A 144,179-nucleotide genomic window follows, 5' to 3' on the forward strand; every position below is an offset into this window, starting at 1 on the left:
GGTGAGAGAGAGTCCTATCTAGAAGGTGGATAATGGCATCATCCACACCAATGCCCGGCCTGTAGGCAAACTGGAGAGGGTCCATATCCGAGCTCACTAGAGGACGGAGACATGTGAGAACCAATCTCTCTAATACCTTCAGGTGTGATGTCAATGCTACGGGTCTATAGTCATTAAGGTCTTTCGGATAAGGTTTCTGCGGAACTGGTACCACACACGATAATTTCCACAGTTGTGGTACTATACCCATTCTCGGGCTCATATTTAAAAGATATGTAATGATCTCACTCAGCTGGTGCCCGCAGGTTTTGATTAGCCTTGCACTGATGCCGTCAGGACCTGCAGCCTTCAAAACTTTGATCTTATTCAGTTCTTTTGCAACCTGGGTACTTGTGAAGAACAGACCCTGGCTCAGTTGACAAGTTGCAGCAGGGGGGGAGGTCATTGTAGCAGAGAGGTGTGAATGGTATGCAGGGGCAGGAGCAGCCAGTGTGTGATTAAATCTGTTTAAAGAATAGATTAAGTTCATTAAGCCCCTCTTTATCTACAACCATCATAGAGACAGTCTGTCTATGCCCAGATATAGACTTTAGACCCTCCCATACTTCATGGATCCTTTTCTGTGACAATTTCAGTTCAATCCTTCTCTTATAATTAGCCTTTCCCTGCCTGATTAGATACTTCAGATCCTTCTGAACCTCTCAGCCTGCCCTTGTCACCTGATCTGAAGGCCAACTTCTCTTTGAGAAGAGCCTTTATTCCGGGGCTGATCCATGGTTTGTTAGAGAAGCACCTCACTACTTTTGTGGGTACCTTGTTGTCTACACAGAAATTAATGTAGTCCGTACTAAAATACTTGTTTTCTCTAGTCACCTTCCACGACGGTATACGGAGGTTACCTCTTTGCCCTGATGGGGGACAGGAAACACAGAGAGGTTAAAAGGCCCTCCCATCTCCCACCTGTCAGTGTCTGTCCTGTTCCCCATGGAGCAGGGAGAGGTCCGTATACTGTGGTGGCCGGCAACTGCAGTAACGGGGCAGGGTTACCTGCGTCAAGATGCCGGGCAGCTGGTGGTCGCGTCTCGCCGCCTCCTCTTTGCTGCTCTCGCTGGCCTTCCTGCGCCCCCGTGAGGGCAAAGCAGGCCAGGGATCCCTGACCGGGGGCCTCCCGCAGCTCCCCGGGGTCTCCCCCTCCAGCGCGCGGCATCTGGGCGTCCCGGAAGTGACGGCGGTGGATCTCACACGTCACTTCCAGTATCTGCGCTCCAGGGAGGACGCCGACTTCCGGTAATGGCGGCCCCCATGCGACGCGCGGTGCCCGCTTCTGAACGCCAGCACGTGGACCCAGGAGGGGGAATGGGAAGCACCGATCGCTGGAGGGCAGGTGCTGGCTCTGAGGAGCATAAAAGCCCTGCTGAAGCCTGCGTAGAGGTAAGACAAATACCTCAACATGGATGGCTCTTCGTGCCCTGCGTCTGCAGAGCCCAGCTCTGCTCCTGCCACTGTGAGTGTTGCAGGGAAGGGGTCCGTGGGGTGGTGATCTCACTTTGGGGTCTCCCTTTATTCTGACCTCCCTCTCGTTTTAGGGAGAAACGTCTACCTACAAAGCCGCAACTAGAAAAAAGTGCCCAATATGTAACATTAAAATTCCCTCATTATGGGATAAAAAGCTTTGCTGGTCCTGCACCGACAAAGTAGTTGAAGCAGAGCAGCCGTCCCTCTTAGACGAGATTCGCTCCCTGTTCCAACAAGAGGTGTAGTCTTCCCTAGCAGCTTTTACACCACCACCTCCACCACCACCACAATCCCGTTCTCCAGCAAAGATAAGGAAAATACAAGTTGAAGACTCTGACTCTGAGTCCGACCTGTCTTATACATCGTCCTCTGGGAGATGGGAGGAACCGGTATCGCCCAGGGCTGCCGAAATTAGGAAATACCTCTTCTCCTCTGACTATATGGAGGAGCTGGTATCAGCAGTACTCAAGCACCATGGAGTTAGGAGCCAAAACTGCAGTCCATTGCCAACATATTGGACATGATTTCGCAGGAGTGGGAACTGCCGGAAAAAACGCCTTAGCACTCCCTCCGAGATGAAACCTAGATTTCCCCTGAAAGGCGATTCTGCGAAATGGGACATCCCCAAAGTTGACGTTCAGGTGGCGAGAGTTGCAAAAAGAACTGCGCTCCCATTTGAGGATTCTTCTCAACTGAAGGACCCGATGGACAGAAAAATAGAAAGTCTCCTAAAGAAATCTTGGGAGACATCTGCGTCCACGTTAAAGGCGAACATCGCCTCCACCTGCGTAGCTAGAGGTTTGTTTTGCTGGCTTGAGGAACTAGAATCCCACATATCACAGGGTACCTCCAGGAGTGAGTTATTACACTACCTACCCATCCTGCATAAAGCTACAGGGTTTTTAGCGGACGCCTCTATGGAATCCGTTAGGGTAGCCGCTAGGTCCCTAGTACAATCTAACGCAGCCAGGAGAGCTCTCTGGCTCAAGATGTGGAGCGGTGACATCTAGGGATGAGCTTTCCGATATTGAAATATCGGAAATCGGCCCGATATTTTTTTTCACATCGGAAATCCCATAATCCTTCAGCCTCTGAGCGCTCCGTGGAGCCATGTCAGTCAAAGGACATATTGACACCACCACCGGCAGTTTTAATTTAATAATGTAAAATCACTAACCCTAACTATCCCTAACCCTTACCACTAACCCTAAACGTAAATCCTAACCCTACTAACCATAACCCCAATCTTAACTAACCCTAACCCTACTAACCATAAGCATAACCCTAACCTCTAACCCTTACCCTACTAACCATAAACCCTAACCCTACCCCAACTAATCCTAACCCAAACCCTTCTCCTATGCTAACTCCTTCCCCATTATCCTGAGGTGTTTCCCCTCTATTTTATCCATTATATAGCACTGTAGTGGTCATTTTGTAATTCCTATTTTTTTTTTTTCTCCCATTGACTTGCATTGATATCGGAAATAGATATCCGATATTTTTCAAATATCGGAATTCCGATACGATATTGGGCAATATCGCTCATCTCTAGGGACATCACCTCCAAAGCCAAGTTGTGCGCCATACCCTTCAAAGGGGAATATGTCTTCGGGCCTGCCCTAGACGAGATTCTAGAGAGAGCCACTGACAGAAAGCGCTTCCAGAACAAAAAGCGGCCCTTTCGTGCCCCACAAGCTCAGACCTCCCAAGCAAGAGGCAAAGGCAAAACGGGGAGATGGAGCTACCCGAAGGGTAGGGGAAAAAATTATCTCGTCCCACAGCAGCAGCAGGGCCAACCAGACAAGCAATGACTTCGACCTGGTGGGGGGAGACTCTTAAAATACGTACATCAGTGGGAAAACATCACCAGTTATCACTGGGTCCTCAACGTCATCAGGGAGGGCCTATTGATATACTCTATCTCCTCCCCTCCACGGGGTCTAAAAGTCACTTGCCTCCCGACCCCCAAAAGACCAGACAACACTGCGGTTAGGACTCAGAAGCCTCATGGGGTCAAGCGCAATCTGCCCGGTCCCAGAATCAGAATGGGGTCAGGGCAATTACTCTCGGTTGTTTCTGGTAACCAAACCATCAGGCGAGGCCCGTATTATCATAAATTTAAAGGGACTGAACCGGCATGTAAAATACCGAAAGTTCAAGATGGAATCAGTAAAGTCAGCCATCCCCCTGATCGGGCCACATTTCCTTATGTCAACCATAGACTTAAAGGATGCCTATTTTCATATTCCAATCCACCTGAGACACAGGAAATATCTGAGGTTCGCGGTACAGGGGAATCGTCAGGTGGAGCACTATCAGTTCAATGTCCTTTCATTTGGCATCTCCTCAGCGCCAAGAGTTTTCTCCAAGGTACTGGGAGAAGCAGTGTCATTCATCAGGAGCCAGGGCGTCTGTATAGTGCCTTACCTGGACGACCTGCTGATAGTAGCTTCCACCGAGGTGACCCTGGAAACCCAAGTGTCAAAAACCCTGGATATGTTAAGGTCTCTGGGATGGATCCCCAATTTGAAAAAATCTCAGCTGCAGCCCTCCAAGACCAGGAAGTTTCTGGGCGTTCTTTTGGACTCTGCAAAGCAAATGTCATTCCTTCCGGACGACCACCGTCTAACCTTAATATCAAAGGTCAAGAAATTCAGGGACATAAGGTCCCCTATAATCTGGGAAGGCATGTTGGTCTTAGGCTCTATGACAGCGTCTATACAGTCAGTAGCCTGGGCTCAAGCTCACTCCAGAACCCTCCAGGCTCACATCTTGGAAAACTGGAACTGTCATTCTGGTATGCTGAACAAGAAAGTGCACCAGCCGGGTCGAGAGAGAGAGCCTCCCTAGCATGGTGGATCAACACCAGAAACCCCTGCAGAGGCGCGAGTTGGAACCAGATTCCGTTGACTACAGTCACGTCGGATGCCAGCAGAAGGGGATGGGGGTGATGGTAAATCAGACTCCATTTCAAGGACTCTGGGATCAGACCACGAGCGGGAAATCGTCCAATTTCAGGGAACTGAAAGCTGTGGATGAAGCCCTCCTGGCAGCTGGTCATCAGATTTCGGGGCATCACATCCGAATATATTCGGAAAACATGACCGCAGTGGCTCACATCAAGCACCAGGGCAGTACAAGATTCAGCAACCTGAAAGGAATCTCCACTCGAATATTCTGTTGGGCCGAAAAACACCTATTGTCCCTGACAGCGGTCCATCTAAAGGGCACCACCAATATACAAGCAGACTTCTTAAGTTGCCAGGACATCCATCCTGGAGAATGGAGCCTAAACAGCAGGAGCTTCAGATTGCTAGTAGACAGACAGGTGGGGCCTACCGGAAATCGACCTTTTCGTCTCTCACCAAAACGCACAGGTCGAGGCCTTTTTTTCACTAAACCAGAGAGACAATTCCAGGGGAGTGGATGCCCTGGCCCAGGATTGGGACTTTCACCTGGCCTATGCCTTCCCACCAATACCAATCCTGGCGAAATTCCTGAGAAAGGTACGAGAACACCCGACTCCGACTATCTTGGTAGCCTCGTTCTGGCCGAAGAGAAGCTGGTTCAACCTGATTACCGAGATGCAGGTAGATGGACCGTTTCTCTTGCCACTAGAAGACTATCTCCTCTCGCAGGGGCCGATTCGCCACGCAAATCCACAGAAGGGGAATCTGGCGGCATGGTTACTGAGGCCCAGGTACTAAGATCCATGGGGTTGTCAGATCCGATATTCACTACCCTACAGAATTCCAGAAAGCCGGTAACTAACGCTATCTACAACAAAATTTGGAAAAAATTTTCATCTTTCTGTTTACCTAACTTACCAGATCCGCTCAGGCCAAACATGTCAAAAATTTTGGATTTCTTACAGAGCGGTTTAGAGATCGGCCTTAGACCTAGCACCTTGAAGGTCCAGGTATCAGCTCCGTTTTCGACCAAGATCTAGCAGGTCATCGCTGGATCAAAAGATTCATGACTTCGGCCATCAGAATGAATCCTAAAAAACAGACAATAGTCCCTCCATGGGATCTGAACTTGGTGCTTCAAGGGCTCGCAGGTCCACCATTCGAACCTTTTGTTTTCTTGCTCTCCGCAAAACATGGCATACAAAACAGTTTTCTTAGTAGCCATAATCACAGCCAGGAGAGTAAGCGAATTACAAGCCCTATCGATAAGGGAGCCTTATTTGCTTGTTAGAGATGACTCTATAGTCCTTCGTCTCGACCCTTCCTTCCGAAGGTAGTCTCCGAGTTCCACCGATCCCAAGAAATCGTCCTACCCTCATTTTGCCAAAACCCAGCAAATGTTTAAGAGGAAAAGTTTCATACTCTGTACGTCAGACGCATTGTTCTATATTACCTGGACCAAACTCGTCCTTACAGAATCGACCAAAATCTGTTTGTCCACTCCTCAGGTCAAAACAAGGGGGAAAAAGGTGGCAAAGGGCACTATAGCCAATTGGATAAAAAAAAGCTATAGTGGAAGCATATATCACTCAAAATATGCCTCCCCCAGGGGGGATCAAGGCCCATTCAACCAGATCCACTTCGGTCTCCTGGGCAGAAAAAGCAGGTGCATCTCCAGAGCAGATCTGCAGGGCAGCAACGTGGTCTTCATTCCATACCGTCTCAAAGCATTATAGACTGGATGTAACATCCAGTAGGGATCTAGTCTTCGGCCGAAAGGTTCTCCAGGCCGTTGTCCCTCCCTAGTGCCAAATTAGTTGGTATTCCTCTGTATACCGTCGTGGAAGGTGACTAGAGAAAATAGAATTGGGCTTAGCGGTAATTCGGTTTCTAGGAACCTTCCACGACGGCACTAATTCCCACCCTATACTCCTGGATAAAGAATCTGGGAATTGGAAGGTAAACCAGGGCTACGGTCTCCGTTATAAGTCACTGGGAGGGCCTTTTAACCTCTGTTTCTCCTGTCCCCCATCAGGGCAAAGAGGCAACCTCCGTATACCGTCGTGGAAGGTTCCTAGAAACCGAATTACCGGTAAGTCTAATTCTATTTTCCACCATAATTTGAAAACTAAATCTTGCCAAATCAGAGAAGGTGATTTTCTGGATTTGTTTTCTCATTTCGACTCTCATAGTTGTGGTCTACCTATGATGTCAATTACAGGCCTCTCTCATCTTTGTAAGTGGGAGAACTTGCACAATTGCATAGCTACCAAGATTTTTGTGCCACATAGGGCTATTCTCGTGTGTGTGTCTGTATGTTACAAATTAGCACAGATAAAGGATGTAATTTTAGTCTGTCCTACACTAGCTGTAGTCTCAGCATTTCCTCCATGCTAAGGCTACTTTCACACTTGCTTTTTTTTTTTTTTTTTTGCAGCGCGTTTTTCCTGCAAAAAAGCGCATACAAATGCTGCGTTTTTATGCGTTTTTACCGCGTTTGGGTTTTTTCCAACATTAGTTAGCCCCTCACACTAACCCAAACCATGACTTTACTAACCCTAACCCTTAACCAAACCATACTAACCCTAACCCTAAACCCCCTTAACTAACCCTAACTCTAACCCAAACCCCTAAATTCCACTGTCTAACTAATGGTCAACAAAAAACGCATGCGCAAAAAAACGCATACATGAGCATGGCAATGTGCACCCATAGACTTATAATGGGTGTCTTGCTGTAAAAAAACGCATTGCGCGCGCATGCGTTTTTTTATTTAAGTGTTTTTATTAAGTTTTGTGAATTTTTTAACAGGAAAGGAAAGAAAGTGGGAAAGGGTTAGGTGAGGAAAGGATACCCCCTGTAAATACAGGGAGACCCCCAGATGGGGGATAGACAGGTATACAAACATAAAGTACCATAATTACATCATACGTACAAAAATAAAAGCTATAGTTGCATGTTACCTGTCCCGTCCGTAACCACTAGGTGGTCTAGGACCTGTTTGGAGGCTTTACCCCCCTGTCCTCAACCACGCAAGGTGGCTCTAGGACCGATTGGGGGTAAAAAAAAGGTTCAAACAAAGCTACAAAAGCAAATACCTGCTTATTCTACATGAATATAATATAAATATATATATATATATATATATAATTATACTTCTTTATCTTCCTAATTCTAATCTGTTAAACACAAATAATGTGCCCTGTTAAAACGTACTACTATTATTAGTGCCCGAATCTTTGTAAATTTAAAAAACATGAATAATTTTACTCCTAAAAATTAAAAGGAGGACAAGTCTGCCACCATCTTAGAGCTTTGTAATCTTTAGACATCTTCACGGAGGGTTGATGTCTGCTTTAGGAAGTCTCGAGATCCCAGGTGAGTCCGCTGAGGGCAATCTTCCAATATTTTTCAAAAATTCAACACCCTCTTCCAGGGAAGAAATGGCAAACATCTTTGCTGCAAACTTTATCTGGAGGGTGGAATTTTGGGTCCAAGTATAAGAAATATTAGCACAACGAAGTTCCTTCGTTATTGATTGGAGTGATCTTCTTTTCTTCCATGTATCCTTAGAAAAATCTTTATAGAAGGATAGGTGGCTGTAAGATGACGAGAGAAATAGCGGGTCTTTTGCGATGTTCAGCAGTGTATTTCTAATCCAATTAGGATAAAATGAGACAATGACATCTCTGGGAACATCAGACGGGAGGGAAGGAGGTCTGCGGACTCTAAAGGCTTTCTCAATCAGGTTTATCTTGCTTGTGTGAGGGATAATTTGATGAATCATTGAGGAGATATAATTGTTTAATTGAAAGGCAGGAACTTTCTCTGGGATTCCCCTGATCTTAACGTTGTTTTTCCTCTTAAAATCTTCATATATAGCCAGATTATTTCTGAAGGAGTCTGTCTGTCTTGAATTTTTTCTACAGATTTTGCAAGTGAAAATAAATTCTTGATTTCTTCAGCACGTAGAGTTTCGAGTTTCAACTGAGAAATATCGTTCGTTCTGAAGTCTTGAGTAGGAATAACTAAGGTTGTTGTAGGTTTAGGATTAAGTTCTTCCAGGAAGGAAAGCAGCACTTTTTGAAAGAGTTTTTTTAAGAAAAGCTCTGACGTACACGTTGCTTCTGAATTTTTCCTTATAATAGAATTCCCCCCTAGTGTTTCAACAGATATTAATAAAGCTTTTACTAATTTAATCAGGAAATCCTCTGTAGGATAACCATCAGATGCAGGTATTTTGTCAATTAATGATGTGATAGATGTACTATACTTTTCCTTCCTATGGTCATTCCCTTCATAATCAGAGTTACCCTCTTGCCCATCTTCTGAAGAAAAGTCTGAAGAATTAAGCTCAGAATCTGTACTAACAGATATATCACTACGTCTAGATTCAGGTGACCCCATCTCCGAAATGCCCTCTGAATATATACCTTGCAAATCTTCTAATGAATTATACAAATTATTTGCTTGATCAGATAAATCCCCTGAGTGGTCACTGGGCCCAGAAAATTCAAAACTTTGACTCTTTATTTCCTCCCCTTGCCATGACCCATAAAGTACCTTCTCATCCTTCTTTGGGATAAATGTTGGTGCTTCATGTCTGAGTCTACCATCAATAATTAAAATGGGTGAAAGGGGCCTATGCTGGTTATGTCTTATTGAGGTTGCAATGTAATCCTGCTGGTCTTCGTCCCCCATCACCACCTTGTCACATAACTTAAAGCTATCCCCTATGCCAAAGCTTATGTCATTAGAAAAATTTAGTTCCTCCCCCCTCCGCTTGGGATCATCTCTACTATTTTGTGTCTGTTCTACTGTAATAGAGCTTCTCGTTTCCATTGCCTCCGCTAGTTCCCATCTCTCCCCCTCAGCCATCTCGTCCATTATACACTATGCTGTTTCACCCCACCTCTCCTCCATTCCCTGCTCATCTAGCTCTCTCATTGACTTAAGTGTTATCCCAGTAGCTGCTTTGAATTTTGTTATAAAGTCTTTCTCAGCTTCTTTCATAATATGTGTAATTCTTTCTTCATTTATAAAGCTCCCCTCTGCTCCTTCATTAGCTTTTAAGTTTACTGCAAAGTCTCCAGATCTTGTATCTGTTACTACTTTCATGCTCTCCATTGCTCCCACAGCCACTTTTGGAACTGCCGCCATTACTACCGGCTTCACCGCTACTGATGACAACGCTGTCTTCCCCAGTCTCCCAACGGCTCCCTCCTCCATTTTTAAATTTCCCGCCATTTTCTCTGTTCTTCTGGCTGCTCCGGCAGCCTCTGTAGCCGACACCGCCGCCTCCCCTGGGTATCCCGCTGCTCCCGAAGCCCCCGACAGACTCACCTCCACCTCTCCAGCAGAGCCAACCTCTCCATCAGCCGCGGACACAATCACCGCCGCTTTTCCCCGTCTCTTGGTAGCTCCCGCCGCCGGCGAAGAGACCGCCGCCTCCTTCAAGTCTCTGGTTGCTCCCGCGGTCGCTGATATGCTCACCGCTGTCACTTCTGGATCCCGGACCTCCTGTGACGCTGTCTCCATGCCGCCGATCGCTCCTGTGGCCGCTGACGTTACCTCCGCCTTCCTCGGAACCCGTCCTGCACCTGCTGCCGGCTTGATAGAAGCAGATTCATGCCGGTTTCTTCCTCCTACCGGCGCCGCTGCTTTTACTGGTCACGCCGCTGTTCCTGCTGCTGTACTTGGCCTCCTAGGGTTGTCTTCCCTCCCTGCATTGGGCTTTCCTCCTCTCCGGCCCAGTGCCGACCCCGGGGAGGATTCTTCTGTACATCTCCCCGCGATCTCCCGACGCTTCAGCAGGCTTGACCCCTGAAATACTGGAGCCGCTGTCTGCGATGTTTTCTTAGCGCCTTCAGCCCAGGGAGTCTGTTGGTCAAGCTGAGTCATCTCCTTCCACTTCTCTTGGCCGGATGCTGTAAATCCAAGCCGCGGCTTTGTTTTGGAAGGCAGGCCTCCTTCAGATCTCTTCAGAGAACTTTTTAATCCAATAATAAAGTTGTTTTTCTTCGGATCCGGGTTCTTCTTTATTCCAGGCATTCTTTAGAAGGTTTGAGAGTCCAAAGTTCTGCTTTAAAGTAAGCTTTTGCAGGCTTAAGTAGGGGAAATAACAGGAGCTCAGCAAAACATGTCTGCTCCTGTCCCCTGCAAACCACGCCCCTGCACATGCGTTTTTTTGAGGCAACATGGACGCCCAAAAAATGCAACAGGATGCATTTTGTGCACCCGAGCGCACACCGCTGAAAAACGCATACAAAGGCATGTGTATGCGCACATAAGCGCATCCCATGCAAAATATAGGGGGGAAAAAAACGCATGCGTTTTTTAGCGCTAAAATACAGCGCAAAAAAAGCAAGTGTGAAACCAGCCTAAGAGACACCCCTTGAAAGCCAGACCCATTCTGACTTCTTTTAGATATAAGGGAAATCGTATGGGTAAATTTTATATTTTTACTCTCATGGATGCAGTACACACTTAAATGGTTAACCACTTCAGCGACATTATACTTTTACAGACCTGGTCGGGGACCATAGCCGTAGACTAGTTCGGCTCTGCTCCTGACCGGTTTCTCCCTGTGCTGGTGTACATATGGAAAGATCTGTCAATCACTTGTAGCTGCACTGGGAAGAGCCATCTGGGTCTGACATTGGATTAGTTTTCTCTTTCTATGGTCCCCAGACAGATTTCTAAAGTGTATTTTAATGAATTTCAGAAAAAAAAATCTACCTGGCTGCAATTGTTCATCCAGGCATTGATTCATGCTGCCTGCGGTTTGGGGAGTTTAACATTTCAGTTCTTTGTTTCTATAAGACAGCAGGTTTCTTTTATGTCATCTGCATATAAATAAGATTTTAGTCTTTAAACTGTATATCATGCCTGTGTCTTTTCGAGTAAAATTGATTTGCTACTTTTTTTCTTCCTGTTTTTGATAAGTTGAATAAACCGTTTTTGTATCATTTGATTACAGATGTTTATGAATCTCCAATTTTAGAAGATGATGATGACTTTGACCCAACCCCAAAGAGTGCAGCCACCACTATTGCTACTTCAGAGCAGAGCACAGAGTCCTGTGATACCAGTCCCTCTATCATTTCCCCGACCATGAGTCAGGACTTTGAGGACCTTTCCCAGGCTCCCTCTGAAACGCCATCTGCTAATGGCCAGCTTCTGACAGATGATGAGGTGGCTCATGAGGACTAGTCAACTGTTGTGGGTGAACTCGCTCGAGAAGGTTTTTGAAAAGCCTTTTGCTGTAAATGGGATTTCAGCAATCTCACAATGAGCACACTGGTCCCAGAGGATATGTTGGGAGGATGTCTGAACTGAACTCTTGTACCACTGCTTGTGGAGGCATCTGTCAAGGCTGAGTCCAAGTTCTTCCTTCTGCTGGTGAAGGTTGTGTTCAAAGCTGCACTTGTTAATATATTTCCTGTCTATATGTAAATGACTTCACAGTGCTGCAAAATGAAGATTAAACCAAGAAATGCCACTTTGCAAACAGTCCTGTATTATCTTGTTGTCAATTTAGCTTTTCTAAACTACAAATTCTGTTTTTTGGCCAGATCTGCAATATAACGCTTTTTCTTCTCCTCTGTAAATGAATGTTTGTATTATGTACTTTTTGGGGGGATGTGGGGGGCTCAGGAATGTAACCCACCACTATTATCATTGTATAGCACCTTACAACATCCTTTCCTTCTGTCTTTCTTTTAATATAGAGGTACCATTACTTGGTTCTAATATTCCTTCCAGTGAGTACTTTGCTTTCTCCTCATAATACTAGTTTTTTGTCTTTTTTAAAAAAGGACCTGTCCTCTCATTAATGTACATGACTTTTCTTTACAAGTATGTATGTGTGTATGGACTCTTACCCTTAGGCTGGGATCACACTACCATGTCTGATGCGAGAAACTTGCACAAGTTTCTCACATCAACACCCGGTGCTACCGCCGGCACTCAGGACCTGATCTGCAGCTGCATAGAAATACATGCAGCCGCAGCTGTGGTCCTGAGTGCCCACGGCAGTGCCGGGTGTTGATGTGAGAAACTTGTGCGAGTCTCTTGCATCACACAATGTATTGTGATCCCGACCTTAGACAGGGGATTCTTAGCTGTTAGAAAGGACAGACAATTGATCCTTGTATTATACATTAAGTTAATTGAACCTGCACTTTCACCTAGGTATCATTTGCTTCCTGGGTAAATGTTGAGCCTGTAAAATGGATGTCCAAACTGATATCTTTGAGGTGCTAGCATGACCAAAGATATAATCTGCTGAATGAATGGACTTTTTCTGATTCAAAAATGCTTAGTATAATGCTAAGATTTCGTGTTTCTAAAAGGACATCAGAATCTTAAGGGTCTTTGGTAGCTGTTTTAAAGAGAAATGACAGTGGCAAGCCATGGGTATAAAAGATGAAAATAATAAACCCACCCTTGGAATCTGCTCCTTGCATTACCATTCCACTGCTGTCCATCAAGCTGGAATAGATGATGCATCGACCACCAGTCTCGTGATCCTGCACCTAATCAGTGGCTGCATTCGTCAGTCACAATACCACTGTTAGCGGTCTGGCTGAAAGTGTTGTCAGCGAGCTACAGTGTTGGAACAAAGAGCAAATTCTTAGTATGAGAAATATATATATTACTAGATTATGGCCTGATGCTATAGCATCACACCTCTTGCCATGTTAACCCTCAACACACACTCACACTCACTCCTCTCACCTTTCACCATCTCCACTCACTCCACATACGACCCCTTCTCTCACTCCGTCTCTCATACTCACGCCGTCATCGCCGCTGCTCCACGATCCCCGACATCTTCCGCCGGCGCCATCCTGGATCCAGACGTTGTCCACGCCGGCGACATGTTCTTGCGGCGACGCCATCTTGAATATCGTGAAATCCCGCGATACTGAAGATGGCGTCGCCGGAAGAACATGTCGGCGTGGACGACGTCGGGATCCAAAATGGCGTCGGCGAAATCTCGCGAGTTTTCGCCGACGCCATTTTGGATCCCGACGTCGTCCTCACCGGCGACATGTTCTTGCGGCGACGCCATCTTGAGTATCGCGGGATTTCGCCCATCCAAAATAGCGTTGCCGCAGGAACGTGTTGCCGGCGTGGATGCCGTCGGGATCCAAAGTGGCGTCGGCGAAATCTCGCGAGATTTCGCCTACGCCATTTTGGATCCCGACGTCCTCCACGCCGGCGACATGTTCTTGCGGCGACGCCATCTTGACTATCGCGGGATTTCGCCGATCCAAAATGGCGTCGCCGCAAGAATATGTCGCCGGCGTGGAGGACGTCTGGATCCAGGATGGCGCCGGCGGAAGAAGATGTCGGGGATCGTGGATCAGCGGCGATGACGGCATGAGTATGAGAGACGGAGTGAGAGAAGGGGTCGTATGTGGAGTGAAAGAGTGAGTGGAGATGGTGAGAGGAGTGTGTGTGTTGAGGGTTAACATGGAAAGAGGTGTGCGGTGACGTCACCGGTTACAACTGGACGGAAGTTGTTACAACCGGAAGCTGCTTAGGGCATTTATTATTATAGATTGATCTCTTTTTAAAGTAAAGCCTCTGACCTGGGCAGGATATAAAAAGAAAACAAATCATTGTGCGATCAAATTCAGATGACTGTGTATGAGCCGTGATGCGCTGACTGGCTGTGGGACAGCCTCTTTGACGTACAGTGGGAGGAATAAGTATTTGATACCTTGCTGATTCTGTAAGTTTACCCACTGACAAAGACATGAACAGTCTATAATTTTAAGGGTATGTTAAAATTAACATTGAGTGATAGAATATCAAAAATAAAATCCAAAAAAAATCACATTGTATAAATTATATAAATGTATTTGCATTTTGCAGTGAGAAATATGTATTTGATCCCTCTGGCAATCAAGACTTAATACTTGGTGGCAAAACTCTTGTTGGCAAGCACAGCAGACAGATATTTTTGGAGCTGATGATGAGGTTTGCGCACGTGTCAGGAGGAATTTTGGTCCACGCCTCTTTGCAGATCATCTCTAAATCATTAAGATTTTGAGGCTGTCGCTTGGCAACCTGGAGCTTCAACTCACTATAAGTTTTCTATGGGATTAAGGTCTGGAGACTGGCTAGGCCATTCCATGACTTTAATGTGCTTCTTTTTGAGCCACTCCTTTGTTGCCTTGGCTGTATGTTTTGGGTCATTGTCTTGTTGGAAGACCCAGCCACGACCCATTTTTAATGTCCTGGTTGAGGGAAGGAGGTTGTCACTCAGGATTTTACAGTACATGACTCCATCCATTGATGCGGTGAAGTAGTCCTGTGCCCCTAGCAGAGAAACACCCCAAAACAATGTTTCTGCCTCCGTGCTTGACAGTGGGGATGGTGCTCTTTGGGTCATAGGTAGCATTTCTCTTCCTCCAAACACGATGAGTTGAGTTAATGCCAAAGACCCTAATTTTTGTCTCATCTGGCCACAACACCTTCTCCCAATCACTCACAGAATCATCCAGGTTTTCATTGGCAAACTTCAGATGGGTCTGCACATGTGCCTTCTCGAGCAGGGGGACCTTGCAGGCACTGCAGGATTTTAAACCTATATGGCGTAATGTGTTACCAATGGTTTTCTTGGTGACTGTGGTCCCAGCTGCCTTGAGATCATTAACAAGTTCCCCCTGTGTAGTTTTAGTCTGATCTCTCACCTTCCTCCTGATCAAAATCTCACCTCGTGGGCTAGCCTTGCATGATTGCCCAGATCAATGTCGATTGACAGTCATTTTGTATTTCTTCCATTTTCTTACTATTGCACCAACAGTTATCTCCTCCCCCAGCACCTTACGTATGGTTTTGTAGCCCATTCCAGCTTTGTGCAGGTCGGTGATCGTTAATAAGCGGTGCTGAGGACTAAGTACTAGTGATGAGCGAACGTGCTCGTTACTCGAGTTTTCAGAGCATACTCAGGTGTTCTCTGAGTATTTTGGATGTGCTCGGGAATTATATCTGAGTCCCCATAGCTGCATGATTTACGGCTGCTAGACAGCTTGAATACATGAAAACGCAAGTCATACAGCTACGGGGAATCGGCCATAATTTCCAAGCATGCCCAAAATACTCGAACACCCGAATATGCTGTGAAAACTCGAGTAAAGAGCAAGTTCGCTTATTAGTGATAAGTACCCTTAATTGCCGCCGTTAAAAGGTGTATCAGCAGTTAAGGGGATGAAGGTGACTCTAGGGCCGGTTTCACACGTCAGTGGCATCGGTACGTGTAGTGACAGTTTCCTCATGTATCGGAGACACTGACACACGTAGACAGTGAAATGAATGGGTCTATTCAGACGTCAGCATGTTTTCACGGACACATGGTCCGTGTGTAAAACATGCTGACATGTCAGTGTTTGTGGGAGCGCACAGTCCGCAAAACGTGCTTCACACGGAGAACAGGTCAAACAGTCTTCCGTGTTCACGGATGGCCACCTGGGAAGAGGCGCTAAGGTAAGCGCTGTTCCCTGCGGCTGGTGCTGAATGTGGCTGTCATTCTTCTCTCCTGCTCTGCTGGCAACAGCTTTATTATACTCCTAATTCCATATTGAAGCCATTGTTCTCCTGTAAAAAATCAAAAAATAATAAACCAACAATATCCATACCTGTCTGGCGATCAGTCACGTCCCACGGCGTAAATCCATCTGGGGGGGTTAATCAGTTTACATCCGGAGCGCTGCTAATGCGACTGCTCTGACTGTAAACTACTGGGGAATGAATGGAAAGAGCCTTGAGGAAGGACACGTTGCTGTGTTCGAAACGCGTAGCGCTGCTACCTTATCCATGTGAACTGTTTTTACATGATTCCTTTTAACAAATAAATTTTGGATCAAACAGAAGCTGGAGAATTTTTTTCCTTTTTTTTTTTTTTTTTTTTTTTTTATTGCTACATGTGCTGACTACACGGTCTCCTTGCTTCCACACGCCACGGACTGCCACAGGTGAGCTGGTTTTCTCTTTTAGGTCTGATCTCAATACCAGCCAGTTCGGCATTGAAAAAGTCAAACAGTGCTCCTTCCCTTCCGAGCTCTGCCATGCGCCCAAACAGTGACTTATCAACACACATGAGGTATCAGCATACTCACAACAAATTGCACAACTTTTGGGGTCCAATTTCTCCTGTTACCCTTGGGAAAATAAAAAAATTGGGTCTGAAGTAAATTTTTTGTGAAAAAAGGTTAAATGTTCATTTTTTTTTTTTTAAACATTCCAAAAATTCCTGTGAAGCACCTGAAGGGTTAATAAGCTTCTTGAGGGTCTATGCACACGTAGCGGATTTTGCTGCCGATCCGGCCCTGTGGATCCGCAGCAGATTCTCCTGCGGTGTACAGTACCATTCTAATCAATGTAAGGCTATGTGCACACAGTGCGGATTCTGCTGTGGATCCGCAGCACAACTGCAGGTGATGTACAGTACCATTCTAACCTATGGAAAATTGAAACCGCTGTGCAGACGGTGCAGATTTTTCCGCGCGCTTTTTTTTCTGCGGTTTCAAATCCGCAGAAAGAATTGACATGTCATCATTTCTGCGGATTCCGCTGTGGTTTGCCATCTCCATTGTAGAGGTGATAAACCGCAGGGCAAACCCGCAGGCTAATCCGCGCGGAAAAATCCATGGGTGAATCCGCACCGTGTGCACACAGCCTAAAACAAAAAACGCTAAGGGTATGTGCACACTTTGCGGTTTCTGCTGCGTTTCCGCAGCGTTTTTGGCTCTGCAGTTGCACAGTACCTTTATTTCCTATGGAAATAAAAAAAAGCTGTGCACATGCTGCGTTTTTTTCCGCGCGGTTTTCAAAACGCAGCATGTCAATTGTTTGGTGCAGAAACGCTGCAGTTTTACACCTCATCCATTATGAGGTGTAAAACCGCAGAAAAAACGCAGATAAACCGCAGCACTTTGTCCTGCGGATTTCCTGCAGTTTTCTCTACAAAATCCGCAGAGACAAAAAACTATGTGTGCACATAGCCTTAAATCTGCAGCATGCCAATTCTTTGTGCGGAATCCGCAGCGTTTTTACACCTCTTCCATTGTAGGAATCCGCAGGTGTAAAAATGTAGGTAAAATCTGCACTAAATCCGCAGGTAAAACGCAGGTCATTTTACCTGCGGATTTAGCAAAATCCGCAGCAGAATCCGCAACGTGTGCACATGCCCTGAATGTGGTTTCGAGCACCTTGGTGCAGGGGTGCAGTTTTTAGAACGGTGTCATTTTTGGGTATTTTCTATCATATAGACCTCTCAAAGTGGCTTCAAATGTGATCTGTACAAATAAAATGGTGTTGCTAAAATGAGAAATCGCTGGTCAACTTTTAACCCTTATAACTTCCTTATAAAAAAAAAAATTTGGTTCCAAAATTGCGCTGATGTAAACATGTGGGAAATGTTATTTGTTGTTATTTTATGCGCTATGACTCTCTGATTTAAGAGGATAAAAATCATAATTTGGAGAATTGCAAAATTTTCATTTTTTTCATAAATAAACGCAAGTCATATCGAAGAAATTTTACCACTGTACAATATGTCATGAGGAAACAGTCTCGGAATCAGTGGGATCTGTTGAAGCGTTCCTGAGTTATTACCTCATAAAGGAGCAGTGGTCAGAATTGTAAAAAAATGGCCAGGTCGGGAAGGTGAAAACAGGTGTCGGGGTGAAGGGCATAATGTAATGTATGATAACGTCTATATTTAAAATATATCCCACTAGTGACCTCCTCCAGGAAGTGGCGAGTTGCCAGTATTGGCACGATGCCCACAACAAACATGGCGGCACAGAGGACGTCAGCGAGCACCGCCCACAGGAGCGGCAGGGATAGCGTCACTTCCAGTTCCGGCCCGTCCTTTCCTCCTCTGTCGGGCCGCCGTGCGGGTGGGTATGTGTGGCGCGGTGCTGGCGCACATGGCCGGGCGGCCTTAGGCGCCTCTGTGTGACACAGACGTGAGGCCGGAGTGGCTCTCTCCTTCGTGTAGTGCAGCGGCGGCCATTGCTCCGCATACTGCCGGCCTGGCCTTGTGTGAGCGCTGGCCGGCCGCAGGGTGACACACTGCCATTAATGGCGCTGCTCCAGCTCCCCGTGCGTACAGAGTGGCTGGTGCAGGGTGATCGCGGTCAGTTCTCATTCCTGGTCGGCGGGCCGTGCGCCCTGGGATCTGCCCCGTTATACTCTGCGTTCCCTATGGAGCATGTGCCTGTAATGGGTGGCAGCCATCCTTCCCCGGTCCGTACAGGCCGCAGTGGTCTGATTGCACAGCCCCTTTAATGTCACCTAATAAAGCCCCTGATGCTGCCAATCTTAGCGAGAAGCAAGCGGTTATTGGTGCATGATCGGGCGACAAACGTGTGTGGCTGCTACCAGTGAGCTGTACCCGCCTAATGGCAGGAGTCGGGGGTAATGCAGCATCGGTCATGGGCCGGAGAGCGCCAAGCTGTGTACACAGCCATAGACTCTGCATAGAGCGCTGGTGACCACACATTGATCTCCTTCCCTGGGCATAGCCGACACGTTTTTCTTGGGATGACCCCGTTAATTCAGTGAATGAGCCCAATCATTTAGTATTGTTACTTGAGGCAGGGCCTATATTGTGTGACAGACTAGATAAATCATTAGAGGTTGATAAAATGACTCGATCGCATGTTCTCCATGTAATAATGCTTGCTCGTGTCTTCCAGGAAACAGGAAGGCTTCAAGATGCAAATCTTTGTGAAAACCCTTACTGGGAAGACGATCACACTTGAGGTCGAGCCCAGCGATACTATTGAAAATGTCAAGGCCAAGATTCAGGACAAGGAAGGTGAGTAGAATCCTGTGCATTATTTCCCCTTGCTGTCATTGGTTTTCCTGGTGTTATATTTGGGCACTTTCTGGTAGCACTTCTTCATGTGTTGACTAAGTTCTGCTTTCTCAGGTATCCCACCTGACCAGCAACGTCTGATCTTTGCTGGCAAGCAGCTTGAGGATGGCCGGACCTTGTCTGACTACAACATCCAGAAAGGTAAGACGAAAATCCATGGGAAGCCACGAGGACTTGCGCTTAAGAGTTATCTGGGGCGATTTAATTTTTCTTATTGGTCTTAGAACTTCAAAGCAGGTAGCTGCTGACTGCTGGCTCGTAGCCCTCATGGACACTTCTTGCTGATAATTTTTTGGCTTCCAGTGACGTCACATTGACAGAGCAGCTGCTTCTCTTTGGCAGTCACAAGCAGTCAACAGAGCGGATGTCCAGCTGATTGATGTCTGCAGTCACAGCCCAGAAGAGGAGGGGCTGCTCTCGCGTGAAGCAGCAGAATTGCTACTAGGAGTGTTTTGTGATCACTGAGCCAGGCAGGGCACATCAGACAGGTAGTTGGCAACTACCTGCATTTTGGTTTTTGGCCTAATAGCAAAAAAAATTAACTGGTCCCAGAAAACTCTATTAAGCCTGCCACTGGACCTACTTCCATCTCTCCCGATATATAGGAGTGTTTAGCATGGTTCATGTGTTTTTAATAAGGGGAGCAGAGAATATTGCTGCCATACACATCCATTGGCATTTTAGCCTGGGAGAAAAAGGATCGGGTGTTAAAATTCACACTGGGCAGTATGGTGGCTCAGTGGTTAACACTGTTGCTTTGCAGCGCTGGGGTCCTGGGTTCAAATTCCACCAAGGGCAACATGTACAAGGAGTTTGTATGTTCTCCCCGTGTTTGCGTGTGTTTCCTCCAGGTACTCCGGTTTCCTCCCACACTCCAGAGACATACTGATAAGGAATTTATATAGTAAGCTCCAATGGGGGAAAGAACCAATAATGTTCGTAAAGCGCTGTGCATTATTGGCGCTATATTGAGTAAAATAAATACTGTACTCTTGTCTCCACCAACACAATCTGCTGGTGGAGAAGAGGGGGTGCCCTGACAGCTGATACATGCTGCCCAATCCATGGGCAGAATGTATTTGATACTGGCTGTATTAAGTCAGCCAGGTATGTTTCAGTGAAAAACATGCAGCGACTGAGACTGTGCTGTAAGCTAGTTGGATAGGCGAGTTCCCGGTTGCTTTTCCCCACCTTGTGCCTGGTCTTGGCCCACATACAAGATAATGGCCAGCGGGCGGTGAGAAGCTGCCAGGAACCTGCCTGTCAGACTAGTCTACAGTCTTGGTCCCTGGCCTCTTTAAAGTATTCCGCAGCATTTCAGCCAAACATACCTGGTTGAGATCATACGGCCAGTGCTTGATACAGGATGCCCAATACAGGCAGCATATATCAGCTGTCAGGTTCAGATTGTGTCTGAATTTTTTGCATGAGGACTTTTTAGCTGCTGTTTATCTGTTTTTGTGACATGTTTCATGTCTTCATCAGAGTCAACCTTGCATCTGGTGCTGCGTCTTCGTGGTGGTATCATTGAGCCTTCCCTCCGCCAACTTGCCCAGAAGTATAATTGTGACAAGATGATTTGCCGCAAGTAAGACCACTGTCAAGATTCCCATTGTATCATTCATTATCGGGTTCCTTTTTTTTTTGTGCTATGTGTTAGGGCAGCAGTGTGGTGAGACAGGCTCACTATTGGGAGTTAATGTGGAATACTTAAGACTATGCATGTTAGGCTACTTTTACATATGCCGGGTTTTTTGTGGGCCAAATTGCCATGATTTTTGCGGTCTCCCGCAAAATAACTCGGATTGCTGTTTTTCCCAGTTACAAATTGAAGGAAAATAAATGGCGATCTGCAAATACGGTGTACTGCAAAAACAAGCTAACATTGTTTTGCGGTACCATTGCTTTAAATGGAGTCTGTGAGCCATGAAAAATATCGAGCAAGCTCAATATTTTTTCACAGCCGTAAATACTGCACTCCTATGAATTTTTGCGGCCCCATAGAAATCTGTTGGGGCTAGGCTACAAAAATACGGCAAGTGTAAAATCAGTCTTAAACTGCAGTGCAGGGATGGTTCTCCATCCTCTGAGATGTCTCATTATATTTTGGTGTCTTCTGAGAGCAGCACAAGGGACCTGACATGTTCCCTTTAAAAGTGGACTGATATGGCCATGTGGATAGACAAGATTTTAATGGCATTTTTTACAGCATTACAAACTGAGCAGAATGTCCTGTGTTGTCCTGGGTATATAGAGAAAACAAACTGCTGTAAAGTACAATGTATGCTGAAAAAGTAACTGGGTAATGGAAGTATTCCGCTTTTACTGGACAAATGGCGTCTGCGGTGGGTACATGTTTTTTTGTCAGTGCGTTTCCTTCATTGAATGTACAGTTGAGTGTATACATGCAATGTATGTTTGTCCTGAAGGAGTTGGTGAGACTCTGAAACGTGTTGACAATAAACCAAACAATAACCTACCGTGGATGTCATTTGTCCAGTAAGTGCGGAACACTTCCATCACCCAGATTACTTTCTGTGTTACGATCATATGGAAGCTGCAGCATCTGGACTATGGACTGATAAGGGTGTGGGATATGGGATGAGCACAATTACCACTTAATCCCCCTTGTGTTACTTGGATAAGACCCTATTGCCCTTTTTCTCCTCTTTTTTACACTGTATGCTGCAGAACATGGAATACATAGACTAGGGCCTTGTGAGTTTTTAGGCAATCTCATTTTATTATTCTTGGTTACATGGTTAGTAAAGAATCTTTGGAATGTTGGGGTTTTGATGCCAGTGAAATTTGCAAACAAATTGATATAAGTAGATATACTTAATTTGCAACATTCAATCTACTGCTTTTATTTTCCATAGCTTGCTCTACAAGTCTTCATGTAGCCCAAGCCTAATCAAAAGCATAATGCTGAATATCGTGAAGTGGTGTCAAGTCTGTCAAAGTGACACATTAATGGCACAGTAGTGCTGCATCTCATGCCGATCCAGTCATTTGACAGGAAAAGTGACCCTGCTTCCTGGTTTGCATTATGTTTCCAAGCAGAATGGGGGTTATCCCGAGACTTTTATTGATTGGCCTATTCAGTTGTTGATCACCTATTCTAAGAATAGGCCATCAATATTTAAAGGGAATCTGTCACCTACTTTTGGCGGGCTATTTAAATGAGGTCTGTCCGGGGTCCGATGGGCGGTGTTTCCAATCTTTGCCGCCTCCCCATCCTTGGCCGCGGTCTGCAGTTTTTTCATGAATAGGACTAGGTGTCCGCCATCTTTCGAGCATGCGCTAAGCATTCTTGGCTCGCACACGCGCAGTGTGCTTTGCCCAACTGCGGGCAAAGCCGAAAAGCCTGACTGCGCATGCGCCGGTTAACTCAGCCCCGGAAGTATTTTGCTGTGTTTCGAGGCGTAGTTAACCGGTGCATGCGCAGTAAGGCTTTTCGGCTTTGCCCGCAGTTGGGCAAAGCATACTGCGCGAGCCAAGAATGCTTAGTGCACGCGCGAAAGATGGCAGACACCTACTCCTATTCATGAAAAAACTGCGGACAGCGGCCAAGGACGGGGAGGCGGCAAAGATCGGAAACACCGCCCATCGGACCGGACAGATCTCATTTAAATAGCCCGCCAAAAGTAGGTGACAGATTCCCTTTATGTCCTAAAACACCGCTTTAAGATATGGAATGTAGTCACTGACAATGATTCGGTTTGAGAAAAGCCCAAACAATTTTTTTGCTTTCCAACACTAACAGAAAATTTAGGGTGCCTCCACATATAGTTACTGGCTGCTCGGTTTAAGATCCACCCACTGCCAATTGCCACAAGGATGTAAAACCAAACCGCTTGACAATTGGCAGAGATCTGACTGCATGTGGCCAGCTGCTGCTTTTGGTCGAATTTATCGTTATTGGAGTTTTGTTTTCGAATTTTTAACTATTTCTTACGTTTCAGGTGTTATGCCCGTCTTCATCCTCGTGCTGTAAACTGTCGTAAGAAGAAATGTGGCCACACCAATAACCTGCGCCCCAAGAAGAAGCTCAAATAAGCTCCATTTGTTCTATGCTTATTTTTGACTTTGAGAAATAAAGAAATCAAAATGTTTTAGTTTCTAATATTTTCTAATAGAATGAGTTGTTTCAAGGATTCTTGCTTTCCATGGGCAAGAGGGAATAACTATTTCTAGGCGCCGAGCACAGCTGTGCTACACTGCATAACTCCCATTCATTTCAGTATAAGTTGTGCTTGTTGGTTCTCCTAACCCACCCAGACGCATTTATTGCCATGAAGGGCATTGATTTTTCAGACTCAATGAAAGATCTTCCACATAAATTCTGGGATTTTACTTCTAAAAGCCTTCTAGGGCAAAACAGCAGTGCAAGTCCGACATGCTATCAGAACATCAATATATGATGTTTCATCTTATATGATTTTATTATTTATTTATATAGCACCATTGATTCCATGGTGCTGTACATGAGAAGGGGTTACATACAAATTACAGATATCACTTACAGTAAACAAACTAACAATGACAGACTGATTCAGTGGGGAGAGAGGACCCTGCCCTTTCGGTCTTACATGCTACAGGATGGTGGGGAAGGAGACAGTAGGTTGGTGCGCTGCAGCAGCTCCAGTGTTGGTTGAGATGATATCACCGGTAGTGGTGAGAGAGAAGGCGGTAGCGGGGTCATTGCAGGCTGTAGGCTTTCTTGAAGAGGTGGGTTTTCAGGTTCTGTCTGAAGGATCCAAATGTGGTTGATAGTCGGACTTGTTGGGGCAAAGAATTCCAGAGAATAGGGGCTATTCGGGAGAAGTCTTGGAGGCGGTTGGGTGAGAAGCGAATAAGTGTGGAGGAGAGTAGGTCTTGGGAGGATCGGAGAGTACGTGAGGGAAGGTATCGGGAGATTAGTTCAGAGACACATGGGGGAGACAGGTTATAGATGGCCTTGTAGTTCAGTAATAGTAATTTGAACTGGATATGCTGAGGGAATGGGAGCCAGTGAAGAGATTTGCAGAGGGGAGAAGCGGAGGAGTAGCGAGGAGAGAGATGAATTAGTCGGGCGGCAGAGTTAAGGATGGACTGGAGAGGTGCGAGGGTGTTGGCAGGGAGACCACAGAAAAGGATGTTGCAGTAGTCGAGGCGGGAGATGAGGGCATGCACAAGCATTTTAGTAGATTGAGGGTTGAGGAAAGGACGGATTCTGGAAATATTTTTGAGCTGGAGGCGACAGGAGGTAGAAAGAGCTTGGATGGGCAGTTTGAAGGACGGCAGAGTCAAAGGTTACTTCGAGGCAGCGGACTTCTGGTACTGGGGAAAGTGTGATGTCATTAATTGTTATAGCTAGGTCGGGTAAGGAAGATCTGTGAGGTGGAGGAAAGATGATGAGTTCAGATTTGTCTACATTGAGTTTGAGGAAGCGAGAGGAGAAGGAGGATATGGCTGATAGACACTCTGGGATTCTGGACAGCAGAGAGGTGACATCTGGGCCAGAGAGGTAGATCTGAGTATCATCAGCGTAAAGGTGGTAGTGGAATCCGTAGGACTTTGCGTTGCCCCAGACCAAGTGTATAGATCAGGGGTCCTCAAACTTTTTAAACGGGGCCAGATTACGGTCCCTCGGACCGTTGGAGGGCCGGAATATAGTTTAAAAAATTATGAATAAATTCCTGTGCACACAATAGGCAGCACAGGTCCCCATTAGGCAGCAGAAGTCCCCAATAGGTAGGTAGATGTCCCCAATAGGCAGCACAGGTCCCCATTAGGCAACATAACTCTCCAATATGCAAGTAAATGTCCCCAATAGACAGGTAAATGTCCCTAATAGGCAGCACAGGTCTCCATTAGGCAGGTAAATGTCCCCATTAGGCAGCACATGTCCCCAATAGGCAGGTAAATGTCCCCATTAGGCAGCACAGGTTCCAATAGGCAGGTAAATGTCCCCATTAGGCAGCACAGGTCCCCAATAGGCAGGTAAATGTCCCCATTAGGCAGCACAGGTCCCAAATAGGCAGGTAAATGTCCCCATTAGGCAGCACAGGTCCCCAATAGGCAGGTAAATGTCACCATTAGGCAGCACAGGTCCCCAATAGGCAGGTAAATGACCCCATTAGGCAGGTAAATGTCCCCATTAGGCAGCACAGGTCCCTATTAGGCAGGTAAATGTCCCCATTAGGCAGCACAGGTCCCCAATAGGCAGGTAAATGTCCCCATTAAGCAGCACAGGTCCCCAATAGGCAGGTAAATGTCCCCATTAGGCAGCACAGGTCCCCAATAGGCAGGTAAATGTCCCCATTAGGCAGCACAGGTCCCCATTAGGCAGGTAAATGTCCCCATTAGGCGGCACAGGTCCCCATTAGGCAGGTAAATGTCCCCATTAGGCGGCACAGGTCCCCAATAGGCAGGTAAATGTCCCCATTAGGCAGCTCAGGTCCCCAATAGGCAGGTAAATGTCCCCATTAGGCAGCACAAGTCCCCAATAGGCAGCACAGGTCCCCAATTGGCAGGTAAATGTCCCCATTAGGCAGGTAAATGTCCCAATCAGGCGGCACAGGTCCCCAATAGGCAGGTTAATGTCCCCATTAGGCAGCACAGGTCGCCAATAGGCAGGTAAATGCCCCTTTAGGCAGCACAGGTCCCCAATTGGCAGGTAAATGACCCCATTAGGCAGGTAAATGTCCCCCATTAGGCAGCACAGGTCCCCATTAGGCAGCACAGGTCCCCATTAGGCAGGTAAATGTCCCCATTAGGCGGCACAGGTCCCCAATAGGCAGGTAAATGTCCCCATTAGGCAGGTAAATGACCCCAATAGGACCCGGCGTTAAAAAAAAAAAAAAAAAAAGTACCTATGTCCCCCGCTGCTCTAAAGAGGCGCCCGCTCATCTCAGTCTTCTTCCTGCACAGGCACACAGGCGGCGTGACGTCATCAGGCCGCGCAGGCTCTGTGCACTGTGCTCTGCTGCATACGGAGGGCTGCGTAACGCCTTTCCTCGGCGCCTCGTCCTGCCCGCGATTACAGGGCCCGCCGGCATTGAACTGCAGTGCAGTTCATGAGTTCATTGTCGGCCTGGCGGGGGGCCGGATAAAAGTCCTTGGCGGGCCGCATTTTGAGGGCCCATGGTAGAGATTGAGAAGAGTAGGGGTCCTAAAACAGCCTTGGGGGACTCCAACAGAGAGAGGGTGGGATGAGGAGGTGATGTGGGAGTGGGAGGCGCTGAATGTGCGGTTGGAAAGGTATGAGGAACTTTGCATATAAAACAGTGTAGCCCACATGGGATACAGCCAAATATTCCCATTTCTGGCTTTAATGACTGAGACTGGAAAACCCCTTTAGTTTTACCTGTGATGGAGCTTGCGGAGAAGAGCACACTGAGTGCCCATTCATCATTTCATTTCTGCCAGTATTTTGGCATGAATACCTCTCTTTTTTTTTTTTTCTTTGTTTTAATTTGCACCAAATTCGCCAAGCGATCTGTGAATTTTTTATTAAGTGGTCTATTGTGCTTTAGTATGTTTCGGTTTTTTTCCCCCCTTTTATGTTAAGTGGCTTTTCCAAGTATCTTTGAGAAATCTGTGATATGCAGTTATAAAGAAAAATATCTTTTACTCCACTATCCTCCTGGAGCCATTTTGTTATCTATTTTGGAGCGATTTTCTTTGTCATTTTGCAAAACCTGTGACCTATCTGAAAAGTTGCAAAACCATTTTTAGACACAATGTGCAAATTCATGAATCGCGCGTGTTTTTTTGGGGGGGGACTTCAGTACGAAAAGCAGCAAAACCCATGTAAAATGGAAGGTACTTTTAAAAACCCATGTAAGGCTGGGTTCACATTTGCGGTTTAGTCCGCTGCGTTTGATGCGCATACATCCGCATACGTCCTGTATACCTATCTAAGGCTGGTTTCACATTTGCGTTTTTTTGCGCTTGAAAAAAACGCATACGTGCGCATGCGTTTTACCCCTATATTTAACATGGGTGCGCATACCTGCGCGCTGGCATGCGCACGTATGCGATTTTCATGCGCTGCGTTTTTTTGGGGTGTGCGTCTGTATTTCACAGACGCTACATGTTGCATTTTTTGGCCCTGGAAAAAAGCGCATGCGCACGTTTTGCGCTAAAAATGGCCATTATAGCCTATGGATGCGCATACGTGCGCACTGGCATGCGCATGTATGTGTTTTTTTAGCGCTGCGTTTTTTTGGTGGTGTCCACTTGTTGTACTAGTTATAAACTTCTAAAGTAAAAAAAAAAAGTCTATATAAAGGAGGTGCCTGCCAAAACTCTGCCACTACTACACTGACAGATTGGAGAGCAGACAGTCACCAAGGAACACATCTTCTATCAGCGCAAGAATGTGAGTATATTACATTATATGCCTGTCCTTTTAAATTATGTATGTACTAATGATTTTTATTATTTTTACATGCAGTATGTCTTCAGAATCCGAATATTCCCCATCGCGGCAGGAATTGGCGCAAGCAGACCGTGAGGCGATTATTTTCGTGCATCTGGTAAGTATATCTGCTGCTACTCCAAATCTCTTACGTTTTTTTCAACTTTTTTAAGACATCATCATCATCTTCTGCGGACGGGACTAGTGAGGGCGAAGAGCAGGAGCAGCGAAGCCAAGTCCCGGTGGTGATACGGAATGTATGTATCAAATGATTTGTAATGTTCTTTATTTTTTATCTTCTATTTTTACTCTTTTTTATGTTTCTTTTTTTTGTAACTTTTTATTCAATTTAAATTTGATTATTCTAATGAATGTGTTTTGTCTAGGTTCCACAACGGGATGAAGACGTCTACCTGGATAATGAGCAGCTCATCAGCCTGGTCCAGGAGCGTGCGCCGTTGTGGGACAGCCGTGACCGGCTGTACAAGGACAATGTGGTGACCCGGCGGCTATGGAATGAGGTGGCCGCAGCGTTGATGGATGGCTGGGACAGCGCCACAGCATCCTCCAAAAAGGCGTTTAGTGAGTATTTCCCTGCTCTGTATTGTGCCGCAGTGACTGTTGTCCTTGACGGCACTGTTGGGTTTCGTGCTAGGTATATTCTAGCAGGAAACCCAACAGTGTAATCGTGCTCTACAGTGACTGCTTTGAGTATTGTATTGCTGTATTGTGCCGCAGTGACTGTTGTCCTTGATGGCACTGTTGGGTTTCGTGCTAGGTATATTCTAGCAGGAAACCCAACAGTGTCATCGGGCTCTACAGTGACTGCTTTGAGTATTGTATTGCTATATTGTGCCGCAGTGACTGTTGTCCTTGATGGCACTGTTGGGTTTCATGCTAGGTATATTCTAGCAGGAAACCCAACAGTGTCATCGGGCTCTACAGTGACTGCTTTGAGTATTGTATTGCTATATTGTGCCGCAGTGACTGTTGTCCTTGACGGCACTGTTGGGTTTCATGCTAGGTATATTCTAGCAGGAAACCCAACAGTGTCATCGGGCTCTACAGTGACTGCTTTGAGTATTGTATTGCTATAATGTGCCGCAGTGACTGTTGTCCTTGACGGCACTGTTGGGTTTCGTGCTAGGTATATTCTAGCAGGAAACCCAACAGTGTCATCGGGCTCTACAGTGACTGCTTTGAGTATTGTATTGCTATATTGTGCCGCAGTGACTGTTGTCCTTGACGGCACTGTTTTTTTTTTCCCAGCAGTGGACAAAGTCCGAACACGTTGGCGTTCGATCAAGGACCGCTTCAACAGTGATGTTCGTGCTGAGGGCCAGGTTCGCAGTGGATCTGCGTCAAGGACCAGAACTAGATACCGTCACTATCACGCGTTGCAGTTCCTAAGACCGGTCCTTGCCACGAGATCGTAAGTATTATAAATTTTGGGTTTTTATTTTTGTTAATCTGTGTTTTTCTAATTCACAGCTGATGCTTCTTGTAAAGGCATGGTAGTAATGATTTTCCTTTATTCCACAGCACCTGGAGCAGCACCCTGCAACCTGGCCCTGGAGCGGTCCTTCCTCGGACGTCCTCTGACCCGTCCCAGCCATCCGACAGCCAGGAAGCACCTTGCAGGTCAGCCACACACACAGCTGGTGACCAGGAAGCTGGGCCATCAGGTGTTCCCCTGTCCCAGGTCTCTGCCACTGGTTATGCGGGCACTACCCGCCAGCGGCAGAGGGCCTTGGACAGGAATGTCTTGCCCGAGTTTATGCATTTGAGCGAGGCCTTTAATTCCAGCCTCAAGTCGCTGTCCGACAGAGTTGAAAGCGGTTTTGCACTCATGGAACGTGGTTTTAACCACTTTGAACACCGCTTCAATTCTGTAGAACAGCGCCTTGACCGTCTGGAGGCCGACCTCAACAGACCAGCACACCATTTTTTTAGTAAGATTGAAAAGGGCATGGCGGAACACCTTAGTCCTGAGCAACAGCTGAATGTGCTGCAGGCCTGCAACAATGCTTTCTTGCAGGCTATGCAGCATAATCGGTACGGTCAGCAGTCAGTGGTGTCATTTCCACCTGTGCCACCATTGACTCGCTTCACCTCACTACCGACTTGTGCTGCATACCACTGCACGGACACCTCTATTCAAAGCCAGGACACCCACCGTTACACCACCACAAGTCTGAGTGCAGCTGGTCACTTCACCGACACCACCATGGCAAGCGCTGCTCCTGTCTGGAGCACCACCGCCACTCCCATGCATGCGTGGAGCTCAGCCACCACTAGGCAAACATGGAACAGCCCTGCCGCTACAACAACATGTAGTAGCCCTGCCACCACCACTCCGCAAACCTGGACCATCACTGCCGCCACCAGTCCTCCTGCAAGGACGAGCACTGCCAACCAAGAGCAGCAGCCACCTCAGCAGCAGCCGCAGCCACCTCAGCAGCAGCCACCTCAGCAGCAGCCACCTCAGCAGCAGCAGCAGCCACCTCAGCAGCAGCAGCAGCCACCTCAGCAGCAGCAGCAGCCACCCCAGCAGACGGGGGACCTACACTCAATATTTGCCCCAAGTTCAAGGCGAAATCAGCCACCTCAGCAGCAGCAGCCACCTCAGCAGCAGCAGCAGCAGCCACCCCAGCAGACGGGGGACCTACACTCAATATTTGCCCCAAGTTCAAGGCAAAATCAATCAAGGCGGGCATTGGGCCAAAGTCGGTCCAGGCACACAAGCCTACGGCGACATGCCATTACAACAAATGTACCTGAACAGATTTCCTCTCCTCCAAGTGTTCCTAGTTTAATTCCCTTAACTGGACTACCTTCCCCCACAAGTTTTGTTGCCCCTTCCCCTCAAACACCGTCTTCAACTGCAAGTGTTGCATATTCCCTGCACACCCCCAAATTGAAACCATCTGCCCCCAAACGCCGGAAAAAATAATTTTTTGGTGTATTTTTGTGATTAAAAATAAATTTACATTTGTGGTTCACCATTACAAAGTTTCATTAATGTTGTTTGCGCCGCTCACACACACTGATGGGTAAATACATGTTAAAAACCAACCCAAGGCCTAGTATAGTCATATGTGAAATAACACGGACTAGTATAGTCATACCAAGGCCTAGTGTAATAACTCTAGTTTTACCAACTAGAATCTGGTTTCATGAAAAACAAACTGGTGAAACTTCACCAGTTTGTTTTTCGTGAAACAAGCTCCTAGTTGATAAAAATCGAGTTATTACAGTAGGCCTTGGCATGACTATACAAGGCCGTGGTATTTCACATATGACTATACTAGTAGGCCCAAGGCCTACTATACTCATATTTGAAATACCACGGCCTAGTATAGTCATTCCAAGGCCTAGTGTAATAACTCTAGAAACTTGTCTATTTCTACACTACAAGTTGGAATTGAGCTGATTACATTCATCCACTCAATGCTGACTTGTATTCCCCATTGACTTTCATTGGGGTTGGGTTTTGAGGGTTGGGTTTTGAAAAAAATCACATACTTTTTTTTCAACTAGTTGGACAATTTTCTCTTGAAAAAAATTGGTTTACTGATTCATGGCCTGCATCTTTGCTCGTTCCAATATATTTCACGCAGACTAGCAATGCTGCATTTTAACTCATGTGTATTTACCTGCCCAGGTGTGTGAACATCCAAAAATTCAGTTATACATGGGAAGTTTTTTATTTAATTGGAGTTTAAAAAATATAGTGCACTCAGTAATGGTATCAAATAAGGTTTTTTATTACCATAAACAAACAAAAACATTACACCATTTCATCTTGCCAGTGCACCCGTCCTACATCAGAAATAAAGTAGGCCGCAAATTGGTTCCTCATTTGGCCAACTTCAACGGATGACCTGAGAGGGTGCTGAGTGAATTCAGGCAATGGGTTAGGAGCATCATCGTCCAGTTCAAAGGTCGGGTGCTCTTTAGCCATCACAAAGTTATGTAGAACCACACAGGCCTTCACCACCTCATCGACTGTTTCAAGTTTAAGATTAATGGCCGTGCCCAGAATTCGCCATCTGGAGACAAGAATCCCAAAAGCACACTCGACAGTTCTTCTGGCCCTGGTTAGCCTGTAATTAAATATTTTTTTGGTGTGGTCCAAGTCCCGGCTGGAGTAGGGTTTCAGTAAGTTTCTGCACATTTGAAAAGCCTCATCGCCAACCATTACAAAGGGCAGTGGCGGAGCTTCGGTGTGAGGAAGAGGCCGTGGCATAGGGAAATTAAATTGGTTGCCATACAACCTCCGGCCCATGTCTGAGTTTTTAAAAGCCTGTGAGTCATTACCACGGCCAAATGCTCCAATGTCCACTGCTACAAACCTACATCCGGCATCCGCAATGGCCATGAGTACTATTGAAAAGTACTTTTTGTAATTATAGTACTCAGATCCCGTTCTTTTGGGTTTGATGATCCGTATGTGTTTACCATCAACAGCTCCCAAACAGTTGGGAAAATTGCATACTGTCCAGAATTTGTCAGCAATTTCCATCCACTTTTCAGCGGTGGGCAGGGGCATAAATTCTGGACAAAGAACATTCCATAGAGCCCGGCAGGTGTCAGCAACAATTCCAGACAAGGTAGAGATTCCAATACGGTACTGGAAGTGTAGTGAAGATAGGGTTTCTCCAGTCGCCAGGAATCTGTGAACAGACAAAGAAGTAAAATTAATATTTCTGTATATTATTTTAAAAAACTATAAAATAAAATATTAGTACATTCACGAAAACTAATTACCCAAGGTTTTGAATACTAAATTTTAAAAAAAACCCATCAGACCGCACCCCTTGGTTTTTAAATATTACATACCGTAATGTCACCAGTAGCCGTTCCTCAGGAGGAATCGCACGACGGAGCTGTGTGTCCTGTCTCCGGATGGATTGTTGGACACGAGCAAGCAAATCCCTGAAACTTTCTTGGGACATCCGGATATAATCTGTAAATTTCTCCGGGTTTGCCTGGAGCTCGCTGTAGAGGGTGTGGTATGCCCCACGGCTCTCCCGGAGTTCAACAATCGGATGTATCCACATACGCCGCCGTCTTCGCTGCCTCTCTCTCTTCCTTTGTTCATGGCAAGCAACTGCATACGCCTGAGCCATCGCGATGTCCAAATCCAAGTTGAAGTGAAAACTCTTCCAGCGCAGATCCATGGTCACGAGAAGAATCAAGCAAATGTGAAGAATACTGTAGACAGGGTCTATATATTAACATACCACACCCACAATGAAGTCCCATTGGTCTTGTGTGTTGTTGAATGGTTTTTTTTTCTTTTTTGGGGGGTTTTTCAAAAATCTGTAAAAAAACGCAAACGCACAAAAAACGCATACAAACGCACAAAAACGCTGCGTTTTTTTCCTGCATGCGCATAAAAATGCTTGAAAAAAACGCAGCACTTGTATGCTTTTGTATGCGTTTTTTCAATGCGTTTTTTTGCGGGAAAAACGCGCTGCAAAAAAAAGCAAGTGTGAAACTAGCCTAACATGGGGTACGCAGGGACGTGCGTTTCCGCAAAAATTCGCCGGAAAATAGCACTTGCCTATCGTCCGCAACAGTTTGCATGCGGTTACGCACGATACGCTGCGGACTCAACCGCAAATGTGAACCTAGCCTAAAAAGGAAGGTACTTTGAAAAAACCCATGTAAAATGGAAGGTACTTAAAAAAAAACAAAAAAAAAAAACCCTACACAAATTTTCAGTTGGGCCCTGAGTGTATTTGCTGGATTTTTGGAGAGCAAAGGCCCAAGTTTATGAAACTTGGAGGATGTTTTGTAGCATTTCTGTTCATTTTTTTTTTTACATATACACTAAGTTTCCCACCATAATTGAAGTAGCACATTTAGTGTACATCTAGGCATGAGGGAATATGGATATTCCAGCCTGTCATCACAGCAGAAGTGGTGCTTTAAATGTATGTCCCTTGCCCCCATCATATACGAGTACTCCCCCTCCAGCGTCTTCACCGTTTCTCGGTGCCATCTTGTGAATGCAGCTTCTAACTGGCCAGAACTCAAACGCTACGTTACATTGATTCGTGACCTCTGCTTGCACCAGCAAACACTGAAGCAGCTGGCAAGTCACAAACTGCAGGAGCCGGAAGCTGAATATCAGATGGGGCAGGAGACTTGATTTTAAAGCACCACTCCAGCGGTGTAAAAAACCAAATCCTTGGAGTGGTGCTTTAACTTTGTGGACTTGACTGGCTCCAAACACTTTTTCCCATTGTGGACGGGTGCAGGAGCTGCCCACCGTTTACAATCACTAGTCTGATGTGAACCAGACTAGTGCAGCTGCATTTTTTTTCCCTTTCATGCGGACAATTGCTCATATGCATGAACTAGTACTTTCACATATCTAATGTGTGTATAATTCAGTTGTTTGAGGTTATCCTGAAATTCATAAAATAAAAAATCTGTTTCAAAATGGTGCATGTGCAGTAGCAACCATCTGATCATTGATAGCTGCCAGCGGCGCCATCTTGCAGGTGAAAATTTTTTTTTCTCTCTACAAAGATGACGCCGCCTGCTCAGTAGCAACTATCGGATCCCCGATGACTGCTACTGCACAGGCACCACTTTGAAACAGATTTTTATTTATTTTGTGAATTTCAGGATAACCTCACACAAATGAATTATATACACATTAGATATGCGATTATGCCGCAGCGCAGGGCACCACAGCTGGCACCTGCCCGCAAAAGGGGATTTTTTTTTCCCATACAGATGAATACTTAGGCTACTTTCACACATCCGTTTTTTTAAATCCGGCATGATGTGGCGAAATTTGTGTAAACCGGATCCGGAATTGGATCCGGTTTTTTCACATAGAATGTAATGATCGCCGCATCATGCCGGATGGACATGCGGCGCCTCCGGGTTTTGCCGGATACGGCAAACATGCGCCGTCCGGCGTCTGCAAAAAACGTTGGCTGCAACGTTTTTTTGCAGCGCCGGACCGGCTTTTTCAACTGCGCATGCCCGGGCACTATGAGTTTTAACCCCACAAGTGCCCGGCGCGCATCTCTCTCTCTCCCCCTCCCCTTCTCTCTCTCTCTCCATACGCTCCATACCTTTCTTTGGCTGGCTCTCTCGTCCCCCTCTGTCTCTCTGGCTGCTCTCTCGTCCCCCGCTGTCTCTCTGGCTGCTCTCTCATCCCCCGCTCTCTCTTCGGCTGCTCTCTCGTCCCCCGCTCTCTCTTCGGCTGCTCTCTCGTCCCCCGCTCTCTCTTCGGCTGCTCTCTTGTCCCCCGCTGTCTCTTTGGCTGCTCTCTTGTCCCCCGCTGTCTCTCTGGCTGCTCTCTCGACCCCCGGTGCTGCGGCTCCTTTAAATGTCCTCCAAGCCGCATCAGGGGCCGCATGTACATCCGGTGTCACCGCTGCAGGCCGGATCCGGCGGCCCGGCTATTCGCCGCAGGCCGCCGGACCCCTGACACCGGATGTCTGAAAGAGGCCTTAATCAGAACACCACAAGAAGGTCGCCCCAGGGCATGAGCATATCATTAACTCAAAACTGAAAATAACCAAAAGACAGATTTCATCAACCAAGGAATCATTGTAATCAGTATAACGGCGCCGAACTGACACTAGGTTACTGTGCACAATTCTGCTGCAAGGTTCCCTTTAACCTTTGGGTATAAACCTATTTACAACATAGGTAACTGCTAATTGGTGTGTGTCTTCCAAGCCCCTCCCGATACCTCCGCCATCCCCGGACCTTTCTGCTCCGTGCCTGGCCATCTGCATCATCTTCCTGGAAGAAAATGGCGGGTGGTACCTGGCAACAATAGATTTTTCCTATTGGTTCATTTTGATCACTCTGATAGACCCTATCACACTGATCAAAATAAAAAAAATAGTAACTCAAACCGCCCTTTGTCACTCCCTCAGATAAAAATAAAAAAAATCATTTTTTTTTCCATTCTTTACTGTTAGGGTTGGGGTTAGAGCTAGGGTTAGAGTGGGGCTAGGGTTAAGGTTGGGGTTACGATTGTGGTGATGGGGTTAGGATTGGGATTAGGGTTAGGGCTGTATTAAGATTGGAGTTAGAATTGGGGAGGGGGGTTTCCACTGTTTGGGTACATTAGGGGGTCTCCGAACATGACATGGTGCCCGCCATCGCTTCCAGCCAATTTTGCGTTCAAAAAGTGAAACGTTGCTCCCTCCCTTCTGAGCTCTGCCATGCGCCCAAACAGTGGCTTTCCCCCACATCCGGGGTATTGGCGTATTCAGGAGAAATTGCACAACAAATTATGTAGTCCATTTTCTCCTGATACCCTCGTGAAAATAAGTTTGAACCTAAAGTAAATTTTTTGTGGAAAAAAAAAAAGTAAAATGTTCATTTTTTCCTTTCATATTGCTTTAGTTCTCGTGAAGCACATGAAGGGTTAATAAAATTCTTGACTGGTTTTGCGCACCTTGAGGGGTGCAGTTTTTAGAATGGTGTCCCTTTTGGGTATTTTCTGTCATATTTACCCCCCAAACTCACTTCAAATGTGAGGTGGTCCGTAAAATAAATGGTTTTGTAAATTTTGTTGGAAAAATGAGAAATCGCTGGTCAACTTTTAACGCTTATAAAAACAAAAAAAAAATGTTTCCAAAATTGTGCTGATGTAAACTTGACATGTGGGAAATGTTATTTATTAATTATTTTGTGGGACAGCACTCTGATTTAAGGGCATAAGAATGAAAAGTTAGAAAATTGCAAATTTTTCAAAATTTTTGGCAAATTTTTTTTCATGAATAAACGCAAGTCATATCGAAGAAATTTTACCACTAACATCAAGTACAATATGTCATGAAAAAACAGAATCATTGGAATCCGTTGAAGTGTTCCAGAGTTATTACCTCATAAAGTGACAGTGGTCAGAATTGTAAAAATTGGCCTGGTCATTAAGGTCAAAATTGGCTCGGTCACTAGTTTCACATTTGCAGTTGAATCCGCAGCGTATCGTCTGCGACAGTGTAGGGTCGTGGGCCGGGCTGGGGGGTGGTCCCTCTATATACCGCGCAGAGACGTCACAGACAAAAGATGGAGGCAGGTTTCGGGTACAACAGGTCCAAGTTTATTTCTTACCATCCGACTGACGGCCTCAGCAGTACACGTTATACCTTCTCGGGCCTCCGTTTCCAGGCCTCGCTACCCACACCGTACTTTTCCACCAGGGACGTAAACACACGTACCGTCCCTTTTTCACTGAGCGACGATCCTGTCAGCACAGTCACTGTGGCCGCCTTAGGCCCGTACACCATCAGCACTTTTACTGGTCAGTTTTCATCTTCAATACGGTATGCTTTTCTCCGGGTCCTCGTCTGTACTGCTGTAATTCATGTCAGGACCACCCCCCTGACTTTCTCTCTCCTCAGTCCCCTGGTTTGGCTCTCCTCACAGCACACCCACTGTCACAGACTCCTTGTCTCTTGAGCACCTCCCGGGGACTGGAACCCTCCTGTCAAATTTATAACTTTCCCGGTTCCCTGTAACTCCGCCCCCCATGACCAACGGTTTCTAAAGCCCTAAGCTGCTGTTAAGTCCTGAACTTACACTCCTCCCTGCCATCTGGTGGTCAACCCAAGGTACTGCACGTCACCTACACTTTCCTAGCTGTTTCCCCACTGTCATAACTGCTATCTAAAATGTGCAAAGCCTCCTTCCTACTTGCTGACAAGTCTGTCTGTCAGGTCACCTTCACTACACTCTCCCTTCCTTTGTCCATTGTCGTCCCCGACAATCACAACCCCTACCTTTGTTTTTCTGAAACTTCTACCATCTGTTGTCGGTCCAGTTGTTGGGCCAGATCCGCTATCTGCGGGGGCCAAACCAAACCGGGAGCACCATGCTCCGAGCAGCCTACTGCCACTCGCCAGCGTGCACACCACATGACAACGTCATTCAAATTGGGCTAGGTACACCTGGATTCCCTCTACGGCGTGTACCTTCCCCTACTCTCCCCTTCCATCACCTTTCACTATCTGGTACGCCATGATCGAGGCCTTACACCTACCAGATCATTGTCAGCGTCCGCTTTCTTCCATCTCTTTACCTTCCTCTTGGTAACAAGTCATGGTCGGCGTCTCGGTCACATAGACCCTCTCATCTCATAGACCCCTTTGGTCTCAAACTTCCTTCGGTCACACCGACCCCCGTACCCGGACCTGTTGAAATTTTCTTATGCATATTACACATTAAACCAAACTTTATAACATAGCACATGTATCCTTTTTTCATTTACTGTTTCTTTTAACCATCACAAAACATAACAGGCTTGCTCCCCCTTCCTTTAACATTGGCACTCCTTTTTTTTCTTTTTATGCATCCCCGCCATGTCAGGCATACTGACTTCAACAATTATAGCCAAAAAAAACACACATATATTTTTTTCCTTTTTTTTTTTTAACCCTTGACGCAAACTGTCCCAATGACCTGCATAACAGTGCAGTGGATTCCCGACAGTCCACGCAATCTTCTGGTGGACGGTAGCGAGGAGTCCCACAGCCGTGGAGCTCCCGGGATGCAAGGAGTGTCTTTAGAGTCCTGTCTACGGGGGCTCGTGATCTTCGGGTTCAGCGAGCACGGCTACCGCGTAGTAGCCACGGGGACAATATTCCTTATAATAAGACACCAAGTCCCCCTCTTGCAAGGCCCGGCCATGGCGGATCGATGCCACATTGATGAACACTTTCTGGCCGGTCGCAAGGTCTCGTATAAACCCGTACCCCTTTGATATGTTGGTGTCAACAAGCCGTCCCAAAGATCGTGTAGCCGCCATGCCAGCCTCTCCCTTTGCATGGAGCAGGTTCCATATTTCCTGCTCCCTGGCTTTTTTCTTCTTAATGACCTCCGCTACCCAAACAGAGGGTCCGGAGTAGACCCTGGAGTCCAGTGGGCGGGACTCAGCCGGGGTCGAGTGCGGGGCAGAGGCGGCCGCTAGGGCTGGGCGGCGGGGAGGGGCAGCCGTAATTCCTGCCGAATAGGCCGCAGAGCCTGACAAATATCCCGCTGTCAACTTTGGTGACGTCACAGATGCAGCTGCGGGGTAGGCCGCACCCGTAGTTACAAACCGGGTTACAGCAGCGGCCGGTTTCATGGATGAAGTCGCTGCTGGCAGGGGGAACGCATCAGCGCCTTCCGTGGACAGACTCCGCACCGGCGACACCGGTCGTGGCGCCACCGGGCGGGGTGGTTCGGGGACAGGAGCGGGGGCCTTGCTCAGCTCAGCATAAACCGTAGGGCCCTCCGCGGCCAGGCTTTCAGGAACGGAGGAGGCCACGTGCTGCGGCCGAGTGGTGGGGGCCGCCTGCGGAGCCGCCGGCTGAGCCGGGGGAAATCTCACCTTCCCCGGAGTGGCAGCCACCGACATAACATCCCGCGGCTCCTCCTGCAGTCTCCGTCCTTCACCCCGCCGTCCGGCGGGGCTAGCCTCCAGGCTCGGGGGTTCCGCGGGGAGGGACTCTGCTGTCAACGTTGGGGGTCGCTTCCGTGGGACCAGCAATGGCTCTGCTTCTCCACCCGCGATCCGGATGTCTGCCCATGACTCTGAGGAATAAGTCTTCCAGCGAGGCGCGATCTCCAGACGCCATCGCCACTCCAGGCGCCTGATGCCTCGACAACCACAGCGGCGCATCCCGTCCGGTGGACAGAAATCAAATGGCGCCAAGCAGCCGCAGCCATTCTTTCCCTCGGTGCCACTCCCTCTGCTGGGTGGGGCGATGGCAGGCTTGTCCACCCAGCGGCCTGGGTCCAGTATGTGGGAGCATCGGCCTCCGGGTTCATATCGCTTCCCCCAGGGGTATGTTGGAGGGGGTCCCAGACCATCCAGAACGGCTGCAAACACCCAGACCTCTCTCCTGCGTTGGAGCAACACCGCCATCTTGCACAGCGCTCCCAATTTGTAATCCACAGGTAAACAATTTGTAATCCACAGGTATTTTCAGTCCAAACAGAGCAGTCCAAGTCCTTCTCTGTTCTTTAGAGGCCGGTCTGCCGCAGAAGATATCGTATTAGCGGCGGCGATCCTGCTGACTACACCAAGTGTAGAGTCGTGGGCCGGGCTGGGGGGTGGTAACTCTATATACCGCGCAGAGACGTCACAGACAAAAGATGGAGGCAGGTTTCGGGTACAACAGGTCCAAGTTTATTTCTTACCGTCCGACTGACGGCCTCAGCAGTACACGTAATACCTTCTCGGGCCTCCGTTTCCAGGCCTCGCTACCCACACCGTACTTTTCCACCAGGGACGTAAACACACGTACCGTCCCTTTTTCACTGAGCGACGATCCTGTCAGCACAGTCACTGTGGCCGCCTTAGGCCCGTACACCATCAGCACTTTTACTGGTCAGTTTTCGTCTTCAATACGGTATGCTTTTCTCCGGGTCCTCGTCTGTACTGCGGTAATTCATGTCAGGACCACCCCCCTTTCTCTCTCCTCAGCCCCCTGGTTTGGCTCTCCTTACAGCACACCCACTGTCACAGACTCCTTGTCTCTTGAGCACCTCCCGGGGACTGGAACTTTCTGGGACCCTCCTGTCAAATTTATAACTTTCCCGGTTCCCTGTAACTCCGCCCCCCATGACCAACGGTTTCTAAAGCCCTAAGCTGCTGTTAAGTCCTGAACTTACACTCTTCCCTGCCATCTAGTGGTCAACCCAAGGTACTGCACGTCACCTACACTTTCCTAGCTGTTTCCCCACTGTCATAACTGCTATCTGTCTAAAATGTGCAAACCATCCTTCCTACTTGCTGACAAGTCCGTCCATCAGGTCACCTTCCCTACAACAGCAAACACATGAAAAAACGCATGCAAACGCAGCGTTTTTTATCTGCATCAGCTTACACACGCGGTCAAAAAACGTTTTGCATGCGTTTGCGTTTTTTATGCGCAAGCGTTCTAAAGGTGAAAAAATTTCCAGGAGAAAAATCCAAGATAACAGACACCACCAATGGGCGTGTGTCATGGGATTTCTTTATATAGACCCTTGTACAGATGAAATCTTTAGATTTTGCTCCTGTATTCTGCGTTACGATGGATCTTTGCATGAAGAGTTTTTATTTCAACCTGGATTTGGATATAAAGCTGTTTCTCGCCTTTGCGTTTGCTTGTGAGCAACAAAGAAACAGAGAAAGATGGAGAAGACGGCGTCGGCGACACCCCATTATCAACATCCGGGAGAGCCGTGGAACCTACCACACCCTATACAGCGAGCTCCATGCCAACCCGGAGAAATTTCTGGAATATACCAGGATGTTTCAAGAGACCTTCCGGGATTTGCTTGGTCATGTCCAAGGAGCCATCAGGAGACATGACACCCAGCTCCGTAGAGCGATTCCCGCTGATGAACGTCTACTGGTCACATTAAGGTACGTAATATTTCAAAACAAACACCTGCCATCATTATTATTGTTCTGCCATGTATTAATTGTTTTTTCTTAATGTGTTTTGCAAAACCCCGTCATAAATATTATTGTTCACAATTTTTTTCCTTCTCTGTTTGGCAGATTCTTGGCTACCGGAGAGAGCTTATCATCGCTCCATTTTCAGTACAGGCTAGGAATTTCCACCCTCTCTGGAATAGTTGCGGACACCTGCTAGGCTTTGTAGAACGTTCTCCGGGATGAATTTGTCCCCCTACCCACCGCGGAAATGTGGCTGCAAATTGCAGAAAATTTCTGGCGAGTGTGTAATTTCCCCAACTGTTTGGGAGCAGTGGATGGAAAGCACATTCGGATTACCAAAAACGCCAGAACTGGAACTGAGTACTTCAACTACAAAAAATATTTTTCTGTAGTGCTCATGGTGATTGCAGATGCTGACTGTCGCTTTGCCGCCGTGGACATTGGAGCTTTTGGCTGTGGTAATGACTCCCAGACTTTTAAAAACTCAGACATGGGCCAACGGTTGTATGGAAAAAATTTTAATTTCCCCCTGCCATGATCATTTGTGGCTTACCCTCCTTGTGGAGTGTGTCAATGACTGCCTTGTGGACATCTGTCAAGTCAACAGTCTTCGCCATGATTGTGAAGCCTACTGAGACAGACTAAGGAACCTTTTTAAACACTTAGGAAGCCTTTGCAGGTGTTTTTCGTTAATTATTCTAAATTACTGAGATAATGACTTTTGGGTTTTAATTGACTGAAAGCCATAATCATCAACATTAACAGAAATAAACATTTGAAATACATCACTCTGTTTGTAATGACTCTATATAATATATGAGTTTCACTTTTTGTATTGAAGAAATTAAATAAATTTACTTTTTGATGATATTCTAATTTTGTAAAAAGCACCTGTATACGCTGACATGTTTGTTTTTTATCAGCAGCACGGGCTGCAAACTGTCCCGCACACGGGTGACACATAGGAATGTCATTCGCCTGACACGTACCGGCGCCTGAGAAGCAGCGGTACAGTTAACGCTGTTCCCCGGAACCGGGTGCTGAAGATGGCTCTCATCATTCTCCCCTGCTCTGCTGGCGATCAATGACAGCAGGGAAAAATGATGAGTTATATTCAAATGATAACAGCGAGAGCAGGCGGCGGCTGATGAGAGTATTCAACACCCGCCACCTGCACTTTACATAATTTAAAAAAAATGGCGTGGGGTCCCCCCATTTTTGACAACCAGCCTTGCTAAAGCAGACAGCTGGGGTCTGGTATTCTCAAGCTGGTAAGGGGCCATGGATATTGGCCGCCCCCGCCAAAAATAGCAGCCGGCAGTCACCCAGAAAAGGCACATCTATTAGATGCACCAATTCTGGCAGTTTGCCAAGTTCTTCCCACTTGCCTTGTAGCGATGGTAAGTGGGGTTCATATTTGTGGGGTTGATGTCACCTTTGTATTGTCAGATGACATCAAGCCCACAGCTTAGCAATGGAGAAGTGTCTATAAGGCACCCACCCATTACTAATCCTATAGTTGCATGATAAATAAAGACACAGCCAGAATAAAGTATTTTATTTGAAATAAAAGAAAGCACAGTTTTCCACTTTTATTTAAAAATAACAAACATAGTTATACTCACCTAACGCCTAATTCCACTAAATCTCTTGTTTTCTCAAATAAAACAAAAATAAAAAACAACACTATCCCTCACCTCTAGGTCGTTCTGTCTGATGCCGTAATCCATGTCTGGGGATAAACAGTTTTCAACCTGGACTTTGCCATGATGTGACTGTCCATGCTGAGAAACACTGATGAATGAGCTGCGGTGAGTGCAGCCTGAGTGACTAGTGGTGACGTCATCAAGGTTACCTCCGGTCACTGAGGCTGCGTTCCCAGCCGGGCTGAACTGATGTGACCTCAGCACCGTGGGGAAAAAGTCAGTCATGAGGTCACCGCAGTTCAGCTCAGTGAGTTCACTATTTTTAGGCTGGGGTGGTCAATATCCATGGTCCCTTACAGAATTGTATCTAGGCTTTCTGGCACCCGGGGCAAGAATTCGGTTTGGTGCCCCCCCACCCCAAAGCACACATGCGATATGCACACTTAGTCATGTATCGACGAGCTGCTCTTCCTAATGATCTCAATGTTCAGTGAAAAACTGAGAGAAGCAGGAAAAGATGGTCGTTGTCACAGGACCATAAGTATGAAAATCGCATATGAGTGAAGTGCCATGTGATGACTACTGGAATCTGCAGCGCTGAATCCTGACATTGCAGACTTCTGAATTCTCACAACGAATGCACTGCACACTTTTAGGATTCTCCCGTACCGGTGGCAAGAGTACACGGTCATGTCAGCACAAGCATGTGATTTATATACTCCTGGCCACATTCCGACTAGACGTGCCCGGCCTCGCTCCATTCATTTTCATTGAGTGAGGCCACACATGTCTAGCCAGCATGTGACTGCATGTATGTAAATTACCGGCACAAGAGAATCCTAACAGTGTTCATGTTAAGGACGGCGGAACGCACTAAATATTAAATAATAGAAAGAGCGTTCGCCGCCCGGGGTCCACCGTGCATTAGGTGTTAAACTGCTGCTAGACAATGGCAGACGCACTATATGGCGGTATAGCACACGCGGGTTATACGTCACCTGATGTGCGCTGGGCGTACTCTCTTGATTCACAGAGTCGCCTAAGGCATGAACATAAATGCCGAGCCTGTTGACCTCACAGGACTCAGTGAAGTGCTACCGCGGACGCCAACTAGTGCTGCTACAGCAGCGCGGCGACTGACCCAGCCGCAATGCGACAGTGTCCAAGAGGGGCGCACTGTCGGACGCTAGCACTGTGCAGGATGTGCCGTGTGGCCAGTAATTTGCCACTGACTGGCGCTGACTCTATAACTAGATCCCTAAACGCAAAAAGACCTGCTTTAGGGAGGTTAGGAACTGAGCAGCGCTCAGAACCACAGGATCACCACGCTCCCACAGCGGCGTGGCCCATTCTAACGCCCTGCCCGACAAGAGGGAGACGATAAACCCCACCTTAGCCCGCTCTGTAGGGAATCGTGCAGCCAGTAACTCAAGCTGGATAGAGCACTAGCTCACGAAAGCGCTGCAGGTGTCGCTGTCACCAGAAAATTTATCGGGCAATGGGAGGAGGGACATTGTCGGCACAGGCGTGGGTGTGGGCACACGCTAGACAGCCTCTGCGATTGCCTGGGCAGCGGCCACTGTAGCATTCGCAGCTGAGGTGGATCTCTCAATAGCCGCCAACCTGCTCTCAAGCTGCCGAATGTACTGCTGAAGCTGCTGCAGGTCCGCCATTACTAGCTAGACCCTGGCGCTAGTATAATGTTAACGACGGCGGAACGCACTAAACATTAAATAATAGAAAGTGCGTTCGCCGCCCGGGGTCCACCGTGCAGTAGGTGTTAAAACCGCTGCTAGACAATGGCAGACGCGCTATATGGCGGTATAGCACACGCGGGTTATACGTCACCCAATGTGCGCTGGGTGTACTCTGTTGATTCACAGAGTCGCCTAAGGGATGAACATAAATGCTGAGCCAGGAATCAGTGAAGTGCACGCACGGTATGTGGTTACAGGACTAAGTCCAAGACTCAGGGCGATGTCCGTCTAGACCTACCGTGCGTGCGGCGTCGCTACCGCGGATGCCAACTAGTGCTGCTACAGCAGCGCGGCGACTGACCCAGCCGCAATGCGACAGTGCCCAAGAGGGGCGCACTGTCGAACGTTAGCACTGTGAAGAATGTGCCGTGTGGCCAGTAACTTGCCACTGACTGGTGCTGACTCTAAAACTAGATCCCTAAACGCACTCGTAATATCACATGGAGGGGAATCTTAATGAGTCATTCGCAGTCCATACATCCATCACCATTCACACAGTAGCAATTAGAGTCTATACTAGCGCATGGCCAAGCGGCCATGCAGACCTTTTATAGCCGTGCGCCTCCGGGACCTTCCAGATCTCTGAGATGGACCAATCAGATCAGGAGAAGGACCTGAGCATGTGACTCCCGATCTCCAATGGGAGATCGTCTCGTGAGCATGCCCAGTAGCGTGACGAGAGGACTTCGCCTCTGGAGTGGCTTGCTGCAGGACAGCCTGTGCTGCTATTGCTGACCCAGAGGTAGCAGCAACAACCAGTCCTAAAGAGCTGGTCTGAGCAGAGTGTCTGGGATGCTGAGATTGCTGTGCAGGCTCCTGAGCAGTCAGTGGAGAATGGGAGACCGCTGGATGCAAGGCTCTGGATTCCTGCTGTGCAGCTGCGGGAGCCCAATGCCTAACAATTCAGTGAGAATTCAGAAGGAATGACTGCTGACTCAGCACAAACCTGGACAACCCTTTTAATGTTCCTAACAAATAAAAACATGGGAGTAAGTCAGTTTCACAAATAATATTTACATTCAGGTACCTTATAGATGACGCTGTCTCTGGAGTCGTTCTGCTTCTTTTCTTCTTCTTCTTGTCCTGACCCCATGATGAGTTTTCTTATCCACACCTCGTCTCTTCAGACTGCCATCTTCTCCAGTCTTCTGCAGCAAATCTCCACACAATTCCCTAAGGCTAAGTTCACACGTACCGGAACTCTCGCGGAAATTACCGCGTGAATTCCGGAATTCCATTCCGCGGGAAAATCGCATTTTAAATTCCCGCGATTTTCCCGCGTAATTAGCTTGCAAAATGCTAGCGTTTTCCAAGCGATCTGTAGCATCGCTTGGAGAACTGATTGACAGGTTGGTCACACTCGTCAAACACAGTGTTTGACAAGTGTGACCAACTTTTTACTACTGAGGCCGCCTATGCAGCATCAGTAGTAAAAGATAAAATGTAAAAAAAAATAAAAAATGGTGTTATTCTTACCTTCTGACGTCCCGCGCAGCCGTTCCCAGTAATCCTTTGCGAAAATGCCCGCGATGACGTAAGTTCTGGCGGGATCGCGACGTCTCGCGGTTATTCGCGATGACGTCGCGCGAATGACCGCGAGACTTCGCGATCCCGTGAGAACGGACGCCATCGCGGGTATTTTCGCAAAGGATTACTGGGAACGAGAGCGTGGAGAGAGGCGGGAAGGCTGCGCGGGACGTCGGTAGTTGAGAATAACAATATTTTTTATTTTAAATTCTATTTTTTGCAGGGATATGGTACCCAAAGCCCGGAGGACAGTCTCCTCTCCTCTGGACCGTGGGTACCATCCGCAATTGTTCTGCTTACTTTTCGCATGGTGGGCACAGCCACATGCGGAAAGTAAGCGGAACAATGCATTCCTATGGGTGCGGGATCGCCGCGATTCCGCAAAATTAATGAGCATGCTGCGGTTTTTACCGCGAAGCGATTCCGCCGCGGTAAAAAACCGCAGCATGAGCACAGCATTGCAGAATCCCATAGGAATGCATGGGATGCTTATTTTTCGCATTTTCGCGGCAAAACCGCTGCGGAAACGCAAAAAAATGCAACGTGTGAACTCAGCCTTAAAGATAGAAGTGTCATTATAATGCTCCTAAATAAAAATATCTGCAATATACTGTCACCTCACACTATTCCCCTCCCTCCTCATACTCTCTCCTCTCACATCCCCCCTGTTCACCATACTGTCTCCTCATATATTTACCCCCTCACTCTCTATACTGTCTGCTCACACATACCCCTAACTCCCCATACTGTGTCTGCACACATCCCATCACCCTCACCCCCCATACTGATTCCTCATACATACATACTCTTCATTTTGTGTCCTCAAATCCTCCCACACACATTAAATCCCCCATCCCCATGACAAATCCCCACACACATTAAATAACCCCCATCCCCACTCCAAATCCCCCCACACATTAAGTATCCCCCATCCCCATGCCAATTCCCCACACACATTGAATAACCCCCCAAGCCCACTCTAAATCCCCCCACACAATAAATAACCCCCCATCCCCATGCCAATTCCCCCACACATTAAGTACCCCCATCCCCACTCCAAATCCCCCCCACACATTAAATAACCCCCATCCCCTCTCCAAATGCCCCCACACATTAATTAACCCCCATCCCCACTCCAAATCCCCCCACACATTAAATAACCCCCCATCCTAAATGTCACACACATTAAATAACCCCCATCCCCACTCCAAATCCCACACACTAAGTAACCCCCATCCCCACTCCAAATGACACACACATTAAATAACCCCCCATCCCCACTCCAAATGCCCCACACATTAAATAACCCCATCACCACTCCAAATGCCCCACACTTTAAATAACCCCCCACCCCACTCCAAATGCCTCCACACATTAAATAATCCCCCATCCCCACTCTAAATCCCCCCACACAAAAAGTGCCCCCCATCCCCACTTTAAATACCCCCACACATTAAATAACCCCCATCCCCACTTTAAATTCCCCCACACATAATGTGCCCCCCCCACTCCAAACTCTCCCACATTTTATGTATACCCCTTAATCTTTGGTGGTTTCTTCAGCTCCAGAGTGGAGCACACTTACCACCAGTGCTCTGGGTGCCGGCAAGTGACGTCAGCAGCGTGATCACATGACATGAACACACTGATGGCGTCGTTCTGACCCGGTGGTCAGAGCTTCAATTGTACTGGCGTCTGTGCAGACGCCAGTACAATTGCTCCCTGAGAGCTCGCTCTCGGCAGCTTCTCAGTGCCTGCTGTCAGCTTGACAGCCTACATAGAATAGCCGACTCCCAGGCCGGGGGGCGGCAGAATGCAGCCGCCAGGGGAGACATTGCGGACCGCTGCATTAGGCGGCCCAACTGCGCCTCCCTGCATGCCCCAACTGCCCCCTGGATACGCCTCTGGCCCCTTACCAGCCTGAGAATACCAGCCCCAGCTGTCTGTTTTAGTAAGGCTGGTTGTAAAAATGGGTCTGGACCCCATGCCAGCAGGTGTAGGCTGATGGGAGTAGTAGTCCCATCAGCTGTCGCCTGCTGTTTTTGTTGTTAGTTGAATACAACTCTCATCATTATCCCCTGCTCACGTATATCATCGGCAGAGCAGGGGAGAATGTTTAGAGCTGTCTTCAGCAGCCGGTGCCAGGGAACAGCTAACTGTACTGCTGCTTCCCTGGTGCTGGTCCGTGTGGTACTGATGCGGCACACGTTTGCCTCACGTGTGCTGCAAGAATTACACTCATGGAAAGAGTTAGGATTGGGATTGTGATTGCCACAGGTAACCTGCATATAGAGAATGTTCTGAGCTGCAGGAATATATAAATATACTTATAGGTTACATGTGACAGGTAAGACCCTAATTCAGACTCTCATAAAACTATATTTGGGTATCTGTCTCGAGTAGGAATATACGCCCGAAAATGCTGCACGTTGGAGAACAAGCTGACCCTGTTCGCACCATTCTACTCAATATACTCAGAGCATACTCCCGAATCCCATTTTGTGGGGGGTTCAAACACAAGACCCGAGCGGGCCACCTTAGGGTACGTGCCCACAATCCGGAGTTGCTGCATGATGGATGCTGCGTACTTATGCATCATCAAACCCGCAGCGTCCAGATGTTACAGCATAAAGGATTTAAGAAATCCAACGCCCACTATGCGTGCACCGACGCCTGCGGCTCACCCGTGGAGACGGACGTGTGGCGAGTCTTTCCAGACTGCAGCAAGTCAATTTCTCTTATGTCTCCACAAGCGAAATCTCACTCATAGAATGTATTGGATGTGGTGAATCCGCACGGTTCAGTGACCACATGGGGAATCACCTGCATTCAATGGACGGCAGCGCTTTGGGCGCAGTCAACATGCACTGCAACATCCGGATCGTGGGCACATAGCCTTAGGTTGCGTTCACACGTTGCGTTTTTTTCGCGTTTTTGCTGCGGTTTAACGTGCGATTTTGCCGCAAAAACGCCAAAAACAGCATCCCATGCATTCCTATGGGATTCCGCAATGCTGTGCTAATGCTGCGGATTTTCCCGCGGCGGAATCGCATCGTGGAAAAATAAGCAGCATGCTCATTAATTTTGCGGAATCGCGGCGATCCCGCACACAGGAATGCATTGTTCTGCTTATTTTCCGCATGTGGCTGTGCCCACCATGCGAAAAGTAACCAGAACATTTGTGGATGGTACCCACGGTGCGGATGAGACTGTCCTCCAGGCTGTGGGTACCATATCCCTGTAAAAAATAGAATTAAAATAAAAAATCGGGTTATATTCACCTTCCGGCGTCCCGCGCAGCCTTACCGATGCTCCCACCAACTCCCGTTCCCAGTAATGCCTTGCGGCAAGGACCTGTGATGACGTAGCGGTCTCGCGAGACCGCTACAGCTACGTCATCAAAAGTCTCGCAAGGCATTACTGGGAACGGGAGTTGGTGGGAGCATCGGTAAGGCTGCGCGGGACGCCGGAAGGTGAATATAACCCGATTTTTTATTTTTTAATTATTTTTAACATTAGATCTTTTTACTATTGAGGCCGCATAGGCAGCCTCAATATTAAAAAGTTGGTCACACTCGTCAAACACTATGTTTGACGAGTGTGACCAACCTGTCAATCAGTTCTCCAAGTGATGCTACAGATCGCTTGGAAAACGCTAGCATTTTGCAAGCTAATTACACTTGCAAATTGCTAGTTTTTCCGTGGGAAATTCGCGGGAATTTAAAATGCGATTTTCCCCAGGAATGGAATTCTGGAATTCCCGTGGTAATTTCCGCGGGAGTTCCGCAGCGTGTGCACAGAGCCTCACACCGCAGTAGTGCACGGTGCTAGCACTGGCAGACAGATGTGTGCTGCTAAATCCTGAACGCAGGCACCGGCTTTAGGCTATGTGCCCAAGTAGCGTTTTAAAACGCTCACTAAAAACCGGACTCCTTCCCAGAAATTGCGCGGTTTTTTCCGCGCGATTTCACCGCGATTATGATCGCGATTTTCGCGTGCGATATTCAAGCACTTTCCAAGCGATCTGAAGCATTGCTTGGAAAGTGATTGACAGGTTGGTCACACTCGTCAAACATAGTGTTTGACAAGTGTGAGCAGGTTTTTACTATTGAGGCCGCCTATGCAGCCTCAATAGTAAAAGATAGGATTTAAAAATGCTAAAAAAAAAATAAAAAATCGGTGTATATTTACCTTCCGGCGTCCCGCGCTGCATTCCCGGCCTCAGCGTTCCCAGTAATGCCTTGCGAGACCTGTGATGAGGTAGTCTCGCGTTGTTATAGCGATCTCGCGAGACCGCTAGAGTCACGTGAGACTACGTCATTACAGGGCCTTGCCGCAAGGCATTACTGGGAACGCTTAGGCCGGGAATGCAGCGCGGGACGCCGGAAGGTAAATATACACCGATTTTTTATTTTTTATTCTTTTTTTACAGGGGTATGGTGCACAGGGCCTGGAGGACAGTCTCCTCTCCTCCACACCGTGGGTACCAACCGCACATGAGACGCTTAACTTTCTGCATGGTGGGCATAGCCACATGCGGGAAGTAAGCGATTCTCATGCATTCCTATGGGTGCGGGATCGCGGCAATTCTTTGCGATTCCGCACAAAGAATGAGCAGGCTGCGATTTTTTCTGCGATGCGATTCCGCCGCGGAAAAAAGCGCAGCATTAGCACAGCATGTGCGGAATGCCATAGGAATGCATGGGGGCGTTTTGTGCACGATTTTTAAACGTTTTCGCGCCGAAAATCGCGGCAAAAACGCTTAAAAATCGCTACGTGGGCACACAGCCTCTGACTCACCCCTGCCAGGAGCTGTGACAAGGACCGTATGATTAACAGCAGCCATACAGAGAAAGCTTCTTTCCGATTTCTGGCCTTGCAGTAAGTCCTCCATGTACTAGAGGGCGCTCTTGGGTCATAGACCAATGTGCACAGTTTTCTTCTTGATTCTTTGAGGAAGAGATCAGTCTTTGATGTTCATGACCGTGCGCAGAAGGTCGTGCCCGTGGCCTGGGTGGTACAATGGTGAGCTATGAGGGGCAGTGCCAGCCTGTACCCATTACTCCCCACTGGGTTTAGTGGCAGCAATCTGTCTGCATGTGGGTTAGATGTGGAGGACAGTGATGAAGCCGAGTGTTATGGGGGCACTGAAGCAACACGCACAAGCTAGAGTTCCCTGGTATCAGCCACGGCAGATTAGGGGAGAGTATCCAGTGTAGCTGGCTGTCTCACTGTTGGGATGCTGCTGCCCCTTCCGGATCAGTGGTGCTGTGGGATAGTGCCCCCCAGTGGTCAGTAATGTCTAGTGTCATGTCCTAGCTGTGTCATACTCTGGAAGACACCGACAGCACATCACTGAGCAGGTACACACACTGTACACTACACACACACACACTACACTGCATACGCCTACACACACTACGCTACATACACACACTGTACACTACACACACACTACATACACACACACACTGTACAGTACACACATACACACTACACTGCATACACCTACACACACTACGCTACATACACACACACACACACACTGTACACTACACACACACACACACTACACTGCATACGCCTACACACACTACGCTACATACACACACTGTACACTACACACACACTACATACACACACACACTGTACAGTACACACATACACACTACACTGCATACACCTACACACACTACGCTACATACACACACACACACACTGTACACTACACACACACTCTACACTACATACACACACTGTACACACAACACTACACTACATACACACACTCTACACTACATACACACACTACGCTACATACACCTACACACACACTACGCTACATACACACACTGTACACACAACACTACACTACATACACACACTACACTATACACACACTGTACACACAACACTACACTACATACACACACTACGCTACATACACCTACACACACACTACGCTACATACACACACTGTACACAACACTACACTACATACACACACTACACTATACACACACTGTACACACAACACTACACTACATACACACACTCACTCTACACTACATACACACACACTACGCTACATACACTCACACTGTACACACAACACTACACTACATACACACACTACACTATACACACACTGTACACTACACTACATACACATACACACACTACACTATATACACACACTCTACACTACATACACACACACTGTACACACAACACTATACTACATACACACACTCACTCTACACTACATACACACACACTACGCTACATACACTCACACTACATGCACACACTGTACACACAACACTACACACTACACTATACTACATACACACACTCTACACTACATACATACACACTACACTACATACACGCTCTACACTACATACTACATACATACACACACTATACTACATACATACACACTCTACACTACATACACACACACTGTACACTACGCTACATAAACACACACTGTACACTACACACTACGCTACATACACCTACACACACTACGCTACATACACACTACACTACATACACATACACACTACATACACACACTATACTACATACATACAGTCTACACTAAATACACACTAAACTAAATACACACACTGTACTACATACACACACTATACTACATACATACACACACTATACTACATACATACACACTCTACACTACATACACACACTACACACACACTATACTACATACATACACACTCTACACTACATACACCTACACACACTACACTACATACACACACTATACTACATACACATATACACACTATGCTACATACATACACACTCTGCACTACACACACTCTACACATATACACACTATGCTACATACATACACACTCTGCACTACACACACTCTACACACACACACTATACTACATACATACACACACTATACTACATACACATATACACACTATGCTACATACATACACACTGCACTACACACACTCTACACACATACACACACTATACTACATACATACACACACTATACTACATACACATATACACACTATGCTACATACATACACACACTATACTACATACATACACACTCTACACTACATACACACACTACACACACACTATACTACATACATACACCTACACACACTACATACACATACACACACTACACTACATACACACACTATACTACATGCACACACACACACACACTATACTACATACATACACACTCTACACTACACACACACTACATACACATACGCACACTATACTACATACATACACACTCTATACTACACAAACACTACATACTCTATATACACACACTACACAGAGACTAAATGCACAGACTCCACACACACACACACACACACACACACACACACACACACACACGCACACTCCGCACAGACTCCACTTGCGCGCTCACTATACGTTGTTTAACCTCTTCCTGCCATCGCCATTTTTCTGCTATATTCTCCTGAGACATGATGTAGTTGTGAATGGCAGCGATTATTTGACTACATGAATAGTATGGCTTGCCAGCCTCCTTCTCCCAGTGTGACTGCAGGCATGCCACCTTTTATATTTTGTATTGCTAATTTAAAAGAAAAAGTAAAAGCACAACAAAAACTTGATTTGTATCGCCTTTTCTGAGACCCATTACTTTTTTTTTTTTATTTTGACATTGCTGGAGCCACGTGGGGCTTGTTTTTTTTTGGCGGTGTATTAAGTGGCAGCAGTAGAAAAAAGCCTAATTCCGGCTTGTGTATTTATTACAGCTTTCCTCAAGAGGACGATTAATATATCCGGCGGCATAAATCGGAGACTAGCTCCGTCACGGCAGCCACGTATGACACTTTGCTCAGCACATGCACTGACGCGGTAGCCGCTGACAGTGTGACTAGGACATGTACTAGAGGCAGGTGTATGTGTGTATAGGGAGAGGAGACCTGTCACTCAAGGAGGACGGGGCAGGAAGAAGCAGCTTCAACATTTGTTTTCTCTGAAACACTACGTCGTTTCACAGTAAAAATACTTGGCTGCAATAATGGAGCGACGCTGATTCTTGCTGCCCATATTTGGCAGCAACGTGGATCAGTGTACAGGTTCTATTTAAAATGATCACATTGGACATAATGCCCAATGTATTATTATGAGGACTATAGATTGCAAAAATATGTGCAATATCTATGGTGGAATCTTGAAATTTGGATGTCATAGAGGAGTTCCATTAGAATCCCACAACCTACACCTCTTCTTCTTTTTTAGTTTACAAGTAAAGAAAACTACTGTCGCAGGCTAAGCATGCACACAGGTTTATTGGCCCCCTCCCAAGTTAAGAGCATCCCCTCGTCCGCCCCAGAAATGAGGCATCCAGAAGATGCGCCCAATATGGCGCTTGGCTTCACTCTTCTCACTTGCCCTGGTGCGGTGGCAAGTGGAGTAATGGGGTTGTTGTTGATGTCAGCAGCTTTATGGCTGCTGACATCAAGCCCAGAGGTTAGTATTGGAGAGGCGTCTATACGATGCCCCTATTACTAACCCCGTAGTCATATTATAAAAAATACACAGACTAAAGACAGAGAATTGAAAGACACAGACACCTTTGTTTTTAAATAAACACACTCCACTCTTTTTAGCATTTATTACTGTAAAAAATAAAATAATATAACACCATGTTCCTCACCTCTGATGACAATCTGTTTGTCCCACGAACAACTCCAGCTCTGCTACATCAGTATTGCTTGGCCGAGTGCTGGTATGATGCGACTGCTCAGCTATGAATCCAGGAGACGCTGAGCTTGGGGCGCAGCTTCAGTGACAAGTGATAGCGTCATAGAGGTTACCGCAGGTCACAGCCAGCTGTTTTCACGCTCAGTTCAGTGTGAGCCAGCCTATGAACTGCGGTAACCTTCATGCCGTCACTGCTAGCACCGTGATGCTAGGTGCCATAATTATTGATGGGCCATTTCTGGGGCGGCTGAGGGCTGATGTTCTTAGCCTTGGGAGGGGGGCCAATATCCCTGGCGCCTTCCCAGGCTATTAATATCAGCCCACAGCTGTCTGTTTAGCATTTCCTGGGAAATAGGGGGACCTTACGTCATTTTTTTTCTTGGGGTCCCCTGTAAACTCAAGTAAAGGCTAAGCAAACAGCTGTGAGCTGTTATTAATAGCCTGGGAACCTTTTGGCATATTGGCCGCTTTCCTATATTATTAACCCCTTTACCACCAAGGGTGGTTTGCATGTTAATGACCGGGCCAATTTTTACAATTCTGACCACTGTCCCTTTATGAGGTAATAACTCTGGAACGGTTCCAGGGATCCTTGTGATTCTGACAATGTTTTCTCGTGACATACTTCATGTTAGTGGTAAAATTTCTTTGATATGACTTGTGTTTATTTGTAAAAAAATGGAAATTTGGCAATTTTTAAACTTTGAATTTTTATGCTCTTAAATCACAGAGATATGGCACACAAAAAACTTAATAAATAACATTTCCCACATGTTTACTTTACATCAGCACAATTTTGGAACCAAAATTTTTTGTTGTTAGGAAGTTATAAGGGTTAAAAGTTAATCAGCGATTTATCATTTTTGCAACACCATTTTTTAGGGACCACATCACATTTGAAGTCACTTTGAGGGGCCTATATGATAGAGAATACCCAAAAGTGACACAATTCTAAAAACTGCACCCCTCAAGGTGGTCAAAACCACATTCAAGAAGTTTATTAACCCTTCAGATGCTTCACAGGAATTTTTTGAATATTTAAAAAAACAAAAAAAATAAAATTTTTCACAAAATTATTCCAGGTCCAATTTTTTTTATTTTCCCAAGGGTAACAGGAGAAATTGGACCCCAAAAGTTATTGTGCAACTTGTCCTGAGTATGCTGATACCCCATATGTGGGGGGAACCACTGTTTGGGTGCATGGCAGAGCAACGAAGGGAAGGAGTGCCGTTTTACTTTTTCAACGCAATATTGGCTGGAATTGAGATCGGACGCCATGTCGCATTTGGAGAGCCCCTGTGTGCCTGAACAGTGGAAACCCCTCACAAGTGACCCCATTTTGGAATGTTTTCGGACTATAAGACACACCGGACCATAAGACGCACCCCAATTTTCAGAAGGAAAATAGGGAAAAAAACAATAATGTGTCAAATGGGGGTCCGTCTTACAGTCCGAATTCAGCTTACCTGGGAAGGGATCCGGCACAGGTGGAGGAGTGGTCACAGGGGTCATTCAGTGGTCCAGGTTCGTGCGGTGGCGGCTCTGTGCTGGGGCAGGTTGGTTGTGCTGGAGCAGCTGGGCTGTGGCAGCTGTGCTGGGGCAGCTGTGCTGGGGCTGGGGCAGCTGTGCTGGGGCGGCTGTGCTGGGGCTGGGGCGGCTGGTGCTGGGGCAGCTGTGCTGGTGCTGGGGCAGCTGTGCTGGTGCTGGGGCAGCTGTGCTGGGCTGGGGCTGCTGAGCTGTGCTGTGCTGGAGCAGGTGGGCTCTGTGGGGTGAGGGTAGCGGCTCTCTGTGCTCCGGTGCAGGGGCGGCGGCTCCGCCGGCATTTCCTCCAAGCCCGGAGGCCCCCCCGCACATTCCTTGCTGGCCGCCGCCATGTTGCGGTGGCCTCCGGGAACATGGACACCGGGAAGATGGCCGCCGGTTCGGGGACGGCGCATGCGCAGGTTCAGATCTCGTCACGAGATCTCGGGGGACGAGATCTCGTTGCCGAGATTTGAATCTCGTCCCCCGAGATCTCAGGACGAGATCTGAACCTGCGCATACGCCGTCCCCGGATCGGCGGCCATCTTCCCGTCGCAACATGGTGGCGGCCAGCAAGGAATGTGCAGGGGGCCTCCGGGATTGGAGGAAATGCCAGCGGAGCCGCCGCCCCTGCAACGGAGCACAAAGAGCCGATACCCCTGCACCGGAGCACAGCCCGCTCCCACCACCGCACTACAGAGCCCCGCGGCACCCGCACCAGCCTCCGGAGGTTAGTATATTTCAACCATAAAACGCACCCCCCCCACTTTCCCAAAAAAATTTTTGGGGAAAAAAGTGCGTCTTATGGTCCGAAAAAAAACGGTATCTAGATGTGTGGTGAGAAATTTGAACCCCCAAGTGCTTCTCAGAAATTTATAATGTAGAGCCATAAAATAAAAAAAAATCATTTTTTTTTTCCACAAAAATTATATTTTTGCCCCCAACTTTTTATTTTCCAAAGGGTAGCAGAAGAAATTGGACACCAAAAGTTATTGTGCAATTTGTCCTGAGTACGCTGATACCCCATATGGGGGGTAAACCACTGTTTTGGCGCATGGCAGAGCTCGGAAGAGAAGGAGCACCGTTTGACTTTTTCAACGCAGAATTGGCTGGAATTGAGATCAGACGCCATGTTGCATTTGGAGAGCACCTGATGTGCCTGAACAGTGGAAACCCCCCAATTCTAACTCCAGACCTAACCCTTGCCCTAACCCTAATGGGAAAATGCAAATAAATACTTTTTTTTATTTTATTATTTTTCCCTAACTAAGGGGGTGATAACGGGGGGTTTGATTCACTATTTTTAGCGGGTTTTTATGTTTGGCAGCTGTCACACGCTAAAAGACGCTTTTTATTGCAAGAAATAGTTTTTGCATAACCACATCATACAATTTTTCCATATTTTGGCCCACAGAGTCATGTGAGGTCTTATTTTTTGCGGGACGAGTTGACGTTTTTATTGGTACCTTTTTGGGGCACATGACATTTTTTGATCGCTTTTTATTACGATGTTTGGGACGCAGAATGAACAAAAACCAGCGTTTCATTAATTTATTTTGGGGGGGGGGGTGCGTTTACACCGTTCCGCATGTGGTAAAATTGATAAGGCGATTTTATTATTCGGGTCAGTACCATTACAGCGATACCTAATTTATGTCATTTTTTATGTTTTGGGACTTCTATACAATAAAAACAATTTTATATAAAAAATGATTATTTTTGAATTGCTTTATTCTGCGAGCTACAACTTTTATTTTTCCGGTAATGGAGCTGTATATGAAGATTACACGGGAGCCCACTCCCATTTTTTTTATTTTTAATTATGTATTATATACACAATGGGTGTCGGATACAACTCTCATCATTGTCGTGTGGTCACGCTGATATCTGTGAGACCATGCGACAATCATACGAGCTGGCTTCAGCACCCGGCACCTGGAAAACGCATGAACTGTATTGCTTTTTCCCAGGCGCCGGTACATGTCGCACTGATGACACACGTATGTGGCCCATGCTGTTGATAAAAAGCGGACATGTCGGCGTGTTTTGTTCATGGACACACGGTCCGTGGAAACACTCTGACGTGCATAGACCCATTCTTACGTAGACCGTGTGTAAATGTCTCTGGTATGTGTGAAAACTGTCACCACACATTCCCACAATGAGCTTTTGGTGCGTTTTAGATATTGCAGAATTTCTGTACCTATTTTAATTAGGTTACTTGCGGTTTTTCATTGCATTTTTTGTTCTTTTTTAGGTGCGCTTTTTCGACGCTCCTTTTTTTTTTTGTCTCTCTTTGGTGTGTCATGCTTTAAATAATTTCTGTTTTTTTTGCTTTGACAAAACGTTATTGCTATATTTTAGTGCATTACATGCTTTTTTTTTTATGCATTTGCATCATGGAAATGCACTAAAAACACGTGCATTTTTTTAGCTGTGGTTTTTGCACTTCTAATGTAAGTCTGTGTTGGAAATCTGTACAGAAAACTCCGCGTACCCCCAAGATAAATTGACATGCTGCGGATTTGAAACACGCTCCACAGGCCAGTTTACACAGGGTAAATAAGATCTCTAGAAATCCCATCCACTTTGGTAGAATTGTAAGATGCTTCAAAAGCATCCAGCATCAAAAACGCTATAAATGCTCATTGTGGGAATGTTGCCTTTAGGGTGTGTGCACATGTTGTGGATTTTGCTGTGGATCCAGATTCTGCTGCGGTGTACATTACCTTTAAAGTCAATGGAAAATGAAAAACGCAGTGCACATGCTGCGGATTTACTGCGGATTGAAATCCGCAGCATGTCAATTCTTTATGCGGAATCCGCAGCGTTTTGACACCTGCTCCATTATAGAAATCCACAGGTGTCAATCCGCAACAAATCCGCAGGTAAAATGCAGGTCATTTTACCTGCGGATTTAGCAAAATCTACGCGGAAAAATCTGCAGGACAATCCGCACAGTGTGCACACACCCTTAGGTTCTTTCACATGTCAGTGTTTGTAGTATGTCTGCTGTCATGTTTTTAACCGATATGTTATACACTATGGCCCTGATTCATTAAAGCAATTTCTCCAGAATTCTAATGTAAATCATTTTGAAAAGTCCCTCTTTTGTTTGCTCAATTCCAAGTTGCACAAACATTTAGTAATTATTTACGTTTTCAAGCCAGTTTCTCCCACCGAAACCCAAATGAGCTGAGTTGTGGTGGGATGTGGGGGCATAACACCACAGCTCGTCTAAATCATGAGGAACTCTGGCTTTTTACTCAAGTCACTGACTGGAGTTAGATTTGTGACGAGGCGTGCGCGGAGGAGAATGCCACTTATCTCACGCTCCTGATTCATTCATTGATTCTAAATTCATCGTTAGCGCTATCTAAATGTTAAAAGGTTATTTCAAGACTAACTTTCCCCATCTATATGTTATAAAATAGCTATAGACTTTTTTTTATATTAGTTTAAATTTTATATGCCCTGTTTGATTAAAAGATAAAAAACCAAAGCCTATACTTACTTTCTGGAGTAGTAGTGCGCTCTTGGCAACTGCATAGTGTCCCGTGGCTGCTGAAGTCTTCATTCCCACAGGAAGAAACATCTCTCCTCCTGTTAAAGCTAAATTTGAAGGCTGCAGTGAGTGGCCACGTGAAGCTCCCCGCCAGATCTCGATGCCTGGAGAACCAAGTGCCAAGGATCGTTGACAGTCCACAATTGTGAGTATGGGATTTTTTTTGTTTAGTTCCAGTAAAAGGAACCTGGCAGATTCAAAAATGCCATCATCCTTCACATATAGGGTTAACCTGCAGTTTAGAAGCATTAGGAAGGTGCCCATTTTCTCTACAGACAGTTCTGCACCCGGGAGAAAATGAGCTTTATTTCTCCCTGGAGCCGCTTGCTTTCAGTCATTCATGAATGCCCAAAGCAATTACTGTAGTCACTGGTCACAGAACTCAAAACAGCAGCTGCCATCCCGCCACAGCCCTGACAGATAGCTGGCTCTGTACTGATGTGCTGCACCACGAGCTGTCAGTCAGTGCCGGAGCGTGCTTACAACCACTCACTGAGCAGTGACTGATCAGCAGAACAGGGCAGTCTTATCCCTGTTAGAATGTATTGCCAGTGAGTGTGTTCAGCACTCTGCTCTTTCCCACAGCCCGATAGAGAATAAATGGAGCAGCGGCCGGGCATCCATGTAATGCTGCTCTTGGAGTTTAAATATTCAAATAGCTTCATCAGAAAAGAGAATAGGGGTGTTAGTGCCACCTCTCCCTGAAGAGGCTATTTGGAGAATTGAATTCTCAGGGGATCATTACTTGGCCATTAAGTCTCCTTACACTGACTTGGCCCTTTCCACAAGGAGAAACGTTACCACTTAGACCACCTACAAATGCCAAATTGGCTAGTCCTGCAGTGAACCGGCTACCTGCATCTTTCTCCTGCCTCTCCCTCTGGCAAGCTATAGGGTGCTTTGTCCTGCAGCCTACCGGAGATATGGGGGACACAGAAGGTTAGGAGTTCAGCTCATTGAGTCCCCTATCCGTGGCTGCAGAATACAGAGGAGGGGGAAGAGACCACTAGTCGTGATTTTCAGTTTAGTGGGTTTTTATATTGCCAGAACACAGAGGGAAGGAGTAATAATATATGGAGTTTCAATGGGGGCACTATTACTGTATGGAGGCACAGAATGGGGCACTGTTTCGGACACTTGTAGGGAAGGTGACCGGACGGACGGACGTGTCAGAATAGAGAAAGATAGGTTTGCACAGTTTAGACAGGTGTCAGTTACTACAGTGGGGAAACAGCTAGGAAAGTGTAGCGGACGTGTAGTACCTTGGGTTGACCATTAGATGGCAGGGAGGAGTGTGAGCAAAGGACTTGACATCAGCTTAGGGCTTTAGAAACTGTTGGTCATGGGGGGCGGAGTTACAGTGACAGGGGACCGGGAATGCTATAAATACTGAGGGAGGGTTCCAGAAAGTTCTAGTCCCCAGGGGGAGCTCAAGTGACAGGAGGACTATGACAGTCTGGGCACTCTGAGGAAAACCAAACCAGGGGGACTGAGGAGAGATAACGTCAGGGGGGTGGTCCTGACAGGAAAGTACCGCAGAATAGACGAGGCATCGAGGTAAAGCATACCGTACTGAGAGAGACTACTGTTCATTAAAAGTACTGTTGGTTACAGGCCTAGGGCGGCCACAGTGACGGATCTGACAGGAGTGTCAATGAGTGAAGAGGGGACGGTGCGTATATGTACGTCCCCAGTGTAAAGTACGGTGTGCGTGAAGCGGCCCTGGAAACGGAGGGCCAATAAGTAAAGCGAAGTAAAGTGTATTGCATTGAAGTGCGGTGTACTGCGGAGGCTGTCAAGTGGGCGGCCAGAGAATAAAGCTTGGACCTGTTTTACCCGACATTTGCCTCCATCGTATCTCTTTTACTTCTCTGCGCGGTATAAAGAGGGACCACCCCCCCAGCTCGGCCGACCCCTACATTTGGCGTAGTCGGCAGGATCACCGCCGCTAATACGCTATCTTCTGCGGCAGGCCTGCGTCTGAAGGACTGAGAAAAAACTTGGGCTGCTCTATTTTGGATTATAAACACCTGTGGACTACCAATTACTGACCTGTGGATTACAAATTGGGACGCTGTGGTGGATCTGCGTTGCTGCAGAGGATCCAAGGCAGCAGCTGATTCTGCCCAAGATGGAGGTATTACTCCAACGCAGGAGAGAGGTCCGGGTGTTTGCCATGGTTCTGGATGGACTGGGGCCCCCTCCAACGTACCCCTAGGGGAAACGATATGTGCCAGGAGGCCTCGGGCACCTGGAGTGGCGATGGTGTCAGGAGATCGAGTCCCGCTGGGAGTCATGGACAGTCTTCCAGATCTCAGGCGGAGAAGAAGAGCGGTTGCGGACCCTACAGGAGCGGCCGCCAAAGACATCACCAGGAAGCCTCCCCGCGGAGCCCCTGAGCCTGGAGGCCAGCCCCGCCGGACGGCGGGGTGAAGAACAGAGACTGCGGGAGAAGCCGCGGGAAGATGAGAGTTCCCCCGGCTCTGCCAACAGCTCTGCCAGCGGCTCCGCAAGAAGTCCCCGCTACTCAGCTGCAGCACGCGGCCCCCTGTGTATCCGAAAGTCTGGCTGAGGAGGCCCTTACTGTTTACGCTGAGCAGGGCCTCCGTTCCCGTTCCTGATTCATCGTGCCTGGTGGCGCCACGTCTGGTGTCGCCGGTGCGGAGACTGTCTACAAAAGGCGCTGCTGCGTGTCCCCTGCCGGTAGCGACCTCATTCCCAGAATCGGCAGCTGCTCTGGCTCCGTCTGGAACTCCGGGTGCAGCCTATCCCGCGGCCGCGGCTATGCCGGCGTTGGAGCCGGCTGCGGCCTATGTGTCAGGCCCTGTGGCCCAATCTGTGAGAAATCCAGCTGTCCCTGCCCGCCACCCGGTCCCAGCGGCTGCTGGGCCGCTGACCTCATCAGCCGCCTCTGACCCGCCGTCATCCTCGGTTAAGTCCCGCCCACCGGACTCCAGGGCTCGTATCGGACCCTCTGTTTGGGTCGCAGGAGTTATAAAGAAGAAGAGGGCCAGGGAGCAGGAAGTCTGGAACCTGCTCCATGAGAGGGGAGAGGCTGGCATGGCGGCTGCACGATCCCCAGGACGGCTCGTTTATACTAACTTGCAGAAAGGGACACTTCTTGCATCCTGGGAGCTCCACGGTTGTGGGGTCCCTTGCTACCAGCCACCAGGAGATGGCTTGAACTGTTGGGAATTCGCTATCTGCATAACGGTGTAATTGGGACAGTTTGCATCCAGGTTAAAAGAAAAATGTTTTTCTTGTTATAAGTGTTGAAATTGGTTTGCCTGACATAGCGGGGATGCAAAAAGAAAAGTGCCAATGTTAAAGGAAGGCGGAGAAAGCCTGTTATATTTTTTTTTTTGTTTGTTTTGTTGGTTAAAAAGAAAAAAAATGGTAAATGAAAAAAAAATAGAAAAAGGGGTACTATTGCTATTATAAAGTTGTTTTGTTGTATAATATGCAAAAGTAAATGCAACAGGTTCGGGTAAGGGAAGGTCTATGGGACCAAAGGAAAGTGTGCGATCCGAAAAGGGTTCTAGATGTGGAGGAGGTCTGGGAGACCGAGACGCCGACCATGACATAACTGAAAGAAAGGTAAAAGAGATGGAAGACGTGAGAAAGACAGCCGTCCTAGGTCAGGTCCCCGACACCACGGACACCCCGGAAGAAGGAAGGCGGGCGCCGACAATGATCTGGTAGGTGTGAGGCCTCGATCATGGCGTACCGGATAGTGGAAGGTGACAGAAGGGGAGAGTAGGGGAAGGTACATGCCATAGAGAGAATATGGGTGTACCTAGCCCAATTTGAAAGACGTCATGTGGCGTGCGCGCTGGGGAGTTGCTGTAGGCTGCTCAGAGCATGGTGCTCCCAGTATGGTTCGGCCCCCGCAGGAAGTGGGTTTGGCCCAACAGCTGGTCCGACAACAGAGTGTAGGTGAAGCTTCAGGACGACGAAGGCAGGGATTACGAATTGTCGAGGACGACAATAGGAAGGGAGAGTGTAGGGAAGGTGACCTGATGGACGGACGTGTCAGAATAGAGAAAGATAGGTTTGCACAGTTTAGACAGGTGTCAGTTACTACAGTGGGGAAACAGCTAGGAAAGTGTAGCGGACGTGCAGTACCTTGGGTTGACCATTAGATGGCAGGGAGGAGTGTGAGCAAAGGACTTGACATCAGCTTAGGGCTTTAGAAACCGTTGGTCATGGGGGGTGGAGTTACAGTGACAGGGGACCGGGAGTGCTATAAATACTGAATACAGAAAGTTCCAGTCCCCAGGGGGAGCTCCAATGACAGGAGGACTACGACAGTCTGGGCACTCTGAGGAAAACCAAACCAGGGGGACTGAGGAGAGATAACGTCAGGGGGGTGGTCCTGACAGGAAAGTACCGCAGAATAGACGAGGCATCGAGGTAAAGCATACCGTACTGAGAGAGACTACTGTTCATTAAAAGTACTGTTGGTTACAGGCCTAGGGCGGTCACAGTGACGGATCTGACAGGAGTGTCAACGAGTGAAGAGGGGACGGTGTACGCATACACGTCCCCAGTGTAAAGTACGGTGTGCGGGAAGCGGCTCTGGAAACGGAGGGCCGATAAGTAAAGCAAAGTAAAGTGTATTGCATTGAAGTGCGGTGTACTGCGGAGGCTGTCAAGTGGGCGGCCAGAGAATAAAGCTTGGACCTGTTTTACCCGACATTTGCCTCCATCGTGTCTCTGATACATCTCTGCGCGGTATAAAGAGGGACCACCCCCCCAACTCGGCCGACCCCTACACACTCTTGCGATATGTCGGCAAAGTGGGGCCCCAGTAGAGACATTTGTGCCGTATGGAAGCACCAAGTGGTTACTATTACTCTTTGCAGAGTGAGAGAGCTTTATTACTGCCTGTGGTACTAGGAAAAGCAGAATGAGGTTTGTGTACACATGGGGAAAGTGATGAAATAAAAAAAAACTGCAATCAATAACTGTCCTGGCCAAACAGAATGAGAAAGTGAACTCCAATCAGAAATGATGCATCTGTCTCGTGTGCACAGGTACATAGCGCGCCTACCACTATGTGGTGCTTATATTGGGTTTGGTTCAGTGGATTTGTTGTAATCAGTACGATATGATCACTACTGTATCTGCTTGTAATATGAGGATTATGGTCACATTATATAAAATGTGTATTTCTGCAATTGTATCTACCCATATTATAAAAAAAAGCAAAGAATACTACGAGAAAAAATATGAAAAACAGCAGAGTAATGCTTTAACCCCTTCCTGACATGAGACGTACTATCCCGTCCACGGTACCCGGGCCCGTATGACCGGGGACGGGATAGTACGTCTACCGCTGATTATCACAGCTGACACCCGGCACAATGTGTCAGGGGCGGTCACGGACTGCCCCCGACACGTTAACCCCTTGCACACCGCGATCAAACGCGATCGCGGTGTACCGGGAGTTAAAGGGAAGCATCGGCAGGGAGGGGGCTCCCTCCGTGCTTCCCTGAGCCCCCCACGGCAGCGCATTGTGCAGCGCTGCTGCGGGGGGCTCCTTTCCTCCAGGCCCCCGAATCCAAGATGGCGACGGGGGCCTTCGGGGGGCCTGGGGAAGCTGGCTTCCTCAGTGCCTGCAAAGCGCAGGCATGAGGAAGCCTTGTGCACTGCCTGTGACAGATTGCTGATCTGTCACAGTGATCTGTGATGTGACAGATCAGCGATCTGTCACAGGACAGTGATGTCCCACCTGGGACTATGTAATAAAGTAAAAAAAAAAATTAAAAAAAAGTGTAAAAATAAATTAAAAAAAATCGCCAAATAAATTAGTAAAAAAAAAAAAAATTATATTCCCCAATAAATTCATTTTTTGAAAATAATAAAAAAAAAAACAATAAAAGTACACATATTAGGTATCGCCGCGTCCGTAACGACCTGCCCTATAAAACTGTCCCATTAGTTAACCCCTTTAGCGAACCCCTTAAAAAATAAAAAAAAACGAAGCAAAAAATGATTTATTATCATACCGCCAAACAAAAAGTGCAATAACGCGCGATCAAAAAGACGCATATAAATATCCATGATACCGCTGAAAATGTCATCTTGTCCCGCAAAAAACAAGCCACTACACAGCATCATCAGCGAAAAAATAAAAAAGTTATAACTCGCAGAATAAAGCGATGCAAAAATAATAATTTTTTATATAAAATAGTTTTCATTGCATAAAACCGACAAAAACATAAAAAAAACGACCTAAATGAGGTATCACTGTAACCGTACTGACCCGAAGAATAAAACCGCTTTATCAATTTTACCGCAAGCGGAACGGTGTAAACGCACCCCAAAAGAAATTCATGAAACGCTGGTTTTTGTTCATTCTGCGTCCCAAAAATCGGAATAAAAAGCGATCAAAAAGTTTCACGTGCCCGAAAATGGTACCAATAAAAACGTCAACTCGTCCCGCAAAAAATAAGACCTCACATGACTCGGTGGGTCAAAATACGGAAAAATTATAGCTCTCAATATGTGGTGATGCAAAAACTATTTTTACAATAAAAAGCGTCTTTTAGCGTGCGACAGCCGCCAAACATAAAAACCGCCATAAATAGTAAATCAAACCCCCCGTTATCACGCCCTTAGTTAGGGAAAAATAATAAAATAAAAAAAATGTATTTATTTCCATTTTTCCATTAGGGTTAGGGCTAGGGTTAGGGCTAGGGGTGTGTTGGGGTAGGGTTAGGGTAGGGTTAGGGTTAGGGCTAGGGTTAGGGCTAGGGTTAGGGGCGTGTTGGGGTTCGGGTTGGAGTTAGAATTGGGGGTTTCCACTGTTTGGGCACATCAGGGGCTCTCCAAATGCAACATGGCGTCTGATCTCAATTCCAGCCAATTCTGAGTTGAAAAAGTCAAATGGTGCTCCTTCCCTTCCAAGCTCTGCTATGCGCCCAAACAGTGTTTTACCCCCACATGTAGGGTATCAGCCTACTCAGGACAAATTGCAAAACAATTTTTGGGGTCCAATTTCTCCTGTTACCCTTAGGAAAATAAAAAATTGGGGGCAAAAATATCATTTTTGTGGAAAAAAATGATTTTTTTATTTTCACGTCCGAGTGTTATAAACTTCTGTGAAGCACTTGGGGGTTCAAAGTGCTCACCACACATCTAGATAAGTTCCGTGGGGGGTCTAGTGTCCAAAATGGGGTCACTTATGGGGAGTTTCAATAGTTTAGGTACATCAGGGGCTCTCCAAACGCACATGACACCCGCAGACCATTCCATCAAAATCTGCATTCCAAAACGTCACTGCTTCCCTTCCGAGCCCCGACGTGTGTCCATACAGTAGTTTTCTCCCACATATGGGGTGTCAGCGTACTCAGGACAAATTGGACAACAACTTTTGGGGTCCAATTTCTCCTGGTACCCTTGGGAAAATAAAAAAATGGTGACTAAAAGATCATGTTTGTGGAAAAAATACGAATTTTTTATTTTCACGCCCGGGCGTTGTAAACTTCTGTGAAGCACTGGGGGGGTCAAAGTGCTCACCACACATCTAGATAAGTTCCTTGGGGGGTCTAGTTTACAAAATGGTGTCATTTGTGGGGGGTTTCCACTGTTTAGGTACATTAGGGGCTCTCCAAAGGCAACATGACACCCGCAGACCATTCCATCAAAGTCTGCATTCCAAAACGTCACTACTTCCCTTCCGAGCCCCGACGTGTGCCCATACAGCAGTTTTCTCCCACATATGGGGTATCAGCATACTCAGGACAAATTGTACAACAACTTTTGGGGTCCAATTTCTCCTGGTACCCTTGGGAAAATAAAGAAATGGTGACTAAAAGATCATGTTTGTGGAAAAAATACGAATTTTTTATTTTCACGCCCGGGCGTTGTAAACTTCTGTGAAGCACTGAGGGGGTCAAAGTGCTCACCACACATCTAGATAAGTTCCTTAGGGGGTCTAGTTTCCAAAATGGTGTCATTTGTGGGGGGTTTCCACTGTTTTGGTACATCAGGGGTTTTCCAAACGCGACATGGTGTCCGATCTCAATTCCAGCCAAAAACGTCAAATGGCGCTGCTTCCCTTCCGAGCTCTGCCATGCGCCCAAATAGTGGTTTACCCCCACATGTGGGGTATCAGCGTACTCAGGACAAATTGCACAATAACTTTTAGGGTCCTGTTACCCTTGGAAAAATAAGAATTGAGGGTGAAAAGATCATTTTTGTTGAAAAAATATGATTTTTTAATTGTATGGCTTTATGTTATAAACTTCTGTGAAGCCCATGGGGGTTCAAAGTTCTCACCACACATCTAGATAAGTTCCTTAGGGGGTCTATTTTCCAAAATGGTGTCATTTGTGGGGGGTTTCCACTGTTTTGGTACATCAGGGGTTTTCCAAACGCGACATGGTGTCCGATCTCAATTCCAGCCCAAAACGTCAAATGGCGCTGCTTCCCTTCCGAGCTCTGCCATGCGCCCAAATAGTGGTTTACCCCCACATGTGGGGTATCAGCGTACTCAGGACAAATTGCACAATAACTTTTAGGGTCCTGTTACCCTTGGGAAAATAAAAATTGGGGTGAAAAGATCATTTTTGTGGAAAAAATATGATTTTTTAATTGTACCGCTGTACGTTATAAACTTCTGTAAAGCCCTTGTGGGTTCAAAGTTCTCACCACATATCTAGATAAGTTCCTTGGGGGGTCTAGTTTCCAAAATGGGGTCACTTGTAGGGGGTTTCCACTGTTTAGGTACATCAGGGACTCTCCAAACGTGACATGGCGTCCAATCTGAATTCCAGCCAATTTTGCATTGAAAAAGTCAAAGGCGCTCCTTCCATTCTGAGCTCTGCCATGCGCCGAAACAGTCGTTCCCCCCCCCACATATCAGGTATCTGCGTACTCAGGACAAATTGCACAATAACTTTTGCAGTTCAATTTCTCCTGTTACGCTTGGTAAAATAAAAAAAATTGAACCTGAAGTATTTTTTTTATGAAAAAAAGTTAGATGTTCATTTTTTTTTAAATATTCAAAAAAATTCCTGTGACGCACCTAAAGGGTTAATAAACTTCTTGAATGTGGTTTTGAGCACCTTAAGGGGTGCAGTTTTTAGAATGGTGTCACTTTTGGGTATTTTCTATCATATAGACCCCTCAAAGTGGCTTCAAATGTGATGTGGTCCTAAAAATAAAATGGTGTTGTAAAAATGAGAAATCGCTGGTCAACTTTTAACCCTTATAACTTCCTAACAAAAAAAAATTTTGGTTCCAAAATTGTGCTGATGTAAAGTAAACATGTGGGAAATGTTAGTTATCAAGTTTTTTGTGTGCCGTATCTCTGTGATTTAAGGGCATAAAAATTCAAAGTTGGAAAATTGCGAAATTTTCAAAATTTTCGCCAAATTTCCGTTTTTCTCACAAATAAACGCAAGTTATTTGAATGAAATTTTACCACTAACATGAAGTACAATATGTCACGAGAAAACAATGTCAGAATCACCGGGATCCATGGAAGCGTTCGAGAGTTATGACCTCATAAATGTACAGTGGTCAGAATTGTAAAAATTGGCCCGGTCATGAACGTGCAAACCACCCTTGGGGGTGAAGGGGTTAATTGCTGATTTTTGCAGCATCACAAAAAATGAAAAAGAAAGTACTCAAAAAGTTGTATGCACCCAAAAACTACAGTTTGTCCAACTAAAAATAAACGCTCAAGCAACTTTGTGTATGGAAAAAACAAGAAGAATGATATGAGTCTTGGAAAATGGCAACCCCCTCACATCTTCCCCATAAAAATTATTTGTTTTTTTTTATTACTTTTTTTTTGTGTAAGGCTAGTAAAACTCAAAAAAACATGAACTGGGTATTTTTATTATCGTATGGACCTGCAGAATAGTAAAAAAAATATAAAAATCCAAAATAACCATTTTATCTGTGCACTCCACTTCTAAAAAGGGTAATACAAATTGATCAAAAAGTCATACAGTATGTTCCAGAAAATATGACCACTTGAACTATATCTTATGCAAAAATAAACCCTCATGAAGCTCATTTGACGGGAAATTTGAAAATGTATTATTCTCAGGCTAGGCCAACAGAAAATCTGAATATACCATATGTTTATATTTATTTTACAAAATCCATAAAATATAAATAAAACCACATAAATTTGGTATTACCATAGTCAGGGCACCCACAGAATAAATAGAGATAAATTGGCACTGTTACTGAATGTAGTATCAGACCAGAGTGTCACCCAGAGATACTATTTTACTCATACATTGCCCTAAAGGACGTTTTGGGGATCTGCTCCCCTTCATCAGACCAAAATCATGGCATCTCGAATAGAAATGGAGAAGTGAATCCGGGGTGCCTGGTTCCGATGGTTGCACTATACAGACACCAGCAGATGGTGATGTAGATTTATCTACTATTGAGAAGAAGCCGTGCCATGATTCATCCTCTACAGGCAGCCGAATGCTGGGCACCGTATGAATAGCCCCCACCAGTGAAAATTGGAGCTCCAACAGTAAACACGACACGGACATAGATGACTCCATCCAACATATAACTACTGTAGAAAAACACTCATTCACAGGGCAAGGACTGGCTGAGGAGCCAGAAGAACTTTGTGAAATTAGGAAACCCCTTTTGGGGAGTTTTGACCTTTGGACATTTGTTCTTGGCTGTTCTCAGCACTTTTCTTCTTGGGTCCCTAGCTTCGTAGTCCATATGTGTAAGTTTCTCCTATGATTACAGGCGCTGACAAGTTATTTCCTCTTCTTTTTTCGAGACAGGAGAAATATCAAGTTCTTCATGTATCGTTTGTAGGGCAATGGGCTCTCTGTACATATCCATTATGTGTACATTTAGGGACGTTTCTCTGTTTTCCGTGTCTCTTACCGATACTGATTTCATATCAAGTGCATTTTGAGGTTGGGGCTCCACTTTTTGTTGGCTACATACTGAAGGCAGCACCCCTAAATCCAGTAGAAGCCTTCACGTCCTGCTCTCAGATGACCCAGCCTTTAGGGAATGTACATGCAGCACCTATGTGATAAATCTGCAGGATACAGTCAAGAGCTGTAGATTTCAGACTTGAAAGATCATTAAATTCTGCAGATTTTTCATCAGGAGACCCATAATATGTGAATGTACCCTGAAATCTACGCTACGCAAGTGTTCTGCTAGACATCATGGGCCATCCTTGGTTTTGGGCACTGCTAGTCCTCTCCAACGTTCTGCCCTCTAGTACGTTACCTGTATGTTCACTATACTATTTCTTTTTGCTCTCTTAGACAGACAATGATTTCCAGCAACTTATACAGAGATTTTACCAGCTACAAGCAGAACGTGTGGAGACCTACCATCTCTTTGATGAGTGAGTACCTGAATTTCTTCATTATGGCAACCAGGCAGAAGTGCTGTGTCCTATACTGCATACATATTGGCTGAGATTTTTTTTTTTTAATCTTCTGGGGGTAAATGAGACGCGTACTTTATGAGGTAGGAAGTGGGAGAAAACAGGGCTATTCCACCACTGGGTTTTGTTTTTCCAACCTTTTCCCTGTGGTATGAATAACATGACAATTTGGATACGATTTTACTAATCTAACATATAGTTTTTTTTCTTTTTTCTCGAAAAAAAACCTTCACTTTAGCAAATATCCCTTAATGGCCATCGTAAGGGGAGCATATTTAGAAAGTGAATATGTCTGCAGTAAAACAGGTATATACAGGTACTATTGCACTATTAATGTGTCACTCCAGAATATATCGATGTGTGCTGGGGGACTGCGATCTGTGCAACATTTGGAACAATGAGCTGAAGCGGAGCAGTTTGTAACGTAGCAGTGGTGTCACCCTGTAATTTATGGAAACGAGAACATTGCGAGCAGTAGGAGGACGAGGTTTCCTGGAGTGTTTTATTCACATGTGCTTAACCCACGTTGTCACCATTATATATCACCTGCGGGGTGCCACTATGTAATACCCAATAGCAGAGTCACTTACAGATCTTTGGTATCACACTTCCCCTGAATGAGTTAGGAGCAGTGTACACATTCTGATTATAGCTTGGATACATTTGCATGTGGTCCTCTTTGAAATAAAATACAAGATGTTTTGTTTTTCTCCATTCAGCTCATCTGGACTTCATCAGCAATCCAACATAACGCTTTACTCCTTGTTCCGCCTATTTAAACTGCTTTTTTTCCACTTTGGTAAAGAATAACAGAGCTGAGGAGCGCCTGATTTTAATTTTGTTTGTTAGCTGCAGCCTTGTTCTTTCTAGAGTATCCATAGCACTTGATAATATTTTGGTATTGGTTAGCCATTTATAGTACCGCTCTGATTTGTTGTCATTTACAGGAGAAAATCCATAAGTTCACTAAACACTTGCAGATTTCCGGCCAGTGCTTTTAATTACATCTTTACAGGCATTCGGAGAGATAGAATTATAGAAGAGTTCCTTTACGTTGTAAATGAAGAGTTTTGATAGCAATACCTGTGCTGGTGGTAGAGACATTAGTTAGTTTCATCAGAGATAATGAGGAAATTGGATTTTGGGGTAATAAATGGACGACACACAAAATGTACCGTATATGTGTATATATCTGTCTGTGCAGATGCACTCATCAACATCGGAATCACAACACCAAAAAGGAAAAGTTGTAGAATTAGGAAAATCACAGGCTGGATAGACGTTAATGATATGCAAATGATGAAAAAATGGTTACAAAATTTTCATAATATCTCAATTTATTCAATATCGAGACTAAGCGCCGCCTCACAGGCTCCTACATGCCTTGCTGCCATCAATGAGGTTATTAACAGTTTTTTGAGGAATGTTCTTCCATGCTGTATACACTTGTATACAAAAATCGTCAAGATCCACTGCTGGCAGATCCTTTTGCAATTGGCGACCAGTCAAGTCCTAGATGTGATTGATGGGAGACAAGTCCAGAGATGCTCCAAGTCATGGTAGCATGTTTAGGCCATACAGGCTGCTCACAGTGGACCAAGAAAGTGTGGTCTTGTGTTGGGAAATGGCTGCTGGTGCACTTTGAAGAAATGGTCGTACCATTGGTTCCACCTGCAAATCAATGTAACGCTCAGCTGTTAGTGTACCTGGAATAAAGATTATAGGTGCCAGGCTACTATACATTATGCCACCCCACACATTCCTTTGCCCCCATGGCCTCCATAAAATTCACAGGCTATCAATGCATCCAAGACAAAAGTGAGGCTTATCGCTGAAGAGAATAGACCTCCATACCAGCCTCTGATCTCCAACTGGAAATGACCATTTCATCACCATATGATACAATAAGCAAGCTATCATCTGTTCACTCTAGCAGTTCTGAGATGAGTGTAGGCATTCCTTCCCAGTGCCTTTTTCCCTTGATCTGTAAAAAAGGAGCCTCACTACTGAGCATGTACATAAAATGCAGCACAGATACATGTCAACAAAATGCCGAGATCCTTTGATATGGATTAGAACAGACATTTATAGGACATTTCATAACTTTCCCAAATTCTTATGAAAAAATATTCAGCACATCCTGCATTGTACTACTGTACCCAATTTATGATATTTAACTGACTAACGCCACAGCACTGACAGCTGCAGAGCATTATGGGGAATCCTGTTCCCCATTTTTCTGATGCTGTAAATCAAATGTCAAAAATGTTCAAATTCGCTTTAAACTACAAATATGAGAAAATTTCAACTCGAACTCTGTCCACTGTGGATTGTTTCTCTGTAACATAACAGGCGATATAACCTGTTTTTTAATCATTTAAACCTCTGATTTTTCTGAGATTTTTGGTCCAGTGGGTGGTCCCGTCAGTGAGTGACAGCTGTCTCTATGCACACTTATATAAAGATGTGAGTCACTGATAAGACCGTCCACTGGGCTGAATCTCATTAACCCCACTTTTGTGATATAAAGTAAAATGAATTTCCTAGCCGTGATTGGCCATGCCTCCTCCAGGTATAGCTCTAGCCAGTTTTCAAAGAGTAGAAGAAGTTGAACATAACTGCTGTAAAAACGCCACAAACTGCAATATGCTTATCATTAAAATGTTGAGGCATTTCACACAGTTTTGTACCAGAATTCTGTCAAAATCTGTTTTGGTGAATTTATGTAAAAATATCACCGTCTCACACTGCCTTTATATATACAGTAGATTTGTTGATAACATGGCACCATTTTCAGACAATTATTTAATATACACACCTATATATACTGTATATTGGCATGGAAATACACGCAAATACATGCCATGCCATCAATGAGGCTAATACTGATTGTCTTAGGTTCTACTACGTTGTGCACGTAAATCTCAAGACCTGCTACTGACAGCTCCCTTAGCAATTGCAGACCAGTGATATCCCATGTATGCTTAATGGTAGACAAGTATGGAAAAGCCTGATTTTGCCATTTTACCACGGTAAATTTATGACTTAAACATGAGCCGTGTATGAGGGAGTCGAAGTCGGGGCAATTGAGGAGTCGGAGGTTTGGCTTACCGACCCCACAGACCTGACAGCTATGACATCTTACAGATTATCATACTTTGTACAGTGTATCTTATACCTCTGCTAAAAATTCAAACTTTATTCAACAATAAACTTTAATTATCAAAAATACATTACATCATACCAAAAAGAAATGATCACCACTGGGAGGTGCCTAACCCTACACTGGCTAGTTTTCCCTACCTGACAGCGGAGGTTGGAGCCCTAGGACCTGCGCAATTGGCCCCCCACTCCATGACGGCTCACCCTGCTAACCCTATAGGGCCCTATAGTGGCAGGGGTGTGATAAGGAGTTAAACAGGTAGGTGGGAAAGAGGAGAGATATCTAGTCTAGATCTTCTTGGCTTGATTACTGGTGAAAAATGAAATTTCTTCTTTTGATGACCTATAATAGATTACATAAACTATTCTTCACAGAGGGAGGACTGTTTTTGTAGATACCCCTATCTAAGATTCTCTATTCTGATTTTTCATAGTAAATATATATATGAAAAATAAAATACAAGATCCACCCCGAGATCAATAAGGGGTTTGTTAGATAGTAAAAGTTTACGTTATAATTTTATACATAATATATCAAGCTGCCAAGAGATCTTCTCTCTATTAGGACAACAATGTGTCCATATACAGTCCTAGCCAGAGCAAAAACCCATCAAAATATAGGCACAGCAAACACATACATAATTATAAATATCAAATAGTGTGCACCAAAATCATCCAACTGTGCACAAACCAACCAGAACACATATACATAGAATTGCACTCAATCATGCAATTCATAATACAATGGGATAATCGCCCATATCGTGTATGAACAGAGCCGCAATATTAGGCCAGCAACACTTGAAAATATATATACAGAGTCGCACTCAGTCATACAATCTGTATGCAAAAGATTAAATGCACTTAAGATAAAAATGTTGAAGCAGTCATGAAAAGACAGTAAACACTCCAATTTATAGAACCACTCGACGCGTTTCCCTGATGCAAAAGATGTCGTTTGGTGGTCAGGTACAATCACCCATTGGTATGATGTGGGGATTAAGGCACTGCAGGGGGTTCATCAAGAGGCATAGATACAGTCAGGCTGCAGACAGTAAGGGCCCCGTTACATTTAGCGATGCACCAGCGATCCCGACAACTATACGACCCGGTCAGGATCACTGTTGCATCTCTAAATGGTCGCTAGTGAGCTGCCAAACAGGCAGATCTCACCAGCGATACAGCAGCGGTCGTTACTTACCTGTCAGACTCGGCGATGATGAAGTCCTCCGCCCTCGTCGGCGCCAGCAGGAAGCCCAGCAGGAAGCAGCCGCCGACGAGAAAACGGCCCTGGACGTTCTCGCGCGATCAGCGATAGCCAGCGGGGGAGCCGGTCAGAGGTAAGTGTCACATGTAGCGATATCGCTAGTAATATTGCTGCTGCGTCACAAAATCGGTGACGCTTTAGCGATACTGCTGGCGATATCGCTATGTGTGAAGCCCCCTTAAGTGAGCTAATTCAATTATCAGACTTTTGGAAGGTAATTGAGACTCTAGACAAGATGAGGAATACACGGAATGATACAGGGCAACAAGAGAACACTATGGAAATCCGTAAAATATAAATAGACACAAAATGATACCCACATAACATATCACACCATCACAACCGGAAAAATCTAGCCAAGATATATGCAAATTGCACTTAAAGCGATACCCTTTCATTGGAAAACTGTCCAGTCTAGTTACCCTGACGTATAGGCCAAGTGTTCGCCAGCATAAGGCTCTGCGTACATGCCGAATCTAATAAGGCTTGTGTGAATGTGATGTATTCATTTTTCATATGTTATATTATTGAAGTCTATTCACATGTAAAAGATGGAAAAACTGCCAGATACACACTGTGGCTATTGTATGTGTGCAGCTTTAGTATCTCGGCTGTATCTACTACAATGTGCAAACCAGATTTTCCATCTTTCAGCTGTAAAACGGCAATATTATTTTTTCACACATCTATGGAGAATGCATCTGCAACTTTGTTCAGTCTTTTATGCACTCCTTTATGCATACGCACTCGATTCTGAAGGTTAATCTTTCAGGGTCAATCTACAAGTCAATTTCTCAAAGCCAGAAAATGTGGAGAGTTCCAATTTTAACACTTCTGCCCCAAATCATTGGCTTATTTATTTTATATCTCTGGAATATTTATTTGAAAAAAATAATAATAGTAAAGTAAAAGTATACAATAATAATAAAAAGTTAAACGTTCCCACATGACAGGATATTGGAGGATTGCTTGACTTCAGGACATCTGCTGGCCCTGTGTCTTACAACCTTTATCCGTATGAAATATGGAGGTATTTCTGCAATGTGTTAATCATATTTGTGTTAGTGAGGATTAAACAACAAACACTCTCATAAATTCAGCCCTGGAATTGCAAGGTTTATTGACTGCAAGATTTTGTGGTTAATAATTTCTGGGATTTACTCAGATGTAATAAGAAATCTATAGCAGAATGACTGGCAACGTCAGCAGTGAGCACAAAGAAAAAGACGAATGAGAATTTCATTGGTGCAGTGTTATCATTTTCTAATTCATATCACTCCGCTTTATTTTTATCGGCGTTGCAGTTCTGATCTAAGTGAAGATTAATGTTTTTTCCGAAAGGAGTTTCTCATCTAAATAGAGGATGGCATAATGTTAGAATAAGCTATCACTTTATGATCAGGGGAGTCTGATATTTTTGAGAAATGAAGGCCGCATTGCTAAATTACCTCGTTAATTTTTCCCACGTCTCCTTTATTATCAGGATTTCTGTGAGTTCCTGAAGTCCACCGGCACTGATCATAAATTGAGCCATCACTTTATTGGATAATAAAACTCATTAGGAGTTGTCCAGGGATATTTTATTTATTTTTTTACTTTGAGTCTAGCAAATAAACTACCTTCCTGCTCTCCCTGCGCCAACTCATAGCATTCACGGACCGCTCCTGCCGGCGCTTCAGCTGCTCCATATCAACAGATCAGCTATTCTTTTTCCAGTCTACTCTGCTGATGGGTCATGACTGCAGATGTCATGCTGATTGACAGCCGACTGTCAATCAGCATAATGCCAGTAATCACGCCCCATCAACAGAATGGAGCGGAAGAGAAGCCGCTGCTCTGCTGACGTGACATCAGAGAAGCAGCTGAATCACCGGCAGGAGCGGTCTGATCGCTTTGGGTCGGGCACAACTTGCAGGTAGCCAGCACAGCTCCCTGCCTATTAGTTTTTAGATCCTTAGCAAAAAAAATAACTAGTCCTAAATAACAGCTGTAAACCATACCACAGCTCTCATAGCAGCACGGCTTACTGACATTCAGGTCTTGCAATCAAGTCCAATCAGGATGGAGTCTACATGGAGATTAAAATTGGTATTAGACTATACTGGGGAATTCTGGTCTACATAAATAATCACTTATACCCTGGATGGATGATAATTATTACATCGATCACCAAAAAGAGACTTGTGCCTTCCGTTGGCGAATTGTGGCCAGAAGGAGCTGAATAGAGCGGCTCGTTAGCATGCAGCCTGTTTCTCCATTCAAGGTCTATGCCTTTAAATTCTTGTTATTTATGAGTGACTATTTCTTCTTAACATGAAAGATGGGTATAATTCATGCACACACCAGATTTTGGCAAAGGGTTATGTTTGCTATAAGTCATATACCATTTTGCTCCATGATGATGCAATCTAATACTGGCTATGTTCATGTAGTAGTCATGTTTGACCACACATCTAGCGGTGTTGGAGATCTGTGAAATGGCCATGCCAGGTTCTTGGTCATATTTGTGGTGTTAACTTGTAAGCCATTCTCCCTCTTCTCCCTTTCTTTTACATGAAATGCTGTAATTGGTACTGCCAAAATTTCAAAGAGAATCGCACCGAGTTGTTAATCATTTTCATGGCTTTTTTTTACATGTTGTAACTGTGTATATATCAATTAGTCAAGTGAACGTTCTCAAAAAAACTGTGCGCTAAATAGCAAATTTTTAAATGAAAGTTATCATCAGTCATAATATTTTTGTATTTTAATTTCAGGGGACATCAGGCTTATCTGAAATCTGGCCCACATTATGACTTTATCCGGTATCGGCAGTTGGTTCATGAGATTACACAGGCTTTCAACGGCATCAGCAAAGAGCTTATCCAGATGAAGGATCGCTTTCGGGAGCTGCACGATCGACCTGATCTTTCCGAACACCTGGAAAAGATCCAGGAGCTGGAGAAGGAGAAATTAGAGCTGGTACGTGTTCTTGTTAAGTGATTAGTTATTTGTTGCAAGCCGGTCCATAATACTTTCTGTCTTGCCAGACTGCAAGACTACAGCTAGCAAAGCAGAATGCGCAGGACCACCCAAATGATGAGGCCCATCAAGAGGAGGTTCATCTTGTGAAACAGAAGTAGGTGCATTTTAATATGTATTTTTATTTTAATAAGTAAATATTTAAAAATTACCCCAAAATCTGTTTAGTTTAAAACAAGAATGTGAAGGACGTGAATCTAACCACAGTGTCTGGAACAGCGGGATGGTATATGAAATTAAGGCTATTTTCAAGCCTATCACAAATCTTGTGTTTTTTATTTTAAAAAAGACCCTTCTACTTTTTCACATACTTCCCTAAAAGAAAGGGGTGGGATTCTTTTAGGGGAAATGGGATGTCCTGATGCATGCTTACAATAATACCAAGAAATAGATGTTGTGCAGAGTGTCATGGTGGGGATCTTTGTGGTGGAATGCCTCAGAGGTACGGTAATTCCTGCAGAAAGCGAGTATTGAACAGCTTTGCTTTTGTTCATTGGCTGCTTCCCGTAAATGGGGAAAAGTGCTAGGGAATCCCTGCTCTCACCTGCACAGCTTGTCTGCCTAGCTGTTGAATCCTTAAACCGGTGACTGATCTGGAGGCCAGTCAGCTGTTCCCTCTACTAATAGTGTGTGCTGTGGCCGAATGGCCCACAACACCTGTCTCAGCCGCTAAGCCCACCCTCTCAAGAGGAGAAGAATCGGAGGAAAAGGAGGAGGGACAGTGTTGACAACAGTCCAGAAATTCCTGGAGAGTTGAGAAAAATATACTTCATTTTCTTTGTTCATAAATAGAAAAGTGTTTTTTTTTGAAGCTGTTACATTTAATACAGATTAGGGTAACTGTAATTATCATCATTTTACAGTTTACAAAGATTGTTGGTAATGTCTTTATATTCTGGTCTGTAGACATATGTAGACATGTAGGCATATAGGTTAAAATTTTAATTATTTATTATGGTTTTCCAATGTGCCTGTAAACAATCTCTATCACTTTTCGATGGTGTCCATAAAAAATAAAACCACAAGTTGACATATGATATGAAGGAAATTGTGGCACTTTCTTTTAGGGGCCTTTTGTCCAAACAGCTTTTTTAGACATGAAAAAAATTTTTCAAGCAGGATCCACTTCAGAGAAGTTTTGGATTTTTTCTTTCTCCAGAAGTGTTCTTTGCTGCCTTTTGATTGGACAGTACCTAGTTTGGAGCGGTTTCCTTCTGATCTGCTTCAGAGAAGTGATGTGACAGTTTCTCAAAAACTGTTCAGGTGAAAAAAAAAGCTAAAAAAAAATCCTTTTATGAACAGTAAAGTGGATTTCCCTTGGAAATGAATAGAACGTTTTTCCCAACAGTTTTTCAAGTACTTTTTGACGAAGATTTTGGAGATCGTCCGGTCCAAAAAATGCTTAAAAAACGTACAGACCTTAATGGAATGTGCACACAATGTCTTCAGGAGTGCATACCCACCAAGTGTTTCAAGAGACAGACGCTACAGACAAAGCCAATATTTTTTTTTTCTCCTTCAGCATCCTCCGATAGTAGTGGGGCGGATCTCTCATTCGGGGTATTACAAGTGGCCCATGGCCATGGTTTTCATTTAAACATGCAGTTACGTTTGGGTATGTCAGTTTGTGTTTGGATTTCACATATAGCAGAGCTGAAGGTGCTGTGGACATATGCCTGGCTTTGTGAAGCTAACACAGAACAGAGCCAGTTATGTGGGCGACCACGATCGCACCCGAGAACCTTACGGAGCTGCAATTGCCAGCGTCACTGGACTTTTATTTACATGTTTCTGGTTGCGAGCAATTTCATATGTGTAGAATTTGGACAATAAAGGACGTTTTATTAACTTTGCCTGGGTCACTGTCTCACTGAATTCATTGACGGAAGCGACGCTGCCTTATGGTTGAGAATACTTGCAGTGTGAATTGAGACATAGCCCAAAGAAAGCTACATGTCAGTGATCAAGCCTGCAACGTTACTCAACAAGCCAGCTGACAAGATGGAGGAAATACTAAAACAGTTGGTTCTCTCCCAGCAGAAGTTGCAGGATTTGTTGGAGCAGCAGCAGACCAACAACCTGACTCTGCAACAGATTGCAGCCCTGCGATAGACACCCCCACAGCCGACCCCGGTTCATCCTGTGACAAAATCAGGTCAGCGCTGAGGTAGATCAGTCCGCAGGATGATATGGAAGCTTTCCTCACTGTATTTGAACGCACAGCGGAACAGGAGAGCTTGCCAATTTCCCAGTGGGCTGAGTTGGTGGCTCCGTTCCATACACATCTGGGCCGGGATAAGGGGACCTGGGCCACCTAGATCAGGTGGTTAGTATGATCGAGCAATATGTGGCCACCCAGGACTTCATACGGGACTCTGCCCCACTGTGAATATCACTCTGGGTCTTACAAGCCTGGGAAAGGGATAAGGCTCTCTGCTGGGGTTAGTCCAAATCTTACCACAACTGAGGGGAGGTGCCCAGTATCCCCTAAACCAATCTCGCAGACCAGGGGTGCCACTGCTATCAGGTGCTGGCAGTGCCAAGGGCCAGGACATGTGCCTGCTAACTGCCCCCTGACTGCTGAACCCATGGACTGTGGGTTTACTCGACGGGTATCTGTGTGTGGCCAGACTGTCTGCATCAAGGATGCAGATGCCAAAGGAAGTGAACCCCATTCATGCCGGATACATGTCAACAGGTACCAGACAGAATCTCTTTGACCCAGAGAGTCTAGTGACCCATCTTGTCGATGGGTCATTGGTTGTCGGGGATAGCCCAAATGGTAGTAAAATCGGGATCACTTGTATACACTGGTACCATCGGGAGTATCCGACGGTGGAGGTTACCTTTTCCACTGTCTGTGGGAGATTAAACGTACAGTGGGAGTGGTAAAGACCCTTCCATACGGGCCTGCTTTGGGAAGAGACTTGTCCCTGTACTGGTCTCTGTGGGAGCGCAAAACTTACCCTCCCAAGGTACCTGCTGTAGGGGTCACCATAATAGGGAAAGAGTGTAATCCCGATAGGTTTAACTTAGAGGTCTTGGCAGGAGAAGTTGAGGAGACCACATTAGTTCTGGGTGATAAGGATAAATGGGGTGGCACAGCAACTCGGCGCAGGGGTGATTTTTCCCCGTATGGTGGTCAACCAAGATTTGTTATACGGGGTTGGCAAAATCCGTGACAAAACATTAGAACAGCTGGTAGTGTCACAATCAGACTGATGCATGAGGTGGCTCACAAACACGTGCTGGTAGGTCAATTGAGAGCTAAAAAAAACACAGGAGCGTATATGACAGTGGTTCTTTTGGCCCGGGGTTTATGCCGAGGTTCAGAGTCTTTTTGAGTCATGCCCAGAATGTCAACTGACCGTACCCACATCATACTTCTGTAGTCCACTGGTTCCTCTGCCTATTTATAGAAGTACCTTTTGAGTGGATTGCTATGGATCTGATAGCGCCAATAGTGAAATCAGTTTGTGATTTATAAAACTTGTTACCTGGAAGCGATTTCTCTTTGTCATTCCTCGGCAAAATGTATTTCCCGGAAGCTGTTTGCTATCTTATGCCGCCATGGGCTACCAAAGGAGATCCTTATGGATCAGGGGACTCCTTTTATGTCCAAGGTTCCTGAAGAATTGCTCCAGATCGAACAGTTGTCCACTGTCTGCCACCCACAGAATGATGGTCTAGTAGAAAGATTTAATAAGACCCTAAAATCTATATTCAAAAAAAGTGGTTGATAAAGATGGGATGGACTGGGACTTGTTTTTGCTGTATCTAATATATGCCATTCTGGAGGTACCGCAGTCTTCCACAGGATTTTCTCTGTTCAAACTATTATATGGTAGACATCCCAAAGCCCTGCTGGACATTGCTAAAGAGACATGGAAGCTCACCTCTCATAAAACCGTTATAGAGCACGTTACAAATATGCAGGACCTAATTACATCCATAATTCCTATTGTAAAGGAACATCTCCTGAATGCCCAGGCAGCTCAGAACCGAGGTTACAATAGATAGGCAACAGTTAGGTCCTTTAAACAAAGGGATAGAGCTTTGGTTTTGGTACCCACTGCCGAAAGTATGTTCTTGACTAGGTGGCAAGGCTCATATGAAGTCCAGGAAAAAATTAGAGAGGTAAACAGCGTGTATCGGCCTGGGAAGAGGAAACCCCAGCAAATTTACCATGTCAATCTATTAAACGAATGGAAAGACCGAGAATGTTTAGTTACAGAGGCGACACCGGTCCTATCTTCTGTGGTGTCTCTGACAAAGGCTCGGGAAGAGGCTGCGAATGAGGTAAAGATTAGCGAAAGTCTCTCAAAACAGCAGCGATAGGAAGCTCAGAAATTAGTGCAGAAGAATACAGATGTATTCTCGGAACTGCCTGGCTGGACATCTGTGATCCAACATGACATTGTCACTGAGCCTCAGGTAAGGGTGTGAATGAAACCGTACCGTGTGCCAGAGGCTCAGACGCACACTGTCTCGGAAGCGGTAAAGCAGATGCTCCTGCTAGGAGTCATTGAGGAGTCCAGGAGTAAGTGGGCTAGTCCCATTGGACAGATCGCTACGGTTCTGTAACGATTTTTGGAAATTGAGTGAGGTGTCAAAATTTTACCTTTATCCAGTGCCCAGGGTGGATGAGCAAATTGAGAGACTGGGACACGCCCAGTAATTCACGACGTTTGATCTAACCAAGAGTTACTGGCAGGTGCCTCTGAAAGTCGGCCAAATAAAAGACCACCTTCGTGACCCCATAGGGACTCTATCACTATGTTGTCTTCTTGCCTTTTGGGTTACATGTGCCCCCAGCCACATTTAAGAGGCTGATAGACTTAGTGTTAGAGCCCCATCAGAAGTATGCATCTGCGTATTTAGATGATATAATCATCTATATTAGCGCCTGGCATACACATTTGTCCCAGGTGCAAGTGGTAGTAGATTCGCTCAGAGTCGCGGGCTTGTCGGCAAACCCCAAAAAAGTGCGATAGGTCTTGAGGAAATCTGTTATTTGGGGTATGTGATTGGATGTGGGATTATCAAATCCTAAATAAATAAAATCGAAGCCTTTCAAAATTGGCCATAGCCTCTTACTATGAAACAGGTGAGAGTGTTACTTGGTATTATGGGATATTATAGAAAGTTTATACCTAATTTTGCTGTGAGATCGTCAACGCTGACCGATCTTTTTAAGGGACAGAAGATGGTTATGGTCCGGTAGATTCCTTAAGTGTAGGACGCTTTCTAGTCCATGAAGTTGGCACTGTGCGGACAGCCCACCCTTATGAATCCCAACTTCTGGAACGAGTTTATTGTGAAAATGGATGCCTCTGAGGTAGGGCTATGAACGCTTCTGTCGCAAGAGGTGAATGGCGAAGAACATCCGGTCACCTACTTCAGCAGGAAACTTACCCTGGCAGAGAAAAATTATATTGTGGTAGAGAAGGAGTTCTTGGCCATTAATTGGGTTTTGAAGTCCCTATGCTATTTACTGGGACGACAGTTCCTGCTGGTGACAGACCACTCACCCCTGGTTTGGATGAGAAATGCTAAGGAGAGGAATGCTCAGCAGATGGTTTCTGTCCTTGCAAAATTTTTGTTTTTCAGTGGAACATCGAGCTGGGAAGTCGCAAGGGAATGCGGATGCCCTGTCTCAAGCACCCTGTATGGTAACAGGTGTTCAACCTCGCGAGTTTGAACAGGGGGAAGGTTATGTGCGACAGTGAGGGGAATCATATTTAAGGGCCATTATATATCCCCCAGAATGTGCTTAGAAGCATACTGAACATCTGGAGTGAATTGTACTCACAGGCACGGCTGTGGTTACTAAGCAAAATAAAAGTAAGTGTGGACTGGGTCAAGTTCTTTGACCAAGTCAGTTTAGGAAAACCTGTCTTGGGCTTTTTTGTTTTTTGGAGAGATTTGTAGGATAGTAGTGGGACGGATCTCTCCCTCCAGTCAGGGTCTTACCAGTGACCTTTGGCCACGATTTTAATTTAAACCTGCAGTTAAGGTTTGGGTATTTCAGTTTGTGTTTGGCTTTCACATGTAGCAGAGCTGAAGATGCTGTGGACGTATGCCTGACTGTGTGGACCTAATACAGAACAGAGTCAGAAACATGGGCAACTATGATAGCCAGCAGCACTGTACTTTATTTACGCATTCATGGCTGCAATCCGGAGGTGAGAAATTTAATGTGTGCAGTATTTGGACAATAAAGGACTTTTTTCACTTACCTGGGTCACTGTCTCACTAAATTCACTGGCGGAAACGCCGCTGCCTTACATGGCGTTTTCCAGACGTTTTTAACTCCATACAACAATAAAGACAACCCTAGCGGTTTATCAAGTAAAAAGCAAGCAAAATGCTCAAAATGACGCCCGTGCATCTTCCATGCATCTTTTCAGAATTCCCATTTACTTGAATTGTAAAGTATAGAGCATCTTCAGAGTGGAAACCACATGAAGAATGGTCAGGTCATTTCTTTTAACCGCTTGTCATCTTTGGAAACCTGAAGTTTTTTACATAGAAATTACTATGTTCATTCTTTGGAACATATTCTGGACACTTTTTCAGGTGGATTTTGGAGAGGACCAGCATATTAAAGATGTCTGACATATCACTGAAAGAGGATGCCCACTTGGCTACAATTTTGAAAGCCATGCAAAAAACTTAGAAGTCAGAGCCACATGTGAAACAACGAAGACTGCAAAGAAAAATCTTTAAAAGCATTGGATGCCTTTCAATCTCTTTTAAAATTCCCGAGATAGTGTAAAATAGAATCTGAAAGATTATTATTTACTTTGTGCCTCTTTTTCCTCCAAGTATTAATGATGAGAGTTTAGATAAGTAAAACATTTATTCCTACACATAGATGGTTTTTCCAATGTACAAAGCAACTACTTGCATTCTCCTCACATCTTATTCAGATATTAACTCCAGATTCCTAAAGGGCATGTAAAAGAAAAGTGCTTTATGTTCTGTTTCTTTCCTAGGACCTACATCATACTCATGACTGCATTATCTACTGTTTCCTCAATTCTCCTTTCCAAAAAAGTTGTGGGACATTCTCGTATTGTTGGGTATATTATTGATTACAGAGAGTACCCAACTTAAGAACATCCAACTTATGTAGAACTCCTGGTTACGAATGTCTGATATTCAAAGAAAAAAAATAAAAACCTGATGTGCTGACCTCACCTGCTACTGTTTGTTCCTCTTCTTCTTTCCGCAGTCAGGGGCCATGTGTCAGGCTCTTCACTATAGACCAAGACTTGCATTTGCGTCCACGCTGGCAGTCACTGCACATCATAAGGTTGCATCATCATCACAACTTTATGACAAACAGTAAGGTCCAACCTTGATGCTTCTGGAAGTCCTAGCCTATAGTGAAGAGTCCAGAAATACAATGGCCCTGACGACGGAAAGAAGAGCAACTTCCGGAGAGGTCAGCCATCATGAGGTGAGCATATTGGGTATTTTTTGAACATCCGACATTCGTAAAATAGTTAGAAACTTATATTTTGCTGACTTTATAGCATGTCCAACTTTATATTTCCATACCAAGGAAAATCTAGAGTGTTGACATATATCTTTTCCTGTATGGGACTGCAGCCATTGCCCATTCGTTGATTATACATATGATAACGCTTTCCCAAATGGCTGTTGGCCTATTTGTGTTTTAAACTGACATAAAAAAATATTTGTTTCCACTGTTAGTGTGACAGATATATATCACTAGGACGACACCTTGAAAGCACCTCAGTTCTAAACCAGGAGTGCAGCCCCTTTTCTGGGTGTTTCATAAACACTACCTAAACTTCTATACTGTGAATAATGTAAGCCAGATGTATATTATTTATAGTTCCCATTCGTTCCTCTAGGATAATTAAAACCGTGGAAGCAATCAGTGAAGTACTGCAGGATTTCAAGTATGATTGTGAAGAAATAAAATGACGTCTGCCCCTTTGGAAGCTTCAGAGTGGAAAGCCGAGCCTTTAGTATTTGGATCTGCAATGTAACAGAGCCTGCTCTGTCTCATCTGCTGCCCTCTTGGGTGACATTCTGGCTCTCTATCAGTAGGTGTTGTTACCAGACATGGCAGGGATATGTCTTCTTGCACTGCAGTGTTGACTGAACTTGAGATCCAATGTACGTTTCTTTCCAGTGGATTTTATTGGGTATGTGAAATATGCCTTATGATGTGTTTCCAGTTGTACTCATTTCTCTTTCTATTGCTTCACATCATTAAAGGTTATAATGAAAATTATTTTCTCCTCGTGAAAAAAGAATTGTTACATTTTTTTGTGGTTTATTGTGACTCATTAAAAAACTTTTTCAATACCATTGATTATTTCATGTAATTAATCCAGTAAATATAAAAAAGGTAAAAGAAAGATGTAGAACACTTTTTTTTTTTTTTTAAATCAAAATTGAAGTAAAATTTGGATCTACTATTCATTTATCTAGCCATACCCAAAATAAACCATATTACTTGCAAGTTGTAACACGTCAGAGCACCGTCTGTGAAATGTTTGTATTCACAAGTCTTCAGTTGTCATACAAATACTGTATTTTGAATTACGGGAGCCTGTCACTATATTAATGCTGTGCTAACCATGGAATGCTGCAGCTTTGTAGGGTAAACCGTTGTAAAAGACTCGGGCACAGGAAGAAATGTCCCCTTCAGCTGGCCCAGCTTGATTGACCCGTTTCTTCATCAATGCTTAGAGAATTTGTCAGGAGGTTTTGACTGTCCCATCTGAGAGCAGCATCATATAGACTGATTCCTCAGCCTAAAACCTAACTGCGCATTCACAAGCACTCATCTTTCCGGCTGCTGCTTACTAGAAGTATTTCACCGACATTGGTTTGTTTCCTGCCACCGGAATTAAACTCCTCTTTTACGATTTGCAGCAGCAGCAGAGAACAAACCAATGTGGGCAAAATGGTTCCGGTAAGCCGGAGACAGAAAGATGTGTGCCTATGCATGCTCAGTTAGGTTATAGGCTCTGCCCACAATAGGGCAGAACAAAGTGAGCCAGCGATGTGCCTGTGCAGGTGTGAGTTTCATTTGGCTATGTGGATGACGAAGGATGTGTCATCCACATTAATCACCGTGGGAGCTGCTGCAATGACACCCATCAGACCTGACCATTCAAATTTGCATAAATCACTGGAGCACTGCAAAACATTTTTTTATTGGGACATACATGGGAATCTGGACATAATATACAACTTCTGAAATGCAGCACAGGCACTGAGGAACATGGTGGTATTGGTTCATACATGAAAAAAATGGTAACAGATTGCCTTTTAACTTTTTGTTTGTGGGTGTTTAGTTGGTTTTAACTGGGGGCGTATAGCTCTTCTGCTGTATGAGTTGTCCAATCATAAGCAGCCAGCAACATACTAAAGAGAGAACATGCCCCCAGTATAGCTCAGGTTTCTTAATGGGTGAGAGGTGATGCCGCAGCCCTGATCTTCTGGTCTAATGTCCCCGTCACACACAGCGATCTCGCCAGCGAGATCGCTGCTGAGTCACAAGTTTTTGTGACTCAACAGCGATCTCACCAGCGAGATCGCTGTGTGTGACAGGTATCAGCGATCAGCCCCCCTGCCTGGTATCGCTGACTGTGCTCGAATGCCCTGGACTTTTTTTGGATCGTTGGTCTCCCGCATCGCTGCGTGTGGCAGGCGGGAGAGCAGCGATCAGCGAGATCCCAGCTCGTATCCAAGGTAAGCAGAGGGTTTCTAGGTGCCGCGCGGCACTTAGAAACCCTCTGTTTACCTTGGTTACCAGCTCCCTGCACCAGCGCGCAGGTAACTAAGGTAAAATGAAAAAAAGGGAGAAAAGAGACACAGGATAACATACACACAACAGCAGAATGTCCATGTGAAAAAAGGCTTTTATTGACATACAATAGCCAGAGAGATCCAAGTGTACAATAAAAACAATTAAAAACCACAAATGAAACAAAAGTGGGCAGGTGGAGAACACATGCAGTATACAAAGGAAGAAATGTTTATATAAATGAGTGTTTCAAAAAAAATAAATAAAAATGCATTCACAACAATGCCCTCTATCACCATATAATATGCATAAATTGTTTAGTATAAACATATGGACAATTTGCAGCAATGAAGTCCGATCAGTCTAATAGTCACTTGTAGGTATGTAAACAATCCAAATGATTACCATGCAAGTCCATAGATGAGGGAAGGCAATTGCTGGATCACATAAAAATTACCTAAGCATACTCACACTGCCCACAGAACCCAACGCGTGTCGCTGCTAACCTGCAGCTTCGTCAGGGAGGGTAGCCAGGAATGATATCAAGTCCCCTTTATAGTACAATTGCAATTGTAATCACTACAGCACACGCCGACACCTGAGTGCGGCGTCAGCTGTGTGATGAAGATAACCTGAGTCCAGAATGAGTCATGACGCCTGCGCAGTAGATAGCATTGTATTCCTGCCGCGCGGCACTTAGAAAACCCTCTGTTTACCTTGGCGCTGGTAACTAAGGTACACAGCGACGAGAGCGCTCGTCACTGGTGCTGATCGCTGGTGAAGCTGCCTGTTTGGCAGCTCACCAGCGATCATGTAGTGACACATCAGCGATCCTGACAAGATCATATCGTTGACGGGGCAATAACCTCCTGCGTGATTAGAAAATGCTGAGTGTAGAGCACAGATGATTAACACCTTCCAAATGAGATCAGTGTGGAGGGAAGGGCAGCACATTTGAATTTAGTAGTCACATTGCAAACACTTCCATTATCTTTTTTTCTGTCAGCTTTGCTGGACTAGCCCTCTCCACATATGGACCTTATCTGAAAGGTATGAGTTATCTGTTTTACACCCCTCATATTGTAATCATGCAGGAGGATAGGCCAGTAGATTAGAGATGTCATTACTTTCACACACTCAGAAACCTAAGCTATGATGGAGGGGTGGGGGCTAACTGATAAGACCCACATGAACTTAACAGTTGACTCATTAAGTGCCAATACTTTGATTGCGAACATCTTCGCAACCGAGAGGCAAAATAAAAAAAAAAACCCTACATTTTATTACTTTTTGCAGCCACTATTACATAGTTTGTCCATTTAAACATGAAAAATTTGGTGAAAACTCCTTTAATATGTCAGATATTTTATTTCTTATTTATTTATTAAATCAAGAAAAAAGGGCAGCACTACCAAAATAATACAGCAGGTGCATAGAATCATAGAATCGTAGAGTTGGAAGGGACCTCCTGGGCCATCTGGTCCAACCCCCTGCTCAAAGCAGGATTCGCTAAATCATCCCAGTCAGATGTCTGTCCAGCCTCTGTTTGAAGACTTCCATTGAAGGAGAACTCACCACTTCTCGTGGCAGCCTGTTCCACTCATTGATCACTCTAACTGTCAAAAAGTTTTTTCTAATATCTAATCTGTGTCTCTTCCCATTCAGTTTCATCCCATTGCTTCTAGTCTTTCCTTGTGCAAATGAGAATAAAGTTGATCCTTCTACAATGTGACAGCCCTTTAGATATTTGTAGACAGCTATTAAGTCTCCTCTCAGTCTTCTCTTTTGCAAACTAAACATTCCCAAATCCTGCAACCTTTCCTCATAAGACAGGGTTTGCAGACCGGTCACCATTCTGGTCGCTCTTTTCTGAACTTGCTCCAGTTTGTTGATGTCTTTTTTAAAATGTGGTGCCCAAAACTGGACACAATATTCCAGATGAGGTCTGACCAAAGAGGAGTAGAGGGAAATAATGACTTCACGTGATCTAGACTGTATGCTTCTGTTAATACATCCTAGAATTGCATTTGCCTTTTTTGCTGCTGCATCACACTGTTGACTCATATTCAGTCTGTGATCTATTAGTATACCCAAGTCTTTTTCACATGTGCTGTCACTTAGCCCTATTCCTCCCATTCTATATATGCTTTTTTCATTTTTATTGCCCAGATGTAGTACTTTGCATTTCTCCCTGTTAAAAACCATTCTGTTAGTTGCTGCCCACTTCTCCAGTTTATTTAAATCTTTTTGAATCATCTCTCTCTCCTCTCTAGTATTAGCTATCCCTCCTAGCTTTGTGTCATCAGCAAATTTAATCAGTTTACCCTCAATTCCTTCATCTAAATAGTTGATAAAGATGTTGAACAATACAGGGCCCAGGACAGAGCCCTGTGGTACCCCACTTGAGACATTCTTCCAACTGGATGTGCAGCCATTTACGACCACTCTTTGGGTCCGATCACTAAGCCAGTTATGAATCCACCTAACAGTTGCCTTGTCCATTCCATACTTAGTCATTTTTTCAATAAGGATTGTATGAGAGACTTTGTCAAATGCTTTGCTGAAGTCAAGATATACTATATCTACAGCATTTCCTTGATCCACCCAATCAGTGATACCGTCATAGAAGGAAATTAAGTTAGTCTGACATGACTTATCAGTTACAAACCCATGCTGACTCTGTTTAATCACTTCATTCTTATCCAGGTATTGACATACATGTTGTTTAATAATTTGTTCAAAGATCTTTCCTGGTATAGAAGTCAGACTCACCGGCCTATAGTTGCCTGGGTCCACCTTCTTCCCCTTTTTGAAGATAGGAACAACATTTGCTCTTCTCCAGTCTTCTGGCACTTCTCCTGTTCTCCAAGAATTTTCAAAGATTATGGAGAGGGGTTCAAAAATTTCTTCTGCTATCTCCTTCAGTACTCTGGGGTGTAATTCATCTGGACCTGGAGACTTGAATTCATTTAGGTTAGCTAAGTGTTTCCTCACTATCTTTCTGTTTATAGATATCCTGGATTCTTCTATTCCCTTAATAGGACAGTGAATAACAGTTGATGTTGCATTTCCTTTCTGAGAGAAAACAGATGCAAAATAGGAATTTAAAAGTTCAGCCTTCTCAACATCCTGTCTTACCATTTCATCATTTTCATCCTGTAAAAATACTATAGCATCTTTGACTTTTCTTTTACTTTTGACATATCCCCAAAATCCTTTATTATTGCTTTTGACATCTCTTGCAAGCCTCAGTTCATTTTCAGCTTTAGCTAATCTGATTTGTGCCCTGCAGGTTCTGCAGACAGCATTATATTCTTCTTTAGATATGCCTCCCTCTGTCCATTTTATAAACATTTTTTTCTTCCTTTTTAGCATGTGCTTAAGTTCTGTGTTCATCCATCCTGGTTTCCTTAAATGCTTCCTATTCTTCCCTCTTTTCGGAATTGTTAACAACTGTGCATTGAGAATTTCATTTTTCAAGATTTCCCATCCTTCCTGGACATTTTTGTCTTTAAGGATATCCAGCCATTGGATCCCTCCAATTCTCTTTCTGAATCCCTTAAAATCTGCCTTTCTGAAATCTAACCTTGACGTCTGAGTCTTCACAGGTCTTCCACCTCTAGTTATCCAAAATTCTAAAATAGCATGGTCGCTACCTCCTAGGGTCCCAGCCACTTTTACCTCCTCAACCATTTCCTCCCTGTTTATAAGGATTAGATCCAAGGTAGCAGTTCCCCTTGTTTTCTCCCTTACCTTTTGGAAGATAAAGTTGTCAGCAAGAGAGGATAAGAATTTCCTTGACCTGTTAGTTTTGCCTGAGAGAGATTCCCAACAAATGTCTGGATAGTTGAAATCTCCCATGACAACCATGTCATATTTTTTGGAGAACTTGGCCATCTGATGCATAAAGAGTTCATCTATATCTTCGGCTTGCACAGGTGGCCTGTAGTAAATGCCTACAATGGTGTCCTTTCCATTGTTCTGTCCTTGTATTCTTACCCAAACAGTTTCCACAGAACTCCCAGTCTCTGAAGCTTCAATCTCTGTGCAGATATACGCGTTTCGAACATACAATGCGACACCCCCTCCTCGTTTATCAAGTCTGTTTCTTGCAAATAAGTTGTATCCTTCTAGTCTTGTATTCCAATCATGTGTATTGTCCCACCAAGTTTCAGTGATTCCAATGACATCATATTTCTTTTCCTGTGTTAGTAGTTCCAATTCTCCTTGTTTGTTGCCCATGCTTTGTGCATTAGTATAGAAACATTTTAGTTTGTGATTGGTTTCTCTTTCTCCAATATTTTTATTAATTAGATTCTTTCGTCTTTGTTCTTCCTTTCCACTTCTAATAGCAGATTTCTCAATAGCATTTGTCAGGTGTATGGCTTTTTCTGGTCTTTTGCTTCCCTTCCCATGTTGTTCTAGTTTAAAGCTCTCCTTACAAGTGTATCAAGGCGACTTCCAAATACATGCTTTCCAGTCTTCGTAAGGTGCACCCCATCTCTAGCAAGTAGTCCATCGTGCAAAACCTATTCAGCAGTGTCCAAACAGCCTAAATGACAAAAGGAAAAAAAAAGGAAAAAAAAATAGGCAGCACTCAAATTAAATGTGAAAAAAGTGGATACTTTACTGATCCTCAGATGGCAACGTTTCAACTGTGACCCGTCTTTGGCTTGACAAAGACGGGTCACCGTTGAAACGTTGCCATCTGAGGATCAGTAAAGTATCCACTTTTTTCACATTTAATTTGAGTGCTGCCTATTTTTTTTTCCATTTATTTATTTATTAGATATGGTGAAGTCAGATTTTAAGTGGAACATTTATTGGTATTGCTTTGTGAATATGAATCTTGCACAGCTTGATCTTTGATCTATAATTCTTTCAGTGTATTTTGTCATCTCCCACCTGTATACCACTATCTTAGTCAGCCGAAATTTTTTCACAAAGATGCATTAATAAAGATTATACACTGTGATAAGCACCTCACTGTCTATAGCTATGTACATTGAGAGCCTGGTGTGGGTGGGGTTAGCTGTGGTGTGGGCGGAGTCAGCTTTCCTAGCTCTGCTGCATTGCTAAATCTAAAAAATTTGTGTCAGAATGCACCCAGTGCACTAAATGATACATTGTTGGATTCAGGGTCTCTCTTCCTACATTATGCCGCTCTCAGATGAGGTAGCAAAAAACTGCTTACAGATTCCCTTTAAGTAAAAATTATTTTAATTCTGAAGCAATTTAAAAGAAATGGATCAAGACTATTTTTATTCAGTTCTTCGAACAATTTTTTTAATAATTTTTTTTAGCCAAAAATGGCTGGATATCCCTACCTTTTCCAAAGACTCAAGGCACCCTGCAAACTGCATATGTTAATTACTAACCTCTGAAATTAGAATATTATAAAAGGATCTGGAATAGATTCATGCAAGGGCAAACACATGGCAGATGAATTTCAATGTTAATAAATGTAGAGTAATGCACTGCCCCCAGAGTAATCGCACTGCTGCATGTAGATTATATGTAAAGATGTTAGAGATTACATGACAGGAGAAGGAATTGGGGGTTCTTGTGACAAGTCAGCTGAGCAGCAGCACTCAATGTCAGGAAGCAGCTGCAAAAGCAAACAAGATTTTAGGGTGTATAAAAAGAGAGAAAATCCCGTGAGCCAAATGTATTATTACACCTTGTAAGGCCACATCTCGAATATAGGATCTACTTTTCAGCTCCACATTTTATAAAAGATATTTGCTATGTACAGTTGTGGCCAAAAGTATTGACACCTCTGCAATTCTGTCAGATAATACTCAGTTTCTTCCTGAAAATGATTGCAAACACAAATTCTTTGGTATTATCTTCATTTAATTTGTCTTAAATGAAAAAAACACAAAAGAGAATGAAGCAAAAAGCAAAACATTGATCATTTCACACAAAACTCCAAAAATGGGCCAGACAAAAGTATTGACACCCTCAGCCTAATACTTGGTTGCACAACATTTAGCCAAAATAACTGTGACCAACCACTTCCGGTAACCATCAATGAGTTTCTTACAATGCTCTGCTGGAATTTTAGACCATTCTTCTTTGGCAAACTGCTCCAGGTCCCTGATATTTGAAGGGTGCCTTCACCAATCTGCCGTTTTTAGATCTCTCCACAGGTGTTCTATGGGATTCAGGTCTGGACTCATTGCTGGCCACCTTAGAAGTCTCCAATGCTTTCTCTCAAACCATATTCTAGTGCTTTTTGAAGTGTGTTTTGGGTCATTGTCCTGCTGGAAGACCCATGACCTCTGAAGGAGACCCAGCTTTCTCACACTGGGTCCTACATTATGCTGCAAAATTTGTTGGTAGTCTTCAGACTTCATAATGCCATGCACACTGTCAAGCAGTCCAGTGCCAGAGGCAGCAAAGCAACCCCAAAACATCAGGGAACCTCCGCCATGTTTGACTGTAGGGACCATGCTCTTTTCTTTGAATGCCTCTTTTTTTCTCCAGTAAACTCTATGTTGATGCCTTTGCCCAAAAGCTCTACTTTTGTCTCATCTGACCAGAGAACATTCTTCCAAAACGTTTTAGGCTTTTTCAGGTAAGTTTTGGCAAACTCCAGCCTGGCTTTTTTATGTCTCGGGGTAAGAAGTGGGGTCTTCCTGGGTCTCCTACCATACAGTCCCTTTTCATTCAGACGCCGGACGGATAGTACGGGTTGACACTGTTGTACCCTCGGACTGCAGGGCAGCTTGAACTTGTTTGGATGTTATTCGAGGTTCTTTATTCAACATCCGCACAATCTTGCGTTGAAATCTCTTGTCAATTTTTCTTTTCCGTCCACATCTAGGGAGGTTAGCCACAGTGCCATGGGCTTTAAACTTCTTGATGACACTGCGCACGGTTGACACAGGAACATTCAGGTCTTTGGAGATGGACTTGTAGCCTTGAGATTGCTCATGCTTCCTCACAATTTGGTTTCTCAAGTCCTCAGACAGTTCTTTGGTCTTCTTTCTTTTCTCCATGCTCAATGTGGTACACACAAGGACACAGGACAGAGGTTGAGTCAACTTTAGTCCATGTCAACTGGCTGCAAGTGTGATTTAGTTATTGCCAACACCTGTTAGGTGCCACAGGTAAGTTACAGGTGCTGTTAATTACACAAATTAGAGAAGCATCACATGATTTTTCGAACAGTGCCAATACTTTTGTTCACCCTCTTTTTATGTTTGGTGTGGAATTATATTCAATTTGGCTTTAGGACAATTCTTTTTGTGTTTTTTCATTTAAGACAAATTAAATGAAGATAATACCAAAGAATTTGTGTTTGCAATCATTTTCAGGAAGAAACTGAGTATTATCTGACAGAATTGCAGGGGTGTCAATACTTTTGGCTACAACTGTAGAGTCAGTTCAAAGGCGGAAACTATATTATTACAATATCTCATTTATATGTATAAATACATATGTGGTCATAGTGCTGGCACGTTATTTTTCACTTTTATGGACTTACAAAGAATAATGGAACATTTGTTACATGTGGTGGAAAGACAATTAGGAAAGGGTTCTTTACAGTAAGAGCAATCAGGCTGTGGAATGCCCGAGCACAAGAGGTAGTAATGGATGACACTAGAACAACATTTAAAAAAGTTCTGGATGCTTTTTCAACAAAACACGACCTTGTGAGTTATAAAGAATCTAGCAATACAAAATGTATAAATTAGAAGATATGATGAAAAAAGTATGTAATTATGTAAGCTGTACATTAGAAAAATGCTTGAAATGTAATTCTCTATAATATTTTCCAAGTAATTTCCCTTATTTTTTTCAGTGTAACGTGCTAGCTATAAACCCAATCCCTGGATCTAAAAAGTGTAAAACCCTCCTGAAACACTCGCACATTTAATCTGTATTATGGCGCCTAAGTGAAGCCATAATGATAGGCAACTGCTTGGTAACAAGAGCAGTTAGTTGCCTCTATAATGAAGTGAATTACCAATGATGAAAGGGTTAATACTTGGGTCCTGCATCAGTAACAGCCCCTGTAGTAACCATGACAACTGTTATGAGGTCATAAACAAGTGTGATAAAGATAATTCCATAATAGAAGGCCGCGCTGCCCCGATCAGCGCCATTACTGATGCGCCTGAGGACGTTGAGCTTGACCACCCACATAATGTGCCGACCTTGGTGTAATTTGGAGGTTCTAGCAGGGAAAGGGGTTGTCTGTTTTAGACTCCCCCAGGGCATGGGAAGGTAACAGAGGGGGGTCCCCAGCACAGGATCCCCTTCTGTTACCCTCTACAAAGAGCTGCTCTCCTTTGGGAGTTCATGGAAGCACCTATGACTTTAATGGGTGATAAATTGGGGTGGAGGAAGGGGGGGGGTTCTCCTATTAGGGATTATCCATTATGAACAATCCCAGTAACCAAAAGTCTAAATTTTTGAGAGATGGACCTGGATCTGTAAGGAAGAAATGATTCATCCATCTGGGCAATCAGATCAACTAAATTGGGTCTGGCAACCAATGTGGTGACCGATATCGCAGCCAGATCTCTCCCACATCCGGTTATCACATTTATAGTCTGGATTTGTTATGTCGTTCTCTGTAAATTTAGTAAAATGTACAGATTGTAAAATTCTGCAGTTCCATCTGCTATATCGGCACTAACTCTCTAAGCCCAAGGGAAGGGCGATCCTCCAGCTATGGTTCCCTAGAGGTTTCCACCACAGGTGGTTTTTCCTCTCCTGAGTGCTGGGGGGTGACTCTTCGTGAGTCGGGGGTTGTGCCATTTTTGGTGTCATGTGAATATAAATAAAATTGAGAACGTTTGACACCTAAATGCAATGCTTTGTGTATTTATTTTGTTTGCGTCTGTCTGATTCATCTTGTTTGGGAGTCGGGGTCCATCACATGTCACTGTGTCATTGGGCCGGACATCTGCGGCCACAGTTTTGCCCCAGGTGTTGCGCCGGCTCTGCTGGATATCATGGAGCAGAGAAGACAAGCAAGTGTGCACTCATGATTGGAATAAGGACTTCTATTACAGCAGGATTACAAGCAGCTTCCTCGCGTCATTCACACAGGGAGGATTTGGGGCAGTATTTTACATCAGGATTTGGAAGCTAAAAAACAGACAGGAGCAAACACAGAGAACAATAATAACGCAATCACTTTCACCTCGTCTGTGTTTTGGATCCATTCCTGGAGTCTGATAACAAATACTGATGGAAAGTATCGCCATGTAAAAGTGCCCATTAATCCTTTCTGACTTCATTATTACATCGATGACAGCGCTGCAGCCAGTAACTTCGCTCCATGACTCTGCTCGTGTTGATATCATAAGCTGCTGAGCTCACTGATCGGCTGCAGCGCTGCTGATGTGACATCAGCGCTGCAGACAATACCGGATACCATAAGTGGCACCAGAACCCTGGAGTAGGGAGAGTGCGTAAAGTGCAGGGGAAGAGATTTCACCTTCTGAACACCCTTCATAAATCCGACGCATTTTGAATCAGGACTAAGAACGTTGTAAAGTTTGAAACGCGTTGGTTCTTATAGAAAGTGTTCACTTCAATCTTCTGCAAAGTTTGTATATTTTTTCACTTTTTTAATGGATTAAATTTAAAAAAATGATATTCTGGAAGCTGGATCCTTTACCGCTCTTGGATATGTCTACTTTTTTTAATACTACAAAAATTGAGGCGTGTTGAATTTTTGAAATCTTGTGAAATATGTTTTATTTGTGCGTTTTCCCCATACACTTTAATGAGATACCAAATATCCGCATGTAAAAAATGCATATGGGTTTTTATCACATTTCAGCAGCAAAAATGGATGTAATCCACCCGCACACATAGCATTATCAATAAAGCACTATCAAAGCTCACAGCAAAAATGAGCGAAACTGAAAAAAAATGCAATAAAACCATGTAAAAAACACTCAAAAACACAACGAAGAAACACAAGTAACCTAATCTGGCAAGATGAAGAATGAAATTCTGCAGGAAATCTGCAGCGTCAAAAACTCACCAAATACTCATCATGGCAACACAGCATCAGAGGGTAATTTCACTGATGGTGAGACGGGAGATGAGAGACAAGTCTGCGGCCAATGGGAGAGAATTTGTGGTCTGAACTATGGGATTCTCCTGCTAAGAAAAACATGCACAAAAAATCAAAACAAAACATTTTGATATAGTCTGTTGAAGAATACTAGGGAATATAGGAGTGTCCTTTGTCCATGATCCTCGTGGTCAGTGTGGTTACAGAGATCGTCTTGCTCTCGCTTCCGGACGGCTGCTATACCCTGCAGTAACCGACAATCCACGGATATGAATAAGCGCTGTATAATAAATCCATTCTATGGTGCTAAAGAACAACTGAGCAGTATCACCGATCTGATCATCCTCTGGCAGCACATGATGGTGCAATCTTTCATCTGGACAGAAGATTAAAGTACTGTGTTTCTAATCCTGACCTGTGCGATACTGAGCCGTGTATCTAATCATCTCCTGTCTGATACTGTCTGCTGAGCCGTGTATCTAATCCTATCCTGTGTGATACTGTCTGCTCAGCCGTGTATCTAATCCTATCCTGTGATACTGTGTGCTGAGCCGTGTATCTAATCCTATTCTGTGTGATACTGACTGCTGAGCCGTGTATCTAATCCTATCCTGTGTGATAGTCTGCTGAGCCGTGTATCTAATCCTATCCTGTGTGATACTGTCTGCTGAGCCGTGTATCTAATCCTATCCTGTGTGTTAGTCTGCTGAGCCGTGTATCTAATCCTATCCTGTGTGATACTGACTGCTGAGCTGTGTATCTAATCCGATCATGTGTGATACTGACTGCTGAGCTGTGGTTCTAATCCTATCCTGTGTGATACTGTCTGCTGAGCCATGTATCTAATCCTATCCTGTGTGATACTGTCTGCTGAGCCGTGTATCTAATCCTATCCTGTGTGATACTGACTGCTGAGCCGTGTATCTAATCCTATCCTGTGTGATAGCCTGCTGAGCCATGTATCTAATCCTATCCTGTGTGATAGTCTGCTGAGCTGTGTATCTAATCCTATCCTGTGTGATACTGTCTGCTGAGCTATGTATCTAATCTTATCCTGTGTGATACTGTCTGCTGAGCCATGTATCTAATCCTATCCTGTGTGATAGTCTGCTAGGCTGTGTATCTAATCCTATCCTGTGTGATAGTCTGCTGAGCTGTGTATCTAATCCTATCCTGTGTGATAATGTCTGCTGAGCTGTGTATCTAATCCTATCCTGTGTGATACTGTCTGCTGAGCCGTGTATCTAATCCAATCCTGTGTGATACTGAGCTGTGTATCTAATCCTAACCTGTGTGATACTGAGCTGTGTATCTATTCCTATCCTGTGTGATACCGAGCTGTGTATCTAATCCTATCCTATGTGATACTGAGCTGTGTATCTAATCCTGTAGCATGTAAGCCCGAAAGGGCAGGGTCCTCTCCCCTCTCCCCTCCCCTCTGCCCCAACAAGTCCGACTATCAACCACATTTTGATCCTTCAGACAGAACCTGAAAACAGACAGAACCTGAAAACCCACCTCTTCAAGAAAACCTACAGCCTGCAATGACCCCGCTACCGCCTTCTCTCTCACCACTACCAGTGATATCACCTCAACCAACACCGGAACTGCTGCAACCCACCAACCTACTTTCTCCTTCCCCACCATCCTGTAGCATGTAAGACCGAAAGGGCAGGGTCCTCTCTCCCCACTGAATCAGTCTGTGGTTGTTAGTTTGTTTACTGTAAATGATATCTGTAATTTGTATGTAACCCCTTCTCATGTACAGCACCATGGAATCAATGGCGCTATATAAATAAATAATAATAATAATAATAATCCTGACCTGTATGATACTAGTTGTATACTAGGTTTTTGTCAAATTTCAGTAACTGCCCCCTCTAGTGTTTGAAAGTGGAAATTCCAAAACTTTTTTGATGGCACCTTCCCTTTAAATCGACCAAAAGAGGTGTTGTGCCCTCCAGCCTCTCTCGCTACACTTCCTCTGTCTTTTAAAGCAGGGATCCCCAACTCCAGTCCTCAAGGCCCACCAACAGGTCATGTTTTCAGGATTTCCCTTGTATTGTGCAGGTGATGCAATTATCACCTGGGCAATACTAAGGAAATCCTGAAAACATGACCTGTTGGTGGGCCTTGAGGACTGGAGTTGGGGAACCCTGCTCTAAAGCCTCTCTGCTACCGGGCACAAAACCCTTCTTTTCCCACCTCCTTGTAGATAACTCACATAGAGATTTCTTTTTATTTACACATATATTTTTATAGTCCTTAGTTTTTTTTTTGTAGTTTTCTTATAAAATTCCTGCAAACTTTGAGACACTTCCGAGACTCTTTCCGGCTAGTTTCCTTTGAGCGACTTCCACGTGGCGCCACTCTTTTTTCCCCGTTCAGTCTCTAGCTCTTGTCTACCGATTCCTCCGAGGATCTTGTTCCTGGGCTTCTCCTCCTGGCTTAGACTTTGCTACTTGTAAGAAAGTCCTTACTGAGAGCTGAAAGACCTGAGAAGACACTGTAGACAATCTTTTGAAGCAAGGGACTGAGGTTTATTAGAGAAGTGGAACAGAGCAGATACAGAAGATGGCGATCTGACATGTGCAGGTGTCCAGACAGAAACAAATTGTTTCCAAGGCACCAGAGAGATGATTCCATTCCTTTATTTGTCCAAAATGCATCATCAATGCAACGTTCCCGCCAGCAAGTGGCCTTTTTCAAGCCTAAACAAAATGGCAGATGAAGCTGTTTATGCCTGGAAAAGATCACTTGCGGCAGAAACGTTGCTTTTAGGATGCATTTTGGATGAATAAAGGAATGGAATCATCTCTCTGGTGCCTTGGAAACGATTTGTCTCTGAATTTGCTGGTAACTCGGTGGGAAGTTGCCTCCAGGAAGCATAGAGCCTGTGGAGTGGTGATTACAGACACAGGGGTCCAGACAAGTACAACAGCGGTGGGCGATCTGGCCCCGGACAGCGGTATAAGGGGCTTTTTAGACATGGTTAGCCAAAGGAAACTACATACTGCACAGTACAGAGAAAAACATGTATTTTAGAACAAATCCAGTGATAATGCAACATGACATAATGTATGAGTACTGCCTATAAATCCCCATGTACCTGTTTGCTAATTTCATTACTCATAATTCTTTGAACACTGACATTCTTTTTGTCCTGATTTCTATCTCAATTCAATATACAGTATATATACTGCTCACTTCTACTGTATAAGATACCATTATTACCCATCACAGACCCCTGTGGCTGTTCCCATTTACCCTCCTGGACTCCTTCCTTCCTTACTACTGGCACGGATGTCATTTATACCTCCATTCTGGGTAAAGCTCCCAGACCTGCATGTCATTGGCTGCAAAGTTAGTTGGCTCGAGTTTGTCCAAAGTGACTTCTAGGTCCAACATGGCTTTTCAGTATATTATGGCTGACCATTCTCTTACAGTCATTTCAATTTTTTAATTCAATTTAACCTCTCTGCCATCTGACGTACTATCCCATCCATGGGCCCCTATGCCCATGGACGGTTTAGTACGTCTAGCGCGATCAGCGACGCTCACGGGGGGAGCGCTGCTGATCGCGGCCGGGTGTCAGCTGATTATCACTATATGTCAGGGGCGGTCACGGACCGCCCCCGACACGTCAAACCCTGGCACACTGCGGTCAAACATGATCGCAGTGTACCGTGGGTTTAGAGAAGCATCGGCAGGGAGGGGGCTCCCTCCGTGCTTCCCTGACACCCCCACAGCAGTGCGATGTGCAGCGCTGCTGCGGGGGCCTCCTTCCCTGCAGGTCCCTGGATCCAAAATGGCGGCGGGGACCTTCGCAGGCCTGCAGGGAGCCAGCTTCCTCAGTGCCTGCAAAGCGCCGGCATGAGGAAGCCTCCAGCACTGCCTGTGACAGATCGCTGTCACAGCGATCTGTCACATGACAGTGATGTCCCTCCTGGGACAGTATAATAAAGTAAAAAAAAGAAAGGTGTAAAAATAATTAATAAAAAATCGCTAAATAAATAAAAAAAAAAAATATTGCCTAATAAATTCATTTTTTGGAAATAAAAACAAAACAAAACAATAAAAGTACACATATTTAGTATCGCCGCGTCCATAACCACCCGCCCTATAAAACTTTCCCATTAGTTAACCCCTTTAGCGAACCCCTTAAAAAATAAAAATAAAAAACAAAGCAAAAAATAATGCTTTATTATCATACCGCCGAACAAAAAGTGCAATAACGTGCAATCAAAAAGACGGATATAAATAGTCATGGTACCACTGAAAACGTCATCTTGTCCCGCAAAAAACGAGCCACCATACAGCATCATCAGCAAAAAAATAAAAAAGTTATAGCTCGCAGAATAAAGCGATGCAAAAATAATTATTTTTTATATAAAATTGTTTTCATTGCATAAAAGCGCCAAAACATAAAAAAAGACATAAATGAGGTATCGCTGTAATCGTACTGACCCAAAGAATAAAACTGGCTTATCAACTCGTCCTGCAAAAAATAGACCTCACTTGACTCGGTGGGTCAAAATACGGAAAAATTATAGCTCTCAAAATGTGGTGATGCAAAAATTATTTTTACAATAAAAAGCGTCTTTTAGCGTGCGACAGCTGCCAAACATAAAAACCCGCTGTAAATAGTAAAACAAACCCCCCGTTATCACCCCCTTAGTTAGGGAAAAATAATAAAATTAAAAAAAGTATTTATTTCCATTTTCCCATTAGGGTTAGGGGTGTGTTGGGGTTAGGGCTAGGGTTAGAATTGGGGGGTTTCCACTGTTTGGGCACACCAGGGGCTCTCCAAATGCAACATGGCGTCTGATCTCAATTCCAGCCAATTCTGCATTGAAAAAGTCAAACGGTGCTCCTTCCCTTCCAAGCTCTGCCATGCGCCCAAACAGTGCATATGGGGTATCAGTTACTCAGGACAAATTGCAAAACAACTTTTGGGGTCCAATTTCTCTTGTTACACTTAGGAAAATAAAAAATTGGGGCAAAAATATCATTTTTGTGGAAAAAAAATGATTTTTTTATTTTCACGCCCTGGCGTTATAAACTTCTGTGAAGCACTTGGGGGTTCAAAGTGCTCACCACACATCTAGATAAGTTCCGTGGGGGGTCTAGTTTCCAAAATGGGGTCACTTGTGGGGAGTTTTAACAGTTTAGGCACATCAGAGGCTCTCCAAATGCGACATGAATGCAGACCATTCCGTCAAAGTCTGCATTCCAAAACGTCACTACTTCCCTTCCGAGCCCCGACATGTGCCCATACAGTAGTTTTCTCCCACATATGGGGTATCAACGTACTCAGGACAAATTGGACAACAACTTTTGGGGTCCAATTTCTCCTGTTACCCTTGGGAAAATAAAAAAATTGGGGACTAAAAGATCATATTTGTGGAAAAAATATGATTTTTTTTATTTTCATGCCCGGGCGTTATAAACTTCTGTGAACCCCTGGGAGGTTAAAAGTTCTCACCACACATCTAGATAAGTTCCTTGGGGGGTCTAGTTTCCAAATTGGTGTCATTGTGAGGGGTTTCCTGTTATGAATGGGTCACCGAGGAGGAAAACAAGACCAAGCCAAGTCACAGAAAACCAGAGAGGTTGGTAATTACGCAGATTGCAGACCCCTGATCCTAACCACACAACTAGCAGCAGCCGTGGAGCGTACCTACGATGATTCTAGACGCCTCGTCACAGCCGGAGGACTAAATAAACCTAAAGCAAGAAAAGGGAAAATCTAAACTGCTCCAGAGCAGACCCCAAAGGAATAGACAGCCCCCACACATGTATTGACGGTGAGCCAAGATGAAAGCACAAACACAGGTAGGAAAATAGGCTGAGCAAACGATGGGGCCCACACTAACTAGAAAGGACAGGAAAGGAAAGATACTGTCTGCAATCACGCCAAAACACCCTGCAAAAATTTCCAACACTTCTGATAGCAAAAATACCCTGAAGTCACTAGACTTCTCCCACTATATCAGCACTCTGGCATATTCTGAGAACAGAGCAAAAAAAGGCCAATCTAATAAGGGACAAAAAGCAAAATAGCACATACAATGACATAAGAGTGGAAATTCAGCACAGCCCCAGCCGGGGCTGGCTGACCACACAAAAAACTGAATAGACCAAACCAAATAAAATGTGAACATAACCAGAGAACAACTTAGCTTGAGAAGGCAGGAACTGAGCTGGAAACTAAGACCCCAGGAGGCAGGAAAAAAATCACCATAATGGGAATAGGGAGTCAGCTGTCTTAAATCCAGTCTGAGACTCCAGATGTCCAATCCTCATCCTCATTATCAGGTGGCAGGTCTCTGTTAATTAGATCAGCTTCATTACCTCCTGCCACCACCAGAGGGAGCCCAGAAAGAGAACTCACAACTCCTCTGTCAGCACAACCAGCTCCCTCGCCAGAAACCAGAGGCAGACCAGAAAATGAGTTCACAACAGTACCCCCCTTGAGGAGGGGTCACCGAACCCTCATCCACGCCACCAGGCTGATCAGGATGGACCCAGTGAAAAGCACGAACCAATCTATTGGCATGAATGTCAGGGGCAGAGACCCGAGAATTATCTTCCTGGCCATAACCCCTTCCTTTTAACCAAATACTGGAGTCTTCGTCTAGCCAAACGAGAATCCAATATTTTCTCTACCTCATATTCCACATTGCCTTTAACCAATACAGGGTCAGGAGGTGCCGCCATAGGAACTACTGGCTCAACAAACCTCTTCAACAGAGATTTGAGACATTCGTTATGGATCGTAAACGTAACTGGAAGAGCCAATCGAAAAGAAACAGGATTAAGAATCTCCAAAATCTTATAAGGTCCAATAAATCTTGGCTTGAACTTTGGAGACGCAACCTTCATAGAGATATTCTTTGATGACAACCAAACCATATCACCCACTTTAAACCGGGGACCAATGGTCCTATGCCGGTTGGAAAACCGCTGGGCCTTTTCCTGAGAGAGTTACAACTTATCCACCACTTGGTCCCAAATCTGCTGCATTCTCTCTACCACAGTGTCCACACCTGGGCAGGCTGAAGATTCCACTTGCCCTGAAGAAAATCGAGGATGAAACCCAAAGTTTCAGAAAAAGGGCGACAACAAAGTGGCAGAACTAGCTCTATTGTTTAGCGCGAATTCGGCCAAGGTCAAAAATGAAACCCAGTCATCCTGATCAGCAGATATAAAACATCTCAAATAGGACTCCAAAGTCTGGTTTGTTCACTTAGTCTGCCCATTTTTCTGAGGATGAAACGCAGAGGAGAAAGATAACTGAATTCCCAGATTGGAGCAAAAGGCTTTCCAGAATCTGGAAACAAACTGGACTCGTCTGTCCGACACAATGTTCTCAGGAATCCCATGCAACCGAACCACCTGTTGTAAAAACAAGGGCACCAACTCTGAGGAAGATGGCAACTTTGGGAGTGGTACAAGATGGACCATCTTAGAAAATTTATCACAAATCACCCAGATAACAGTCATTCTCTGAAAGACAGGAAGATCAGGAATAAAATCCATTGAGATATGGGTCCATGGCCTCTTGGGCACCGGCAGGGGCATCAACAACCCACTAGAACGAGAACAGGGTTTAGATTAAGAACAAGTCCCACAGGACTGCACAAAATTCCTGACATCACGAGATAAGGCAGGCCACCAAAAAGACCGACTCACCAAATCTCTGGTACCAAAAATATCTGGATGACCAGCCAATGCGGAGCAATGAACTTCAGACATCACTCTCTTCCACCACTGGTCAGGAACATACAATTTTCCCATAGGACAACGCTCTGGTTTATCTTCCTGAAATTCTGAAATTCCTCCAGGGTGCGTCTCAAATCGGGCAAAATGGCAGAAAGAACTACCCCCTCACCTAGGATGGTAGTAGGCTCGGTCACAATAAGAGAATCAGCAAAGAAACTCCTAGAAAGGGCGTCTGCCTTAACATTCTTAGTGCCCGAAAGAAAAGAGACCACAAAATTAAAACGCGTGAAAAACAAGGCCCACCTAGCCAAATTCTTGTGGTCAGTGAGGACCACAACTTGATGTCTAGCTCCCTCCAACCAATGTCTCCACTCTTCAAATGCCCATTTCATGGCCAACAATTCCCGATTCCCCATGTCATAGTTGCGTTCAGATGGGGAGAACTTTCGAGAAAAGAAGGCACAGGGATTAATTTTAGAAGTCACAGGATCTTTTTGGGACAAAACATCTCCTGCACCAATCTCAGAAGCATCTACCTCCACCTGAAATGGAAGTGAGACATCAGGTTGCCGTAAAACTGGAGCAGAAGTGAATCTCCGCTTAAGCTCCTGAAATGCCGAGACAGCCTCTGGAGACCAATTCAGCACATCAGCACCCTTCTTGGTCAGATCAGTCAGTGGTTTGACAATACCAGAAAAATTACCTATAAATTTACGATAGAAATTAGCAAAACCCAAAAACTTCTGGAGAGCCTTCAAAGAAGTCGGCTGAACCCAATCATAAATGGCCTGTACCTTGGCCGGGTCCATTTTAATAGTCGACGGAGACTAAATAAATCCCAAAAATGTGTACACCAAAGAGGCATTTCGATCGCTTAACAAACAGGGAATTCTCCCTCAAAATCCGGAACACAGTCCGGACATGTTCCACATGAGAATCCTAATCACTGGAAAAGATCAAAATATCATCCAGATAGATGATCAAAAACTTATCCACAAAGTCCCGGAAAATATTCATAAAGGATTGGAAGACAGAAGGGGCATTAGTGAGCCCAAAAGGCATCACCAGGTACTCAAAATGTCCCTCCGGAGTATTAAACGCCGTCTTCCATTCATCCCCGTGCTTGATGCGAATAAGATTATACGCCCCCCTGAGGTCAAGCTTAGTAAACCAGCAGGCACTTTTAACTCTGGAGAATAAATCAGACATCAGGGGTAACGGGTACTGATATTTAACCGTCATCTTGTTAAGGGAACGATAGTCAATACAAGGTCTTAATGAACCATCTTTCTTGGCCACAAGAAAAACAGCACCTAAGGGTGAAGAGGATGGTCTAATATAATATAGGATCGCATAGCATCATGTTCGGGTACTGACAAGTTGAAAAGCCGACCCTTGGGAAATTTACACCCAGGCATCAACTCAATTGCACAGTCATAACTCCTATGAGGAGGCAAAGACGCAGACTTACTCTCACTAAATACATCAGAAAAATCAGCCAAATAATCAGGAATATCATGACACTGAGGAGAGGTGGAGAAAACAGAAGTGTCCCTAAGAACACACTGACAACCCCAACTCACCACAGACACAGATTTCCAATCCAAAACTGGATTATGAGTTTGCAACCAGGGAAAACCCAGAACAATAGTATCATGCAAATTGTGCAGCACCAAAAATTTACAATTTTCCTGGTGGTCTGGGGCATCTCGCATTATCACCTGGGTCCAAAACTGAGGTTTATTCTCCGCCAAAGGAGTAGCATCAATACCCCTCAAAGGAATAGGCGTCCGCAGAGGTATCATAGGAAAACCACAACGTTTAGCAAAGTCCAAACCCATCAGATTCAAAGCTGCTCCTGAATCTACAAAAGCCTTAGCGGAAAATGTGGATAAGGAGCAGATCAGAGTAATTGCCAAAAGAAACTTAGGTTGTACACTGCCCACAGCAAATGTGTGTGCAAAACGTTTCTCTCATTTAGGGCAGACAGAAATAGTATGAGAGGTGTCTCCACAGAAAAAACACAGCTTATTACGCCTTCTAAACTCCTGATGTTGCGCCCTAGACAAAACCCTACCACATTGTATAGGTTCAGATGTTTGTTCAAAAGGTGGCAACGCCTCTCATGTAGTTTTACGTTCACGTAAACGCCGATCAACTTGAATGGCTAATGACATAGAATCATCAAGACCAGAGGGAACAGGAAATCCCACCATAACATCTTTTACGGTCTCTGATAAACCCTTCCGAAAGAGAGCTGCCAAGGCACCATCATTCCATGTAGTAAGGACCGCCCACTTTTGGAATTTTTGACAGTATAGCTCTGCAGAATCCTGACCCTGGTTCAATGCCAACAGGGTTTTCTCAGCTTGATCAACAGCATTAGGTTCATCATACAACAACCCCAAGGCTTGAAAAAATGCGTCCACATTAGTCAGAATAGGATTTTCAGGTGTCAGAGAAAAGGCCCAATACTGGGGATCACCGTGCAGCAAGGAGATGACAATTTTAACCTGCTGCACAGAGCTCCCCGATGAGTTAGGCTTCAAGGCAAGAAATAATTTACAATTATTCTTAAAATTCAAAAATTTAGACCGATCCCCAGAAAACACATCAGGAGTAGGGATCTTTGGTTCAACAGCATGTAACTGAGTGAGATAGGTGGAAATCTCCACTGTTTAGGCACATCAGGGGCTTTCCAAATGCGGCATCCAATCCCAATTCCAGCCAAAAAAGTCAAATGCCACTGCTTCCCTTCTGAGCTCTACCATGCGCTCAAATAGTGGTTTACCCCCAAATGTGGGGTATCAGCATACTCAGGATAAATTGCACAATAACCTTTAGGGTCCTATTACCCTTGAGAAAATAAAAATTGGGGGTGAAAAGATCATTTTTGTGGAAAAAATATGACTTTTTAATTGTCCGGCTGTACGTTATAAACTTCTGTGAAGCCCTTGTGGGTTCAAAGTTCTCACCACATATCTAGATAAGATCCTTGGGGGGGTCTAGTTTCCAAAATGGGGTCACTTGTGGGGGGTTTCCACTGTTTAGGCACATCAGTGGCTCTCCAAACGTGACATGGCATCTGATCTAAATTCCAGCCAATTTTGCATTGAAAAAGTGAAACGGCGCTCCTTTCCTTCTGAGCTCTGACATGCATCGAAACAGTGGTTCCCCCCACAGATCAGGTATCAGCGTACTCAGGAGAAATTGCACAATAACTTTTGCAGTCCAATTTCTCCTGTTACCCTTGGTAAAATAAACAAAATTGGACATGAATTTAATTTTTTTTTTTTTTAAACATTCAAAAAATTCCTGTTAAGCACCTGAAGGGGATAATAAACTTCTTGAATGTGGTTTTGAGTACCTTGAGGGGTGCAGTTTTTAGAATGGTGTCACTTTTGGGTATTTTCTATCATATAGACCCCTCAAAGTGACTTCAAATGTGATGTGGTCCATAAAAATAAAATGGTGTTGTAAAAATGAGAAATCGCTGGTCAACTTTTAACCCATACAACTTCCTAACAAAAAAAAATTTTGGTTCCAACATTGTGCTGATGTAAAGTAAACATATATGAAATGTTACTTATTAAGTTTTTTGTGTGCCGTATCTCTGTGATTTAAGGGCATGAAAATTCAAAGTTGGAAAATTGCGAAATTTTCTAAATTTTCACCAAATTTCCATTTTTTTCACAAATAAACGCAAGTTACATGAATGAAATTTTACCACTAACATGAAGTACAATATGTCACGAGAAAACACTGTCAGAATCACCGGGATCCATGGAAGCGTTTCAGAGTAATTACCTCATAAAGGGACAGTGGTCGGAATTGTAAAAATTGGCCCGGTCATGAACGTGCAAACCACCCTTGGGGGTAAAGGGGTTAATTTTATTTTTTAATTTGTGAAAATTGTCGAGAATCCACATCCAGTGAAATGACTGGTTCCTTAGACTTTAACACACTGCCAACAGGGCAGGTAATAAATAGATGCAGTGGCATGCAACCAAGTTATCAGTATGAATACACGCTACGCCATAGTACCGATCCTCAATATTCATATTTATTTCATGATCATGTCTTGGAAGAATCGCGGTGTTAGGCTATGTGCACACGCTGCGGATTCTGCAGCGGATCGGCAGCGGATTTGGCCCTGCGGATCCGCAGCAGTTCCGCAGACATTGTACTGTACAATGTTAGCCAATGGGATTTCAAATTCGCTGTGCACATGCTGCGGATTTTTACGTGCGGATTTGCTGCGGTTTTAAATCCGCAGCATGTCAATTCTTTCTGCGGATTCTGCAGCAGTTTGACACCTGTTCCATTGTCCAGGTGTCAATCTGCAGGGGAAAACCGCTGGCAAATCTGCAGGAAAACCGCATGTCACTTTACCTGCGGTTTTACCTGCAAATCCGCGTGGAAAAATCCGCAGCGTGTGCACTCACCCTTACAGTGTGATGAGTTTTGGTTGAGTGCTGTTGCTGTTCATCACCTATTGCGTCTACATTGAAAATTATATTGTTTGCTCATACATGGAATTTATACTCCTACAACATTGATTTGAAGTAAATTTGTCATATCCCTTTCCTCAGATTTTATGTGCTTGTTAGTCAGTTCATTGCCTCTTTCAATTACACATGAAAGTAAAGCCACATCTGTACTTTTAAGTGTCATATGGTTGTTTTATGTTTTGACTGAAATGAACGTGCTTGTGTATTTCCTTTATCTAATGAGAATGAAATAACCAAAAGGAATATTTGTGATAATATTAGATAACATCATCTTGTCCATAGGGAAAACAACAACAACTGGTAGAAATTAAGAAACAACCACACACATTTTTAAATATTGTTCCTAATGGTGCAGCACTTTCTCGTGACAATTGCTTAAAGGAAATCTGTCAGCAGGATCTCATCTTCACATGGCCAGTCTGCTACTGTGTTACTACGAAATCAGTGTTTAAATTAATATGCAAATAAGCCTGTAAATCGAAAGCCTCCGTCAGTCCAGCTCTATTCCCCGTCCAACATCATCTCCTCATGTTTCACTGCAGCGCCTTTGCCTAAAGTCACAGAGCATAGAGACTGTCAGTCAAACAGCAGGTGGTGGCGCTGGGTGGGAAATAGAGCTGGAGTAACAGGCCTCAGATCTGCTATTCGTTTGCATACCAATACAAACATTGATTTCTCAATAATGTTGAATTGGACTAGCCATGTAAAGGTATTGCTGAACTCGTGTTTGAAGGAACTACATGTAGGTATAAATAGCTTGGGGTGTGGAATCCTGATTGCAGATTCCCTTTAATTCAGAGGTGGGCAATTCATTTTCCCCAGGGGCCACATGAGAGATAGTGACTATTTTGGAGGGCCAAACCCATAGGCTGAAATTAATTCTGTTCAATATTATTACTAACTGTGAGGAGATGGCCACTTACTAAAGACTATAGGATGAATGGGCGTAGAGATAGAGACTTTTACCAGCACGGAGCACTGGTTACATCAATATTATTGTAATTTAACCCCTTCACTACCAAGGGTGGTTTGCACGTTAACTACCGGGCCAATTTTTACAATTCTGACCACTGTACCTTTATGAGGTCATAACTCTGGAACGCTTTCATGGATCCCGGTGATTCTGACATTGTTTTCTCGTGACATATTGTACTTCATGTTAGTGGTAAAATTGCATTCAAATAACTTGCGTTTATTTGTGAAAAAAACGGAAATTTGGCGAAAATTTTGAAAATTTCGCAATTTTCCAACTTTGAATTTTTATGCCCTTAAATCACAGCGATACGGCACACAAAAAACTTAATACATAACATTTCCCACATGTTTACTTTACATCAGCACAATTTTGGAACCAAAATTTTTTTTTGTTAGGAAGTTATAAGGGTTAAAATTTGACCAGCGATTTCTCATTTTTGCAACACCATTTTATTTTTAGGGACCACTTCACATTTGAAGCCACTTTGAGGGGTCTATATGATAGAAAATACCCAAAAGTGACACCATTCTAAAAACTGCACCCCTTAAGGTGCTTAAAACCACATTCAAGAAGTTTATTAACCCTTTAGGTGCGTCACAGGAATTTTTTGAATATTAAAAAAAAAATGAACATTTAACTTTTTTTCACAAAAAAAATACTTCAGGTTCAATTTTCTTTATTTTACCAAGGGTAACAGGAGAAATTGGACTGCAAGAGTTATTGTGCAATTTGTCCTGAGTACTCTGATACCTGATATGTGGGGGGGAACCACTGTTTCGGCGCATGGCAGAGCTCAGAATGGAAGGAGCGCCGTTTGACTTTTTCAATGCAAAATTGGCTGGAATTCAGATCGGACGCCATGTCACGTTTGGCGAGCCCCTGATGTACCTAAACAGTGGAAACCCCCCCAAGTGACCCCATTTTGGAAACTAGACCCCCCCAAGGAACTTATCTAGATATGTGGTGAGAACTTTGAACCCACAAGGGCTTCACAGAAGTTTATAACGTACAGCGGTACAATTAAAAAATCATATTTTTTCCACAAAAATGATCTTTTCACCCCCAATTTTTATTTTTCCAAGGGTAACAGGACCCTAAAAGTTATTGTGCAATTTGTCCTGAGTACGCTGATACCCCATATGTGGGTGTAAATGACTATTTGGGCGCATAGCAGAGCTCGGAAGGGAAGCAGCGCCATTTGACGTTTTTGGCTAGAATTGAGATCGGACACCATGTCGCGATTGGAAAACCCCTGATGTACAAAAACAGTGGAAACCCCCCACAAATGACACCATTTTGGAATCTAGACCCCCCAAGGAACTTATCTAGATGTGTGGTGAGAACTTTGAACCCCCAAGGGCTTCACAGAAGTTTATAACGTACAGCAGTACAATTAAAAAATCATATTTTTTCCACAAAAATGATCTTTTCACCCTCAATTCTTATTTTTCCAAAAGTAACAGGACCCTAAAAGATATTGTGCAATTTATCCTGAGTACGCTGATACCCCACATGTGGGGGTAAACCACTATTTGGGCGTATGGCAGAGCTCGGAAGGGAAGCAGCGCCATTTGACGTTTTTGGCTGGAATTGAGATCGGACACCATGTCGCGTTAGGAAAGCCCCTGATGTACCAAAACAGTAGAAACCCCCCACAAATGACACCATTTTGGAAACTAGACCCCCCAAGGAACTTATCTAGATGTGTGGTGAGCACTTTGAACCCCCCAGTGCTTCACAGAAGTTTATAACGACCGGGCGTGAAAATAAAAATATCGTATTTTTTCAACAAACATCATCTTTTAGTCCCCATTTTTTTTATTTTCCCAAGGGTAACAGGAGAAATTGGACCCCAAAAGTTGTTGTCTAATTTGTCCTGAGTACGCTGATACCTCATATGTGGGAGAAAAGTACTGTATGGGCACACGTCGGGGCTCGGAAGGGAAGTAGTGACGTTTTGGAATGCAGACTTTGATGGATTGGTATGCGGGTGTCATATGCGTTTGGAGAGCCCCTGATGTACCTAAACTATTGAAACTCCCCACAAGTGACCCCATTTTGGAAACTAGACCCCCCACGGAGCTTATCTAGATGTGTGGAGAGCACTTTGAACCCCCAAGTGCTTCACAGAAGTTTATAACGCCTGGGCGTGAAAATAAAAAAAACATTTTTTTCCGCAAAATTATATTTTTGGCCCCAATTTTTTATTTTCCTAAGGGTAACAGGAGAAATTGGACCCCAAAAGTTGTTTTGTAATTTGTCCTGAGTAGGCTGATACCCTACATGTGGGGGTAAAACACTGTTTGGGCACATGGCAGTGCTTGGAAGGGAAGGAGCACCATTTGACTTTTTCAACGCAGAATTGGCTGGAATTGAGATCAGACGCCATGTTGCCTTTGGAGAGCACCTGATGTGCCCAAACAGTGGAAACCCCCAATTATAACTCCAACCCTAACCTCAACACACCCCTAACCCTAATCTGAGCCCTAGCCCTAACCCTAGCCCTAACCCTAGCCCTAACCCTAGCCCTAACCCTAACCCTAGCCCTAACCCTAGCCCTAACCCTAGCCCTAACCCTAGCCCTAACCCTAACCCTAGCCCTAACCCTACCCTAACCCTAACCCTAGCGGGAAAATGGAAATAAATACATTTTCTTTTAGTTTTATTATTTTTCCCTAACTAAGGGGGTGATAACGGGGGGTTTGATTTACGATTTATGGCGGTTTTTATGTTTGGCGGCTGTCGCACGCTAAAAGACGCTTTTTATTGTAAAAATAGTTTTTGCATCACCACATATTGTGAGCTATAATTTTTCCGTATTTTGACCCACCGAGTCATGTGAGGTCTTATTTTTTGCGGGACGATTTTTGGGACGCAGAATGAACAAAAACCAGCATTTCATGAATTTCTTTTGGGGGGTGCGTTTACACCGTTCCGCGTGCGGTAAAATTGATAAAGCGGTTTTATTCTTCAGGTCAGTACGGTTACAGCGATACCTCATTTAGGTCGTTTTTTTATGTTTTGTCGGTTTTTTGCAATGAAAACTATTTTATATAAAAAATAATTATTTTTGTATCGCTTTATTCTGCGAGCTATAACTTTTTTATTTTTTTGCGGATGATGCTGTATGGTGGCTCGTTTTTTGCGGGACAAGATGACGTTTTCAGCAGTACCATGCATATTTATATGCGTCTTTTTGATCGCACGTTATTGCACTTTTTGTTCGGTGGTATGATAATAAATCATTATTTTTTGCTTCGTTTTTTATTTTTATTTTTTAAGGGGTTCGCTAAAGGGGTTAACTAATGGGACAGTTTTATAGGGCAGGTCATTACGGACGCGGCGATACCAAATATGTGTACTTTTATTGTTTTTGTTTTTTTTTATTTTGAAAAAATGGATTTATTGGGGAATATTTTTTTTTTTTTTTACCAATTTATTTAGCGATTTTTTTAAAATTATTTTTAACACTTTTTTTTTTTTTTTTTTTACTTTATTACCTTGTCCCAGGTGGGACATCACTGTCCTGTGACAGATCGCTGATCTGTCACATCACAGATCACTGTGACAGATCAGCGATCTGTCACAGGCACTGCTGCAGACTTCCTCATGCCTGCGCTTTGCAGGCAGTGAGGAAGTCAGCTCCCTGCAGGCCCCCGTCGCCATCTTGGATCCGGGGGCCTGTAGGGAAAGAGCCCCCCGCAGCAGCGCTGCACATTGCGCTGCCGTGGGGGGCTCAGGGAAGCACAGAGGGAGCCCCCTCCCTGCCGATGCTTCCCTTTAACCCCCGGTACACCGCGATCGCGTTTGATCGCGGTGTGCAAGGGGTTAACGTGTCGGGGGCGGTCCGTGACCGCCCCTGACACATTGTGCCGGGTGTCAGCTATGATAATTAGCTGACACTCGGCCGCGATCAGCGGCGCTCACCATGTGGGCGCCGCTGATCGCGATGACGTAATATTCCGTCCATGGTAATTAGGTCCATGGTCACATGGACGGAATATTACGTCAATTGTAGGTAAGGGGTTAATAGAGATTTGCTTGCTGTGTTTTATTACTGATTAGCTTGCTCTTCAGTTCATCCTCAGGAATCAATGTTTCCATTCAGAGACAGCAAGCAGAGGAAAGCGTGCAGGCTGGATCTTATGTATACCTAAAGACCCCTTCTCGCATAGCAAGATCGCTAGCGATATCACTAAAGCGTCACCGATTTTGTGACGCAACAGTGATATCACTAGCGATCTCGCTTTGTGTGACACGTACCTGTGACCGGCCCTCCCGCTGGATATCGCTGATCGCGTTCGAATGTCCTGGGCCATTTTTTCCTCGGCGTCCCGCTGGCGCCGACTAGCGACGCATGGACGCAGGCGGAAGTCGTCATCACTGTGGTGTTACAGGTAAGAGCGACCGCAGACTGATCACTTATCCCTGCTGAGTCGCTAGAGAGATCCGCCTGTTTTGCAGCTCACTAGCGACCATTTAGTGATGCACCAGCGATCCTGACCGGGTCGTATCGTTGTCGGCATCGCTGGTGCGTCGCTAAATGTAACGGGACCCTATGGCCAGACAGGAGATTGCTAAAGGTACCGTAAATGGAAAGCAATCTTTATATAAATCTCATCTGTATCTAAATGTCTCAATCCATTCTTGAACTTCCACTCCTAGGCCCATTGTGAATGGGTATTGTAGACCCATGGGAGCCATCACCACAGGGGGTCTCGCATGCAGTCCCAGGTGACAGAATATGCTTCATTCTGTGATCTACAGGAAAATGTTTAAGGGGGAGGGAGAAAAAGACTGTTAGGTGTCAGATTTCTGTCACTGCACAGCGAGAATCCCGAGTCTTACTTCCAGCGGTCTCCCATTCCTCTCCAGCTGCAGAGGAGGTTGCTCAGCAAACTCGTCAGTCCAGGCGCTCTGCCCAGACCAGCTCCGTGGGTTTGCTTGCTGCTGCCACCTCTGGCGCAGCTATGACAATACATGCTGCTCAGCAGCGAGATTCTCCATGTCGGGCCACTGAGCATGCCCGTGGAGTGATCTCCCATTGGAGTTCGAAGGTCACATGCTCAGGTCCTGCTCCTGTTCGGATTGGCCCATCCGAGAAGCCAGGAAGGTCCCGGACGCTCGCGGCTATAAAAGGTTCGCATGGCCGCTCGGCCATATGCTAGGATAAGACTGTATTTACAGACTATGTGGAGTGAGTGATGTATGCACGCATGAATGTCTCTGGTGAATGACTCATTAAGAAACTCCTACCCTTGGTATGCATGTGTTGTGCAGCCTAGTATGCTAGCGCTTAGGCATACGTAGGACAGATGTCGAGTCAGGCATCAGTCCTCACCAGGGACTCGGCACGCCTCAGTGCACGTGCTCCATAGCCAGCGTCTATAGCGGCGTTCGTGACAGTGACGCCGCGCGTTCAGTGGGCCTAGAAGGACTCTAACCCCGTGTTCTTGGGGTAGAGTTCTGTGGCCATACACTGTGCGCTCTTTTGGCCGGGCTCTGTGAGCTTAACAGGCTCCGGTATCTACGTTCAGCGGTTGTGCGGCTCTGTGCCCTTGTTCACATTGGGTGACGTAACCCATGTGTAACTGGTTTCACACCGCTTAATTCTTCCGCCATTATTTAGCAGCAGTGTACCACCTCTGCACGGTGGACCCCGGGCTGCGAACGCACCTACTATTATTTTCTAATTTGGTGCGTTCCGCCAGCCCTAACAAAGACAGAGGGTAGTTGTTGGATTGACTACGAAGGGAGAGGATCCAAGCTGGGATGGATGGACTATGGAGTTTTGTAGATCAGTTGCTGGCTGGAGGAGTATTCACGAGCTATGGTCGTGATACCCATCGTCTGGAAAAACATAAGCTATGACTGCACACTATACCGGCTGGAGATACCAAAAGCTATGGGCCAACCAAAAGTTGAGAGACAGTGGGTATCACCTGGTGCGGACCCAGTGGAACTACCGATCTCAGATTGGGAACTTGTGGACTGAGGGCATTGTATGTTGGTCATCTACCTGGATTCATTGTACAACCATGAATGTATGGAATAAAAAATAGTTGCATCATTAACCTTCCTAGGAGATTTTTATAACCCACAACTTCAGATCCTCACATTAACAGATTATATTTATTTTATATTTTTAATGTTTATTGTATCATTTAATATTGAGCAGAATTAAGTATGCTGACATCCCCCTGTATAGAGTAAGAGTCCACACACAGACCCTTATATATGGTAAGATCCCACACGCAGCCCCACATACATTAAGATCCCCACATAGCCCCTCTATATAGACTATGAGCCCTCACATAGCCCCTATACACAGTATGAGCCTCACATAGTCCATTACACACAGTATGAGCTCCCACATAGCCTCATGTGACAGATCACACAGGGGTAGGGGGTGTTGACTTTGCTCACCTTGGGGGAGGAGAGAGGAAGACCCACCAGGGATCAGCTCTCTGGCGCCACCACTTGCCCCAGGTCAGTCAGGGAACTGCACCGAGAGCAAATAGTCACCGGAAAGGCTTCCCTTATAGGTACGAGTTATCGAGGTGCTCCCAGTGAGGGGGGGACATATATCACCAGTCCAGGCTGGGGATATATATAAATATCCCAGCCATCACTGTCAGGGCTCCTCAGTAACAGTGTAACAATCCTGCTGGCATCACTGCATGGTCTCCCAGCTCCCGCACACCTACTTACTTTCTGCTTCAAGCCATGCTGTGAAATCTGTCTGTTGCCAGCCCTGAGCTCCATGTGCTATGCCTCTTGTTTTCCTGCTTGCTCTCCATGTTTCCTGACTGTGTGTATAGGGGGGCGGCGCCTGAACTCTCTGGTTCTTATGCAGTCTGGGTGCACCTGGGTAATCTGTCCCTGACCAATTACCTGGGGCCCTTGACTATTTAGTTTCGCCACTCCCACTGAAACATTGCCTGTGCAATGTCTAAACTCAGTTAGCTCCTTGCTGCTGAACTAGCCAGGCCCTGTTCTGTGTATCCCCTTCTCTGTAGGAAAACTCTGTCTCGCTTTGTACCTTGTCCGCCTGCCAGGAGGCAGAATATCCTGGTCCTTGAGTCTTGTTTCCAGTGCCTTGTCTGTTCTTTGTCCGCCTGCCAGGAGGCAGAATATCCTGGTCCTTGTGTCTTTGTCCCTGTGTCTCTGTCTGAACTCAGTCTTACCTCTGTCTGTCAGTCTCCTTGTTTGTGGTTCCTTCTCTGCCGTGTCTTTCCTTGTGTCCTCCCTGTCGGTGCATCTGCACCCTCGCAGCTTTATCTGTGCTCTGCACTCCTGCGGCTCTGCCTGTTCCGCACTCCTGTGGCTCTGCCTGTTCCGCACTCCTGCGGCTCTGCCTTCTCCGCACTCCTGCGGCTCTGCCTTCTCCGCACTCCTGCGGCTCTGCCTACCTGCACCTCCTGTGTGAACAGGTCCAGACCTGTTCCTTCATATTCCACGCCTGTTTGCATCCATACCTGCACCTCCTGTGTGAACAGGTCCAAACCTGTTCCTTCATATCCTGCACCTGCCTGCATCCATACCTGCACCTCCTGTGTGAACAGGTCCAAACCTGTTCCTTCATATTCTACTCCTGCCTGCCTGCATCCATACCTGCACCTCCTGTGTGAACAGGTCCAGACCTGTTCCTTCATATTCCACGCCTGTTTGCATCCATACCTGCACCTCCTGTGTGAACAGGTCCAAACCTGTTCCTTCATATTCTACTCCTGCCTGCCTGCATCCATACCTGCACCTGCTGTGTGAACAGGTCCCTACCTGTCCTGTGTCTCAAGCCGTGCCCGCCTGTCCTGTGTCTCAAGCCGTGCCCGCCTGTCCTGTGTCTCAAGCCACGCCTGCTTGCCCAGTGTCTCCAAGCCACGCCTGCTTGCCCTGTATCTGTCGTACCTTCTTGCCCTGTGTATCAGCCTGCTTGTCACTCGCACCTATCCAGGTGTCCTGTTCCCGAGTGGGATCAGCAGCCACAGCCAGACACCACCCTGGAGTGGCACCCGGCAGCTACCTGCCGCACAAGCCTGACCTCACCATCAGAGGCTCCAGTGAAGACCAAGGTAGCTGCCGTAGTTACGCCCCTTCCAGGGTAGTCTGGTTTGTGGCATAGTGGGGCCACAACCCCCCGGCTCGCGCCATTCAGCCAAGGCGCGAGCATGACAGTTTGCACTGGCCATGGTCCCCGCTGAGTCCCATGTCCTTCCGCTCGCAGAGCGTCATGAACTCTCTCCTTACCAGTGTGACCCACCGGAAGAGTTTGTTCCGCCTTGTGTGGTTCCAATTGTGGAGACTTCTGAACCACTCATAGTCTCTAAGGCCATCTATGAGCATCTCCTGGCCTACGAAGAGCACGACCCAGCAGATCCGCCTAGGTTCTATGGGGACCCCAAAGAGTGCCAAGGGTTCCTGAAAAAGTGCCTGCACTACATCCTGCAGAATGCAGTTTGTTTCCCCTCTGACCGGGTCAAGGTGGCATATATCATGTCCTACCTAGTTGGTGATGCCTTGAATTGGATCTGTCCCCTTTGGGAAGCAGGGGACCCTGTCGTCATGAGCCTGGGGGCCTTCCTGGTGGCCTTCCGTAAAGTTTTTGACATGCCTCGTCCAGCTGCTCTTGAAATGTCTTCCCCTTCAAGCTTCCAGATACAGACCAGACAAGAGGAACCTGTGGATGAATCGTCTCAACCACCTATGACAGTCCAGCCATCACCTGTTCCACAGTCTGCCGGTGCAGCCTCCCGTGCAAGATCCAAGAGGTCTAAAAAGAAGAAGCGGGCCAAGTTGCAGCCGGAATCTGGCCTCTGTCCTGTGAAGCCTGTACTCCAGAACCCTGGGCCAGTAGAAGAGGCTGTCCCTGGTGAGAGTACTCCCTCTCCATTAAACTCTTTAACTGTTTCTCTGCCTTCAGGGAGCTTTGGTGTATTTAAGTCGCCAGTCTTACAGAGTCAGTGTGTGGTCTCTGTCATACAGCTCCCGAAGCCGGCGTGGGCGTTGTCTCGAGGTGGCCGAGCCCTATTGGAGAACAGTCTAGTCCTGCAAGGACAACTACAGCTCCAGGTCGGAGCCTTGTATACGAAGAAGTTCGTCTTCCATTTGCTGTCTGGTATGCCCATGGGTCATTCTGAACCAGAGATCCTGATGCCCATTTATGTTTGGAGACCCAGCAAGGCACCACACTTGAAACAACCAAGTGACAAGAGGTGTCTGGTTCCCTTGTGTCGCATTCAGTCAGCAAAGTCGTCTTCTTTGCCTGGTTTGCTAGTCGCCGAGTCAAGGTGTGAGGATGCCTCTGAAGAGGGGGAGGCGGTCTCAGTCTCCTCACACATCCCCAGCGACTATACCAGTGTTCTGCTCCCAAGAGCACCCCTGCCTCTTGATTGTCTTCCCCAGGATAAAGGGCTGAAGATGGATCCAGAGTGTATGCCTTCAGCTCCCCTGTGGCCTAGGGGTGAAGGTCCCAAGACAGAGCTTCACTCATCTAACCAGGAGGATGTGGTCCAGTTTTTTCAGGGTAACAGGCTGAAGTGGCTCCCCGTATGTATGCCTCCAGCTTCCATTTGGCTGTTGGGTGAAGAGGTTGGAACAGTGACCCACGTATCTCCATTTCTCATCAACCAGGAGGAGGAGGTCCAATTTTTCTGGCATGTCGGACTTAGTGAAGGTGTCTGCTGTTTCTAGCTGGCCGGCTGATGTAGGGGTCAAGTCTGAAGCTTCCAGGTCCCTGCTCTCTGTCAATCAGGAGGAAGAAGTCTTTGTACCCTCTGTGTTGGAAACTGACTCCCTTAGGCACCAAGAAACCTGGCAATCTGTGATTCCTGATGGCACACATACTCCACCCTACCTGAAGGATGTCGTGTCAACCTGGACTGTGTGTGGTCCCGTACTCCTTCTTCTGGTCATTCTGGCAGGCTTGAGGAAGAGGGGCCGTAAAGGGGGGGTACTGTAACAATCCTGCTGGCATCACTGCATGGTCTCCCAGCTCCCGCACACCTACTTACTTTCTGCTTCAAGCCATGCTGTGAAATCTGTCTGTTGCCAGCCCTGAGCTCCATGTGCTATGCCTCTTGTTTTCCTGCTTGCTCTCCATGTTTCCTGACTGTGTGTATAGGGGGGCGGCGCCTGAACTCTCTGGTTCTTATGCAGTCTGGGTGCACCTGGGTAATCTGTCCCTGACCAATCACCTGGAGCCCTTGACTATTTAGTTTCGCCACTCCCACTGAAACATTGCCTGTGCAATGTCTAAACTCAGTTAGCTCCTTGCTGCTGAACTAGCCAGGCCCTGTTCTGTGTATCTTCTTCTCTGTAGGAATACTCTGTCTCGCTTTGTATCTTGTCCGCCTGCCAGGAGGCAGAATATCCTGGTCCTTGAGTCTTGTTTCCAGTGCCTTGTCTGTTCTTTGTCCGCCTGCAAGGAGGCAGAATATCCTGGTCCTTGTGTCTTTGTCCCTGTGTCTCTGTCTGAACTCAGTCTTACCTCTGTCTGTCAGTCTCCTTGTTTGTGGTTCCTTCTCTGCCGTGTCTTTCCTTGTGTCCTCCCTGTCGGTGCATCTGCACCCTCGCAGCTTTATCTGTGCTCCGCACTCCTGCGGCTCTGCCTGCTCCGCACTCCTGCGGCTCTGCCTGCTCCGCACTCCTGCGGCTCTGCCTACCTGCACCTCCTGTGTGAACAGGTCCAGACCTGTTCCTTCATATTCCACGCCTGTTTGCATCCGTACCTGCACCTCCTGTGTGAACAGGTCTAAACCTGTTCCTTCATATCCTACACCTGCCTGCATCCATACCTGCACCTCCTGTGTGAACAGGTCCAAACCTGTTCCTTCATATTCTACTCCTGCCTGCCTGCATCCATACCTGCACCTCCTGTGTGAACAGGTCCAAACCTGTTCCTTCATATTCTACTCCTGCCTGCCTGCATCCATACCTGCACCTGCTGTGTGAACAGGTCCCTACCTGTCCTGTGTCTCAAGCCGTGCCCGCCTGTCCTGTGTCTCAAGCCGTGCCCGCCTGTCCTGTGTCTCAAGCCATGCCTGCTTGCCCAGTGTCTCCAAGCCACGCCTGCTTGCCCTGTATCTGTCGTACCTTCTTGCCCTGTGTATCAGCCTGCTTGTCACTCGCACCTATCCAGGTGTCCTGTTCCCGAGTGGGATCAGCAGCCACAGCCAGACACCACCCTGGAGTGGCACCCGGCAGCTACCTGCCGCACAAGCCTGACCTCACCATCAGAGGCTCCAGTGAAGACCAAGGTAGCTGCCGTAGTTACGCCCCTTCCAGGGTAGTCTGGTTTGTGGCATAGTGGGGCCACAACCCCCCGGCTCGCGCCATTCAGCCAAGGCGCGAGCGTGACACACAGTACCGTATGCTGCCACTAGTTCCTCGTTCGAAATAAGGTCCTCCTCTCATATATGAGAGTATGATTTTCCAGGCAGAACCATGGATTGCCCATAACTTTTCACCCGTAGCTCTAAATGGAACGGCAGTGGTGCCACTAGATTCTGCTTGATTTTATCTGAGCAGAGAGAACAAATATGCCTACCATATGTAATCCCTGGTAGCTACGCTTCATAACTCTATAATGCAGAGTGCTACAGGTGGCTGCTGGGCATGGGGGTGTGGGGTAAGGAATACCGGTTTCAAGAATGTGCTTGGCTAGGCTCAGAGATATTGCATTCTGTTATTATAGGTCATTTTCTAGATTCAGTATCTCAGAGCCTTGCTGTGACCTATGCTGCCACAATGTCTCCATGTGCTTGGTCAGACAAAGGAATCCAGTTTGGCTGTAGCTGCAGGAGAGTTCACACCCTTGTGAAAATTGGTGGGGACCAGAGCTTCAAACGGCTTGTTCTTGGAGTTAGTTAAAGAGAAACATTAATCCTGGGGAATGAATGCCAAGGGAGCTGAGTGGTATGAAGCAAGTATTTTTGGGCCAATCTGTACCTTGATGGGGAATTCCATCAGAAATCAAAATGATATCATTTAGATATCATTTTTCCATATCTCACAAGCCCACTATATACAGTATGATCCCCCACATAGCCTCCTATATACAGTAAGTCAAAACATAGAATTCTATATATGGTATGAGACCCCACATAGCCCCCTATATACAGTATGAATCACCGAATAGCCTCCTATATATGGTATGAGACCCTACATAGCCCCCTATATACATGCAAACATTCCATACACATATGTAAAAAAAATAATGCATACTCATCTCGCTCCTGTTCCCCCAGTGTCCTGCTCTGGTCTCCAATGCACTGGCTCTCCGCGCAACAGACAATATATAATGACATCATCTTGTCTGCTGTCATCCGTATACGCTAATTTGTGGAAGAAGGAGCCGGCGGTCCCTCCTCTACCAATGTATTCACCCCTGTCTGAATCCTGAGGATGTGGATAGCAGTGACAGCAGGTGGAGGGTGAGGGCATGGTGTGGCACATGGGCTACTGTTTCAACCACTCGGTAGTCTCAGTGCAGGGCGCAGTTTAGCCAGTTGTACTTTCACTTAATAAGTAGCAAATTTAGTGCTTGGTCCTGTACATTAACTCTATTCTAATGTGAATGTACAGCACTGAGTTAAAGCTTCTATGCCTCCATTCTAACAGGAACATGTCGGGTATCCAGCTATCAGACAGAGCCACTTCAGACCGAGTTTAAAAGCATGCATTGTGTTTGAATGTTATTGTTATGCCGCTTCCTTTTCCCAACAACGCCTAATTAGCATGTCACAAAAATGCCAAATTTTTTATTTCTAATAAAGATTAATTTATTTTACCTGCTTGAGTCAGATCCTTGCTTTCACTTGTGCACAGAGCCAGGATAAGACAGAAGCAGTTTATTACCACTTCTGTTTTCTTTTTTGCTGGCTATATAGCGCTCAGTGAGCATTATATAAGTCTAAAGAAGATTGAACACCTCTACTTTTGTAGAACCTGGCAATCAGATGATTGTCAGGTGTCTGCTGATATAGCAGAGTGTAGCGCCATAGCATGCAAACATGAAATATGAAAAATGAATTGCATTACTGCATTAGAAATATGAAAAAATTGAGAAAACTTAGCGCATAAAATGGCCAATTTATGTGTACCTGGAAGCCACGGTAAGGCGTTTCTCGTATTCCAGGACCCTAAACTAATGCCAATCCTCACTTAGACAAAAGTCTTCATCTATATGGGAACCTATGTTTTTTTAAATTTTTATTCATTAACCTTCTGACTGAGCACTCCACCTAGTAGCCGCAGGCATTTTTAATCAAAGCAGGGCCACCACACCTCCACAGAGATATAGATTTCAGTCTAAGGAGAGGATTTACATAGGTTCCCATACAGATGAAGACTTTAGTCTAATTGAGGATTGGCATTAGTTTAGGGTCCTGGAATACGAGAAACGCCTTACCGTGGCTTCCAGGTACACATAAATTGGCTATTTTATGCGCTAAACTTTGTTAATTTTTCATATTTCTAATGCAGTAATGTAATTCATTTTTCATATTTCATGTTTTCATGCTATAGCGCTACAGTGTGCTTCCTTTTTTGTTTGAATGCAAAAAAACCCTGTTTGGGAGAGAAGAACAGACAATTTGCGGCACCCTAAGTGCGTAAACACAATATTGTAGTCTTTAAAGGGTGCACAATTTTATGCACTCACCTGATAGAAGACTAATATAGCTTTGGATTATGTATCCTCAAAAATCCTTCCTTTTGGGATACTTCTCAGAAGACAGGGCTTGCAGCTTGCCTCAGGTGGATCCAAGTGAAACAGCCAGGTTCAGGCTCTCACAGGATGAGTAAATCAAGAAAAACACATCCACCCCATAAACGGCAGCGCTTCCCAGGACTCACATCCAAAGATGATATTCCATATTTTTTTATTTCATAGGTTATCTCTTTTTTAACCTTTGAAATAAAAAAATATGGAATATCATCTTTGGACGTGAGTCCTGGGAAGCGCTGCCGTTTATGGGCTGGATGTGTTTTTCTTGATTTTTTGTTTGAATGTATATGAGTTGATGACTCTAGGTTAAGCACCTGTTCACATTTAGTTTATGCTTGGATGTGACGGTCAGTTTTTTAAAATTTGTATTCATTAATCTTCTGACTGAGCACTCCACCTCGTAGCTGCAGGCGTTTTTAATCACAGCAGGGCCACCTCCCCTCCACAGAGATGTAGACTTCAGTCTAAGGAGAGGATTTACATAGGTTCCCATACAGAAGAAAACTTTAGTCTAAGTGAGGAATGGCATTAGTTTAGGGTTCTGGAATACGAGAAACACCTTACCGTGGCTTCCAGGTACACATAAATTGGCCAATTTATGCGTTAAGCTTTCTCCATTTTGCATATTTCTAATGCAGTAATGCAATTCATTTTTCATATTTCATGTTTGCATGCTATGGCGCTAAAGTGTGCTTCCTTTTTTGTTTGAATGTATATGAGTTGGTGACTCTAGGTTAAGCACCTGTTCACATTTATATTATGCTTGGATGTGACTGTCAGTTTTTTTTAAATTTGCTGATATAGCAGAGCTGCTGGGTCCTTGCAGATCCAGATCATGTCTGACAGTGACTTACAGTGGGTACGGAAAGTGTTCAGACCCATTTAAATTTTTCACTCTTTATTTCATTACAGCCATTAGGTAAATTCAAAAAAGTTCATTTTTTTTTGTAAAGAAACATAATGGCTCACTTCATCCCTGTATTGACTATAGGGTTCTCAACCAGTTGTTTGATCGTCTCAAAGTTCCAGAGTCTTTACTAAGCTTGACCTGCTGGGGGCATATAACCTAATCCAAAATGAGTGTTTAAACTGCCTTTAACACTTTGGATGATCATTATGAATATCGCGTAATGCTGTTTGGGATCTGTAATGCCTCAGCATTCTTCCAAGAATTGATGAACGACATCTTCCGGAATCTTCTCTACATGTGTGTGGTGGTTTACCTTTACAATATATTAGTCTTCTCTCTCAATCTGCCCAAACACAGGAGTAATGTCTGCCAGGATCTTTAGAGATTGAGGAAGAACCATTTATATGTCAAGTTTGAAAAGTGCATCTTCGAGCAAAACTCTCTTACATTCCTAGGGTACATCATCACTCAGACCAGACTGAGGATGGATCCTGAGAAGGTGTCCGCCATCCTGAAGTGTCCATGTCCTGATAGTCTGAAAACAATCCAGTGTTTTTTTGGATTCGCTAATTACTACCGCCAGTTCATTACGCATTTCTCTTCTCGGACTGACCCAATTTCTCCCCTTTTCTACGAGGGAGCTAAACCTAGTTATGTGGGCTCAGGAGGCTGAAAGCGCCCTTGTCTCCTTAAAACAGCCTTCTCCACCACTCCATTGCTTCACTGACCTGACAATAATAAGCAATAACCTCCACCTTTTTGGAGGTGGATGTTTCTGCCTCGGACCCGAGCCATCCTCACCCAGAAATCTCCATTCGGCCTTATAGTTTCTTCTCAAAGTCTTCTTGGCTCCAGAGCACAACTATTCGATAGGCTATTGAGAACTCTTGGCAATTAAACTGGCTCTGGAGGAGTGTCACTTTCTGCTTGAAGGAGCGTTGTATCCAGCAATTATTTACACTGACATAGTCTATCTGCAGTGTGCACAGCTGCTAAATCTGCGTCAAGCCAGGTGGTCTCTATTCTTTGGCATTTTGATTTTATTCTTCACTTTCAGCCGGCGGACAAGAACGTCAGGTAGATGCACTTTCTAGGTCCTTTCTGTCTTCTAACCATGAGGCAGAGCCTCAACACATGATTGATATGGTCACTGTCAGTCTGGTGGAATTGTCCCAGGATCCATCTGGAATTGCCTTTGTCGCCGAACCAGACTGGAAGTGGGTCGTTCTGTGGGGTCACTCATCTAAATTGGCTGGTCATGCTGTACAGAAGAAAAATGTCTCTTCTCATTTCACTGCATTATTGGTGGTCTTCCTTGCGCAAATATATTGTGGATTTGGTCTTAGCCTGTCTCTCTTGTGCCCAGAATAAGACTCCAAAACAGCTTCCAACTGGTCGGTTAATTCTTCTCCTCATATCATCAGCTTCTTGGCAGCACAACGCGATGGAGTTCACTACCGATCTTCCAATATCGGCTGGATGTATTGTTATTTAGACAGTTGTGGATCACTTTTCTAAGACAGCCCATTTTATTCCACTATCCGGTCTCTTGTCTGCTTCTGTGCTTCATGAGAAATTCATCCAACATATCTCTGACAGATGTGTCCAGTTTACATCGCGCTTCTGGTGGGCTACCTGCAAACTACTAAATGTCACCTTGGACTTCTCTTCAGCCTACCATCCACAGTCCAGTGGCAAGGTAGAGCAGGACAACCAGATCGTAACCAACTTCCAATGGCAGTTCATCAATGCCCAACACAGTGACTGGGGCAGTTTCAGGCCTTGGGCCAAATCCTCATATAACAATCATGGGAGTTAATCCTCAGCTAAATCTCCATTTTTCATTGTGTATGGTCAACACCCCAATATTCTGTTCCCTGTTTCTACTACCACCGACATTCCTGCTTCCGAAGCTCTCATCAAGGGCTTCTCTAGAATCTAGGAGGACATCAAGACTGCATTAATGAAATCTTCTTAATGGATGAAGAAAGAGACATGCGAAAAGAGACATTTAGACTTGCCCGTTTCATCCTGGGGATAAGGTTTGGCTTTCTTCAAAGTTTGTCTGTCTCAAGCAACCTTCATACAAGGTGGGTCCTCGCTTCATCGGTCCATTCTAGGTTCTCAAATAGATAAATCCTGTAGATTACAAGCTCAAACTCTCAGCCTCTTAACGGATCCCCAATTCATTTCATGTGTCTAATTAAGCCTGTTGTCTTTAGCTCCTTCTTCAAGGAACCCGGTACCACGCTCGCTCCAGTTAGCTCTAAAGATGTTTTTGAGGTACAGAATATTCAGGCCACTCAAAGGATAAGAGGAAAAACGTTTTTCTTGTGGATTTGAACGGGTTTGGTCCTGAGGAGAGGTCGTGGGAGCCAATGGAGTACATCCATGCCCCTCTCCTCCTGGAGAAATTTCTTGTGGGCCTGAAGAAGACAGGGCGTAAAGGGGGTTCTGTATCCTCCCCTCCCCATGTCATGGACGCTAACTCATTCACCACCTTGGCCCCCTTCCCGCACTTCTTCCTCCTCCTGCTACTGCCTGGGGTCTGCGCACGGCTCTCGAATCCCTGGGTACTGTGCTTAGGGTGTACACGCTCCTAGTCTCTTAAAGGGACAGTGCAGTGTGCAATGTCCTAAAGTGTCCCCAGCCAATGGCTGGGAGATAGCTATTTTTTTAAAGCACCTCCACCTGTTGGGAGGTGTCTGAGCAAGGTGTTTAGTAAGCTTGTCTGCATTCTTGACAGTTCTCAGATCCCATGTCTGTTAGTACTTGCTACTACCTGTCAGTATCTACCAGTACCTGCTTGTTCCTGCCCGTTCCTACCTGTTCATGCTTGCGCCTTTCAGCTTCTTCCCTACTGCACCTGCCGTGGTCGCTTGCATACCCACTGCACCTGCCGTATCCGCCTGCATGCCAGCAGTACTTGTCCGCACCTGCCGTGCCTGCCTGCATACCAGCTTTACCTGTCTGCACCTGCTGTGGGCGCTTCCATACCAGCAGAGTCTGTCTGCATTTGCCGTGCCTGCCTGCATACCAGTTATACCTGTAATATGTGACTGATGAAAAGCTGGGTGTCAAAAAAATAAAGTAAATCAATGATCAATAAGGCCTTTTCAGGCTTGGTCATTAGGGGGTTGAAATGGTTTGCTTATTTCATGCTATAACATTATGATAGTTGGGCTTATGACCTTTTGGACCCTTACTGATCTTGAGAAAGTGGGGGACACATTTACTTGAATAAAGCTGTGTGGATATACCCCTGCAGAGCCAGTGGCCAAGGTGCTGGGGAAAAAGAAGGGAGGGAAACGATTCGATACCTTCACTGTGTCCCCTATATTTTCCATATTAGTGAGGATCTCACAGATTGGACCTCCACCGAAAATAAAGATAAGGCATATTATAGCCGTATGTCATCACTTTAAGAATTAGGAAAGCAATGTATGTTCTTGGTAACAATAAAATGAAAGCCCAAGCAGTTTTATTAAAATCAACTATATTCTGACAATTTGTCAGCTTATTTCCATCTTCCAAAAGCTTGCAAATATAATTTTTTTAGTTAGCCTATAAATGTATCACTTCTAGCTATAAGATAAGCAAATTTCCAGAAATTCATCTTAAGCAGATTTGCTCGAATTTGACTGGCTGATATTGGGTCTGAAGAACACTTTGTCCATATTGAAACTTTCTCAATTGCTGAGAGAAAGGCTTGCTTTTCCTACATTTCATTCTACATTCTGGTGCTCAGTCTAATCTGATGTGTCCTATATGTGTGTGTGAGGCCAATTACAAGACTTAGTTTGACCTCAGATATTCACGTCCATCAGTCCCTCTCATGGCCAATCATAGGCCTCAGATTTGCCTTGGTGGTCATAAAGTAATAGCACAACCTTGCAAGTAGGGCTCTTTGAAGAAAGGTGAGCTTTTTTTTGCATTTTTTGTTTCCTTCCAGTGGGTTGTGAGTGGTACAGTAGCTCATTCCCAATCAAGTGAACACAATTGATTTTGGTCAGGGGTGAGATGTATCATATTATTGGTTAGATTATTTTTATAAAATTTGAAGGACTTCTACAAACAGTTTGGGTTGCAACATACAAAACTGTAGACATAAGATTGCTAATTTTTGAATATAAAATACAGGGCAATTTAAAAAGGATGGAGCAAAATTATAGCCTCTGTAATCCTAACCGAAAAAACAACATAGATTTTTTTAAGATGAAACAAAACAATATCCAAATTTTATCTACACAATACAAATGTTCAAAGTGATTTCCATTTGGTGACACAGCAGTTGTCTAGTCTGTCCATATGTGAGCTAGCATATCCTCATGTATAGGCTCCACTCTTTCAGTGATACCTTGTCTCAGGTCATTCAGATCCTGTTGATGTAATACATCAATGGGTAAGATGCAGTCTGACTTCAGATCAGAATTTTGAGGGTTCGAGTCCTGTCATGGTAGTCATTCAGATCCTGTGGCTGGTGGTGGGAGACTTGTGGCAAATACACTGAGTTCTTGATGTACAGTAGCCCCACCACAGAAAGAAGATGAATGGTGTTAGATGTGGCGTTAGTGGTGAACATTGGTGAATCAACCTGAGACCATGAATTACTGAAACAACAGAGTTCATGTCTAAGGATATGTTGGCACACGTATGGACAGAACCGAACTACCGCCTAGACATCTGTCGTGTCACCAATGGAAATCGCTTTTTTGGTTATTATTAGTGTTGAGCATTCCGATACTGCAAATATCGGGTATCGGCCGATATTCGCTGTATCGGAATTCCGATACCGAGTACCGATATTTTTTCAATATCGGATACCGGAATCGAAAAGTCCCCATAATGCAATGAACCACTGTTGTGGCTGTGATTGGCTGCTGAAATGATGTCATCATGATGCGCGGTCTGTGCGCATCATGATGTGTGGTCTGTGCCGACTGCCGGGGGTCTGGACGGGCCTGCCGGGGGCCTGTGCCGGCTGCCGGGGGTCTGTACGGGCCTGCCTGGGGCCTGTGCCGGCTGTCGGGGGTTTGTACGGGCCTGCCGGGGGCCTGTGCCGGCTGCCGGGGGTCTGTACGGGCCTGCCGGGGGCCTGTACGGGCCTGCCGGGGGCCTGTGCCGGCTGCCGGGGGTCTGTACGGGCCTGCCGGGGGCCTGTACGGGCCTGCCGGGGGCCTGTGCCGGCTGCCGGGGGCCTGTACGGACCTGCCAGGGGCCTGTGCCGGCTGCCAGGGGTCTGTACGGGCCTGCCGGGGGCCTGTGTCGGCTGCCGGGGGTCTGTGCGGGCCTGCCGGGGGTCTTGTGTGTGTGCAGGCATCGTCCGATGGGACTATAAGTCCCATCGGGCTATGCCTGCTACAATGACAGTGATTGACACATTAGCCAATGATGGGACAGTAGTAGTCCCATCATCCGGCTAATGTGTTGAATGTAAAAAAAAAAACAAAAACAAAAAAAACATACATACTACATACATACTACATATATACAACATTCATACAACATACATACATACTACATGCTACATACATACTTCATATATACTACATTCATACAACATACATACATACTACATACATGCAACATACATACATACTACATACATACTACAGTCATGCAACATACATACATACTACATATATACTACATTCATACAACATACATACATACTACATACATATATACTACATTCATACAACATACATACATACATACTACATTCATACAACATACATACATACTACATACATATATACTACATTCATACAACATACATACATACATACTACATACTTACTACATACATACAACATACATACAACATGCTACAGACATACAACATACATACTACATACATACTGCATACAACATACATACTACATGCAATACATTCATACAATACATACATATTACATATATACTACATTCATACAACATACGTACATAGTACATACTACATATGTACTACATACATACAACATGCTACAGACATACAACATACATACAACATACATACTACATACAATACATTCATACAATACATACACACTACATATATACTACATTCATACAATATACATACATAGTACATACTACATACATACAACATGCTACAGACATACAACATACATACAACATACATACGACATACATACTACATACTACATACAATACATTCATACATTCATACAATACATACATATAGACATACAGTACATATAACATAGAGTACATACTCACCATCACTTGTCACTTTGTTCCCCGAAGCCAGTGTCATCTGTGAAAAAAAATGAAAATGACTAACAACCGATATACCTCCTGATCCGCAGAAATCCATGAGTGTCCCACGAGCCACGATGATCTGCTGCACTGCATCACTGAGAGGTTACTATCGTTCACTGGTCTCACTTTATGGCAAAAGCTGCGTGGGAACTTTCTCACACAGCAATGCCAAAAGTGAGACTAGGTACTATTTTTTTACAGTGGCGGAGGAATAGAGCGGAAGGATGCCTACCTCCCGTCATTGTATTCCTGGAGCCCCCTAGAGAGCGGTCGCATCAGCTGATGCTGCTGTTCTTCACGGGAGATCGGCGTGGGACACTCGTGGATTTCTGCGGATCAGGGAGTATATACTGTAGGTTGCTTGTTATTTTCATATTTTTTCACAGATGACACTGGCTTCGGGGAGCAAAGTGTCAAGTAATGGTGAGTATGTACTCTATGTTGTATGTACTGTATGTCTATATGTATGTATTGTATGAATGTATTGTATGTAGTATGTAGTATGTATGTATGTTGTATGAATGTAGTATATATGAAGTATGTATGTAGTATGAATTTTGTATATATGTAGTATGAGAAACTGGGTCTGAGCAGAAAAAGTAAATTAATATGCATGCAAAATGTAATTGCATATGAACACATGACCTTTACACAGAGAAAACCAAAAGCAAAACACAAAACAAATATCCTGGAATAAAAAAGTAAAAAAAATTTATTGCAAAAATTGCATGAAGGTAGTAATAATAGTAATAATAAGGGTATTTAGTTAACATAATTTTGATCAAAATAATGTAGAAGCCATCCCGCCACGTCACGGCAACCCTTGTGGGACAGTCCTAACTCTTGTATTTAAAACCTTTCCACTTGTCAAGTGACGTAAATGTGAACAAGGACAGAGGGACTGAACCACCAGTAATAGTATAGGCCAGACAGGATGGATTTTCCAACTCAGAAACAGGGCGGTCACACCCTTATATGCACAGAATGCACATTGAAACAAATGAGAAACTGGGTCTGAGCAGAAAAAGTAAATTAATGTGCATGCAAAAAGTAATTGCATATGAACACATGACCTTTACACAGAGAAAACCAAAAGCAAAACACAAAACAAATATCCTGGAATAAAAAAGTAAAAACAAATTTATTGCAAAAATTGCATGAAGGTAGTAATAATAGTAATAATAAGGGTATTTAGTTAACATAATTTTGATCAAAATAATGTAGAAGCCATCCCGCCACGTCACGGCAACCCCCGTGGGACAGTCCTAACTCTTGTATTTAAGACCTTTCCACTTGTCAAGTGACGTAAATGTGAACAAGGACAGAGGGACTGAACCACCAGTAGTAGTGTAGGCCAGACAGGATGGATTTTCCAACTCAGAAACAGGGCGGTCACACCCTTATATGCACAGAATGCACAATGAAACAATTGAGAAACTGGGTCTGAGCAGAAAAAGTAAATTAATGTGCATGCAAAATGTAATTGCATATGAACACATGACCTTTACACAGAGAAAACCAAAAGCAAAACACAAAACAAATATCCTGGAATAAAAAAGTAAAAAAAAAAAATATATTGCAAAAATTGCATGAAGGTAGTAATAATAGTAATAATAAGGGTATTTAGTTAACATAATTTTGATCAAAATAATGTAATGTATGTATTATGTAGTATGTATGTATGCTGTATGAATGTAGTATATATGTAGTATGTATGTATGTTGTATGAATGTAGCATATATGAAGTATGTATGTAGTATGTATGTATGTTGTATGAATGTTGTATATATGTAGTATGTATGTAGTATGTAGTATGTATGTATGCTGTATGAATGTAGTATATATGTAGTATGTATGTTGTATGAATGTAGTATATATGAAGTCTGTATGTAGTATGTATGTATGTTGTATGAATGTTGTATATATGTAGTATGTATGTATGTTGTATGAATGTTGTATATATATAGTATGTATGTATGTATGTTGTATGAATGTTGTATATATGTAGTATGTATGTAGTATGTATGTTATTTTTTTTTTTTACATTCAACACATTAGCCGAATGATGGGACTACTACTATCCCATCATTGGCTAATGTGTCAATCACTGTCATTATAGCAGGCATCGCCCGATGGAACTTGTAGTCCCATCAGACGATGCTTGCACACACACAAGACCCCCAGAAGGCCCGCACAGACCCCCCGGCAGCCGGCACAGGCCCCGGCTGCCGGCACAGACCCCCGGCAGGCGGCACAGACCCCCGGCAGGCCCGTACAGACCCCCGACAGTCGGCACAGGCCCCCGGCAGGCCCGTACAGACCCCCGGCAGCCGGCACCGGCCCCCGGCGGGCCCATACAGACCCCCGACAGCCGGCACAAGCCCCCGGCAGGCCCGTACAGACCCCCGGCAGCTAGCACAGGCCACCGGCAGGCCCGTACAGGCCCCCGGCAGGCCCGCACAGACCACGTCTGCACACACAGACGCACACAGTGTCCGCCCCATGCACCGCCCACACTCTTCCCCCCTCCCTAACTGGATGTGCAAGTACAGAAAGGGTTTTTTTTAATTCCGATATTTCTGTCCCATTGACTTGAATGGGACTTCCGGTATCGGAATCGGCGATACCCGATACTTTTTGGGTATCGGTCCGATCCAATCCGATCCGATATTTCTCTATATCGGATGGTATCGCTCAACACTAGTTATTATGAATACTGAGGCTATAATCACTTTGAATATCATGGTTACAAATATCGAGGCTATAACTTTGTCCTGTCTGTTTTGAATCACCCAGTATTGCTGACAGATCTTTCAGTGTAGTAAGCACAGTCAGATGGCATGGGAAGGATTTTTCGATCTGTATGCACTTTGTATGCCACTGGTGCATTGATTAAATAAGCCCTCCCATCAACATTTCCTCTCAATATATTGCAGTCATCATATTTTATAGCACTATGTACTTACAATTGCTCATTTTGCCTTTCTATCCATTTATTTCTTCTGTTTTCCATTAGGTCTATGTCATTGTAAGGGGGTGAGATAGAATTACCTCTTTGCTTCCCTTTCTCTAATTGTCTTTGATCTACTAATGTTGTATTGTTAATGTTGATTATGTCTATGATGAATGTTTGCGGTACTGCTACATCGGGACATGTATTACCGCTCATCTTTTTGGTACTGCCACATTTATATGTGTTACCATGCTTTAGAGACTACGTTCCTTAGTGCTACACTGTATATAATATAAAGTGATGTATATTGATGTTCATGTATAGTTTAGGGTAAGTAAGTGCATCCTTTTGGGGACATTAGAGTAGGGCACTTTAGTATATAGTTCTTATACATAGGGTAAGTGTAGTTCTGTTGTGGGCCACTAGATGGGGGCATACTAGTGGGCCTTGTAGGTATAGTTTATAGAATGTTCACAGAGGGTTAATTGTAGGAGGGGCTGCCGGGTAGTAAGATAGAAGTTTCTAGGAAGTTAGGTCAGACGGGGCCAGGGTGCCCTGGGGTCCACATGGGCTATAGGCCCAGATAGATTGGCAGCCACGCAACGTTAAAGTACTGCAGCCCACATTACTCACGGCCACTGTGTGTCATAGCAGTGGGGCAGTACAGGAGAGGAAAGTTATGGCGACTGAGGGTATGTGCACACTTTGCGGTTTCTGCTGCGTTTCCGCAGCGTTTTTGGCTCTGCAGAAACGCAGCAGATTCTGCTGCGTTGTACAGTACCTTTATTTCCTATGGAAATAAAAAAAGCTGTGCACATGCTGCGTTTTTTTCCGCGCGGTTTTGCTGCGGTTTTCAAAACGCAGCATGTCAATTGTTTGGTGCAGAAACGCTGCAGTTTTACACCTCATCCATTATGAGGTGTAAAACCGCAGGGCAAAACCGCAGAAAAAACGCAGATAAACTGCAGATAAACCGCAGAAAAACCGCAGCACTTTGTCCTGCGGATTTCCTGCAGTTTTCTCTACAAAATCCGCAGAGACAAAAAACTATGTGTGCACATACCCTTATCTCCTGGGCAGATGCTTTTAGGGCAGGAGTCGGTTGGACTGAGGAGATGAAGGAAGTTAAAGCTTCGACATGATCGGTAAAGACGGTCCGGATGCTTTACCAGAGGCAACCAAACCAGGTGACTGATGATTTAAAGTCTGGGGGTGAAACAGGCAGAAGGAATTGTCATCATGGTGAGGTCAGGCCAGGAAGGAACTGGGGGACAGTTTGGTCCGGGCGTGTACTGTACAGAAGTGACAGTCAGATAGGGAAAGATGAGGAACCAAGTGAATATCATGATGTGCCAACTGTGGATGTAACGTGTGAAGTATTAAGTAAAGAGAATGTTCAAGTTAACCTTGACTGTGTCTTCATTACTGGGGGTCATCTGAAGGAGGGACCGTCGTCGCCTGGGCAATGCCCAGAGGAGTCTGGATGTGGAGATGTAGGAATGCTGAACAGAAGAATACAGTTTTCTGTAGCAGAAGGACTGGACATCGATGTTACAGTATCTCAGGTCACGACTACAGTCCTGTCCCTCCCTTACATTTGGTGTAGTCGGCAGGAAGGACTGGACATAAGGCCACTTTCACGCATCAGTTTTTTGCCATCAGTCACAATTAGAGTTGAGCGATACCGTCCGATACTTCAAAATATCGGATCGGAATGGATCGGCCGATCTTTAAAAAAAGTATCGGTATCGCCGATGCCGATACCGGAAGTCCCATTCAAGTCTATGAGACTTCCGATATCGGAATTGGAAAAACCCTTTCCTGCCCTTGTACAGCCTCTCGGGGGTCTGTACGGGCCATCCGGGGGTCTCTGCCGGCCTGCCGGGGGTCTGTGCCGGCCTGCCGGTGGGCTGTGCGGACTGCCCGGGGTCTGTGCACCCTGTGGGGGTCTGTACCGGCCTGCCGGGGGGCTGTGTCGGCCTGCCGGTGGGCTGTGCGGACTACCCGGGGTCTGTGCACTCTGTGGGGGTCTGTACCGGCCTGCCGGGGGGCTGTGCCGGCCTGCCGGGGGGCTGTGCTGATGTCCGGGGGTCTGTGCAGGCATCGTCCGATGGGACTACAAGTCCCATCGGGCGATGCCTGCTACCATGACAGTGATTGACACATTAGCCAATGATGGGACAGTAGTAGTCCCATCATCCGGCTAATGTGTTAAATGTAGTAAAAAAAAAAAAAAAATACTACATACATACATACTACATGCTACATACATACTACATACTACATATATACTACATGCATGCTACATACATGCTACATACATACTACATACATACTACATATATACTACATGCTACATACATGCTACATGCTACATACATACTACATACATACTACATGCTACATACAGACTACATACATGCATCATACATACTACATGCTACATACATACTACATACTACATATATGCATCATACATACTACATGCTACATACATACTACATATATACTACATGCATGCTACGTACATACTGCATGCATGCTACATACATACTACATGCATGCTACATACATACTACATACATGCTACATACATACTACATGCTACATACATACTACATGCTACATATATACTACACACATACTACATATATACTACATGCATGCTACATACATACTACATGCTACATACATGCTACATACATACTACATGCATGCTACATACATACTACATGCTACATACATACTACATACATACTACATGCATGCTACATACAATACATTCATACAATACATACATAGACATACAGTACATATAACATAGAGTAACATACTTACCAATACTTGTCACATTGTTCTCCGAAGCCATTGTCGTCTACGGAATAAATATTAACATAACAAACCACAAAAATACTCACCCATGATCCGAAGCAGTCCACGAGTGTGTCTCACGACGATCTTGGGTAGAGAACTGCAGCATCAGCTGATGCTGCCGCTCTCTACGGGCTGCAGGAATCCAATGACGGAAGGTAGGTATCCTTCCGCACTGTATTCCTCCGCCACTTTAAAAAAAAAAAATCCCTAGTCTCACTTTATGGTAAAAGCTGTGTGCTGCAGTTCTCTACCCAAGATCGTCGTGGGACACACTCGTGGACTGCTTCGGATCATGGGTGAGTATTTTTGTGGTTTGTTATGTTAATATTTATTCCGTAGACGACAATGGCTTCGGGGAACAATGTGACAAGTATTGGTAAGTATGTTACTCTATGTTATATGTACTGTATGTCTATGTATGTATTGTATGAATGTATTGTATGTAGCATGCATGTAGTATGTATGTAGTATGTATGTAGCATGTAGTATGTATGTAGCATGCATGTAGTATGTATGTAGTATGTATGTAGCATGTAGTATGTATGTAGCATGCATGTAGTATATATGTAGTATGTATGTAGTATATATGTAGCATGTAGTATGTATGTAGCATGCATGTAGTATGTATGTAGTATGTATGTAGCATGCATGTAGTATGTATGTAGCATGCATGTAGTATGTATGTAGCATGTAGTATGTACTGTATGTAGCATGCATGTAGTATATATGTATTATGTATGTAGCATGCATGTAGTATGTATGTAGTATGTATGTAGCATGTAGTATGTATGTAGCATGCATGTAGTATATATGTAGTATGTATGTAGTATATATGTAGCATGTAGTATGTATGTAGCATGCATGTAGTATGTATGTAGTATATATGTGGTATGTATGTAGCATGTAGTATGTAGCATGCATGTAGTATGTATGTAGTATATATGTGGTATGTATGTAGCATGTAGTATGTATGTAGCATGCATGTAGTATGTATGTAGTATGTATGTAGCATGTAGTATGTATGTAGCATGCATGTAGTATGTATGTAGCATGTATGTAGTATGTATGTAGCATGTATGTAGTATGTATGTAGCATGCATGTAGTATGTATGTAGTATGTATGTAGCATGCATGTAGTATGTATGTAGCATGTAGTATGTATGTAGCATGTAGTATGTATGTAGCATGCATGTAGTATGTATGTAATATGTATGTAGTATTTTTTTTTTTTTTAAACATTTAACACATTAGCCGGATGATGGGACTACTACTGTCCCATCATTGGCTAATGTGTCAATCACTGTCATGGTAGCAGGCATCGCCAGATGGGACTTGTAGTCCCATCGGACGATGCTTGCACAGACCCCCGGACATCAGCACAGCCCCCTGGCAGGCCGGTACAGACCCCCACAGGTTGCACAGACCACCGGCAGGCCGGTACAGACCCTGGGCAGTCCACACAGCCCCCCGGCAGGCCGGCAGAGACCCCCGGAAGGCCCGAAATGACGGCGCATCATGATGCGCACACACCGCGCATCATGATGACGTCATTTCGGCTGTCAATCAACTTTGAACTTCCGATTCCGATGCCGATGCCCGATATTGAAAAAATATCGGATGTCGGTATCGGAATTCCGATACAGCAAGTATCGGCCGATACCCGATACTTGCAGTATCGGAATGCTCAACACTAGTCACAATCCATCAAAGTGTGAGAAAAATGGATCCTGTGAAGATTGCAAAAAACAGAGAGAGAATTTTTTGTGCCAGAATGGAAAAAGCAGCCGTAGGGGTTAAAATAAAGAAAGAGAAAATTTTCCAGGCATGCTCAGTTTTAAAAGACGGAATCAGTCACTGGATTCCATTTTTTGATGGACAGCAACGGATCCTCTGCCAATAGGCTTCCATTATAGCCAACGACGGATGGCGCTGCATCCGTCGCTGTCCAACTTTTCGACATATGCAAAAAACAATACTTTGGCTACTTTCACACTAGCGTCGTGCACTGCACGTCGCAATGCGTCGTTTTGGAGAAAAAACGCATCCTGCAAAGTTGTCCGCAGGATGCGTTTTTCTCCATAGACTAACATTAGCGACGCATTGCGACGTTTGGGCACACGTCGCTTCCGTCGTGCGACGGAGGCGCCGTGTTTTGGCGGCCGCGACGCACAAAAAAAGTTACATGTAACTTTTTTTGTGCGTCGTCTCCTCCATTTTCGACCGCGCATGCGCGGCCGAAACTCCGCCCCCTCCTCCCCGGACATTACAATGGGGCAGCGGATGCGATGAAAAACTGCATCCGCTGCCCCCGTTGTGCGGCGCTTCCACACTATGCGTCGGTGCGCTGCAACGTCGCATAGCGACGTGCAGTGCACGACGCTAGTGTGAAAGTAGCCTTTGTCCGTTGTCTCCGGCCGACGGACAAAGAATTTCCGACGGATCCGTCGGATGACGGATGAAACGTGTGGCCATCCGTCACAATCCGTCGCTAATACAAGTCTATGAGAAAAAAACAGATCCAGCACAATCATTTGCTGCATCCGTTTTTTTGACAAAGCGATGGATTGTGACTGATGGCAAAAAACTGATGTGTGAAAGAGGCCTTACAGTATCTCAGGTCACTACTACAGTCCTGTCCCTCCCTTACATTATCACATGATTAAAAACTGACTAGGTGAATTCTCCTAAGCTCTATGTAGAATCAGGAGGTAAATTTTCACTGTATGAGTTATGAGTCACTGTTAAAGTCTATTGTGGGGGCAGGAGGGAACAGCTGAATCAGGAGTTGAAGTTGGGAATAATAAATGCAGGGACAAGAGACTTAAAGATTCTGCATAAAGCCGAGAAAAGGGAGGAAATAGCCGAGCAGAAAGGCAAAATGAGCAATTGTAAGTACACAGCACTATATCATGTGATGATTGCAATATATTGAGGGTAAAAACGTTGATGTACATGCTTCTTTAATGAGAGGATTCTTTTTCATGACCACATTGCAGCCTATGTGAGGTGTTTTATGGATCTATACGGACCTGTAATTTGTGAGTGGCTATTGCATTCTTTTTTATGCTGATCACTGTGATGTACTCATTTTGTGCATTTAATATCCCTGAGCTACAATCAAGAGGTAGTTTTTGGAAGCAGCACAAAGCAGTGTCAGTCCCGATGTTTATTTATTTTGCCGTTTCTCTGTTAAGTTTCTATCGTAACTGTGACATGTAATTCATCTTTCAATAAGGAAATGTGGTAGAAAACCCATTAATCCCTCTCTGACAGGCCTTTACCCTTATTGGTAATCACTACCTTCAACTTTAATATTGTCTCTTCGGAAAAAAAAAGGTGTTAGATTTCCCCCACTAAACCTAGAGTGAGTGTTTTATATAAGCTTGTCCAGAGTGGAAGAGGTTAACACCCTGAAGATATATGGTTTGTGTTTTCACTTACACCAGATTCTGACATTTTAATAATAGAAGGAAAAAAAGGAGAAGCTGAGGTTTTTCCAATGGCAGACCTTATAAATAACGACATGCACTCCAGGCATTTGTGGCCTGCTCTTTCCACTTGATTAATTGTGAATGATCAAACTTTCCAGACAAGGGTTTCCAGAGTTGGCTCAATCCAGTGCTTTATTGGAGAATAACAGAACAAGTAAACAGACATGCACAATCGGAGAAGGAACATGTCTGCTAGAGGGAGCAATTTCCTAAATATTCTTTGTTATAACTTACTAATGAGTAGACATTAAGTGTTTGCAAGAGCTTTCAAATATGTCTACTGCATTTACCCTGATAGTATAGTTGGGTCGATTGATTCAGAAGACTCTTGCCCATCGACAAGGTCAGTAGTCTCTGGTCGCTGTATGGGTGGCTCGTAGATCTCTTACTTACTGGGATCCCCAGTGTACTTGCCAGGTTAATCAAAGAAGAGCCACTAATGCTGAAAGGGAAAAAGATTTGCAGGCCACAAGTCCAGTGCTCACAGATCACTGACCTGATCGGTGGACTGAAGTTCTGCAGATTGATTCTCTACTGTATACTTTATCTGACTGCCTGTATGAGTATTTCTAACTGCACAACTGTCCCTATATGTCCATATGAATGTTGGTCTAGATTGTGAAATACTCCTTGTTTATAATGCTGATTTTCCTGAAATATTAGATGTTGCATTGGGGGAAAATAACTGTGTTACTTGGGACCGACAACTATTGTATTCTTCATCACAAGATTATAAATTCAATGGTTGCTGAAGAAGCTGATACCAACAAACCAAAGAGTTCACACAGTACAATATTAAAGGGGCACTCTGGGGAGATGAAAAAAAATGTACCGTCCCTGTCCTCATAAACTATAAAGATGAGATGCCCAGTGCAGTTCTATTTTCTTTATAAGGCCACATTTCCGCTTTCAGTATTTTACATCTGAATTTGTAAGTCCAAACCAGGAGTGGAACAATTAGGGGAAAAGCATAATAGAAATGAGTGCACCACTTCTGCATTTTCCCCCACTCCTGGTTTTGGCTTAAAAACACTGATGCAAAATACTAACTAAATATTGAAGGTGGGGACATGGCCTAACACTTGTAATTCAGTGTGACAGGAGCTGCTCCTCATTGCTCCCCCTCTCAGCTGAGACAATAGGTCACACAGCAGTGTGAAGCTTTCCGCTGTAACAGTCAATCCAACTAGAGGAGGTGTGAGCATGCCCCCGTTCTCTGTAGAGAAACAGCTATTGTCAGGAGACTGGCTGATGGTAAAAGCATGGAGCTGATGTAATGTCCAAGATGGGAGGGTGAGCAGTGAAGAGCAGCTCCTGTCAAGCCAGCCCCCTGATAATGTGTCCTTGTCTGCAGTCTGAGGTGAGGGTCATGGCGCACTCTCTGCTAGTAGCAGCCATCCTCTGATAATGTCCCCTTCACTGCAGCACAAGATGAGGGGACCAGGCAGGGTTGTGGCCTACCCATGGCTTCTGGTAGCAGCCAGCCCCCTGATAATGTCTCCTTCACTGCGGAACTTCTAGTAAGGAGCAGGTCACATACCCCTCACCTTGGACTGCAGTGGAAGACACATTATCAGGGAGCTGGCATGACAGGAGCTGCTTTTCACTGCTCATCCCTCCTGCCTGGGACATTACATCAGTGTGAAGCTCCCTGCTGTTACTATTAGCAAGTCTTCTGATAATAGCTGTTTCTCTGCAGAGAACAGGGGGCGTGACCATGCTCCTATTCTTGGACTGGTTGTTACAGCAGGGTGATATAGGGTCCTAGACAGGAGGGGGGCACTGAAGAGCAGCTCCTGTGCTAAGGGCTGGCGGAACACACCAAATAATAAAGAAGGTATTTAGGTGCGTTCGTAGCCTGGGGTCCACTGTGCAGAGATGGTAACTGCTGCTCGGTAATGGAGGACACTATATGGCGGGATAATAAATGAACACACGCGGGTTAACGTCACCCGGTGTGTATGGGGGCGGACTCTGTTGCTTCACAGAGCCGCACTACCGCTGAATATAGATGCCGAAGCCTGTTAAGCTCACAGAGCTTGGCGAAGTGAGCGCTGGTGTAAAGTCACAGGACTCTGCCCCAAAACACAGGGTCGGAGTCCCTCTA

At 45.0% G+C, this 144,179-nt stretch overlaps 3 protein-coding genes across 3 annotated transcripts in view; all 3 read left to right on the plus strand.

Annotated features, from left to right (window-relative positions):
• The window catches only part of KXD1 (KxDL motif containing 1), a 23,575-nt gene extending 11,636 nt beyond the window's left edge, over positions 1-11,939 (plus strand). The window contains exon 5 of the mRNA XM_073546187.1: positions 11,407-11,939. Coding sequence (XP_073402288.1) covers positions 11,407-11,639 — 233 coding nt within the window. The 3' untranslated portion in view covers positions 11,640-11,939. The remainder of the gene's footprint in view (positions 1-11,406) is intronic.
• Positions 11,940-18,207: 6,268 nt separating this feature from the next.
• On the plus strand, positions 18,208-23,441 carry UBA52 (ubiquitin A-52 residue ribosomal protein fusion product 1). Its single transcript, XM_073546198.1, has 5 exons — positions 18,208-18,343; positions 19,145-19,266; positions 19,381-19,467; positions 20,812-20,914; positions 23,292-23,441. The coding sequence occupies exons 2-5, from the start codon at positions 19,164-19,166 to the stop codon at positions 23,383-23,385; spliced, it is 387 nt and encodes a 128-aa protein (XP_073402299.1). The 5' UTR covers positions 18,208-18,343; positions 19,145-19,163; the 3' UTR covers positions 23,386-23,441.
• A 27,524-nt stretch (positions 23,442-50,965) lies between these two features.
• Positions 50,966-87,129, plus strand: REX1BD (required for excision 1-B domain containing). Its single transcript, XM_073546210.1, has 5 exons — positions 50,966-51,108; positions 71,206-71,288; positions 78,516-78,720; positions 78,789-78,877; positions 86,667-87,129. The coding sequence occupies exons 1-5, from the start codon at positions 51,106-51,108 to the stop codon at positions 86,737-86,739; spliced, it is 453 nt and encodes a 150-aa protein (XP_073402311.1). The 5' UTR covers positions 50,966-51,105; the 3' UTR covers positions 86,740-87,129.
• The last annotated feature ends 57,050 nt before the right edge of the window (positions 87,130-144,179 follow it).

Source organism: Dendrobates tinctorius, unplaced genomic scaffold (genome assembly GCF_039654945.1).
Source record: "Dendrobates tinctorius isolate UK_male_01 unplaced genomic scaffold, ASM3965494v1 ptg000011l, whole genome shotgun sequence".
NCBI lineage: Eukaryota > Metazoa > Chordata > Amphibia > Anura > Dendrobatidae > Dendrobates > Dendrobates tinctorius.

Coding starts and splice junctions, on each gene's coding strand:
- REX1BD (XM_073546210.1), top strand. Junction 78,721..78,788: donor AGAAGGAGAAATTAGAGCTG/GTACGTGTTCTT, acceptor CTGTCTTGCCAG/ACTGCAAGACTACAGCTAGC. Junction 78,878..86,666: donor GTTCATCTTGTGAAACAGAA/GTAGGTGCATTT, acceptor TCGTTCCTCTAG/GATAATTAAAACCGTGGAAG.
- UBA52 (XM_073546198.1), top strand. CDS start 19,164: ATGCAAATCTTTGTGAAAACCCTTACTGGGAAGACGATCACACTTGAG. Junction 19,468..20,811: donor TGACTACAACATCCAGAAAG/GTAAGACGAAAA, acceptor TGTCTTCATCAG/AGTCAACCTTGCATCTGGTG. Junction 20,915..23,291: donor GACAAGATGATTTGCCGCAA/GTAAGACCACTG, acceptor CTTACGTTTCAG/GTGTTATGCCCGTCTTCATC.